The following is a 144179-nucleotide window of genomic DNA, read 5'->3' as shown; positions in this document are numbered from 1 at the left end:
AGACAGTTTCTATAGGTTTCTATAGGTTACTATATTACTATAGTAAGTTTATATAATGTAATAGATGTACGTATAATGTTAATGGGGCACTGGGTGTGCAGTTCTTACAAATTATTCTGCTTTTAATTAATAAAATTGTCTTTGTTTAAGTAAATAAATGGTTAAAATATTTCAAAATGTTTTATTAACTTTATAAAATACCTACATAATATTGTATTTCTAATTTATATATTATTATACAACATTGTATGTAGGTATACTTATGTTAAAAAATTATACCTATTAAACATTTTTTTTAAAAACCCGCTAGGTACCGTAATTGAATTGTTGTTAGGGAATTATGTCGGAAAATTTAATAGTTGGGAATCTTAACAATATTTTAATTTCAATCAAATTAAATTATAATTTATATTATAATATAATTTGCGTATGTACGTACATATGTGCTAAATAATAAGTATGCGTTAGGTATACCTAACCTATAGGTAATGAAGAAATTGAACCTAATATGGTACCTATCCTCTTCTATTTTAAATTTTCTTTGTGTATTATTATGGTTTTATTTTGCTCTGTATGTGTAATTTCTAATCTATTTGCCTAAACAGAAAAAAATTCTTACTAATACCTTTTTATTTTATACATAAATATCAAAGATGAGAGAATTTTGCTCTTGAGTAGGTCGCTGTGATGGATGTGTTAAATTTGAATTCAATATGATAAATCATTGTTTACGATGATTTTTCAGCCTAATATATTTTATTTTATTTATTTTACATTGATAGTAATTAATTTTCTATTGTTAATATAGTAAATTTTACAAGACTTAATAATTATGATTGAACCTCTCTCTCTCTCTATAGTTTCAATCCGTAGATTGGTTGCCAGCCATCTTCCATTCTTCTCTATTATCCGCTTTCCTTTTCATTTCTACGTATGAGTTGCATCCTTGGTCCTTAATTATTTGTTGAATATACTCTAATCTTGGTCTCCCCCTATGGTTTTTACCGTCTATGCATCCTTCTATGATCAATTTTAGTAGTCCTTCGTGTCGCATTATATGGCCTATCCATTCGTTTCTTCTTCTAACTATACTTTTCCATATTAATTTTTCTTCTGATATCCTCTCTAGCACCTCTTCATTTGTTATTCTGTCCATCCAACTTATTCTCAACATTCTTCTGTAGCACCACATTTCAAACGATTCTAGCCTTCTTCGATTTCCCATTGTTATTGTCCAGGTTTCACACCCATATAGGGCTATACTCCATACATATGTCTTCAATAGATTTTTCCTTATTTTTAGGCTAACGTTTCTTGATGCAAGAAGAGTTTTCTTGCTGTTAAATGCTATTTTCGCTTGACAGATGCGTTTTATTATTTCACTACTATTTCTTCCATCATTACTGATGATGCTTCCTAGGTATGCAAATTCATCTACTTGTTTTACTGTCTGGTTTCCTCGTAGCTTTATCTGTGTTCTGGTCACATTCTCCCTTCCACATACGAGTACTTTTGTTTTTTGTACATTTATTTTCATACGCAAATCCTTGATAAAAATTTCATCCATAGTTTTGATTAGTTGTTGTAAATCTTCTTCTGTCTCAGCAATTAACGCTATATCATCGGCGAAGCGCAGCATACTTATTTTATGACCATTCACTATTATCCCTAGGTTGGTATCCTCTTTTATCTTTTCTATTGCTTCTTGAATGTATGCATTGAATATAATTGGTGATAGAGTGCATCCTTGCCTCACGCCTTTGTTTATTTTCGCTTCTTCTACGTTATCTTGGATTTTTATAACCGCCAACTCATCTTTGTATAGTTTGTACAGCAGTTTCCTGTCTGCCTGTTTTATCCCCACTCTTGTCATCATATCAAACATTAACTTCCAGTTCACATTATCAAATGCTTTTTCGATGTCTACAAAAGCTATAAATGTTTGCTTATTCTTTCTAATCCTTTTCTGAATAATAATTCTCAGTGCCAGTATTGCTTCTCTTGTTCCTCTATTTTTTCTGAAACCAAATTGGTCATCCGTCAATGATTGTTCTATCTTGGATTCAATACGTTGGAATATAATCTTTGTTAGTATCTTTGATGCATGTGATAGGAGGCTAATGGTGCGGAATTCCTCACATTTCTTTGCTGCTGCTTTCTTTGGGATGGGGATAATTATGCTTTTTATGTAGTCCTCTGGCATTTCGCCAGTCACATATATATCTCTGGTAATTTGGAACAGCCTGTTTTTAACTTTCTCTCCTGCCTCCTTCCAAAGCTCCGCTTGTATTCCATCAATTCCCGCTGCCTTTTTGTTCTTCAGATTCTTCAATGCTTTATCAAATTCCTCTCTCATGACTGGGTCCTTTTCATATTCTTCCTCTTCTTTTGATTCGATTTCCTTAAATGTTTCTCCCTCATACAGTATTTCTAAGTATTCTTTCCATCTTTTGACAATATCTTCTTGTTCCCACAGCATTTTCCCGTTATTATCTTCTATTCCACCGGCTCTGGGCTTATACTGCCCAAAGAACTTTTTCACCATTTTATATGCTTCTTCTCTTCTTCCTGTTTTCATAAGTATTTCAATATCACTACAATTTTCTTCCAGGTTTTTTTTCTTTTGCTTCTTTCAATTTCCTAATAACTAGATTCCTCAATGCTCTATATCTTTCCTGTCCTTCGGTACTGTTCAAATTTTTATACTTTCTTCTTTCTTCTATCAAGTTCACAATTTCGGCTGTAATCCAGTCTTTTCTTGCTGCAATGTTTTTATGCCCTAGAGTTTTTACTGCTATTTTTGTGATTGTCTGTTTCAAGTTCTGCCATCTTTCTTCGATGTTTTGTGGTTCCAGGGGATCTTCTATAGTCACCTCATTTGTGCATTCACTGTATTGTTTCCTTGATTTTTCATCTTTTAGGTTTTTAACTTGCCATTGTACCAATTTCTTCTTACACGTTATTTTTTTGAATTTGAGATTACACTTCATCATAACAAGATTGTGGTCGTTATTTATGTCCGCACCTGGGTAACTTCTGCTTTCTTTTACTTGATTCCTAAATCTATTTTTTACCATGATGTAATCAATTTGGTACCTATTAATGTCTCCAGGCATTTTCCAGGTGTATCTCCTTCTCTTATGATGGTTAAAACAAGTGTTTGTGATTATTAATTTGTGTTTTGCACAGAATTCTAGTAATCGATCCCCTCTATCGTTCCGGTTTCCTAAACCATAGTCACCTGTTATATTTCTTACTTTTTCTTCCCCAACAATGGCATTCCAGTCACCCATTACTATCAGATTTTCCTCCCCCTTGACACTTTCTATTAATTTGTCTAAATTTTCATATACTTCTTCTAACTCTTCCTCGCTACTATTTGTTGTTGGCATATACACCTGAGCTACTATTGTATCCTTTGGTTTCGTCTGAAATCTGACTAGTATGATTCTCTCATTGTATTGTATGTAGCCTTTAACTTTTTCGCCTAGGGTTTTATTCACTATCAGCCCTACTCCTCCTATACCTGGTCTCTTCTCTGCTGTTCCCGTATGTATTATTCTGTAGTCTCCGCTCCAGAAGTCTCCTGGGTTCGGCCATCTTATTTCTGATATTCCAAGGATATCAATTTTCATCTTGTTCATTTCCATTTTCAGGTTTTCCAACTTTCCACACTGTAATAACGTTCTTACGTTCCAAGTTGCTATGAATTTGTATTCCTTATATTCTTTAACATTTCTTTCTCCTCTCGTAGTCCCCACCCGGAGATCCGAATGGGGGACTATTTTACCTCCGGAATATTTTACTTGAGAAGCTGTCATGTTGATTGCTGTTACTTGGGATATTAATATGGTGGTTTTCCGTTGCCTTCCATATGTCCATTTTGGTCGCCTCTTACGACGGGCATGGACTACCATGGGTGAATTCTAACCCCCACCCACAGTGGGAGTTATTGAACCTATACTACTCTAATTTTCTAAAATTACAATATAAGTATAATTTTTTCTAAATTTAAAAAAAAAAATGTTCATAGTTTAACGAAAAATGCCAAAGTATGCTTTTAAGCCTAGTTGCTGTTTATCCAAAAAATCAAAAAAACTCAGGGAAAAGCAGAAAAGTATTTGTACAATACCTTAATTTAGTAATATAACAAATACAACACAAGTATCACCAAGAACTGATATTTGTGATATTATTTCACCAAATGTTAATGTTGCTACTGTTTGTGACAATTCATTTTCTAATAAAGACAATTCTACTGGTATTCCATCTGGGAACTTACCTGCATGTGAGCAGAACGAATCTTCTGTAGAATTTAATATCAATACAATTCAAAGTACTAATACTCCTATAACATTTCAATCTCAGCTTGCATTATTCATAGTTACATCGGGACTTTCGAGAAATAAAACAACAGATTTATTAAAACTTCTTAAATCTGTGGATAACATAGAATGCCTTAAAGATCTACCATTTAATTCAAGAACATTATTATCAACTCCTGTGTCGGGTCAAGTTAAAATTAGTTCTATAGCTAATGGAGAGTATATTCATTTTAGTTTGGTTAAAGGGTTAATTCATTTATATAAAGTTAATAACGAATTACGACAGCTATCTATTTTTGAACTATGGTTTAACATTGATGGTTTACCTATTGACAAACGAGGAAGTTCATTCTGGCCAATTTTGTGTGGTGTTTTAACCAAGCGCACAGTCATACCGTTTATTATTGGGGCTTATTTTGGATCAAAAAAACCACATGATGTTCATGAATATCTTTCACAATTTATAACTGAATTAAAAGACTTAATCGAAAACGGTGTCATCATAGAAAACTGTTCCATAACAATTAGGGTGAAAGGAATTATTGCTGATGCACCAGCTCGAGCGTTTATTAAGCAAGTCAAAGGTCATACCGGCTATTTCGGATGTGAAAAATGTGTAGAAGAAGGCGATTATTTATCCTTTTCATACCGTAATAAGACTACAGGTAATATATGTTTTCCAAATGATACAGCTGAATTACGTACAGATGAATCATTTGTTCATCGTTTGAATGAAGAACACCATATAAGTATTTCACCATTACTCAGTATTCCTGGTTTGGGACTTGTATCTTGTATTCCTTTGGATTACATGCACTTATGTTGCCTAGGTATAATGAAAAAAAATATTAAGATTCTTTATCAGAGGGACCCGTGGTGGTTCTTGTGGTTCAACTCGTTTATCTTATGATCAAATTATATCTGTAAATAAAAGAATGAAAAATATTTCAAAATGGTTGAGTACAGATTTTGCACGCTATCCAACTGATATAAATAATTATAATACATTTAAAGCTACAGAACTACGACATATTTTAATGTATACTGGCCCTTTTATCTTTAAAAATATTGTAACCATTCCTGTTTACAATAATTTTATGACTTTACATATAGCCATGCGTATCTTAGAATGTCCTAAGACAGTATTTTCACAAAATGATTTTGCGAAAGCTTTAACAAAACATTTTTTAAAAACATTTTGTATTATTTATGGGCGAATAAATGCTTCCTATAATATTCATTCAATTATACATCTACCAGACGATGCTAAAAAATATGGTGTTTTGGATTCATTTTCATCATTTCCTTATGAAAACTATTTGCAGCATTTAAAAAGAATTGTTCGACCTGGGCGTGCACCTTTAGTACAATTGTACAATCGCATAAATGAAGAGCATAATAATTGTACTTCAAATCCTCAACACTATATTAACTACCCTTTTATGGATGGATATCATTGTGAAGGACCTTTACCCAATAGTCTATTTAATGAGTCTGTTGTGCAGTACTCTACTATCATAACTGAAAATTATACCTTAAGAATTTCAAATAAGAAACGTAGAAGCACAAAAAAGGATGATTGTATTATAATTTCTAGAAACATAGTATGCATTGTAAAAAATATTCTAAGCATAAATGGTGAAATATTCTTAGTTTGTGCAAAATTTGATGATTTAGTACCTTTATATGACCAACCATGTTCTTCAATATCAGTTGGTTCCATGGAATGCAAAAATATATCCTCAGATTTAAAACTGTATCATTTAAGTGATGTGAAGTATAAAGCGTGCTATTTCCCTACATCTTAAGACATTTCAGAGACATCTTTTTTTGTCTGTGCTATGCTTCATGTATCCAGTTAACTATGTAATATTTTAATAATTATATTTACACAGTTAATTAATATATTTTTTCCTTTTAGAATGAATAATTTAAATAAGTTGTATGCCATTGCGGCCTTGGGCAATGGTAATGTTATGGCTATACCATGTATTTGGTTAGTTCGAGAAAATTATTCACCCATAGTCAAAAATAAAGATTATGAATTATATTTTCCATTACACGAATCTGTTAAGCAAGCAGAAAAATATGCAGATGTTAAAAAAGATTGGGTAAAATCATGTTGCACGGTTCTCGATATTACAGGTAAAATTAAAACTTACCAATTTTTTTAAATATGTATATTAAATTACTTAGTTTACCTATAGTATAAGTGTGATTATTGTTCAAAAACTAAATCAAACTAAATATTATTTTAATTTTTAGATTCTTATTTAAGAGCCCATTATATGGCTACCACAGAAAACTTGGGAAAATATACATTTGTTATTGTTGAGTTTTTGGAAGACCAATCAGCGGAAGTTGTTTTATGTAATTGGGTTTTGACTGATGATGTTACACAACAATTTAAATGTCAGTGGCCAGGAAGTAAAAATGAATTGAAGTACTCTCAGTTAAAAAAAAATCCTACAAATGTATGGTCAACACATATCTGTATTCCACGAAAATTTTTTGGCAAGTTGATATTTCATAAATATAATTGTTTTAATTCAAAATAATATGAATATATAAATATTGATAAATGATCTTATTTATTATTATAAAATTATTATTTATATCATTTAGATGATTACAAAGAAGCAAAAATGAAACTGTCTATTTTTTGTATAACCAGTTCAACAGAGACAGAAGATGTTAAACACAAAAGAAAACATAAGAAGAAGAAGCAGTTTGATGAAAATAAAGAAAATATTACAGCTGTAGTTCATAAGAAAAAAAACAAACCTAAAAGTAATTTATAACTTTATAACAATTAAAAAAAAAAAAAAAATTAAAAAAAATTGCATTTCTAAAATATGTAGGTTTTTCTTCATTATTCGCTGATAAATTAAAATTGTAATCAATATTTAACTAACAGCTCAATTAATAGTATGACATTATTGAAATATATTTGTATTTAAATATTAATAATATTATGCATTTTTCAGATTATCTAATAAATTATTCTTATGAAAGTGACAATCAAAGTCAATCTATGTTTTTAATGCTTATAGATAATGTTCCGGCTCCATCAAGTTATTTATTTTTTAATATTAATATGATGTTTTGGTTTTATGTATAATTAATATATAATATGGATTCATTTATTTTTAGGTAACTTTAACTTTAACAGTTCAAGTCCATTACAACAGTCATGTGAATTGGAAAATGTAGTCGAAGACAATGGAAATCAAAATTCACAAGCTTGTACAATACCTGAACTAATGAATGTTGTACAAAATATTGGTCATGTTATGATGAATGGTAAGTTAAAGTCTTAATTAGTTCAATAAATCATAAAATATTTGTTTTGTTAATTTATTATATATATAATTATTAATATATATCATTTAACCATGTAAAATGTATTATTAATTATATTTTTTTTTTTGTATAGTTTTAAATCAAATATCTGCTATTCAAAAAGATATAGGGATTATGAAGGTTGATTTAATTAAAAACCAAGATCTGTTGACAAATATTAATGACGACTCACGTCCACAAAACATTTTAAATATACCAGAAAATGTTATTAATCGCTCTAATTTAAAGATTCCCGTGATGACAATTGATGAGTTAAATGCTCTTGAAGCAAATTCTGAGCAAAGACGAGTCTTAGTAAGTTTAATTATGAACAGGGTTATTTTTTAAACATTCTCCCTTCAATTTTTTCCTTTAATACTGATTTTATTAAAATTCTTCATATTTTTTATACTAGTTAAGATAGTGTTGTGACAGCATAAACATATATTTTTCAAATGAAAACACCTTTTTTTCAAAATGTTGATGCATCTAAGTCAAAAATGTAATAAATAATTTCTGAGTTATTAAAATATTTATACTAAGGACAATAATCCTTAAAAAATTTTTTACAACAATCTAAACTAAATGTAATATTGAATCTAGACTCATACTATTTTTTACAAACTATTACTATTGTTGAATTAATAATAATTACCTACTAACTTTATCAATTCATTATAGCCTCCTTATGGCTTATATCTTCCTAACCCATTACCGTAGTCATTTTAGCCTTAGTACACAAAGTTAATTAACTCCAAAACTTGTTGTTTAAATTTTCATTTAGATTTATCTACATTACATTTACCTAAATGATCTGCTGAATTATTAAAAAGGAAAGTGGGGTTCACATTTTATATGGGACCAGAAATGGTAAAATATTTGAAGTATTTGACAATTTGTACTTCAAGTATATTTAAAAAATCAAAAAATCAGAATTATAATTTAATTATGATAATGGTGTGAGAACTGAACTGTATAGCATTGCACCTATAGAATTTAGGTTACCTGGATAATAAGTTATTTTTTTAAAAAATTGTTTATTTATTATATTTTCAGGCACACACTTTACGCAGAAATTGTAAGTCTTTTGATGCTAAACGCACGACCTATCAGATCATGAAAACAGTTTTGGACAACCGTGTTGCAGAAATGATAAACATGGAAGGTAGAAGAGGAGAAAAACTGGCTTTTGGTCGCTTAGAGCTGTGCACACTTATTACAGGTATAATAAATAAAAATATTTTACCTATTACACTTATATTTAGTAATTTAAACATAATACCTATATAATTTTAAACAAAAAAAAAGTAAATTTAAAAAATATATTAATAGAAACATTTTATGCATGCAACTTATAGTTAATTTTTTTAAATGTAAATCGGTTAACTTTTTAAATAAATATTGTATAGCTAAAACTTCAATTATGCATAATTGTAATGTTTATTTCAGACCTTCTACCCCTGCAGGGGGGGGGGAGAAGCTATAGGAGTAAATAATGAAGGGAAGTAAAAATGTCGTTTTAGATATTGTTTTATAGATCAATGTATCACTCTCCTGAAATAAACACTGCATGAATGTACATTATTATACTTATTATACCATATTATGTAATAAATAATTTAGATGAAAATGTATAATTTGTTTAAAAAATATATTTTGTTCGCCTTCAAATACTTAAGGTACTTTTTTTTTATAATATATACTATATAGTTGTAATTATTATTTTTCAGATTGCGTAAAAGATCTATTCCCAAATGAGCAGATGATTGTATTTAAAAGTCATATTTCAGACTGGTTGAAGCAAGCTCCAAAAAGGAAATAGAAAAAAATATTCATTAATATTCATAGTTGTTTTATTTAAATTTTTTTTTTATTATTTCATTGGAGGTGCCATATTTTAATTATCTGTTTAAAATCCAAAGAAGGAACAGTACCTATTATTATAAATAATTAATTATATTATACATATACTCATTTTAATATCAGCTATACAATGTTTTATTATTGATCGGTCATCCTTTTATAAACAGATAATATTACAAATGCATAAATATTTATAATATTTTTTTCTCTTCTTGAAAATTTTACAGAAAGTAGGGAATTGAATATTATCATATTAAAGAGTCTCACAAATATGTAAGCTTTAAGATTTTTAAATTAAATAAAAATGGAGAGTTTAAATTTATGTAATAATGTAGAAAATGTGCTATTGTAGAACCTTTGTAATAACCCATGCTATTGTATAACTCAGAGTTCAGACATTTATATTCTACGACAAAAAATAAGAGTATTCTTACACAAAGTATATTAATAACTGACGTTCTCAAGAATTTCTATAAGGAGAAGGGATATACAAATTATTTTCTGTTAATCTGAAAAAAAAGGAGTATAATAATACGTCAATATCTACCTGTTATTTAGCAATAAAAAAAAAAAAGGCATAGGGTGAATCTATCCCCCCCCCCGTGAATATCAACATGATTTATAAACTTCATTTAAAAATAATTTTATTATTTAGCTCCCCCCACAAAAAAACTCTGGGAACCCTTTCATAGTTATACACGTAATATATTCGTACCCTACACTAGTTATACGCGAAATATATTCGTAGTCTACACTAGTTATACGCGAAAAATATTCGTATCCTATATTAATTATACACGAATAATATTCGGTTATTCTACCATGTATACACCTGATTTAAACGAAATTTGTTGAATATTTATACTAAATTAAACGTATTTTATACGCCGAATAAATGTAGTTTATTACGTATAAAACACAAATAATATTCGTTAAATAGCTACCTTTTGACCCAAAATTATACCTAAATTACACTTATATTCAACACAATATACTCGTGTATTATACGTAATATTGGTATACCATATACGTATAACATACGTTTAATACTAGTATATTTGTTTGCTGGGTTTCAGTATCGCTTTCAGTTAGGCTAACATTAATTTCTTTTTGACTCATTAAGTAATAGTCATAATAATTTACTTAAATAAATTTCGAATCCTTATTAAATAGATTAAATTATAGGACATCTATACTTAAATAGTGACTCCTACTAACTGTATTAATTAAATTAATTCAATTTTATAATTAATTCAACACTTAAGGACTTATTCCGGCCTTATATAAAATTAATCTCAAAATATAAACTCAATGTCTTCAAATAAATTCACAAATATCAGGACTTACAACTTGGCCTATAAAATTCAATAACACGACTTATATTGTCGTAATAATAACTCAAATTTCAATAAAACTCGACTTCAACTGTCGTAAAAATTCAAAATACAAGGAAGGACTTACTTACGGCCTTTTAAATAAATTCAATAAAACGGAAGGACTACACGGCCTTATAAAATTCAACAAAACACGACTTCAATAATTGTCATAAAATTCACATACACGGAAGGACTTACTACACGGCCTTATAATATATTCAATAAAATCGACTTCAATTGTCTTAATAACTCACAAAAACATAAGGACTTACTACACGGCCTATAAAATAATTTCAACGAAGACTACAATGTCTTAAATAAATTCAACAATATAAGGACTTACTTGTCGGCCTTTAAATAAAACTCTCAAATAAATTCACAAAATGTAAGGACTTACTATACGGCCTTAATAAATTCCCCAAATATGGACAACAAATGTCCCAACCTAACCCGGCCTTAATAAAATATTCTTTCAAAATAAATTCTTAATAAATTTTTCGTAATATATTGTGGAATATATTCAACAATAAGGACTTAACTGCCTTTCAATAATTAAAATATTAAATAATAATTCTCAAAATTATTATAAATACTAAACACGGTTTATTTCAATTAATTGCTACGTAAAATCTGGATTTTTGTTCAACCTAAATAATTTAATTTATTTAGTTTGCATGAGAATAAAAATGTCAGGGCCTTATGATCTGTATATAAGTTGATAGGATACCCAAGAATATATATTTTAAACTTCTGGCAAGCGAATAAGATACCAAGAAGTTCGAGTTCAGTCACGGTGTAGTTTCTTTCGGCACCACACAGTGACCTACTGGCGAATGAGAGGGTGTTTCTTTGACCATTTTTATCAATTTGGAATAATTCAGCACCAAGTCCGATGTAGGACGCGTCGGTCTGTATACAAAAGGGTATATTGAAGTTGGGATGAGTAAGTGAGATCTGAAGAGAAAAGGCAGTTTTAATTTTTTGGAAGTCAAACTTATTTTGTGCTGTGAAAGTCCAGGGGGTATCTTTTTGTATTAAATGAGAAAGAGGGTGTACAAGTGCAGAATGATTTTGAGAGAATTTACGATAAAAATTACAGAACCCGAAGAATGACTGAAGGTCTTTTTTGTTGCGGCCGTTGCGGGGTTCTGGAAAGTTTTGGAGAGCTTTGACCTTGTCAGGGTCCATTCCCATACCTTGAGGAGATATGAAATTACCTAAGAATTTAATTTGCTGTTTATTGAAATAACATTTTTTAAGTTTGAGAGTTAAACCTGCTAATGATATTTTGTGGAAAATCCACTCCAAGGTAATAATATGATTTTCGAAAGATGAAGATGATAATAAAATGTCATCAACAGAGGTATGAATATCATTTGGGAATGGACATTGTTGAGAATAATTGTTCAGTGCGGCTTCACAAAATTGATATGAACGCCCATCATATAAAAAGCTAGTATATTGTCGTACCTCGGGGTCTAACGGGATTCGCCAATAACCAGAGGAAAAATCTAGCGAGGAGAAAAAACATTTATCATTGAACTTTGCCAGTATATCGTCTATGGGAGGGGACGCATCTCGTGTGGGTAATATAATAGTATTCAGCTTACGTGCATCAAGACATAATCGTATAGAGCCGTCGGTTTTAATAACAGTAACTAACGGGTTGTTATACGGTGAATCTGATCGCTCGATCACCCCCCACTGAATCATTTCATATCTATTTCTTTCTGCACAGCAGGACGACGAGAAAACGGGACTGGATATGGTTTTATTTTGTATGGTTCGTGGGGTTTTACATTAAATTTATAAGAGAAAAAGTGATGAAGGTCGGGTCTATCTTGAAATATAGGTTGATATTTTTGTATTAAAGAAGTCATTAAATTTTGTTGATGAGTAGTGAGTGGAATATCATTGAGAGCTATATTATTTTCTGTCGCGAACGGGAGAGATTCATATACGCTATTTGAAAGGTGTTCGTGCATATTTTATTTTATTTTATTTGTATAATAAACGGGTAAAGACCCTTTTGTGTAAACAATACAGTACAGGTTTAACATTTAAGTATTTTACAATTAATAATAAACGACTCGATTTAAAACAATAATAATAATAATGAGCCGACAATATAAAATAATAATAAGTATCAAGAATACAACATAATTTAACATTTAAGTATTTTACAATTAATAATAAACGACTCGATTTAAAACAATAATAATAATAATGAGCCGACAATATAAAATAATAATAATTAGACAAGTTTAAATAATGAAACAATAATAATAATACAATAGGAGACAACTCTAAATCAATACCTAATAGTATAATGATAGAATATTACTTAATTTACAACATCGTTTAAGACTAAATATACATTTCTTTTGAAAACATTACGTGACATGAAGAAGAAATCAACATGATCAACAACAAGATTTGCTAGTTTCAATGCTCTTGGAAAGTAAGAAGTGGAGCTGTAATTATTATTATAAAATGGAACATGAAATAAGTTTGATTTTCTTAAACAGTGATTCGCTGTATTAAATGCTATCATTGAGAGCAAATCTGGGGAAGAAATGTGACCATTTAATAAATCATATATAAACATAATATGAGCAACCTTTCTTCTTACTTCACAAGATATAAAGCTCAACTCACTCATTCGCATATTGTATGAGTTCTTTGAAATAAGTGGAATATTTAATTTGTAACACAATAACTTCAAGAATTTAAGTTGTACATTTTCAATTGTATAAATAAAAGTGACGTAACTAGGTGACCAGACTATTGATCCAAACTCAACATGAGATCTAACTAGCGTAAAAAATAATATTTTCAAGGCATTTATATTTTTAAAATTAACTGTGTTTCAGATGATAAAGCCAAGCATCTTAAAAGATTTCTTGGTAATAGTATTAATGTGAGTGGTGAAAGACAAATTGCAATCAATAATAATCCCTAAATCTCTAATAGAAGTCGCTCTTGTAACGGAACAATTATCAATTTTGTAATCAAAGCTAATAGGATTATCGATGCGTGAAAAGGTAATAACATTACATTTGTTTATATTTAGAGATAAACTATTTTGGTGAGTCCATATTACAAATTTATCCAAGTTAGCTTGCAAATTTAAAGCATCTGAAGAAGAATAAATTGTAGAGAAGATTTTTGCATCATCAGCAAATAGCAGTGTATCGACCGTGTTATCAAAAATAGAGGGTAAATCATTAATGAACATTATGAATAAAAGAGGTCCTAAATGGGAACCTTGTGGTACCCCAGAACTAACTGGGAAGTAAGGAGAGATACTATGTGATACTTTAACCGCCTGAGTTCGACAGTTTAAGTAGGACCATAAACAATTTAAAAAATGTCCATGAATACCGAATGTAGATATTTTTTAAGAAGTAGGTGATGATTAACCTTATCGAAAGCTTTCTGAAAGTCAGTATAGATTGAATCTAACTGAGCTCGATTATTTAAGGCTTTAAGTATTTTGGATTGATAAAGTAGGATGTTAGTGGAGATTGACATATTAGGTCTGAAACCATGTTGGTTTTTACAAATAAGAGGAGAGACAATTATGGAAAGTTTTTTAGTTATTATAGCTTCAAATATTTTGGGAATAATGGATAATTTGGAAATAGGTCTGTAATTAGCTATATTATGTCTATCCCTTGCCTTATGAATTGGGGTCACAAACGATTTTTTCCAAGAATCCGGAAAATAGTCCAGACTCAGTGATTTGTTGAAAATAAAATGCAGTGGTTTAACAAGTACAGAACTACAATTTTTTAAAAATGCTGCTGGAATACCATCGGGTCCTGTCTCAGTATGCGGATCTAAAGAAGTTAAATATTCATAAATCTCACCCGTATCAATGAACCAAGAGCCTAAATTAATATGATTATCGTTAGAAGAAAGAGTAGATAACGTTACAATCTCATTAGAATTCAAAGAGCTGCTTACATAAACACTGGAAAAATAATCTGCAAATAACTTGACAGTTTCAGATATATTAGTTGATGTCACATTATTATAATTCATACAGTCCGGGACATCATTTTTCGTTTTCTTCAGAGAATTTACATAATTCCAAAAAGGTTTAATGTTTATTTGCAAACTATTTTCCAAATCTGAAATGTATTGATTGTGGGAAATTTGATTCAATTTCTTACATTTTTTTCGAAGCTCAGAAAATTCAATATAATTGGCAAAAGAAGAACTAAGTTTATATTTTTTATGGGCACACTTCTTTTTAATTATCAGATTTCTGAGCTCAGCATTTGCCCATGCAAGGGGAATAACTATTATAAATTTTAGTTTTTGGAACAAACAAACTAAATGTGTGATAAATGATTTCGTAAAAAGAATCGACTAAGGCGTCGAGAGACAGATTTTTGTTAAGATTTAGATTGAAATCAATACTGGAAAGAAAATGAGAGATCTCATTAAAATTGCATTTTTTAAAATTTAAAATATATGGCGACTCATAATGGTCACTCATAGAGGAATTTTTAAATTTAATAACCACGTCTAAAGGAGGATGATATTTATCAATTGTATGTACCAGAGAGTCAACCGAAGAACAATTAGAAATAAGTTCTGCATTTTTACTAAGCATTATACAATTGAGTGTTCGACTGTCACAATTTTTAATAATATTACATTGTTCAAGATTCAAGAAATTTATATAACTATTAAATATGATGACACCAGACCTATGATTTTGACTGTTTGGATCAACAGACCAGTCGAAACTACTTAAATTAAAATCACCAACTATTACAAAATAGTGTTCAGGAAATCTAAAAAAAATAGACTCAACTATATCACAATGATTTAAATAGATAGATATCAGAGGATGCACCTGGAGGTATATAAACGCAACCTATAATAATTTTTATATTGTTAACTGTAAGATTTAAAAATATTTGCTCGATTCCAACAACAGAAGGTACAGTTAATAATTCACAGATGATATTTTTATTTACGGCAATTAATACACCACCGCCTCTACTTTTTCCAAGACTTAAAATACGATCATTTCTGTATAAATTATAGTTATTAAAATCTAGTTCAGCATCAAAAACATTACTATTTAACCAAGTTTCATTTAAACAAATAATATCATAATTAACATTAAGTAAAACATTTCTTAAATATGGGATTTTGGTTAGTAGACCGCGTACATTTTGATAAAACATATTTATTAAAAAAAATTTTTTTCACGAGTATTAGGACGGTCATTTCTGGAAACTATTGTTGGAGTACCTCTTACGTATCTGATAATTAATTCGTTACCACCATTACTTGATCTACGGGACTCCAGCTCTTCACGAAGTTTTTTCATGTAGTTTCTTTGATACAACTTACGGTCTGAGCTGATACCAATATTGGAAGGTGGATTAAGTGATAATAATTTTTTCTTAGATTTGAGTATTTCAAAGACATCAATTGATGAACTAAATATCGCTTTAATTGGACGAGTTTTATCATGAAGACGAATACCCAAACGTAATAATTTTACCGGTTTAATATTTTTATCACCAATAATAATTGAATCAATAAGATTACTTACAACATTAGAGTCGTGAGCAATTCTGTCGGCGGTGTTATCCGAGTTGGACTCTGGAACATTGTATAATATTAGATTAGAGGCTCTCATGTTACGATCGCCGATCTCATTAATGATGAATTCTTCTGAATAATGTGAAACATTATTACCATTATTTTTTTGATTTTTAAGTTCGTTAACTTCACTAAGCAATCGGTTTATTAGCATTTTTAATTCTGGAATGTCGCGTAATCCATTATTACAGGATTCACAAAAGTATTTTAAATTACGAGTTTTTAAAGAAAGACATTTTAATTCGCTCGGTGATAGGCCGGTGCATTTAGTATGAAATACTGAAATGCATCCATCGCATTTAACAGGTGTATCAAGTTCGGCAAACAAAACTGAACACGATGAACAATTTTGAACATTATTAGATGTCATAGCCATGAATTAAAATTTAATATAAATTAGAGAAAACCGTAACGAAATTAACACTATCAAGAGAAACACAACCTCACTGTGTGACTGCACAATGATATACGGAGAATCCTCAGAGATATTGATAGTGTTCAACGCATTAACAAAACTGTTTTTACCTTTTAAACCTTTTTTAATAATAATAATCTTTTAATTAATTAGGCATTACTCATTCGAATAACTAACAATAATATAGCATTCTACCTACCAAGGCAAAGAAAAAACAAAAATCATAAGGAATGTACCGTTAATTTATAATAATTCTAATACTGACATGGGACCTCATGGCACAACATAATATAAAATGAATAACTGTCCGAAGACCTAGGAAACATGAGAAAAAGCTGAAGAGAGGGTGCCCTCAGGGCTCTCAGCTAGGTCCAACCCTCTGGAAAGTCGCTATGTCTGAGCTTTTATCGTTACCAGCTGAACACAATATCAAAGTCATTGCCTATGCGGACGACATCGCCCTCCTGGTAGGAGCGGCTAGGCATGAAACAGTGGTATCAAGAACTGAAAAGTACCTTGACAAGATTAAGAAATGGGCTGACACCTACAACTTATCCTTCTCCCCTCTAATGACACAGGTGATGTCAATTAAGGGAGGAGTGAAGCCAGGATACACGGTAGGCTTTGGCACGGATGAAATGGCTCCGAGGATAGTAGCCGGAGGAACCGTACGCTATCTTGGAGTAGTGCTGGACCCAAGAGAAGGTTACTGGTGTCACATTGAGACCTTGGCCGAAAAATCGAAGAGCCTCTACAGTAGGTTAAAGACCCTAACCTCGGCGAACTGGGGCGTAAACCAAATGACCTCAAGGACGATATACAAAGGGGTGTTCCTGCCGAGGATAACTTATGCGGCCGAGATATGGTCAGGCGGCGCAAAAATGATAAAGTCAATTAAAAAACTAGGCAGTATGCAGAGACCACCTCTACTCGCAATGACCGCGGCATATAGAACGGCCTCGACGAACTGCCTCTCAGTCGTGGCAGGGGTGTTACCCCTTGACTTGGAGATAGAGAAAAGTGCGCTCCAAAGACGCCTGGCTGGAGGTGAGATCACCCAGGAGCAGCTCACCGAACGCGTGGAGAATATCTTCACCGCATGGCAGGAAAGGTACGAAGCGACCGATAAAGGGGAATGGACCAAGCGTATGATACCCTGCGTGCGAGAACGGTATATTCTGCCGATGCCCTTGGACCACTACACGACCCAGTTGCTGACAGGGCATGGCGACTTCAGATCTAAACGGTTTGGTTTCAAGTTAGTAACCTCGCCCAACTGCGGGTGCGGGAACGGATCGGAGACAGTTCAGCACGTCATTTACCGCTGCCCGAGAACGGAGATACAAAGACAGGAGCTCAAGAAAGTGATGGCTGAGGAACATGAGGGCTGGCCACCCAGGAACGGTGCCTTCCTCAAAACAAGAAGGACGTACGAGGCGCTTAGGAAGTTCGCCAAGAAATCGTTAACAAATAGAACCGATAGATAGTGTCCAGACATGGGCTAAGGTCAGGACGCAGCCACACCAGGCGGTGTACGTGCAAAGTCTCGGGGTGCCCCGGATGAGCACGCACGGTGTAAGTGGCACAAGCGGCGGGGCACGCTCGAGCGCGTCCTGACCAGGGGCGTGCTCATGCGCCCAGGGCGAGGAGTTCGGCCCTGTTGCTGGGGCCGTCCAGAATTCAGCATCAGTATTCCCTGCTTGTCGTAAGAGGCGACTAAAAGGGAAAAATGGCCAGTCGGGGCCGGCGTCCGGGACGCGGACACATCGAAACCTTCGGGGACTAGGGTGTTGGGGGTTTTGACTGCGACCCCGAGAAGAGCGAGTCGTGATGCCTCTGGGAGGCGTGGCAGAGGCTACCGAGCCTTGAACTTGGGGGTCGCGGCCACCACGCCAGGGCGATCGCCGCTGGTAAGGGCCCACCGTGAGCCCGAGATACACGATCCTAATCTCGGTAGGACCACAGCTGAGACTCTCGGTCGACGAAGATCGGCCCGAACATCTCACCACTGATGTGCTTTCCTAACGGGAGCGAGAATGGTACTTCGGGATGTGGGGGGGGCCCCGCGGCGTCGAGTTGATTGACGACGTGCCCTTACACGGCGGTCGCGCCCGGCCTCGGTCGCGGCGCGGTCGACGGCGGTTTGGTTTCGGAGTGGCTGTTAGCGGGAGCTAACCCTATGGTTAAAAGACCGTATGCTTGGTCTAGGGGAAGGTTGCCGAGTGAGATACTCCTTAGCGCTCACCCAGCCTACCGGTGGGGCTATATGCACCGGAGGTTGCCCGTGACCAAAAACGGGAAGCAATGAAGATAGCTTGCGACCCGACCAGGGTGGCGAAGGGCACGTGCACGCCCCAGCCAACGGTACGGGCGCACTCTCTCCCGACTTCGGCGGGAACGGGTGTGCGCCCGGTGCTCGTGGTCCATAGACGACGCGCGGGCGGTGGTTGGTGGCAACGCCACCGTACGCCGACCGTGAACCTCCGCGGCTCTCGACTAGCGCACAGCGCTAATGTGAGGTCCGCGGTTGTAGCCGCAAGGCATCAAACCCGGGAGTCTTCGTGTCCGAAGACCTAAGTTACTACTTAACATAATAATATAATAATCCTCAGATTTACCTAAAAAGGCATAATAATAAATAAGTTACCCTAAACGGTGTAATGATAATACTATAATTTAACACTTAACACACTAACAATAAATGAGTCTTGTAGAGCATAAAAATTAAAATTACCTCTCAGGGCGTAATAATAATAAAAATTCAAATTACCACATACAGCATAAAATGAAGAATTTTAACATACCATACGAGGCATAATAATATAATTTATTGACCATGTGGTCCTAGAAAAAAAAAACACATTTTTATCGCAGCGCACCTATAACAATCTAACCTGTCAATGTTATGCAACGGATTGAACTTGGGGCCTATGGTAACCTACCAGGGAGGGCTTAAAGGGAAACATATGTATTATGCATACCATAGGGAGATGATGATAATTGCAGGGTTCAGCTGTCTCCACACCGTAGCTGCCAGAACAAACTGCCACCGCGGAACGAAGCCGACGCACCAACCAACAAATACCGACAGGAAAAATTTCTGTAAATGATTACTGGATATAAATGTGTTCATGGGTGGACATAAAAATATTAATAATACTATGACAATTACCTTGGTAGTATAATACAATTTTCTCCTCAAAGTAAAAAATTTGTTTTTGACAATGTATTTTTTTTTCTTTAAATACCAAGAAGATAATTTAATGTGGCTTTTGTTAAGTTAATATAATAATAAGTGATCTCTTGCAAGAGAATAATATCGAAGCTCACATTGTGAATAATAATAAAAATAAAAAAAAATAGAGATTTTGGGTATAATAATATTTAAGGAATTTTGGAGAATAATATAAAATGCTTTAATAAATAAATTTGTATCTTCCCGGAGCCTCCATGTGTGAGAGTACAAAGCTTTTTTAGAGCTAAGCAAACCACCCACAACTTGAGGGGAACACTCAAGTTGTGACCTACGAGCCGCGCCGCGCGACAAGCCTAAGATTGTTGTGGCGGAACTCGTAGGTTTTAACACCATATGGGGTAATGAAACGCCATTTAATAAATGAATGATAAAAAACTGAATTTAGGGTAATAAGAATAATCATAATTTGTATTAAACAATAAACATGACAATAATAATGATAAGATGTGGCTCCCGCACAGAATACTACTGTAACAATTATAAATATAAATATGTTACATGACACCTATGTATATAATACAAACTCTACCGTATGTGCGATTAACTGCTGACCGATACATTAATATTAAAACACACACATAATTGTAAGGCCTATGGTCAACACACACAATGTATTAGTAAGTTAGTAAGTTAGTAAGTTAAGATCCTATAGGATCCTACGATTCTCCCTGGATATCTTATATTTAACTGGTCGTTCCCCCGACCACGTTACACTACAATGGTTAAATAATTTTGAAATACATTTTGAAAATAATAATTGTTTTGACACATGGTAGTTATAGGAATATAATAATTATGAGGTAAATAATAATTTGGCGCACCCGACTAGTGCGTTATAATATATGCGTAATAATATCAGCGAAATGCAGGCCCGCCATCACCTATGGTGATTTTAATAATAATTTAAAAATTATAATAATATGGCCACCGTTGGGTTACCGCCTGAGATATCGCGTTTTTTTGGTGACATATGTACAACAGGGTGTTACTAAGATATATTATAGCCTTCATCGTATCACAACACAATGGGGAAACGTTATTTGTAGACTCCAGGGACCAGTGGGGAGAACATTAGCCATGATAACACAGGCCACACACTAGTGTCTTATATCCGACTATACTTAACATATAATCGAACAAGCAACGTGTCGTGTGTGGCGTTGTAATTACCACAACAAAATTCCCACCAGCCAGTATCGAACCTAACATGTATGCATACAAAGCCTAACGCGTTCCCCACTGCGCCACGACACTCGGGCATGTATAATAGTATAACAAACACTATTTAAATAAAATTAACAATTAATTGGTCTGCATTATTATGTTTGTGCTATTATAAAATATTCAATTCGTCTAACGAAATGCATATGGTGCACACTAAAACGAAGTCAGGGTTCGACAATTTATATGGTATAACAATATACATTGGGATTGCGGTGAGTGTTTACTTTACATATTCCTTAATAACAGTCTTAATATTATGTATATAATTGTAATTTATATTGTAGCCAAGTCCAGAGGTGGCCCGTCAAAAAGGGTCGGTTGCGGTGGCAGGGGTCATGATGGTGGTAGGCGGAAGGGAGGTAGTAGGGACCACGATGGTGGTAGGCGGCGGCCGTCGTCAAGCGTAAGGATATATGAGTATATTTAAAAAGACATTTAAGTTTTCAAAATCAAAAAATCTAATTAAACAAATTATTTTCAGGACGGTTTACTGAAGACAGCCTCGCCGCGGCCGAAGAAGGTAAGGATATATATTTAGTATATTTAAAAAAAGGCGTTCAAGTTTTCGAAATTGATAAATCTAATTAAACAAATTTTTCAGGACCGTAGGCAGACGGCAATCCGGAGGCCGTCGAACGTAAAGATATATTAGTATATTTAAAATAACTATCAAGTTTTTGAAATTTATAAATCTAATTAAACAAATTATTTTCAGGAGGCCAGCCGTAGTCAAGCCGCAGAGACGACGGCAGACGTGCTGCTGCTGCCAAACGTAAGAATATATTAGTATATTAAAAAAAACCTATTGAGTTTTTGAAATTTATAAATCTAATTAAACAAATTTTTCAGGACCTCAATCAGACCGCCGCGCCGGAACTCCGCAGCCGCCAAACGTAAGGATATATTAGTATATAATATATTTAAAAAAACTTCAAGTTTTGTCTAATCAAACACATTATTTTCAGGAGCTCTACGTCACTGCGAGTGAGACGCCACTGAGCCCACAGCCAAACGTCGTAAGGATATATTTATATATTTAAGTGTTTGATATTGATAATTCTAATTGAACACATAATTTTCAGGAAATGAGTGATGTCTCCTACGCCGCCGGGTCAAAAAGATGTAAGGATATAATATAAATACTTTAGTTTTTGAAATTAATAATTCTAATCAAACATATCATTTTCAGGTACCGATAGCAGATACCCAAAAAATAAGTGTTTTTAACAGGAACATTTTTTCTCAACAAAAATTTTAGTATGTTTATTCGTTATGTTTTTTTTCAGATGACCAATAAAATAATGACCATTTATGACAAAAACATGACTATTTCATTTAAAATTATATTTTATTTTCCTTTTCCTCTCCTACTGGATATTTTTAAATTACTATGTGTGTACTTTGGGTACAGTATGAAGGATTTTTTTAAATTTCTATTAGTTACCAAAAACATAATATAGTTCATACTATTACAACACAATAAATTATATGTGTGGTGTGTGGATCAAATAAGAGTTATAAATAGTTATAATGGTTGTCAGGATGTCAGTGAAGTTAATGACATTAGGTAGGTATTGCATGGGATGTCTAAAGATTTGCATGTAACAAAATTAAAGATTTTAGAATCAATATACTACAATGAGTAAAACAAATACAACCTAAATTGTATAAATATTTCCATTGTTAAAGTAATTTAATTTCATGTGTAATAATAATATAAAACTAATTACACAACTATTGAATATTTGTACAATTACACTACTCCAATAAAATAAATAAATTGTACCAAGTCACTATATGTACAATATTGAATGGTACTTAAAAAAGTAAAAATAATATATGTGTTTCCGTCTCATCCGAGAGTTACTTTTCACAGCAATTGATCTAGTGGCAAAATAAATTATATCAATTCATGGTGACCTAGTATGTAGTAGCACACTACATAATTTTATAGTTTTTAGTGAATAAAATAGTATCATCAATGGTGTTTTAATATGTAAAACACAAATAATAATATAAAAAAAAATAATCAACAGAAATTCGCAGTGTTGTAGCGTGTACAAAATGTTGCATTACACATTATCTTATATAATAAATTATAATGCATTATTATCTATAAAATATTGTTATTAATCCACTTGTGTGTACAGTATCAATGGTTTTTTAAATTGTTATTAGTTATATTAGTTAGGTTAGGTTAGGTTCTAATCTTGTACCAAATAGGACAAAACTGTTGTGCTTATAGCATTTTTTATCAAAATAAAGTATTTAATTTATGAATTTACTGTGTGTATTTTAAAAAAATTGTTATTGAACAAATGCACTATGAGTATGTTGTTAAAATCATTTATTATTATGATATTCACTTAACGAAGAACCAATACTCTACAATGATACAAATCAAATATTGTCCATGTTAATATAATTTAATTTAATAAGGCCCGGTTTTTCAATCACCCAACTATTCGTTAAATAACTATTCGTTGAATAAACCTATTCAGCAAATAAACTTCCAAATAAAACAAAAATTTATGACAACTGTTTTTCAATTTAAATTTATTATCCGAATAGTTATTCGGAGAATAAAACTAATCAGTAGATGATAATGATAATATGTATTAGGAGTTGTGCATTGTGGAACAAGTTAAAGAGTTCTGATCCATTGTAATTGGTTGAAATATCTCATCAGTGATAATATTATCATTTATCAAAGAAAAATCTGTATATTTTTATTATAAACAATAAACTGTTATATTGCTATTCTAAATTTCTGTATTATTCTGTTATTCATCAATCATCATTATGTCGTCAAATAAAAGGAATAGGGCAACTAACTTTACCTTTGAGGAAAAAGAACTGTTATTAAAATATGCAATTGAAAATAAATCTGTACTGGAAAATAAAGTGTCCAACTCTGTGTCCTGGAAGGACAAAAACCAGTGCTGGTTAAAAATTAGTGAAGCATACAATTCAACCACATCAGGCTGTGTAAGTTCTAAATAAAAATTTAATAATCTTCAATAAATATGAATTAGATATACATTTTTTTATAAATAACAGCCCAGAGATGCTACAAGCTTGAGATTAAAATATGAAGGATTGAAAAGATTATTGAGAGGAAGTAAAAGTAATTTATTTAAGACTGGAGGTGGCCCTCATGAAAATGATTATACTTGCTCAAGTGAATTAGAAAAACAATTATACAACATAATACAATTGTCGGTTGAAGGGTTGCCTTCAAAATTCGATAGTGATGCTGGTCAGTCACTTTTTATTGCCAAAATATTTTTATAATATAATTTAATAATTATTAAATTGACTTTTAAGTAGTTAACATAAGTAATATTGATGAAGAACATGAAGTTGAAAATGAAATAATAGATGAATCTGCCGTTGATATGTTTGCTCAATATGATTTTGTTTTTAATAACAATAATGAAGATCTTTCAACTATTATAGTTGGCCAATCAGATAAAGGTATTTTCATTTCTTATAAAGTTAACTATATTAAATGTTAATTATTAAAATCTCATCTGATTTGAGGTATGGAAAAAGAACCAACTGTTGAAAAGAATTGGGCACCAATTGATTTTACAAAATTATTAAAATCAACTGGAAAGCATCAAAAACTCAATACGAGTAAATACTAAAGCTTTAAAATGAAAAAAAAAATTAGTTTTTAATATACCATTATTAACCTATATTGTTGTAATGAATAATATAAACTTTCAGCTGGTAATTTAAAAAGAAAAAACCATTCACAAGCTTCAGTGAGTGAAAAGTTTACATTGTTGGCAGAAAAAAAAATGGAATTAATTGAAATGCAAAAATCAATGTTGACAACAGAATTAGAATTTCTAAAAAACAAACATGCTCTTGAATTAAAATTATTGGAATTGGACGTATCATTAAAAAAGCAAAAGTTGGATAATGACAGGAAATAATAGAAATAGTTTATTGTTGTTTATTTAAATTTAAATGTAAATATTGTTTAAAATCCTGATGAGATTACCAGGTAAAAGTGATAAATTTATTTTAAAACATTTATTTTAACAAATTATAACTAATAGGTACTTAGTATTAGTAGTAACTTTTTAGTTATAATTTGTAATAAATATATGTTCTTCATTAATTATTTTGTTTTATTATATATGTTTATTTTAATTTTGTTTTAAATTTAAAAATTATAACACATATATTAAAGATAAAAATATTGTTAAGAACTATTAATTATACATAAAGTATACATTGTTAATTTGGTTTCTACTGAATACAATTTTACACAGCGAAGTTACATTTTTAACAGTAACTACAAATATCCAAAGTAATCAACCACTAATTGTTGTCTTGCATTTCCTTCTTCGATCACTTCTTCTATTATATTTATATTTTCATTTTCTGGTAAAAATAAATCTAACAATTCTGGTGGATCTAGATCATTGTTGTCACAAGCAATGTTGTGTAAAACACAGCAAGCAACAATAACTGCCTGAGTTGTTTCTAACTTTAACCGTAATCCTAAAGATAATACTGGAAATCTGCGTTTTAGAACTCCATATGACCTTTCTACAGGATTTCTAGTTCTTATAATTGATTCGTTGTACAGCTGTTCAATGCGATTTTGAGGATTAATGAAAGGTGTGACAATGTGACGAGAATTAGCATAACCACTGTCTGCTACAATCAAACCATTTCCCCATTTGCCACTGATTAATTGGGTATATACCTTTGATTTTTTAAATATTGTTTGATCATGGCAAGACCCGGGCCAACGAGCTACAATATCCATAATTTTTAAGTTAGGAAAATAGTTTGGACATTTAATGAAAAATATCCTTTTCTATTTCTGAAGTATTCAGCATTATCTCCACCTATATAAACATTTCATTTTTATTTATTTATTATTTATATATTTTATATTTTATTTTTTATATTTATTTATTTATATACTTATTTTTAAATACCTATATACATTCAGTTCCACATTATTTGAAATTGCTTATTACTTATTAGGTAATAAGGGAAAAATATCAATTAATTTACAACACTCCCAAAACATATTATAAAAGATTGCCCTTATAATATACTAATATTTTATTACCTGGATTTTGTATTTTTACATGAGTGCAATCAATAGCACCAATAACTCTAGGAAATTTTGCGATATCATAAAAACGGTTCTGTAATGTATTTATTTCTAATTCTGTGTCTGTCATTTTTATAAACCGTGGCAGCAGTCTTGCTAATGCAACACTGACATCACGAACAATTAATGATGATGTAGTTTTGCTTACTCCCAAAAAATCTCCAGCAGTTATTAGAAAATTTCCAGTAGCATAAAATCGTAGAGTTAAAAGCAGTTTGTTTATGGATGTTACGGCATGATTTCTAAAATAATTTTAACATTTACAAATTACAGAATACTACATTTGATATACCAATTATTTTATTATTGTATAGATAATCACCTATATGATTGTGAAGATATTTGCTCATTTATATATCCTAAAACTTCAATAACTACTTCTTTGGAGATTCTAAATCTAACTTTAAAGTCTTGATCATCCCAAAACTCCATATGGTTAATTCGTACACGAATTGTGTACGTACGTCGTTGATAATTTAAAAACTCAACAATTTCAACATCGTCATCTTCGATAATGTCTAATACCGGCAATACCAATAATTCCATCATTGTAATTAGGTATCAAGAATTTTAACGAACACGGGACAAAAGAAAAGACACAACGAATTTATATAATATTATTGAATACTCAAATATAATATAAAAGAATATTTCTTGATATTAGATATCAATTTTTTGTAGTTATTAGTCAAATAAGTTCTTATTCGGTAGAAAAAGTACCAAATAAATTATTTGTGATTTATTCTCCAAATAAGACTTATTTAAATATTGAAAAACCGGAAAAATACATATTTTTGTTATTCGGCAAATAACTTGAGTTATTCGACGAATAAATCAGATTGAAAAACCGGGCCTAAATAAAATATAATCACAATTATTAGCACAATAGAAATCGACTGAAAGAATCACATGGAAAAAAATACTATTAAATGGTGTTTAACACAAAACAAATACTCTTTTACTGAGCAAAACAATTTGTTCGAACGCGGAACGGGCTTGCCGCCAAAAGCATGGACGCTAAAAGTCGCGTTCCATATCGAAGCTCCTACGCTTTCCCCCTCCGCAGTCCCACGCCGCCGTCAACGGCCGGCGAGCCGGCTATCGGCCGTCGCGCACTGGAGTCGTGAACTTTGTCTTTTTCCAACGGCTGAACGAAGCGCAACGTCCGCGCTGTCGTTCCCGTGTGTGTTGCGAAAACCTCGTGGGAACACGAGGTGCCGTGAACCCGAACTGTGATCAGCGGCCACGATCGGTACCTAGCAGTGGCGTAGCCAGGATTTTTCAAGGGGGGGGGGGGGGTTTAAGTAAAAATTAAACTTAGTTTCTTACAGTTTTCGTTATATTTTTTGCCCAATTGAACTATTCAAAAACAAAGTTCAGTTGTGAACTTGTGAAATGTGAATGTACAATATTTTATAATTATAATATATTATAAACACCATAATATGAAAATTAATACATTTTTATTTGTACAGGTTATACAATTATATATAACAAATCAAATCCTAATATTATTATGAACATACCTAACTAGGTATAAAAATTTACTATTTATCTACATCAAACGTATTCTTCTTGTTTTTATGGCTAATTTATTCAAAACGTCTTCCGGCTGTAATATTATTTCTCTATAAATATTCAAAAGTGCCAAACCATTTAATCTATTTTCGCAAGTCGTGTTCCGCAAATACGTCTTCAGTCGTTTCAATGTAAAAAAAGACCTTTCACTACTGGCAGTAGTAACTGGAAGGGTTGCTAAGATTTGAAGCAATTTAAAAGTTGATGGGAAAATTGTTTCATTACATTCTTGAAGAGCGTCAAGGGCATTTTTTGGAAAAACTTGTGTCTGTAAAAATTTTTGTTGCCATGTTTTTATTTCTCCGATTGCAGCTAATTTACCGCAATCCAAATCATCTTGGTACATTTCGATAAGTTGTTTTATATTATTTTCATCAAATTTGACATTTGAGGAAGGTAGAAGACATGTAAAATTTTTAAGCATAGTTTTACGAGATAAAAATCGCTCATTTAGTTCATTTATAAAACTATCAATAAATGGAATAAATAGAGAAATCCTAAAGTAATCTTCAGGAGAATTCTCTTGTACATTGCAACGATTTTTTTGAATATTTATCCTACGAGGCAACGAAATTTCAATATTTAATGCATCACATTTAGTTTTAACTTCAACAAATATACTTTTAAATTCACTTTCTGCGTTTTTTCTTATATTTTCAATAATACATCTAACACTATCCGCATTCTCAATAGCATCAATCAGATCTATATTTTTAGTTTGGAGATGTTTACTTAGTGGCAAGCTTATACCAAATACTTTTGCTAACACAAATGTTGCTAGTATAAATTCTGGCTGTTTTATAGAGCATAATAATTGATATGCTCCCGATGAAGAATCCTTATCAAACCAAGAACATATCTTTGTTAAGCCGTCGATAATAGCATCAAATAATTCTAGAAAAACAAGTATAGAGTCATGACGGTCCACCCATCTAGTAGGACAAAGTAACTTTAAACGTTTAACATTTGAAGAAGGACATATAGATGATATCGATTCTGTTAAGAAATTGTTTCTTTTAAGATATTTAAAGAAGACACAAACTTTCTGAATTGTTCCTGTGCAGTTCCTAATGGACTGGATATTACAAGCATCCGAAATCGCCAAATTTAAACTATGAGAACTACAGTGAATATAATGAGCAAGAGGGTAGTTTTTGGTTACATGAGCTTGAACTCCATTAAAGTGTCCACTCATAGCGGCGGCACCATCATATCCCTGACCACGTAGATACATCAACTCAAGTCCTAATTTTTTTAAGCTATCCATTAGAGTAGTTGCTAATCCTTTTCCGGTAACATCATGAACGGGAACAAATTTTAAAAAATCTTCTCTCATCTCTTTGTTGAATATGTCCAAATATCTAACACATAACGAGAACTGTTCAATTCCAGAAATATCTGTTGTTTCATCAGCCAATACCGTGAAACATTTTGCACTATTAATCTTAGAAACAAGTTGTTCAATGATCATACTAGAACATGCATTAATTACTTCATTTTGAATTTCTGGACTAAGGTATGTCGCATTACGTGGAGCTGTCTCTAAATGATTGGCCAAATTTCTATCGCCAGCTTCAACTTTAAATCTTAACAGTTCTCTAAAATTACCATCATTATAAATTTGAGAATTTTGTAAATTTATGGGTCCTGAATCATTATGGCCTCTCAAAGCCAGGCCTTGACGTCCACAAAAAACAATTGTTTCAATGATTGGAATTATTTTTTTACGGTTTTCTTGTATTTCAATTTTTAACTTATTATTTAACTGGACATCAATAGATTCCTTACTTTTATTGTAAACGGATAATAAATTATCAGCATCTAAAATTGAATTTTGATGATATTTTGTAGCATCATGTTTGTTGAACTCCTCAATTGCTTTTTTCCAATTAGAAAATTTTTCTAAAACAGTTAGCCTAACTTTTGATTACCACGACCACCGTCGTTTTTTTTTAAAAGAACACAAAACTTGCAAAATGCACCATCATGCAATTTTGAATATGTTAACCAAGACCATTTTCTTAACCAGCTAAGTTGAAATTTTAATTTTCGATTCCCACTTATAGGAAATTGAAAAGTATGATCTGGTTCCTAAATTTTTAAAAGAATTTCAGCTCGTCTATTTGAGTCAATCTACAATAAATTGAAATGTAATTGAAATATTAATTTGAACTCAATTAACTACTTAAAACAAAAGTTGTAAAAATAAAACAAATCAATTAAACTAAATATAACTAAAATCAAATCAAATTCAAAGCTTAAATGCAATTATTTAGCTATATTGTAAATGTTATTATTTATTTATACCAAAAGCAGTCTACAACTAATTGCAGGAATCTTTTTTAACACATTAATTTCATACATAATATAAGTTTAAAGTTATAAAATTATATTTACCCCAGTACATACTTACTATTGTCTATTGGTGTGACAATAATACAAAAGATAATAATTATAGTTATAGTTAAAACAATCATAATAACATAATGTAAAAACCAACAGGTTTCTTGTTCACACAGAATCTAAAATCTAAACATAAATACATACATTATAAATACATAAATTATAAACATAAAATAATTTAGAACCACATCAAAACATATTTAAATAATTTTTCATGCAAACCTTTTCTAACTGCTGAATCAGTAATCCAATATCCTGTAACGTGCCCCAGTCAATAGGATTGAAGGATGATGGAATAAATGTAAATCTCAAGTGTTTAGTATAATATGTTTGATTTATTTAACTTTTCAACTGTGATAGATTATGTAAAAATAAAAAGTCCAAATATACGAAAGAAGCTAGCGAGATGTGACAATAGTTCTGATGACTGCTCCTAAGCTCGTCGGTTGTTCGTCTGATGAACGCTTGTCCCTGAGCTCTCCTCGATGGGTCTGTCCCTGTCCCTACTTATTCTGGATAACCGTATATGGTCATCTGTGGCCTCGGCACGCGCTCGCACCCGGCAGGAAGTTGAGCATATATATATGCTATTATTGTACACGCGCGGTGCTTTATTCCATAATACTCACGATTTTATATGGGCATTTTATGCAAGTTATTTATATAAGTAGTCATATATAGATTGACGCACGCCGTTCATGGTCGCGCGCTCGTTATTCGTTTGTACTACTACACACGCAGCGCATCTGCTATTACTATTACTATTAATGTTACGCGGCGCGTACTATAATATACGATTATGTATACGCATTTACACCGCCTAAATTAGTGTTATATTTTAGGTAATACGGCAGCGCATCTGCTAGTTTTATTACTAACGTAATTATTACGCGGTTCTTACTATATACGATTACTTTGATCTACCGCCCTTTTAGGTTTTATTTTTAGATAAATAGTTAAAATGTCACAGCTCGCTACACCTCACCGCCCTTTCAAAGGTTTTTGTAGGGCTACAATTTGTAGAACTACAAAAAGCTTTAAAATTTAAATTTTACATAGATTATACAATTTACATAGATAATGTTTACAATTTGTTAACATTATACATAGTTACATAATTCAATAGTATATAGATAAAATGGTTAATAATTGTCTTATTATGACAATTTACATGATAATAATTATTAGTTACATAATTTTTTTTTTATTATTACTCGAATAGAGTATTACAATTGATTAGATTTATATTTTGTTAGTTAACATAATATATTATTTAAATACAATAAAAGTTGTTATTAGTAATTTGATTACAATAATATGACTAAAAATGATAAAATGATAAAATGATGATTAAAATAATAGTACAATGATTATACAATTACAATATAATAAATTATGTTAGTATACATATATATATTTGATTACAATAAAATAATAGTTAGTATTTAAAATCTCCATTGGTATATATGGGACCAGTATATATTTTAATTTGTTTATATTGGATTATATTATATTATTAATTATCTTTCATAAAATAGTAAATCTTTTGCACTAGGTACAATATTAATATATCTAGCCAAATCCAAACAAATTGGATTTGCCAAATCTCTTTTTACAACCATATCTGTATTGAAACGTTTTACACACTTAATTATTTCTAAAATTTTCCTATTTTCTGTCATATCATATACAAATTGTGCTATATTTTTAGTATATTCTTTTAATTTGGATCTCGAGAATGGTTCAGTTAAATTATGATTTGCTATGCTTATATGTTTTATTAATCATTTGGGTATTTCATCTGGGCGTAATATGCTATAATGGTGGGTTTTACTTCCGATAGCCCGTTCTAATTCCAACAGGAAATTCTTCTGCTTTTCCCTAAAATTTAAAATATTTTTCTTATCACCTACGTTATTTACTCAATAATTTACAATTATATCTATCTTAGTTATCTTATTTAATTCTCTAACTGGAACTTTCATGATATTTCTTCACATCATTTATATGTACCGTGACCTTCCTTCTCCCCCTTTGAATAACAATATTCTCAGTATCTAACACCTCTAATATTTCATATGGTCCCTTCCATAATGGTGTTAACTTATTATTTTGGGTATTATCTCGTAACAGTATTGAATCTTTTACATGCAACTCTTCGCTATGAGCGTTTTTATCATAATTCGCATTTGATTTAACCTTTTTCCTTACTAACCTTTCCCTTGCTATTTTATGCGACTCCTGCATTTTTTGTTTCAAATCATACAGATAATCATCGTAATTGTATCTAGGCTCGGGGTTACTTTTCAAATTTACTGGAATATTTAGTTCTTTCCCATACAACAATGTATATGGCTGATAATTTGTGGCTGAATGTTCAGTCAAATTATAAACGAATAAAGCATAAGGTAACAGTTGATCCCAAGTATTTAAGTCCTTGTCTACATAATGCCTAAGATACTCAGCTAATGTTCTATGTGATCTTTCCAACCCCCTATTAGTTTGCGGGTGATAAGGGCTGGTGTTTATCTTGTTAATCTTTAAAAGTTTGCATACCTCTGCGAATGTTTTACTTGGAAAATCTGTCCCTTGGTCTGTTAATATGGTCTCTGGTATTCCATGAATACAAACGAAATGTACTACAAAGGCTTCAGCTACAGTATTGGCTGTGTGGTTTGGTAATGGTACTCCCAACGAATATTTAGTTAAATCATCTTGCATTGTTAAAATATAAGTATTTCCAGATGCGGTAGTGACTAATGGTCCTACTATATCCAAAAATATCTTTTCAAATGGCTTTGAACTTGTGGTGGTTATTACCATGGGTTGCTTAATTTTTCTATTTGTAACCTTATTCTTTTGGCAGAACTCACAATTCATAATATAGTTTTTTACATCTAACTTTAATCCTGGCCAGTTAAACTGACGTTTAATCTTCCTAATGGTTTTGTTTATTACTGCATGTCCTCCAAGTACTGAGTCGTGAAATTGTTTAAATATAATCAGTTTCTCTTGCTCTGTATACTCCATTTTTGAACAAACTAAAATTTCTATTCCTGTGTTTCGAAATATATATCTAATCATAGCTCTAACTTTGTCCCATTCTAATCCATCCTTTCGACCTAATTGATTCATTATGAGTTTCGTTAAAGAATGTTTTTCACTAAAATGTTTTAAATTCAATAAAGCTGTATATAGATTTTCATACGTAGTGTTCTGCCTAGACTTACTCTTGGTTATTAAGAATATTATATACCTATCTTCATGTTTAACCTTTGTTACTTCTCCTACTTGTTTGTTGGATTTCAAGATAACGGTATCCCCAAATTTTTGTTTAATTTCGTAGTTGGTTCCTGACCTGAAGTTATAATACTTTTCTATTTCAGTAACTATATGATACTCAGTAGGTGACTCAAACAATTCTCCATGTACCTCCTTAACGTTACCATTGGTTATCAGTAGTATATATATGTACCAGTCCTGGCTCACTTCATATTATATCAATAAAAGATCAGAAAGAAAGCAATGTGCAAAAAGATCAGAAAATCTAAATGCAATAATAATTAAAATATTTTTCGCAAAACTTATGAAATTAATTAATTAAATTCCAAATGAAATATTTCTTAAAATATTTTTTAAGAAAATCTAAATGCAATAATAATTAAAATATTTTTTAATAGAATTGTTCTATTTAAAATAAAAATCGAAATAACATATTTAATTGCAAAAATGTATTAAAAAGAAATTGAAAAAATTAATTTAAAAATTAAAAATATAATAAATAATAAAATAATGGAAACAACTAGGTATCAAAGATTTTAATAAATTACAAGAAAAAGAAATGCAAAACGAAATAGAGAACTCAATATTAAATAATGAAATCTTTGTTAAGTTTTGTAAATACGAATACTATAATACTAATAATAATAAAAATATTAAAATTATGAAATATAATCTAAATAAAATTCCAATTAAAGGAAATATTTTAAATGTCGATCATGGACACAATATTTCTGGAAATGGAAAACCTTATGCTTCTAAAATACTAGAATCGCCAACATGGCTTGAAATTTGTAAAATAGCTAATGATTTAATAAATACAACCGATACTTATTTTTTCAAATATCTCCATGATATTTGTGTTGTTCAAGATTTAGGAAATATTAAAATATGTTGTCTTAGCATGGGAGGCACAGATTCCGATCACAAAATGCTTAGAATATAATAATATAATTAATTAAATTTTTAATAGAATTGTTCTATTAAAAAAATGTTCAATATTTAACACGTGCCCAAATGGGGCACGTGTTATTAAATTCCAATATAAGTGGATATTCATATAAGTGGATCAGGAGTATATTCACTTATATTAATCCTTCAAGAATATTTTTCGTAAAACTTATGAAATTAATTAATTAAAATCCAAAAATCTTTTAAAACAATTTTACACTATGATACTATGAGGGGGACTTATAACGAATTAAAAACAAAAATGTTTGATGTAAAAATAAACATTCTAACATAAATAGCAACGGAGTTATACTTAAATGAAAATATGAAGCGGGGGGTAAACTTTTAATATGTAGTGTAGATAAGCATATAAAACATATCTGTGTTGATCCGCCTTGATTTTATAAAATATTAAATGAAATATAGTTCTTATACGATCGTGTTATTTTTTAATATTTTTAATAGAAATATGGAAAAAAAATGTAAAAAATCTACAAATCATTCCCAGCTTTGCAGATACCCGTTAGGAAAAAGGAGGCCGGAACTCTTTTACAGATATCTGCAAAGCTATCGTGGGACAGTGAAATTACCCATGTGTTTTATTCGCAGGTCAACGACAGTTTTTCAGTAGATTGCATAGGTGTGTGCACCCACCTATACAATCTACCGTAAACGTCTTCAAAGCCTGATGAAATTAGTAGGTGAATATGGGCGCCACACATTCTCCCACTAGTTTCAATCCGACCAAGAACACATTTAAATCAAACGCGTTAACCCACTGAGCTACAACACTTGGGCATGTATAATGATTATTTAAACATTATTTAAATAATTCGATAAAAAAAACATCACAATATAAACTATACATATATATTATGATAAGATATTCAATACCGGATGTTAAAAAATAATCAGTCTAACGTTGATATATATATATTATTATTATTATTATTGTTATTATTATACAACACTGTATAGGTATTATAATATATAAATATATAATACCTACTTCGTAAGTATTATATGTTTAAAAAATAATTATTATTTATGTTTTTTAAATTTAATTCTTTCTAGTCGTTTAAAATTCTTAACATCATCATCATCACTATCATTATCATCACTATCATTGTCGCTGTCAGTGTTATTGTATTCATTAATCATATTAATGATATGTAATATTTTATGTTGTTGTTCAATCAACTTTAAAAGTAATTCCAATTTTTTATTTACCATTTCTATTATTTATTATAATATAAATATATTTTTTTTAACATCGAATTATTAAAACATACATATGAGTACATCAACGACTCGTTAACGTAAAAAAACGACTCGTTAACGTAAAAAAACGACTCGTTAACGTAAAAAACCGACTCGTTAACATAAAAAAAACGACTCGTTAACGTAAAAAACCGACTCGTTAACATAAAAAACGACTCGTTAACTCGTTATTTTTTAATAGAAATATTTCTATTAAAAAAAAATTATGATATTTAAATAAATTTTTTATAATTTTCAATAAATTCTAAACATAAATGACCACATATAGGTGGATCAGTATAGTATTGAAATTGGGAAACAGTACAAAAAAGATTATCTTTACCCAAATATTTTAAAAGTTCTTTTGGTGGCTCACCAACTATATGACCAAATGGGTCAAAATATATTTTAAATGTATTGTTTATTTTTTTCCATGCAACCCAATGAGAACCATTTTGAGTAGAATCATTTAAATTAAATACTCCACATTCATTTTCCCATGGTGTTGTAGGTAATTCATTTAACATAAAACACCCTCTATAATTTTTTATTTTATTTCCAAAGTAATTTATATCTATATTACTCAATGGGTCAATTTTTATATTATTTTCTTTAATCCAAAACCGTGTATAAATACCTTCAAATTTTTCAATATTATTTGTAAATGTTTTTATTTCAAATTTATTCATTTTTTTAATTTTTTTTTCAATATTTTTTTTTTTTTTTCAATCCAGTACCTTGTGATCTAATTTTTTCCATCTCTTTATTATGTCGAATTGTTTCTTCTTCCAATTTTTTTTTATGTTTAGCATCAGTTATTGCTGTATAAACTGCACTTGCACCTGCAGCCAAAGCACTTACGCCTTCAATCACAGCAATAGCTATTGGTAAAAATCCACCTTTTTTAATTTGAACATGTTTAAGTTCTAATCTTGATCTGGTATTATTTTTTTTAGCGTTTTTTAATTTTCTTATTTGTTCTGGCTCAAGAATAAATTTTTGTTTTCCACTATCAATTTGATTATTTTCAATTAGAATTGATACATCTTTATTATTTTTATGAGCTTCCAATATTTTATTAAATTGTTTTTTATTTAAATTTAGATTCATTTTATAATACACTTCTAGTGTTGTTGTTGGTTAATGGCAGTAATTGATTTTCCGGCATTTCATTTTCACTACTATCGCCTTGCATATTATTTAAAATTATTGTTTCATTTCTTAAGAAATTGTGTAATACACAAGCTGCTTTTACAACATTATCAACACTTTCAATTTTAGTTTCAAAAGGTCTTCTAAACACTCGGAATCGTGATGCCAAGATTCCAAAAGTGCATTCAACGGTTTGCCGTGCTCGAGAAAGTCTATAATTAAAAACTTTATTTTGAAAATTGTTTGTCACACTTCTATTTGGATAAGGTCGCATAATATTTTCACTTAGTGGAAACGCTTCATCTGCTACAAAAGCATAGGGTAATATTTGGTCATAATCGGTTAAAGCTGCTGGTGGTGGAAGTCTTAAAGTTTGTTTATTAAGTTTTTTTGCTAACGCACCACTCGAAAATATATTTGCATCACTGAATCTTCCCATAGAACCTATATCAATACTAATAAATTTGTAGTGAGCGTCAACTATTGCCATTAAAACCACGGAAAATGTTTGTTTATAATTATAAAATGAAGTTCCGCTTTTGGGTGGTTTTTTAATCACAATGTGTTTGCCATCTAGAGCGCCAATGCAGTGTGGAAACTGCCATATCTTTTCAAAATCATTTGCGATCAATTTCCACATTTCCATTGTGGGTTCTGGTAAATATATTGGTTGCATGTTGTTCCATATAGCAGTGGCCACTTCATTTATTATCTTTGAGACAGTTCGATCCCCCATTCTATAACTATATGCTATACTTTTGTAACTATCTCCTGAAGCTAAATACCTGTAACCAACAGAGAAAACAGTTTTTTTAATAAAATTATTTTTACATTTTACTACTAAATTTTACTACTTAATCAAAGAGATGTGAAATTTGCAGTTAAACAATTTCGGTTAACTAAAAAACGAATCTGAGTGAAAACGGTCGGTCAGTCGCTCCGCTCAGAATATTTTATTGTTTTTACAGGTGAAACAGTGAAAACCATGTGGACCAAACTGAGGAACTGCCACAGAGATGCTCTACGAAGGCAAAAAAAAATGTTTAAAAGTGGAGCTGGAGCTGAGACAGTTAGACAGTGGAAATTCCAGAAACAAATGGAGTTTTTGTTGCCATACATGGAGAACAGAAAGCGAAGTGCCAATATAGTTGACAGTGATGATGAACAATCCGACAATGCAGACACTGAAGTTAGTCAAATTTTAGAGAAACCGCAGACGCCAATCTTGGAGAATCATTATGAACTGGAAGAAGATAATGAAGTGAGCAGCAACAAGGAACGAGAAGATTCTGTTGAAAAATTAAAAGATACTCCTTCGTCAGCTGTAAGGAAATTTACTTTCAAAGAACCACAGAAAAAAATGAAAAAAAATGATATAAGCACCTTAATTCAACAGTCTATAGCGAATCGCGAACAACGAGCCAAATAAAGATCTATTGAACGCCAAAAATTGGTAGACCTCAAAACTCCAAATGATCCGCTTTACCATTTCTTTATGTCCATGTACCAAACTACTTATAAAATGCCACCAGCGTCTCAACTTACTATAAAAAATAAATTATTTGAAGTTGTTTCGCAAGTAGAGTCTGATCTTTTGAATTCTCAACAAAATAATGCTTTTCAAGAACTTAACTCACAACAGATACAACAAAATATCTACAGTCGACCTCAGTCTTTTTCTACGTGGTCATACGGAGAAAGTTCATGTGCAGGTACTTCTCGCGACAGTTCAGTTTCTGAAAATGTTGGGAACCAAGATGATATTGTTAATTATATAAATACTTATACAGAATAATTTTTTTTAACTTTATTACATCAAGTTATTATTTCTAATTATCTAATATTATAATATTAAGTATTGACTTATACAGCATAATTTTTTTAATTTACTTCAGAAGATTAATAAATATGATTTACCATATTAATATAAAATAAAATCATTAACTAAAGGATCGTGTTTTTATTTGGGGTTCTTTACTTTGTTGTTAAAATAAAATTTACAAAATTGCAATGCTTAGGCCTTATTGTATAGTAATAATGTAATTATTGTTTATTATAATTTGATTGTTAAAACTTCAAATACATTTTAAAAAACTTACCTTAAAAAGACTGCCAGTTTTTCTTCAGGTTCAATCGGCTTTTGAGCATTACACCCAAATGAATAAATAGTATCTCGTATTAAATAAAGAACTTCATTAAATTGATTTCGGTCCAGGCGAAAGTAGTTCAAAAATTGTTTGTCAGAAAATTCCGACGACAAATTGAATTCACCGTGACTTTGTCTTTTTTTCATAAAATTACTTTTCCACGTTTTTTTTTGTTTAGTTAACGAATATAACAAAATAAGTTCATCAAATTCGTCATCAGAATCTGATTCAGAACTTAAATTTATTAAATTTTCGGCCATCATACTATCGCTCACGCTCATGCTCGTGACTGATATTAGGCGGTGAAACGTCAGAACTGCATAGTAATATGCGCTCACTTAGGTAGCGCAGTTTTTCCTACCCTGCGTCGCCCTACACTGCGCTGCGTCGCCTGCGTCTCAATGTGCGCCCGGCCTTAATATGTCGCGGTACACGGACACCTAATAACGACGGTAACTCGGAGACAAATGCGGCCCAGTCTGCGTGAATATCGTCCGGCAGCGGGTCTTCCCATGCGACACCGTGTCGCCACGTCCGCTGCATGATCGATTTCGCGAGAAACACCACGGGACCGAAAAGACCTAACGGGTCAAAAATGCGAGCAACAAGCGATAAAATACCGCGCTTCGTAAAGACAGGCGACGGTTCGAGACTTAACGCGCAACAAAAATAATCTTGGTCGGGATGCCACGCCAGACCCAACACCTTAGTGCCGTATCCGTCGTCATCACCAAACGGCATTGGCGCGCACGCGCGATCGGCGGCCGGAACAGCTTGCAACACGGCCGGCGTGTTCGAGGCCCATTTCTTTAGCTCTAAACCTGACTTACTTAAAACAGAGACCAAATCCGACTGAAGTTTCAAGACGTCGGAAATCGTGTCAGCGCCGTCACAAATGTCATCGACATACGTTTGGTACTCGAGCGCGTTACGTACAGAATCTAAACCGTCACAATCGGTCGACGCGATGGCCTGTAGAACGCGTAAGGCGAGATACGGGGCACAATTCACACCGTACGTCACGGTGTGCAACTCATATTCACGTAATTCGTCATGCGGCGACGCGCGCCACAACACATGTTGGAATTTGCGATATTCCGGCAAAACTAAAATCTGACGGTACATCTTACAGATGTCCGTAGTAAACGTATATTTGTGAACGCGAAAACGAGTTAGAACATCCACAATATCCTGTTGTAATTTTGGGCCTGGCCACAAACACTCATTTAACGACGGTCCGCGAAAACACCGCGCGGACGCGTCGAATACTACACGAATTTTATGAGGATCGACTTCCGGACGGTAAACAGCATGGTGGGGGATTATATATCGCCCCGGGGAAGTCGCCACTGACATGTGTCCTAATGCGATATATTCAGACATAAAATTAACGTATAATGATTTTAATACGGGACTCGCGGATAGTTTACGCTCGATAGCGTCAAAACGCCGTGTAGCTACCTCGTGAGACCCAACGAACGTTTCTGCCGGCGCGCGAAATGGTAACGGAACCGCGAAGCGACCTGATGTCAAACGCGTAGCTTCGTCGCGGAATATCTGTTCGCAGCACCCCTCCTCGGTAAACGTAACGGGCGCGTCCTCGGGCTCCTCGACGTGCCAAAAGCGCTCCATTATCCCCTCTATCGACGCGGTCATTGACACCGGCAACGACTGATAATAACAATTTGCGCGATCGGGAACCGGGCCGATAAGGATCCAGCCGAACACTGAACTAAAAGCAGTAGGTAATGTACTGTCGATCGACACCTTACGCCCGTCCATGATAGAACCATACACGTCCCCTCCTCTAACAACAAGTCGATCGGCGACGTCAAATGAAAAAGGATGGATCCGCGAGCGCGAGATTAGAATATCGATTCTTAATATCTATTGATAATGACTTTTGAGGTAAATCGGTCGTAATGGAGGGTAACACCCATGCCTGCACCGACAGAATCGGATCAGACGCGAAACGCGGCTGCACTATGCACTCAACCTGACCTTGAACTTCAGCGATTGTTGTCCCCAGAGCCGTGCCGTTACGATTTGGCGCCCGGGACAAAATTAAAAATATTCGCCCCCTATTTTATTTATCATTATTCATAATGAGTTTCATTCCTATTTAATTTAATTTGATTTTTTTTTTACAACGTATTTTGAACATTAATTTGACAAAAAACTAAAGTTAATTGTAATAGTAATTATTAAACAAAATAGTTAGGTATAATTTATTAACTTATACCGTATTAAATAATTAAAAATGATAAAAATCACAAATTATATTATATATACATGTTATATTTACAAACGTATCATAAGAGCGTATCATATATAAGTATCATAAAGTTAAAACTTAATTTTTCTGGACTTTATTGAAGCAAAATCTTCAATGACGTCTTCAAAATCAATGCTTTTTGTTATTTCATGCTCAATTGATAATATTGCAGAATTGGTTAATCTGTTTTGCGACATGGTTGACCGTAAATACGTCTTAGTTAGTTTCAATTTACTAAAAAAGCGTTCCCCGGAAGCGACGGTAACAGGCATGGTAAAAAACAAAATCTATATGCAGTCATTAAGTTTGGACAAGTTGAATCAAGTTCATATTTTTTAATTGCGTTTAAAATATTTAAAGCAGTTGCGTTTAAGTCTGGTAAAATTGCTTTTACTTGATATTTAAAAAATTCGATTTCGTTAATTATTTCCTGGTCAATATCTTCGTTGTATTTGATAGCTAAATCAGCTGCATATTTTTTCAATTTTTCAACTGGTGTAACAGATAGTGAATGAGCAGAAAGGAATTGAAAATCATCAGCAATATTTGATAATTGTTCAAACCTCCATTTCATTTGAGCCATCATATTATCAAGAACTTTGTAGTATTCCAATGTTAAAAATTGATCTGCAGAAATATCTTCACCCGATGAATTTTCTCCACTCATAACTTTTCTTTTTATTGTCCTTTTGATTTTGAATTCATATTTTATTCCAACTTTATCACAAATACTAATAGCTTCAGTTTTAATTTGTTCATTTCCACTATCACGCATTTCTTGGAAATTTGTAATGGTCCAAAATAATTGTAAAACAATAATCTTTCTCATATATTTTATTTATGTCAAGTTTAAAATATTATAAAAATGTTTGGCGCCCCTTTAAACCATGCGCCCGGGGCATATGCCCCCTAGGCCCCCCCACGGCACGGCTCTGCTCCCGGGCATTTTTTAATTGGGCAACCGCTATTTGCCGTCCCGCCGAGATCGTGCCCCGAGCCCGCCCATAACCTTTCTGACCGATGGAAGTTAATGGATCAATGTCACCGTGCGTTTTGACGTCGTTGGTCAGCCGTGTACCTAACCACTCTGCAAAGCAGACCAAAGTGGACCGAGGGGGTTCCCAACCTTAGTCTCAACGATATGGTCGTCGTGATCGACAGCCAGAGTCCACCGTTGTTATGGCGCCTCGGCCGCGTGACCGAGTTGTTGCCAGGTTCCGACGGTCACGTCCGTGTACCTCGAGTTCTCACGCGCGCGGGTGTAATGACGCGCCCTGTGGTCAAGATGGTAAAGTTACCGACCAATGTTCTATCTTAGCACATTAAAAGCACTGTGCCCCCCCACCGGGATTCCCTGTCGCGCCTGGGCCTCTCAACGCACCGCACCACCTCGCTTTTATGTTGCCGTGTGCTTGTTGAAGGCGGACGGTGGTCGGGGGTGCACAATATGTCCCTTGAACTATTTATTGTATTACATTCATTATTTTTATGTGTTATTTATTAATTATTATATTATATCATAATAATTACGAACCTTATGTTCATTGAATTATTTTTTTGTATGTTAATTCTACCCCAACAGGGAGTTAGAATATTATTTATAGCTGGTATATTAAAAAAAAAAAAATTGTGAACCATTGACTCGGCCGTTGGGTCTAAACATCTGATCATGATCGGCACGGCCTCAGATGACATCACCAGCGTCCAGTTCCGGTTCTCGACTCAGGTCTTTTGTGAGATGGTTCTCACGGCGGGGAGGATGTTCGAACGCGGAACGGGCTTGCCGCCAAAAGCATGGACGCTAAGAGCGCTTTCAGACGAGACACTTTGTGGCCGGCTACTTGTGTCTGAAAAGAATCGCGCGACTAAGATAACATTGCTATAAATATACGCGTACATACGAGACACAGACACGGAGTGTGTGTCGCACCACTGAAGTTGCGTGTCCCGTCCCCTATAGCCGCCGGACACTGTGTCTGCGTCCGAGCCACTGATAACAAATTAAATTAAATTAGTGCGTTCAGACGAGACACGCGTATTTGAATAACCACAGAGTTGTGCAGTGTAGTTTCAGAAGTACTTAATTAATTAATTTATTTATATTATATTATAAGTATGAGTTTCGGCAGTTTTGATACCGATAAATTAATTGTCGAAATTGAACGTCGCCCTTCATTATGGGATACATCACACTCAGATTATGCAAATAAGATAATCAAACAAGAAAGCTGGAACGATGTTTGCCGAATTTTTAAGGAAGGGTTTGATTCTATGGATGCAAGGGAGAAGGACAACTATGGTAAGTAGTTATATATTTTAATATACCTGTCGGCTGTCATAATATAAATACATTAGAACTTCCTATTTCAGATATGTTTTACATTTTTATACTCAGTAAAAAATGATAATAATAATCGTGAATAATATATTAATATAGTACTACAATTGTCTATTTATAATTTTTATTTCCTTATTTTTAGTTTAAAACATTTTAAATTTAAATTAAATTAAATTAATAAATTTAAAAAAAAAATTCAAATTACAAATCTATATTTTATTCCTATTTATTATTTTTGTACTTGTTTATTAGGGATTTTATTTTTATACGGTATAAAACGTATATAATTATGTGTTTTATACTATACCATATTATACGTTTCAACCCTGGTAATAAATACTGACTCAAATATAATTATAAGCATATTTAGGTATCCAATTTATTTTAAGTTACCTACATCAGATATAATACATATATAATATATGTATATAATAATAAGTAAAAAATAAACCACAAACATGATATGGAATAATTACTATTTCACATTAAACACTTTTATTTATATATTAAACATTTTAATTAAATTAAAGGTGCTATGACTATTTGTATTATAATTTACAAATAAGATGGTATTTAATAACAAATTATTACACAAAATACTATTTTACTTATTTTAATTATTTCTTGATACTTTCGTATTGCCAAGGAACTTCTCCTGCGCCCATGAAGTAGTCAGTGAAATCATCTCGTAGATTCGTAGCTGCTTTTCCCGATGTATTATCTGGCGATATGTCTTCATCTAAAAGTCCTTCGTAAGATAATGTGTCTTCAAATTCCAACGTATTTCCATCCCGAATACGAACGAAATTGTGTAAAATTACACATGCTTTAATAATGTCGTCTGCGAATTCTTCAGATACGTTTAATGGTCTATGGAAGATTCTCCACTTATTTGAGAGAATCCCAAAAGTACATTCGATAAAACGTCGTGCCCTTGACAGCCTATAATTAAATACTTTTTTTTCGTAGATAAATGTCTTCCTCCGTAAGGTCTCATTACATTTTGAGATAAACCAAAGGCTTCGTCTCCTACAATAACAAACGGAAATTTTGATCCATTGCTTTGTGGTAGTGGAGTATTTTCTGGAATATTGAGTTCTTTTTTGAAAAGTTTCCGATAAAATGTAGAATTTTTGAAGATCGACGAGTCACTATTTTTACCGTAATCTCCTATATCCACTGCTATAAAGCAATAATTTGCATCACATACAGCTAACAAAACGGTTGAAAAAAAATGTTTGTAGTTATAGTACAAAGATCCGCTATGTGCTGGCTTTACAATGCGGATATGCTTCCCATCGATTGCCCCAATACAGTTAGGGAAATTTGTCACGTTCAAAAAAGTATCTGCAATTTTCAACCAATCTTCTTGTTTTGGTTCTGGCATATAAGTTATCCTTAAGTTTGTCCATATAGCTTTACACATTTCTTGAATAATAGAACTCAAAGTTGAAACACCAATTCTAAAACTGTAATGCAATTCTGTTAAAGTGCATCCCGTAGCAAGGTACCTAAAAAATGTATTATTATGTTAAATAATTTGAATAACGGGTTAATTAGTTATCTAAATAAAAATATATCAATACATCCTTATCTTGATATATTATTTGAATATTATATTTTATTACAGTGCAAAATCTACAACGAAAATGGAAAAGCCTTAGAAATTCATATGCCCGTGAACAGTCTAAAAGAAAGACAATGAAATCTGGATCAGGCAGTAAATCGTGGAAAACGTATGTTTATTACAATCAGTTATCTTTTCTTTCAACGTGTGTTGGAAATAAACAAACTATATCAAATTTTAATGACAATGATGCTGAACAGTATGCTGATGCTGAACCCATCACAGATAATGAAGATAATGATAACATAAATGATTCTGGTGAAGAACACGCATATGAAGATACAATCACACAATCAAGGCCATCCAAAAAGATAAAAACACAAAATAAGGATTCAGAAAGTCAATTGTTTCTGTCTATACAAAAAAGCTTAGAAAATCGAAATGAAATGACAAAATCAATGGATGATCCTGACCGACTTTTTCTGTTATCCCTTATCAATGATCTTAAACAAGTACCAGAGGAAAATAAAATGGAAGTGAAACTTAGCATAATGCAAACAATTTCTAATGCAAAAAAATCTCGACAACAGAATACCCATTTTTCAGATGGTTCACATTTTGATACTCAATGTCAACGAAATTCGACACTGCATCAATATCCTACTTTATACCAAAGACCACAGGCTTATCCAAACTTTCAAAGTTTGTATCCTAGCGTTCATCCATTACAAAACAATCAACATCAACGTTTTCGCACTCCAACACCATCATCATCTCAAAATATTTTATCTAATACGGAATTAGATGTATCTCAATCAAGCTCTTCAAGTTTGGCAAGCTATGTTAGCCAATTCAACGACACAATTTAAAAAAGTAAAACAATTCATGTTTATCAGTGTTTATTAATTACATAATGTTATATGGAGAGGATAAAAATTTATTTTTAATATTTAAATATTGTATTAAATATAGTTGTTGGGAACTACCTACCTACTTAACTAAAAATATTGTTTCTACTAACTTATTATATAGAAAGAAATGTTTTTTAATATTAATAATTTTGCTACTATTCGGTAATATACAACTTGATTACAGTATTTTTAAATGTGTAAATCTGTAGTGTGTTTTAATTAACCAAGTAAGTAAAACAAATTATATAATTATTAACGGTTATACAGACAACGTTTAGCAACAAAACGCTTTCGTATTATAAAAAAATTACAGAACATTTCTACATTATTAATTATAAAAATATATTAAAAATATTACTGATAAGTGATAAGACATACCTTAACGTAACTGCAAGTCGTTCTTCGGTTGAAATAGATCTTCTCATATTTGTGTCTTCTTTTTTCGTGTCATTTTTAGAGCTTCTTCTACTTCCATGGTTGAGTGAAAAATAAATAACAATTATAAAAAATAATTGTATTTAATCAGATACTCGTGTACGACAAGTGTCTCGTGTGAAAGACGCTTACACATGAAACACTTTTTGTGTCTTGTAGCGCGATTCTAGTGGCCGGCCACAAAGTGTCTCATCTGAAAGTCGCGTTCCATATCGAAGCTCCTACGCTTTCCCCCTCCGCAGTCCCACGCCGCCGTCAACGGCCGGCGAGCCGGCTATCGGCCGTCGCGCACTGGAGTCGTGAACTTTGTCTTTTTCCAACGGCTGAACGAAGCGCAACGTCCGCGCTGTCGTTCCCGTGTGTGTTGCGAAAACCTCGTGGGAACACGAGGTGCCGTGAACCCGAACTGTGATCAGCAGCCACGATCGGTACCTAGTACCTACTTCCGAAGTACGTTTTCTCGCGTTTTAATAGTCGTCGCGGTACGTACCTGTTGCTACATCGAGTGAAATAGTAAAAGTCGCGAGTGAACACGCGTGTTTTGTCACGGAAAGACGTCAATATATTATCTAATTCGCGTTCGCGCTATTCGCGTGGAACCACGAGCCATTATCGTCGAGCGACGAGCCGAAGATTTGTCCGCCGTCGCCGTTCCGGCGAGGGACCGATATTGGTCGTCACCAAGGATCGCAGCCGCCGAGCCACGCAGTCGCCCTAGCCAGGTCCATATGTTTAGTCCCACGTGTCAGTGGGCTGATTTAAAATTATAATTATTGTTCGCCAGCTATGGTAAATTAGTTTTAAGTTATTATTATTATTTTGGGCGCCCACTAAATTTGTCTTGACCGACTTATTGAGTAACCCGATCCCGCTCCAGCTTTCAGCACATTACGCAAGTCGTTTGCCGACAACCGCCCAACTTGTAGGATCGGTAACGGCGTGTACACAATTAATACAATGTCAATTATATAAATATTGAAATAATTACATTTATATAAAGCCACAGTAGTAAGTAAATAGTAATAAAATCTAATTATATAGAATCTAATCTAATAGTAATAAAATCTCAATCATGAGTAAAACAATTAATACAAATATGTCAATTATATAAATATTGTAAAAATCATTTTGACGTTCAAAGTTTTGACGGAAACTATTTTTTTGTTCAAGATTTCGACGGTCAAGGTTTTGATATTCAAGTTTTTGAATGTTCAAGAAAATTTATGTTCAAGATTTTGACGTTCAATTGTTTGACATTCAATGTTTTGAAGGCCTCCCGTGTACGCTAGTTTATTAATTTTACAATTTTTCTCATAATAATTATATGTGAAGTATAATTTTTTATTAATTACAATTAACTTATAATAACAAATTTATTAAAAGAACATAGTATTTTTATTTGAAGCTAGAATTGGAGCTCTTGATTAGATTATCAGCTATAATTTCTTATCACGGGGTCCAAATTCGTATCTGGGGACCCAACTGACCCCATCCCGTTGTGAGGACACAAAGTTTGCCGAAAACAAAAACAAGGTGACTAGCTTTTTCAATTTCCGTAATGTGACGGTCCGTCATATTACTGTCCACGTATTTACTTTCCGTCATATTACGGTCCGTGATATTAAGGTTTTCCGTCATATTACGGTCCGTAAATTTTTTAATTCCGGTATTTGACGGTCCGTAATCTGACGGTTAGCACTATTTTTATTTCCGTAACTTGACACAAGAATTCCGCAAATTGATGGTCCGTTTGATTATTTTCCGTGTATTTACGGCTTCCATTTGAATCAGTAGAATCACCTTATGATTGTGATGGCGATTTTCCTAGTACATCTGCAGTTATAAATAAAAGTTATACTCCAGTTTATACTGATGATCAATGTGTTGAAATTTTTGATGAATGTAGTCCAGTAGAATGTAAGTACTTTAAATAATTTTTGAAATTCAATTCGAAAATATTTTATTTTGTGTTGTTGTTTTTTTTTTAGATTCTTATTTGGGCCCTAATGATATGGAAGTAAATGCTTTAGAACCAATATCTCTTAAATTTGATGATGTGGTAGATGATCAACACGCAACATATGGTAAAAATTGTTATTAAAATTTATAAAACACATTTTATACAAGTGTTTAGTTTTGTTTAGAAAACATAACTAGTCACAAGCAGTCAACACAAAAAGCAATCGAAACTTCAATGCCACGAAAAAAATTGCCCAAGAGTTCAACAACGCGTGTACCTCCCAAGAAGGTATATGAAAATTTAAATGAACTTACTAACAAGCAATTAAGTTCATATAATTTAAAGGAATCATTTATAAATGACAACAACAATCTTAAAAGAAAACAGTCTGATATAAAGCTAGACATTTTAGAAATTGGAAAAATTGTGGCAATTGAAAAACTGAAGGAAGAAAGAGACAATTATATTTCCCAAGCCAAGCAAAACAAGCTAAAAGAAGAGATTTTAGAATACGAATTGAAGAAAAAATTAAAAGAATTATAAGAATTATTATTAATAATTTATAGTTACATTGATAAAACAAAAGGAATTATGATTTTATTTTAATTTTAATCAAAAGATATTTGACTTAATATATATATTTTTTTTTAATAAGGATTTATTGTTATATCATTTTTATGTAAAAAATAAAAAGGTTTATTCTCGAACAAAAAATGTTTTTAGGTAAAAAGATTATTAATATTAACTAGAACTAGTTATTCAACAGATATTAAAAAGTAGATAATAATGTTTTTTAGTGATCAAATAAACTTATTATAAGTAATTTAATCCAAAAACTTTGAGATCTCCTTTCAAGAATCATTTTTACTTCAATGTGCCGAAGAGTTTCAAACAAAACTAGGGGCTGTACTCAAATTAGTACATCCCCAGCACCCTCTTGTACAAAATGTGAATTACTTTTTAAGTGATGGAGCATTAACTAATAGATAAAAACCCTATCATCGAATAATGCCTGCACTCCAATTTATCAATTATGTCAAACCGCCACTTCCCATGATTTTTAATGGGCTGCGAAATGTTGGGACGACAAAAATAAAAAATAAATAAAACGCACCTAAGATATGTAACATGATATGTTTATTTTATTCATTAATTATTTTGTGGTTAAGAAAAATAAGTTTCTATTACATTGTTTCTTACAACATTTCCAATCTGTCTTACTGGCAAAGCTGGTAGTTCTTCTAATAAATTATTGTCTAATTGCTGTTCATTTAATGGCATTTCATCATTTTGTTTTAGTAAAATATTATACAAAACTGCAGTAGCAACAATTGTTGTCAAAGCTGTCCTTGGTTGAGTGCGAATGCCAACAGATAAGACAGGAAATCGTCGTTTTAAAACTCCAAAAACACGTTCAATGACATTCCTCGTACCTATTTGGGCTTTCTGTATTTAACATAAAAATTAACTAATATTTTATCACTTAATGACATCTAAAAATATGCTTACTTGATAATTTTTTTCGGAGTTAGTAGAGGGATTCAGTAAAGGAGTCATGAGATAACTCCTGCATGGATAACCACCATCACCCAGAAGAAAACATTCTTCAAACTCATTGTTTTCGAACTGGGCACGCAGTAAGCTGTTGTCAAATACAGTGCTATCATGCACAGACAAAATGATAAAAAATTCTATTGTTCATATATTTACTTCACTGTATAAGTTATCAAGTTTTTTTTGCCTCCTGAAAAATTGTATAATTTGACTTATACCCTTTCTCACAAAAACCGTCCAACTTTATTTAACAACTTACAATTAATTATTTGAATTATTTGGATTCATTTGAATTATTATTTTAACTGGACTTCAAAACTTTCAACTTGAATATCAAAACCTTGACCGTCGAAATTTTGAACAAAAAAATAGTTTCCGTCAAAACTTTGAACGTCAAAATCTTGAACAAAAAAATAGTTTTCGTCAAACCTTTGAACGTCAAAATCTTGAACAAAAAAATAGTTTCCGTCAAAGCTTTGAACATCAAAATCTTGAACAAAAAAATTGTTACCGTCAAAACCTTGAACACAAAAATTGTTTCGGTCAAAACCTTTGACATTAATACTTTTTATCGCAATTTGTTTTTTTCGTGCTGTTCTAGATATCACATTAGTTTTAATTGTAAAATATTATATTTGCAAAATATTGGAAATTAACTGATATTCCTAGTAAATATTCATTGGTTGTTCTATTTTTATAATCAAAGCCAATATTTTTCAAACGCTGTACTTTGTCTAACTATTTTTTTTCGCAGGTGGATATTCACCAGCTGTACCTATATTGTTTAAGTTTTACTTTGTTTATATTTTATTTTTCTTCAGCGCAGATATATGACTTTTTAAATACTTGGATGGCATTGATTTAAATTTGAAGTAAAACAATAAATTATGCCATTCCTATATAACTTATTAGTCCTAGGTAAATCTTCCGAAATAAATGAATAACAATTCCAAATTGAAAAGTTAAATTTAGGTCCTTGTTATTTTTGTCTTGCGGTACCATAATGAGCAATATTGATTACACACCTACCTTGAGTTGTTAATATAATTTAAAATATATTTTAATAAACTTAAAAAAGCATATCACTTGTTTTAAATTTGTTTTATCCATTATCCCTAATGAATTGTCCTACAGTATAAAAAAATGATTTAATGTAATGGATACCATGTTATTTGTAAGGTTATTTTACTCAGTTGCCTGTAATGATATGCTTATTACAATTTGAAAATATTTTAGTATAAGTGCAATTAAGTTATCAGAAAATCAAATTAAAGTTGAAAGTAATAAAGTAAAATAGTTAGTGGGGTACTAGAGACCCGAAAACAAACTAAATTCTTAGATAGATATAAAATAATTATGCATGAATTGATAACATTATTGAATTATTGTTTCATCAGACATATAGTTGCTATATTAGTAAAGCATATTATTTTAATTAGAAAATGGTTATTAAAGTAAGGAAGAAAATGTATCAAAACGTTAAACCACAGAAATTTCAAATAAATTAAATAAATGTATATTTTATTTTGTCTATAAACGTATCACTATATTCACTAGTATAGGCTGATAAAAAATATTTTGCACTGTACTAATTAATTATTTAGGTAAATTATTATTTATTTTAATTATATTTTTAAAATTGAATTACTCATAAGAGCCTAATTCAATTTTCTAAAAAGAAGAACTGACCCCTTGATGTCCTTAAAATTACCAATTTATCAATCAACTATTGTTGTCATTCATTTATTGTGTAATTTACTGTAATGCTTAAGACAGAATGTTTGCCCATTGTTGGACCATTTTCCCATCACTGTCGGTAACTAATATGTATAATGTACCTGTATCGGTATATCACATGACATATCTATAATACATCTATTTGACTGTTTATGTATTATAAGTTTATAACTGTGTCTACAATACATTTTGAATGACAAATGCAGGTCTGTAGTTCTGTACCTACATCGCTCACTGCCCTGTGCCCGGGGACAAAATATAATAAATTACAATATTCCAATGTATTTTCTTTTTTTCTCAATAATTACTAATAAATATTATAATATTGTAATACAATATAATCAACCCAATTAGTAATTTGTACTATATCAAACAAGAGCTTAATGTTAAAATATCTTAGAATATCCAATACAAATTTTAATATTTATTATTTATTTTATAATTAGTTTATGGAATAAAATGAATTGTTATTTCTAGTTAATTTGGCATAATTTATAAACTGTTTTTATTATGTATTGGACTAAAATAGTCACAACTCTCCGTATATCGCCTAAACAGTTAGTTTTAAAATGGTTTTGAATAGACACATTTAGAATTCCCAACACGTGTAATAACTTTTTATCCTAAAACTTGAATTTTAATTTTGGTTTTGAAAAATCTAACGAAAACCTAAATCCTATAATAGTACAATATAAGTCCCACTCCTATAAAACCTACAAGGATCAAAGCAGAATCGTACCTACATAATTTCCCAGATGGTAAAAGTTGTTTAACACATTACTAAGGCGGTAAATTACGTGTTTAAAATACTAAAAAAAAAAATTAGCGGGTAATTTTGTTTTGTCAATTTGTCAATCTTTAGATCGATACGCGGCTTTTTTGAGAGCAGAAATTTGATCTAGAGGTGTCACTGCGTTGAACCTTGAAGATTTCAAGACGATACGACCAATATTGAAGGAGCTAGTACTTCAAAATGTACATCCAGCCGTTCCAATTTTGTGTTGTCGGCTCAAATATATAATATATATATATATATATATTAGAGTGAATTGGCCTATTATTTTATAGGTTTTAATATTTTATTCTTATATACCTATCGATTTACATTAATAAATAATGAGATACACGCCTACTAAAATAAATGTAAAAAAAAGTTCAAAATAATTATTACTTAAAACGTTTAACAGACGTATACCATAATGAAACGTCTGGTTATACGAATAATCACGTAATGCGTTTTTAAACTTTTTGCTACTCCGATTACAGACGAAATAATGGTCGTACGTACTTCGAACATAAACCATTTTTGAATCCTTGTATACCAAAGACTAGAATCTCGAGTTTTGTAGTGATCGAATGAAAATCCAAAATACAAGTTACAACGTAATTTTTTAAGTACAAAAAACACACGAAAAATCATAACTCTCGAACCAAAAGTTGGATAATCTCGATCCTGGTATCCATCGATACGGCTCAAAGTCCTCTATAACATCCAAAAACAATAACGGCTCTGCGCGCCAAAAATCTAAGTGTCCGTGCTGAAAACCCTGAAAAACGCAAATTTTGAACTTTTGAAGTCCCAAAGACGTAGGAAAACAGCTCCTATGGTCTCGGCAAAAACGCCAAATTTGATCACCAACCTCTAAACAATACAAATCTCGAGTTTCAGAAACGTCGAAACAAAACCTTTTTCAAAATACACCTAAGAGGGGTGGGGTTGAGCTGTTGAGGACCCCCGACTCCGGGAGTACGTTTTAAAAGGGCCTAAACCGAAACGTTTGGGAACTTAAGAGTACAATATTATCTTATGTGAATGTCATCTACAACTACTAATAAATGATTTATTGAACCTAAAAAACTATTACATATTTACCAGTGGCGTATATACAAATTATTTTCACTACGAGCCAATTTTGTCAATTTATCAATATTCAAGCGTAGCACGACTAACATAGCCATAATACTATAAATATATTTTAGGGAGCTGGGTGGTTATAATTATGACATAAAATAAAAATAAAAATTGTGCATTTAATTTTATAATTATGTAAAATTAATTTTTTAATTCTTCTTCAAAAAATATTGACAATTTCATATATTATGTATATTTTAATGCTATTGATCGCGCCGGGAACGATACAATTATAGCTCGTGCGCCCGGTACAGCAATACTTGTACGCAACGTTCACACACCGATCGACTTGTGTTTGTGTGTATATATGTTATAGCGACTCAAAGGAAGTGGACGGGTTCGCCGTGCAAGACCAGAGAGTGCTAGTGTGTGGTGGGTGTGTGAGTGTGTAGATGTGATAGTGTGTAAGCTTATAAAATAATGACAGAAAGGTAACTCTATTTAATAATGGATAACACGGTTGCTGGTAAAAATGGTTGTTGTATTGTACACAAAATAAATAATTATTTGTGGACACAAGGAATATAAAAAAAATCACAGCAACATAAAGGTATAAAATATGACTAATAATATTGTGGCCCTTCTGGCCCAACAGGATATAATAATGAATAATAAATAATAAACTCACAATTTGGACGGTGCACGGCTGGTCAGCTGCTACCTATCCTGTATAATAATGAAAATAATAATAATAACACAACAATGAATATAATGCCCGCGGCGATTAGCGTACGCGGCAAAATTGATACAAGTGGCGATTCGCGACTTCACTTATACAAAATAAAAATAAGTATGGCAATTCGTGCCTTAAATTTTACAACACAATAATGGTCATGGCGATTTGCGCACACTAACATTAACGAAACAATATATTAATCTATACTACAAACAATATAAATTTTACACCTCGGCACGGCGATTTGCTCACGTAATTTCGGCGTTGGCGTAACGGGATAGACTGACGATTCCGGCGGCCGTGTTAAAGCTTCCACACAGCGAGCCGTCGGCGGCTGCATTACATAACTCATTATCTACATTTATCTATTACATAATAATTCACGGACGACACAATTGACATAAAAATAATAAATACAAAACTTGCGGTGTGTGTGTGTGTGTGATCGGTCGGTGTGGACGGACTATTACGACGCTACCGCCGGCGCGAACAGCTATCTAACTATGAATTTAACATCAAAGCCATCAAAGCAAGTCCTGACAATCATTTCCTTGTTGATTCCTCAAAAATGATTTTAATCAACCGGCTGTGTAAGTATACATGAAATGCTTTAATTGAAACTGCAATTTCACTATGGGCTCTGGCCTAGGGGGCCTCCCCCCTATATACGCCACTGATATTTACATACGTTTATTCGAATTTGGTAATTACGCTATCAGCATCGTACAACATTCTATGCCAGTAGTTTTCCTAGAAGTAGTTACCTATTCAATATTCATATAATCACATCGATAATAAATCTATTTAAGAGTGTTAAATATTATGAATACATGATCAATTGCTTATATAGGTAATTGATGAAGTTTAAATTTCAATCATAGTGTTTTAGTTCTAGTCAACAAGGAACAATAGTTGTAGGTGATGTAGGAATGTTCCTGAGCCTCAAGGAGATAATCTAATTGGAAAAATTCAGTGTGAACAATATTTAGTGTAAGTTGCTATTTTAGATAAATACTTTGCCATTGCGTATGCTGTTTGGTAAATATTGTAAGCATAACTTCAAAGAATATAATATTGTGCACCAAATATAATTTATTATGTATAAAGATTATAAGAATGATATTTGATATCAAGTTTTTTTCTTACTCGAGCCTAAATACATTTTTGATAATGCTTTTTATTTATTATATTCATTATTTAAGTTCCTTACATAATACTTCAGTGGATAAAGTTATATACTTATGTAACACTCATAATATATGTGTAAACAATACTAATATTAATTTGTTTTTTTTTGTTTGTTTGTTTTAGCCAATAAATAAGAGCTTAGTTTTGGATAAACTAGGTAAAGAATAATAAGAATATCTTACATTAACAAACATTGACTACTCAACTTTGATTCAGCTCATTTAGATCAAATAATCTTCTATGGACCATCACTAGTTTTTCTTTTCACTCTTATTCTTACTGTTAATTTTTGAATGTTTAAATGTTATCATGTTTTATATAATAAAGTGCTCTTTACCAAAAACTTATTATGGATATTATTTGTTGATAAAATGTTAACCATTATAATATACTATACAGGTATAAATATCCTAAATTTAAAGGCACAATTTATAAGATATAATTTAAAATCATATTGTTTTTTATTTTTTTGAACACTACTAATTACATGTTGAAATTTGTTATGGTGAAAATTATTAGTTAATTTAATATATTTTTGTTTAATCACAATGTAAAATATTATAATGATTTAAAAATAAACTAAACAAATAATTATTGTTAGTATATTTTAAAAACAATGATATGATAAAATTTAAAACGTTGTGTATGTTACTTTATTTCTTGGAATAAAGAATCACACCACCAAATTATAAACAATACTAGGTCTAATGAGGAATGTTTTATTACATTTTCAAGTTTTTGACTGACCGAAAAATTGTCGGTGACAATAGTTAAAAAACGCTAATAAAACTAGAAATTTTCGTATGTCTATAAATATTTCAAACGAATCACAATACTTCGAAAATCTTATGGTGTATAGTCATTGCTAATATGTACATTCAGTGAAAATGTCATCTATATTCAGTTATATTTTTTAGAGTTACATTAAAAAACAAAATCAATTTTTTTCAAAAGCTGGGTTTGGGTAAAAATCTCAATTTCTAGGTTTATTTTTCTTGATGCTTTTGAAAACTACTGGGAATTTTTTACTTTAGACTTCCAAAGTACCAACTAGATTCACTTTTTTCAAATTTTCGTTCACCTATTCACCACGAATTGGTTTTAATACTTTGAATTTTGTATAAACCATGGACAAAATATGTACATACAATGGACATACTTTTCAATATATACAATAATATTTTCCTATTATATTATTGATTATTGAATAAGTATTGATGAAAAAAAAAAACAGGAAATTAACTATTCTCTGCTCAGCGACAGACCGCCGCGCACCGACGAAAACTGGTTCCCCCGCGTAACACTCTGCCATTGGTGAACCGGGTTCGATAGCATGGTGCCGCGGAGAGATGCACAGAATTGGAATATAAGTGAAGATATCTATTTTTTACATTACTGGACGTAATTTATAAATTTAATATCGATAAAAATAAAACAGCCAGAATTAAACAGTGTATTATTATATTATATTATTATACACTGGACAATCTGCGTAAATTATAACCGTTGTCGTCCGAGTCGATCACGCTTGTTTACTTTTGGATAACATGAAATCCAAGCACGCATTATGATTATACATTTTGTACTCTGCGTCTACGCCAGTTAGAAGCACACCATAGCCGTCATTAAAAGAATAATTTTTTAATTGTTGATTCTGTTAGTGTTCTGTGTTTTAAGTGTTAAAATGGAATTTGAAGAATATTATTACGTGAAGAATGGCCAAGGAAGGCATAACGGTGTAACGTAAGTATACTGTATAGATACTTTTTTATTCATAAATTATTAATTAATTTAATATTTTATCAACTGCAGTGATGGATTTAGAATGTAACGAAACTGTGTAGAGTTTTAGAAATTTACCTGACCCCATTAATCAAAAACATATCATTATTACTTATTATTAGTTATTACAAAAAAGTAATAATATTTTTTTAATGACCTTATAGGTACTACAAATGTAAATTTGCAAAAAAGTTTTTTTGTAATGCAACTTTGAAGGAACTTCCTAATGGACAAAAGATTCCAAATCGAACTCATAACCACGACGTGGATTTAAATGTGATTCATATGGCACAATTTAAAAAGCGTTGGAAATGAGATCTGCTACGGATTTAATTCCACTGACTCAAATTTATGACGAGGAAGCACGCAAGTAAGAACTCTGATCTAATTTGTTTATTATAAAATCGTTAGATTATCTGAAAAACCATATGTAGGTATGTCCGTTCTATCACTTAGTAGCCTAGATTAAAAATTATTTTGAGGACGAATGTCGTGTCAATACGACAGTACGACCGTCGATATACGTGCCTATATCTTATGCACAATGCAGGTATTCGTTTCTATATCATTATTCTGCCTAACACTGAGGGTCAACCTTAGCTGTAGGTTAATTTCTTATTTATCATAAATTAAAATTTAATTTATATTTAATTTATTTATTATACATTTTTTAGATTCTGAGCTGAGCGATGAATGTATTGATTTTACAATGATGTGTGTTTTTATATTTATTTTTGTGTCTGTGTACACGATAAGTAGTCGAAACAATGCTTCGATTTTCCACTTCAGTATCTTGTTCGATTGGAAAGTGAATATCGTTGGTGCATTGGGGAGGTCAAAATAATATTTAAAATTCCCAATAGTTTTCACAAGCGCCGGGAAAAAACAACATAAAAATTAAAGAAAAACGGGAATTTCTACGCAAAATCGGTTTTTGACAAAATCGAATTTGGTTTTTGGTGTAACTTTAAAACAAATGACTGTAGGAACATGAAATTTTGACTGGTTGTTTATATTTGCCTTTTCTATACACGATAACATTTTCAAAATATTTTGATTTATTTTGAACTGTTTAGGGACATTTTCATTTTCCATTTTTTTTTAGTTTTTTTTCTAAAAATATCAATAAAATTTTATTTGTTGGGTAAAAAAGCTTGAAAATTTAATAGAAGGCTCCTAGTATATTGTTTCAAAGGCAGATGAAAAATATTAAAAATCCTTAGTCACAGTTTTTTTTATAAGCATTTAAAGTTCAAAAATTGACAAAATATGGAAAAATCACGAAATTTAGCAAATTATTTTGAGTTAAGAATTCGTAAAAATTTTTCTTTTTAAATCGAAGATTTGAAAATGTAATACAAGATTACTCATAAGTTTGTCTACCTTTATCAATGAAAAAATCTCTAACGGAAAGTCAAATTAAATTTTTATGAGCGTTTAAAGTTAATAATTTTACAATATTGGATATTCACTCGATTTCTCATGTAGCGATTTCCTTATTTTGTTGTAATTCAAAAACGAATAACCGTAGATACATGAAAATTTCACTGAATGTTTATATTAGTATTTCCTATACACCATACAATTTAATATTTAGACTCTTTTTGAGCTGTTTACGGGCATTTACAGTTTTCAATTTTTTTAGTTTTTTTTTTCTATAAATATCAATAAAGTTTTATCTGTTGGGCCAAAAAATGTAAAAATTTAAAACAAAACTCCTGATATATTTTTACAATAGCAGTTGAAAAATATTAAAAATACATGTGCACAGTTTTTTTTTATAAGCATTTAAAGATCAAATTTGGACAGAATTTATCAAAATCTCGAAAATTATCAATCATTGTAATTAATAAATTATAAAATGTTCAGTTTTTATAGCTAAGGATTGAAAATTTAAAACAAGATTCCATGTTAGTAGTTCATTCTGTTACCAAAAAATCTAAAAAATACACAAGCACAGATTGTTTTTATAGTCATTTTAAGTTCAAATTTGGATGAAATTACATATTAAAAACCTATAATAACTATTTTAGTTATTTTGTTGTGATTAGAAATAATATTATTCGTGGGTACTTGAAACTTCTAAAGTACACTATTATATATCTATGATGGTATCAGGGTTTGTTGTTGATGTATAACGGGTGATAAGTATGGATATTGTGGTATGATTAATTTGGAATTTATTATAGGACATATAGGTAGGTCCCTATTATGGGTATATTTTTTTAATACCATAGATAAGTATATAATGTCTTATACCTAGACTGACATACCGTCACCACTCAGAATCGTTTTTCTTATACAATGATATTATATCATTGAATTCAAATTTAATACCATCCATTATACAGTGACCCACTTGTAACCTACAGTACAGCAGAGCGACATCCACTTGCCCACCTTTTTTAAGTTGAACCCTATTCAAAAAGTATATACCTACAATCTACATATTGATTCACCAAGCAATATAGATTCTGAGGGGAGCGATAAATGCATTGATCTTACTTGTCGGCACAAATGTTCAATAGATTGTGCCCGAATTATATTTTTATTTTGGGATATTATCGGTCAAATTCAGGTCTTATCGTCTTATTATTTTTTTCATGTAAATACTAACACGTTTACATTTTTTTATTCTTTAAAATTCCTTATTCCAAAGCAAAATATTTATGCAGTATTTTGATCTATAAAAATTGAATTTTTTGAATTTTGGATGAGTAGCTTTTATGAGTTATAGTTTAGATGTGAGGAGTTGAGTGGTTAGGGGTACACCCCATAAAATGTGGTCCACCAATTAACTACTTGTCGAAAATTGTATTTGTAGAGATCAAAATATTCTGAGTTATATTATGCTTAGGAATGTGAAATTAGAAATATATGTTGTCAATGAAAAGAAAACTAAAAAAAAAACCATAAGAAATATGATTATATTCCAAAAATATTTTTTTAAGAACTTAAAATTATATAAAAGAAATATTTTCAAAATAGTTAATTGTTTTCAAATAAGGAGACGTGTTTTAAATGATTAATAGAAAACCACGTATAGTATTATCTATTTTGTTTATATTAAAATATATTTAAATATTATTAAAAAAAAAAATAATTTAGTTTTCCAGAATCAGCCTCAAATTACACTAAACATTCAGCTGAGAGTTTTATGAGAAGGGCGAGGACATTGTCACTTCCAATGATTCCCGAGACCATACGTGATCTGGCCAATCAGTTTACAGCCGGAAATTTAAACAGATATAGTGTTGATGGGGAAGTAGTTTATAAAGGTAAACTCATATTATACATATTTGTTACATATCTGAAGAATATAAATTATTTTAAATTTGTAGGTTGTGTACAGTGTTGAGTTGTATCTAGATACATTTATCTAGATAATTTATCTAGATGAAAATTAAGTACCTTTATCTTATCTAGATGAATAAATTATATAATATCTAATTGGTATCTAAGATTTAAGTTATGGAAATCTACATAAATATCTAGATAAATCTCGTTTTATAATGTACGTTTTTCATTTAGTCATTTTCCATCAAATATTATAATAATATGATACTACGCAAGTATGTTTAATGACGATTCATTATTATCGAATTAACAATAGCACCCGTACGCCGACCGCCGACGCTGTCGAGGTCGTATATCAATACAAGCTGTTATACCCCACGATAATATCCCGTCGATCAGTAAATAATGTGGAAAAAACTAAAAATAGTTCTCGACCGGCAAGAATACACACGCACATCTATTTTGTATTGACAATACCAATTCCCAATTGGATGTTATAAATAATAATATTTGTACTATAATTTAATTTCTTTACCAGATACTAGTCACTACTCACTAGACTATACTTTGGTCAGCCGTGGTCACACTCATTTAATCAATTAGATAATTGACTGACTAGTGGCTACTACTATTGCGACTCCCTATACAGCACAGACTGATGAGTGTTGATTAATTTCATTGTTATTTACAACTTCGTTTCGTAAACTTTCTTATTCTTTTCAAGTTTTTTTTGTTTACTACCAATATGGATCGTTTTTTAAGTATAACGTCTTCAACGCCCAATAAAAGAATTTGTCTAGAAAATGTCGATGACCCACCTCCACCTGCTGTTGATGTTCCTGCACCATTGCCAGAACTTAAATTTCAGTATTTATTCGATACAGTATATAAACTGGTGTCGATAAATGGTGACAAAATCAAAGCTTCTTGTCTAAACTGTCACAAAATCATTACTGCATACACAACTTCAAGTGGCAACTTATTAAGTCATATTAAGGTAAGTTTTCATAATATTTGTTCTAATAAATTAATTTTTATAAATTTTTTTGTAAAATTACTACATAAAAAAATTCAAAAAGAATATAGGTACCTACCTAGCTACCTAATCAAATTGGATTTATGAAATAATAGTTTTGAAAAGTATTTTTTGTTTATTATATAAGTGTTTTTGACTTACCTACCAACCTATTTAATTTATTATTAATTTTTATATTTGTTTAGAGTCAGCATATCTTTTTAATGTCAAAAGTTGAAGATGCAAGAAAGAAAAAAGATTGGATCAACCTCGTCTACCTTAATTCAAACTAAAATATATGATTCTACTAAAAAAGTGTCTAAGGAAAAGGTAATTTAACGTTTTAACCTAGTTATTAATTATATTAATATTATTTTTTTATCGAACTTAAAGTAACAAATATGAGTAATTAAGCTATAAAGACAATGATAATTTTTTTATGTAGTTTTGTCAAATTATGCAGGCTACTGATAATCTTTTCTATTACAAATTGAACACGGTATAATCTAGTTTAAAAAGATTCAGATTAAAGTGAATAACTAATTTTTAATGAGTTAGACTAACCCACCTAAAATTTGAACTAATAAATATTTTTCAATATTTGAGTTGCCTTACTCACATTATAACTTAACCAGAGTTAAGTGGATTGGTGTTTTATAGATTGTTTAAAAGCTAAGGATTTATATATAATAATATTATTATATTCCCTAGTGGATTTTATAAAAATAATAGTTTTCAGGTTAATCTGTTCTGGCACATTACAAAACTTTCAATATTAAGTTTAAACTGTCTAATAGATAAGTAAAAAAAACTATTTTGTTTCAGATGAATGAGTTGGTATTTAATTACATAATTAATGAAATGAGACCTCTGATTACATGCGAAAAACGTAGCTTTCGAGAATTAATCATGGGACTTACTGGCATTAAAGATACTTCTATTTTACCAAACAGAATTCAAATCAAAGCTCAATTGAAATCCAGATAATATGCATTTTATGTGCAAATGATAACAGATTTAATACAAAATCATAATTATATTTGTACAACTGCGAACATTTGGAGCTAAAATAATAAAAGCTTTATGGGTAAATATATTATAATTATATTTTTTTTAATTATACTGTACCTACATTTACATAGTAAAACTTCAATAAAATTACCAAATTGATCTAGACATTTTTACCAATTTGTGAATAAGTAATACCAATGATTATAGTACATAGTATAATACACTATGTGTACTATATTATATTATGTATAATCGATGGTAATATTTAATAACATTTTTTAACTATTTGTGGTATGGTATTGTTGTAGGTATTGTATTATTATACATATACATTTAATAAGCAACTTAAAACTGTATTATTATAAATTCATTTTTTTATATAGGTATGACGTGCCATATGATAAATGAGTCTACATATGAACGAAATTCACATATTTTAGGATGTAGAAGAATGAAAGGAAGCCATAACTACATTAATATTGCTGAGATGATGACTGATATAACTGAAACATACAAATTGGACCATTCAAAAATTACTCATACTGTCACAGACAACGCCAGTAATTTTAGTAAATCATTAAAGACATTTTCTAAACCTTTACCTGATGTACATAAGGGAAATTCTTATACTTTTGGCAATTTCAATGAAGATAGTGATACTGGTAGCTGTAGTACTGATACAGCTGACGATGAAGATACAAACTTAAATTTGATAGATGTCAATGAGGTACTCTCAACTCCAGTGATATCGAACGCAGTGAACGATAATTTTTCTCTGCCATCACATATTACTTGCTGTGCCCATAGTTTAAATTTGATAGCAACACGTGATATTTCTTCAATTGATGATAGTAAATACAATAAAATGTCTGAATCGTCATTTAAAAAATTGCAAAGCTTTTGGAATTTATTAAGTAATAGCACGGTTGCATCTGACAAAGTGTTTGAGATATGTGGTTGCAAATTTCCAGTACCTATTATGACAAGGTGGAACTCGTTATTCGATGCAGCTAAAAAGGTACTGGCTCATAAAACTGAAATTATTAAAGCATTTGAAGAATTACGTTTAACAAAATTAATGGGATTTCTTGACGGAGTACTGTAACGTAATGGAACCTTTAACAATTTCTTTGGACAAGATGCAATGTGAAAAAAAAGGTTTCTTGGGCTATGTTGCACCTATTATTTTAGTTTTACGCCGCACTTTAATAGCGTTAACAAATTTAAAATACTGTAGACAATTATGTATTAAAGTAGTTCAAAGTTTAGAACAAAGGTTTGCCTATTTATTTGATTTGTCCTTGCCCAAAAGTAAATGTTTTGTCATTGCATCAATTAGTCATCCTAAGTTCAAATTAAGTTGGATTCCTGTTCGATACATTGAGTTGTGCAAACAACTTTTTTTGACTGAGTGCAATGAAATGTATACTAATATGAGTGATATCAAAAAAAAAAAGGCTGTAGCTAGTGATAATGAAGACAGTGATGATAGTGACCAGGAATTTTACTCATGTTTGTATGAACACACTAATAATGGATCCTCTTCTGATGAATCAAGAATTACAAACTTTTCTTGTGTACAGGCTTTGACGTTCTTAAATTCTCCCAAAAAAGAATTTAGTGTTTTAGAAGATTATCCCATAGTTAAAAAAGTGTTCTTAAAATACAACACAACTATTCCATCTTCAGCTCCAGTGGAACGACTGTTTAGTGGAGCAATCCAAGTATTAACATACAGGAGAAATCGTCTAGGAGACAAAACGTTTGAGATGTTACTATATTGCAAGTCAAAGAACTAAACAAGCGACATATCATTATAATTTATTTGTTTAACAATTAAAATATTATTAGTATTTATATTTGTACGAGTCGTATGTTGTTTTGATAAATCATTTACGTTTTATTATATAATTAATATTTTCAAAAGGAACAAAAGATTTTTTACTTGTTATTATTTTTTTTTTTGTACTTATTTTAATTTAGCATTTATATTTTAATTTGCAGTTTGAATGTAATATAAAAAATATAAACTAGTTTTTTAAACCAGAAAATATATGTTAATTAGTAATTAACCATGATTTTGGTTATTTGATATTTTGTTACACGTTGAAATTGGTACCTACTGTATGCTAAATATAATATATAGGTATTTAAATATTTTATATGTATATTTATTCATTAGATAATATATTTTTGACACTAGACACCTTGAAACGAGCCTTCCTGGTTTGCATCCCTTAAAAAATTACTCAACCAAGAATCCAATAACATGTCAAGCATTAATACAAATTAACTATTGTAAGATATAAATCTAGATGAAAAAATTTTATCTACATATTTAAAAATTGAATATTCTATCTTGATATTAATCTATATATTGATTTAGCTAGTAATCTAATATTTATCTAGATGTTATTTTTGCTATCTGAACTCAACACTGGTTGTGTACAGGATACAAATGGCAAACATTCTATAGTATTTGCATCACAGTCTCTGATAACTAATGCTCTTACTATGTGTAAGCGAGAGTTACATGCTGATGCCACTTTTAGAATAGTTCCTTCGAAGCCTAAATGTTACCAACTTTTGACATTACACGGTATAATAGAAAATCATGTAAGTTATTACCTACTTAATTTATTGTATAAGTATAAACTATCAATATGTAATTAAATACCTACTTACACTATATTGTTAAATTTATTATTAACATTATTTGTTTTTTATAGAGTATACCACTAGTTTATGCTTTGATGGAGTCCAAGAAAAAATGTAGTTACCAAGCTGTGTTAAGTTACATTAAAACTCAACTTCTACCAAACTTTAGCCCCCGTAAAATACTAACTGATTTTGAAACTGGCTTGAGTAAAACATTGCAAGACAACTTTCCTTCTGCGAGACGGATTGGTTGCTGGTTTCATCACAACCAAGTAAATAAAATTATCTTACATTATATTTACTATTTACAATTATTGAGGACATTACACCAGCATTTGTTGTCTCCTACTTACAAATGCATGACATGGCAAATTGTACATTCTGAATAATTCATTTAACTCTGTTAGTTTTCATATTGGAGAAAATTAACCTATTATTAAATTTAGAAGTAAGAATATTATCTAGTGAATCTTTTAGGTTTTTGTATATTTTAATTTTGAAGCAATTTATTAGTAAGTATTGCAAGACGTACAAATAGTTTTAAATTTAAGGTACTCATAACTCACTTTTAAATTAAAATATAAAATGAAACCTACGATATTCACAAGATAATATTCTTACTTTTAAATTTGATAATAGGTTGTAACGTCACGGAATTTTCAGCCTCATAAATTATGATAACCATCCCTGAACATACCTATTGCTAACGTTGTTGACAAGTCAACGCACCGTTATTCTTATAACCATTAGTAATAAAAGTAGATATCGCGCGCTAATGCACAAACGACCGCAGTGTTATGCAATAAATGCTCCCCGATCCCCCCGTCATCATGCAGTGACCGTCGCCGACGTGTCGCGGTTGCCCGTCACCCGTCGCCTCCGGCGCTTTCGTCGCGTCCGCCGGTACGGCCCGCAGACAATACTGTACTCCCACGATAATATGTACAATCCCGCAAAACGACGACACTGATCCACCCTACTACCACGACAAAAGCTACGACACCAGCAACGGCCGGACGATCAGCTCACCATCTCATCGCTGGCTATTAAATTCCTTTCTGTCGGTCGACTGGTCACCACTTAAGGCACTTATCGTCTGCCGACACAGTTTATCGTCTGCCGACACAGTTTTTCGTCTGCCGACACAGTTTTTCGTCTGCCGACACAGTTTTCGTCCGCCGATACAGTTTTCGTCCGCCGATACAGTTTTCGTCTGCCGACACAGTCCGTCTGCCGATTCCACCTGGCATCGACCCGGATCCGTCTTAAAAGAGTCAACCACGCTGTCCACAACAAAATGATGGGCTAAGACTAACCACGAGGGCCCGGGCGACGGCCGGAGCGGACACGTCAACCACGTCAACCACACAGTCAACCAGTCGTAATATGTCATATCTTTCCCCTTATTCCCCCCCTTTACCAACACGTGGGCCACACGTTATGCGAAATTCACGTTCGTATAACGTGTGTACCGGAGGAGGCGTCGCAAGACAATTCCCTACAAAATGTATTCCCCCTGTTTCCCGACTAATGTAAACCCCGCACGCTTTCCCGGTAACCCTGTGAGGGCATACCATGATTAATATGGCGTGTCGCCTCCCGTGGGCCGGGGAAGTATGCGCCAAACTTATATACTTATTGTATTTGCCATGTGCCATTATATACTTATTGTATTTGCCAAACTTATATACTTATTGTATTTGCCATGTGCCCTTATATTATTATTTTATAACCGACATGTAAAATATACCCACATAATTACCCTAATACTATTATTATTTATTTTAATTAACTCATATTCTTTTTTCTCTCCCAACATAAATCCTCTACATTCATTTGTAGTTGCGTGTATCAAAGCCTGTGAGTTCCACCGACTTGACCCTCGGGTCTCACGCGGTGCGGCTCACAGGTCATGACGAAAGTGTTCCCCTTTCGTCATGGGTGGTTTTCGGAGCTCTAAAAAGCGACGAACTCTCACAAGGTTAATTCACATAACAGAGTTAAATAGATTATTCAGAATTCAATTTCATATTATGTTATGCGTTGTAAGACAGAGACAATGCATGCGTGTGTAGTGTTCTCTTTATAGTTCTTTAGTACCTACTTAAATATATTTACTACTTATATATTTCTTCTTTCTAGGCAGTGTGGAAGAAGATGAAAAGTCTTGGGTATTTAAATTTGGTGAACGAAAATCGACATGCTCTTAATACATTAAGACGCATTATGGTGCTACCCTTGTTACCTAGGGATAAAATCAATCAAGGCCTAAGATCTATATAGAGATATGCACGAAGAAATGATATAAATATGAACCTACTATTTGATTATTATGAAAGGTTAGATTAGGAAAAATTATTTGTTTAAATTATTATGCTGATACATACATTTTAATAGGTTTTGGATTGCCAAAGTTGGATGTGATGTATTATCTGTTAATAATCAACCCAGGAGAACAAATAACCATCTAGAATCATTTTACAGTAAATTAAGATATTCCTTTGGAGTGGCTCACCCAAATCTGTGGACATTTCTTAGTCAGTATCTTTTTAATTTTACTTTTTTTTTTAATCAAATAAATATTTACAATTATACAGTTGAATAAAATAACTACTTTTTGATTAATTTTGATCCCAATAAGCATTGCTTGTTGTGAGGCAAAAGAGGTTACAATAGAAAATTTAAATAAAAAATAAAAAATAAAAATATTCATACAAATAAATGTACATATGAAAATAGAAAGTAAAAATGACATGATAATTTATGTGTGAATAAAAAATAATAAACTTACATTAGTTCATTTAACTTTCTTTTAAGTAGGTATATAATATGTTTTTTACGTTTGTAATATATGTCACACACATTTATAAGTTATAACTATAATACACTTTTATTAATTTTCACAGACTAAACTTATACATACAATGATATTATAATAGACACCCTCAATCCTCATAGGTACTGTACTCGGTGAAGCCTATTATCTTCTTGAAGAATAAAAGAAATTAATATAAAAAAAAATATATATATATTGTTTTAGTTATACATAAACATAATAATATATAAGCAGGATATTTGCTTTTAATTGTTACTAACATGACCTTGTTTGATTTATTTTGTTATAGATAAGTTGTGTAATTTAATGCAAGGTAGGTACACTGATCGTAGTAAACCAACTATCGAATGGGCTGAATCCCACAAGGAATACTAGAGGAAAATGTATTGCCAATAGTGTAAAAATAAAATATGCTACTCAACAACTACATCTTGGTCTCATTAACATTGAAGAATTTTTGAAACGTTGTTCGTATTCCGTGGCATCATATGAAGAACGATTAAGAAATTTTTCACTTAACGTAACATATGACAATGAAAATGAAGAATACTATGAAATTCAATAACAAGAAGGTAATCCACCTTATACAAAAGATAATGTGCACTGTGTAATAGGAAGACCTGACAAATAAAATAACTTTTGTTCCAATTGATAATTTTTACAGACTCATTACAGCCTATACAATAATATATAGTATAACATATTTTTTTTCATTTAAAAAAAAAATAAAATATTTTAAATCTTGTATACATATTTTTGAAAAATTATAAATAGCCAATTTATAAATCAGGTAATATTTTTTAAAAGTTTGTACTTTTTGAATTTAAAAGTTCTTGATGACTAGATAAACTTTACAATAAACGTAATAAGATATAACATTATTTTTTAAAAATAAACAATATGACAAACTTGACACAAAAATTTTCTATTTTAAATTGTTCAAAAAAAAATTATCAGATTTAAAAATTGTACACTATTCATGTAGAGCAGGCGTCAGTAAATTATATAAAAAATATTGATTAGAACAAAAGTTATTTCATTTGTCAGGTATTCCCGTTAAAACTGTGTATACAAATTCAAAATCACCAATACATTATAGATAATAATCAAGAACCAGAAGATGGATTAATTGAGAGCGATAATGAAAGCTACAATAGACCTGTAAGTGACGATAAAACCGATGAATTAGAGACAATAGATGATGGTGACCACGAATTTGACAATATCCTGAACGTTAATGAACCAAATGATCTTACAATTGAAGACAATATTCAGGCAGAAAATATAGATGATGGCCCTCTGTTGGAAAATATAGGTATTTACATAATATATTGTTTTATATTAAGCTATTGAAGTATTATAACAATTTTAATAAAGAAGATCCATCATTTTGATACATTGTTTACTTACCTAAAAAAAAAAATCGCTTGCTTGTTGGAAATAACCTTGAATCAATTCTAGATGATCAAATGGTGAACATTCAACAAAATGAAAGTGGTAACCAACAGGACAATGATTGTAAGTTAATTTGTTAATAGTAATTCAACAAAAACCTAACTGTGAAAAAAGGGCATAGTCCACTTCAAAAACATTCTGCCTATCCAAATCCAAGTATTGATATCTACATTGTGGCCAAGTTTAATCTTTCTTTAATCAATATCCTTAATACATAAATACATTTATATGCAACAGATCTCTCTTAACTTGATTGCTTATCACTTGGCCAGTTTATTTTGTCTCTTTGGTGTTGTCAACAACTGAAATATTTCAATCAACTACAGGTTATTTTTCTTTGAAACATATGATTATCCAGTCAGTCAGTAACAAAAATGCACACTTTGAAGTGCTCCCCAAAAGGCTTAGTATTATGGTCTCAAATATGTACAATGTCTTAAGTTCTTAAGCTTAATCTAAGTTTCAAATTTCAAAAGTCCGTCCTAAGAGAAAGCTGATATCTGAGAGTTAGAATAACCGGCTGAATCCATTTGTGAAAAGATACACTGGAGACTGGTATTGATAGGACTTGCCCGGCGCACTACCATGTGTTCAGATAAATAATAACTAATATTTTATATTTATATAAAATTCTTACACATTACAAAACCCAAATAATTATTTTACATTACAGGGAATGAAGAAGATTTTATTATTGAAGAGGAATTAGATCCTGATATGATACGGATGATTGAAACTGACCATAGAATAAGAATGTTGGAAATAGAAAACTTACCATTTGTTCAGGTTCCGCCTGTTCTTCCTCAAATTACCAACTCTGATCAAATGTGTGTAGTTTGCTCTGTTTCAGAGAAAACTCATGCGTTCATACCATGTGGACACATAGCTGTGTGTGGTGATTGCCTAATATTATTAGACCCACAACGCTGTCCATTATGTAACCAGGAATTTACAGGATTTTTAAGAATTTGGTCATAATAATTATATATTATATAGATAATAATAATAATTTATTAATTATTTAAATAAAAAGAGTATGCCTTATTAAAACAATAAAATTGTTATTTAATTGGTATTAAGTAGTACTACCAATCCCACATTTATAATGCCAATAGCCAATTCTATATACATTATACCTACCCAGATAGCAAAAAAAGATTTTATTGACATCAAAATATTATTTATTTGTTAATGATATGATTATATAATTATTAGGATTTCATCACATTCTGATTAAAATGATGATATTTTAATAATTATATATTGTTGTTTGGCCACTAGTCTGAGGATAGATGAATGATACAATTATATTGTTAATTTATGATTTTTTTTTAAATGTCATATGAACATTTTTTTGATACATTTTGAAAATGTTACCCTTCAACCATAAATTAACATCATTTATTTTAAATTAATTTGTTATTATAAAATAATCATTTTTATATTGTTATTTTTCTAACTATTATTTGATGATCCTTATCTTAAATTAATTTGATATTATTTTAGACATTTCTTAAGATTATTATTTTTTAATATAATTCTGATGGTAATTTTAAATTATAATTTATTTTAATATTAATAAATAGTTGATATTATTTTTGATCTTTATTATGGTTCAATATAGATATCAGTAAAAAATATATCAAATAATTGAATTGCTAGCCAGACCTACGAGTACTATAATATATTATATAACTAATAATATTTAATATTAATAATCATAATAGCTGAGGACTAGAGGAGCTGTAAGAAGTAATAAAAATATGAACATAATGACAAATATTATATATATTTATTGTATCCATGAAATTACAATATTAAATGTTAAAAAATATAATTAATAAAATTCAAATCATACAATTTGCTTTTAATAATAATAATTAATGAATTTAAAAAAAAAAAAATTGAAAAATCTTTAATGATTACTAATAGGTAGTTATGTCGACAAATATTATATATATTTATTGTATCCATGAAATTACAATATTAAATGTTAAAAAATATAATTAATAAAATTCAAATCATACAATTTGCTTTTAATAATAATAATTAATGAATTTAAAAAAAAAAAATTGAAAAATCTTACTGATTACTAATAGGTAGTTATGTCGACAAATATTATATATATTTATTGTATCCATGAAATTACAATATTAAATGTTAAAAAATATAATTAACAAAATTCAAATCATACAATTTGCTTTTAATAATAATAATTAACGAATTTTAAAAAAAAAAAATTGAAAAATCTTTAATGATTATTAATAGGTAGTTATGTCAACACTATACATATTATTGCTATTTATAATGATTAATGATACTGACTGATAATTCCTTTAGGTATGTTATCTTAACTTTCATTTTATACATTAAAAAATATTAAAATATATATAATATAAAAATATATATTTAATTTATGTATTAGCCGAAGCCGATGCATTATCTAATGGATCAGCTTCTTGATTTTGATTATTTTTGCGAGTAGAGTCTCTGAATTTGGCACCAGCTATAAATATTTTTAGAGGATTTTCAACATCTATAGCAGTGTTTCCCAACCTTTTTTTACTCAACGCCCCTTTTAGATTTTTAAAATCACACACCGCCCCCCCCCCCTTCCCCAATCAATTTTTTAAAATGATAAACGTTTTATTTTTTAATAAGCTATTTAATTTAAGACAAAATATCATTAACATTTTAACGCTACAATTTAGTTAATTTTAAATTTAAATACCTACTAATAATTAATAATTATATAATTTGATTTCGAATTCGCTAATATAAAATTATAATACAAAAAATACTTATGTGACTAATGACTGCCATGAGGTTGATGTTTTCCTGCTAACGAAATGATATCTGGTTCAATAGATGTCAGCATTAGTCTTAAATCTCCACATAACATTGTCGGAATCGGCTAATCATTAGCCGCTAATCGGAATCTATACGATAACTCCGATAATAACGTCAAGTACCTGTCAAGATAATTTTTTTGATATTATTTAAGTGTCTATAAATATTATACCTACATAATTGTGTTGATTACATTAGGTATTTTATTCTACGTAGTTATACATTTCATTACAATCAGTTATAAACAAAAAAAATTTAAATGATAGATGAGCGCCCCCCTCATAAAAACGCCCCCTTCAAAATAAAAAATGCCCACAAGGGGGCGGTAGCGCCCACGTTGGGAATCACTGATCTATAGCATCAAACTTGGTGAATTTTTTCATTTTTTTGATTGCCTCTGTTATCAAATAAAAATTTAATAAAATTATTTACAATAATATATTATAGCGAGTTCTTTATCTAATTAATAATCAACAGATAATATAATGTACGTAAAGAGATGTATATAGTAGTATTATATGAGTCTGTGATAAATTTATTATACCTATGATGATAAAAAACAAAATCATAATATAATATTATAACTAATCAAACTTACCAAATATAATAGAACATGTTGCTAGTGTGTAAAACACTTTTTTATTTCCTATTCCTTTATAGCTATATTCTTCTAGAAGTCTATCTTTGAAAATAATGCGCATAATTGCACGCACAGTGCTCGGTAATGTATTTCGGGAATACCGTTTAATTTCTTCAACCTCCAAAAAAATTTAAATTAAACATTTTAATATGTTTATGTAGTTAAAAATTAAAATAAATTACCATTTTAGCTCTAAACTCTTTATTTAAAAGCTTAATTTCAAACGTCTGCAAGTTTTCCTCGGTTTCAAGAGGCAAAAGATTATTGAATTCTGTTTGAAACGTATCGTCAAAATTTCTTTTACTTTGATCTTCTCTCTTGAAATCGTTGAACAGCATGCCCTCAATATTATTAACTTTATCAGCCACCAAATTCAGATCGTACTTAATATTGCAAACGGTTCGGTACATTTTTTGTAGATAATCTGAAATTTTATTAATATACTGATAATAATTTGACCTATTTGAATAGAAAATTCAAAATTAATATAAATAGTTACCTAGTACAGAATTATTAACTGAAGTATTTGTATCAGCTGATGACTCCTCTATAGATTGGTTCCATGTTACTTTGAATGGCGATGATGTTGTATGAACTATTTCTGAAGACTTATTGTGTCCAACCAATTTATTTGAAGATATGACTCTTGTATCTGGACCTAATGAAGAAAAATATACTTACAAGTTATGACTGTATGTATATATAATATATATGTGTGTGTGGATATAACTGTTGTGTGGGTGATCTAAAATTATTTTTATTTATCACAGATAATTATGTTTTTTTAAATGATATTATAGATATTTTCATGACAAATTACTCATCGTATTATAATGATCTTTGTAAACGCTATTATCTATTCAATACTTTAACTAGAACACAGTCTAAACTCTTCAGTCTTCTCTTTATTTAGAACTTATTTATTTTTAATTTTATTTCAGTAGATTTTCAATAATACCATAACTTACCAATATTTTTTAATTTCTTGACACCACTAAACACACTTGGACTCAGAGAACAATGGCGGTCAGGAATATCAAACGCCAAACGTTTTTTTACATTTAAAGATGTGACAGGACAAGAATTTGAAATATTAATCTCTTCTGCAGCAATGATTTTGGTTGAAGTTTCTACAAAATATTTAAACATTTAAAACCATTATATAATACAATGATATACGAATTATTATTAGTATAATATTAGTTCTACTTACCATGACTAATATTTTCTATGTGACGTGGACTATAATTCGGATCTGCATCACTATCATCAATTACATCATCTAATAATAAATTATAAAACAAAAACAGATATTAAGTCATGCTTAAAGTGTTAGCAATAATTATAAGATTTACTTGAAAGATCACAAGATGCAGGACTCCATAACAAAGGATTTTCAGTTTTTTTACCTTTTAATATAATTTTTCTTTTTGTTTTATTGTTGGTACATGTATTTTCAAACTCATTTATTTGAGATGAAGACTCATTGGTGGACAAATCTGATGTGTATAAGGCCTTCATAGCTTTTTGTGAAGCAATACTATAACTTTCTATAAATAAATACTAATTTTAATAAAAATACATCTTGTAGTAATGCAGAATAGCATATTATTTCAATATAATACACATACCAATGTCTTTCCCTATTTTGCGTGCAGCATGAAAATTAAAATCTAACACATTAGGGTAAACTCTGTTTTGAATCATTTTTTTTACGTTCTTTTTTGGCCAAGCACATTTCTGGTTCTTAAACCAATAATTTGGTACAGCTTCCACTGTTTTTTCATCCACAAATTCTATTATTGACCACATATTTTAAAATATTTTACTGGAATAACAATAATAAAATAGTTAAAAATTGACAATAAGAAGAATATTAATTATATATATTATGTACCTATTTAATTTTATTTAACAACTGACAAAAAGTGACAATCACTATTGAAGCAAACTGATTTTTAAACAATTATCTTATTTTATTTTCAAAATTAATATAACACTGATGAAAAATAAATAATTGTTGGACTACATATATTATTATAATAAACATTGTTTATATCAAATTATAGTTTAAAAATAATACATATTATACTCCCTACAAGTTACAACTTAAAAAATATTATTTAATTATTTTAACTCTTTTATAATCCTAAGTATATAAAATTATTTTGTACATAAAATTTATAATTATATATTACTTACAAGAAGTATGTAGTAATGGTAAAGCTACAAATTGATCACCAGAAAGAAAAACTATCATTTTATTTTTAATCTCATTAATTGAGTAACAATAAAATTTGTTGCTTAATGTATTCACAGTATATATATCTAACTCAGAAGATACAATTGGTTTATCAAATAAAATATTGTTGTTTTGAAATTTTTTACAAATTAAATACACTGTGTCATTTTTTTCTTTAACAATATTGAAAACTTTAACCAAAATTTTATTGTGTGTTAGTAGGAAACAGTCGGCTTCTATATTTGTTTTAATTGTAAACTGTTTCATTTTTAATGTGGTGAACTGGGATCCTTGTATATTTTCTGTAAGTGGTCCATTTTTATGAGATCCAGAAAAATAGAAAGCTGCAGGTGTTTCATTTTGAAAATGGGGTTTTAACAAATTTATTTCATTACATCTCTTAACCACTTGGATAAGCGGCTTGTCTGGTTTTCTTATCAAATTTTTTAAAGTACTCATGTAGTTTTCAAAAGGAAACGTAGAGCAATTATCCAGTGGACCAAATTTAATATAATCATCGCAAATATGGCTTAATCCATGAACATTATGTGATATGAGATGACTTCCATACAGTATTTCAAATTGTTTAATAAAGTTATCCAATAATTTCCTTGCAATATTAATATAATGTCCATAGTCAGGGCTTAATAATATGATCATACCTAAACTTAAGTCAAAAAAGTTTTTCCAATGTTCCTTTGATATGATCGATTTGGTTGCAGAGGAACCCAAATACAATAAAAATGTCCTAAACTCAGTAGCTTTCCAATTTTTTATTAAAGCTAAGCTTCGAGGTTTTCTATTTATTTCACAAGGTATGTTTTTTCTTAAGCCTACTAGTGTTTTTGATATTTCTTCTATTTTCCAAGATGGATAACGAACAGTCAATGGACCTTTCATCCATAAATAAATAATTTTTCGAACAACTCCTAAGCAAACTAAATGTTGATAATCCATAGAAAAATCAGAAACAACATCAAAATATGGTACAGTAACTAAAATGGAAGTATTTCCAATATGATATTCTTCGTCAGATCGGGAAATATAATTTTGATGTGTTCTCTTAGAGGGTTGATTACCTGATGTGTGTGGAAAAGTTATCCGATTCAATAAATATTTACCTTCATGTTCACACCTTGAGCAAGAAGAGAAACCGGTGTGGCCTTTGGTTTGCAGTAAAAAAGACTTAGCCGGGGCATCACAACATAGAACATCTATTACAACTTTAAATTGTTTTCCATTTATCTTAATACCACTGTTATGTAATTCATTTATGTCGTCTACAAAATATTTTAAAAATGCATTGCTGTCATAAGGTTTTCTATTCCCACAATATATTCCTATTGGAAAGACATTATTACTATTTGGTCGAATATAGGCAAGTATTGGCCAAAATTCTTCTGCCGTTGATTTAAATAATGGTAGACCATCTACACCTGCTACTATTTTAATAACTGAAGTATCATTTTGAAAACTAGATGGAAAATGTTGTTGAATAGCATTAGCTAAACCAAAATGATAATAATTACCAGGTTCTACGATATGAAAATTTGAGGTGTCTAATGCTTGAGTTTGTAAGATTGTTCTAGAATCTTTAGGTAAGTATTCAAAACAGGTGTGTTGTCTCAAAACAACAAGTAAACTATTAAGAGCACTCTGTGTTATTTTACAATTGACAGCCCATTCAGCTAATAACGATACAAAAATGGATGTTTTACCATATTTATAATTATTTGATGTACAGTCATTATTGTGTTCATCTGATGAAGACTCGCTTTCACTATTACTATTAATACTAATTTCTGATAAATTATCTAAAGCTTCATTATTTAAATAATCTTGAAGAATTGATTCATTTGAACTTCTTTGTGGAGGTGTAAAATTAACATTTTCATCAGAAATATTAGAAGTAGATACAAATACATTCGAATTTGAGTTTACTCCTGGGACAAAATTGATTTTTGATGAATTGGATTGTGGCATAACATGATCAATCATGGGGTCTGAAATAAATGAAACTATATTTCTGAGTTCATCTTCAACTCTTCTTCTCTTAGTTCGGCTACTTAGATTCGACTGTTTTTTGTACGACATAATATACTATATAATAGGATTGGTATAAAATTTAATTTTATTAATTAGCTAGGTACCATTGTAATCAATATCATATAATTTAATAAAATAATTTAAATACTTAAGCTACTTATTATTATTACAATAAAAATCAAAAGTATGTTTTGATGTTTTTGTGTTTAAACTATACTATTATATATTTTCACTAATTTAAGGTAGACTAAATAGATGATAGTAAATATGAATAGTAAATCAACTTGATTAAGAATTCAAAATACACAATAATTTAAATTATATTCTTAAAAATGTTTGATGATACTTTAATTCCATCCCTTACATTTAATACATTTTATATTAGCGTTGATTTACTATGTAAATGTTGTAATTATATGATAAGCTGTTTAGTATATTTTCGATGCTACTTATGTGTGAGCATGTCACCAGACATAAATTGTACTATAACTAATAAATAAAGTGGGTAATTAACTTGATTAATTAGTTTATCAAAAAAACAAATCATTTTACAATTATTAGGTACATATACCTATATAGTTTTATATAGCGGGAGGATAATTTAAAATTTTATACCAATTATAGCAATCATAAATAAACAATTTTATTGTAATATAAAAACATACATACGATAGGTATAATATATAAGTCACTTAAATTATATATATTATAGTTCTGACTAAATAATATTAAATATATCATATATAGGTATGTAATATATATCCAAAGAACTAATATACTTAAAATTAACTCAGACCCAAGACATTTGGAATTTTAGTCAAAAGTGAAGAGTAGGATAAATAGTAGAAAGTATGTATATTTATTAGTAAAAATGAGTACACGGACCACACGACGTTTTGTTTTTACTTAATAATAATAATATGTATATTAATTATATTTTAATTTGTATGTTCTATCAGTACTTTAACTATATACTTATAATGATAATATTATAATATAATAATATCTGTGGAATGATGGTAGAAGCTGATATTATGTACATTTCGTTAATTTTTTAATTATCATTTAAATAGTTTAGAAATCGTATATTTCAAGTGGTGGAAAAATATGATATGTCTCTATTATGTGTGTAGCAACTGATATGACGTCATTATTTGAAAATATATTTTGGAAAGAAGTTTGTAAAATGTACATATCAGCTTCTGCCATCTTTCCACAGATATATTATACTTATAATTACTAGCTTAATTATGAATATTATGATAATTATATTTACTTACCGAATAGAGTGTAAAATGTGTCGTCAATACGTAAGCACGAGCGGAAAGGTAACAATAAGTAGTAACTTACTGTACGGAATACGGAGTGGCGAGTGCCGACAGCGGTTAAAATTACTTAAAAATCGATGTTCGCCACGGAATTATGAAGAGTAAGTCGTATATTGTATGGTGAACTGGTGGAGGGAGTACTGCCACTACTGCACTCCTCTCCCAAACGGCAAGTAATTTCGTGTATCAACATCGTTATCGTGTTGCGTCGATGTGCCAGTCGGAAAAACCCAGATAATTCAAAAATATCGTACGGAACGACGCGGCATAAATAATTATTTGATATAATAGATATAATAGATTACCGATGGGCGACGAGCGTGATTACTAATATATAGTATGATATATAGTATAATATTATATAATAATATGACCATATTATTATGTCTGACCGCCGCCCGACGAAAACTGGTCGCCGCGCAGACGCGCAGTAATGATTTAATTTTGAACAGAGGTTGTCCAGTGGGAGAGGGTTCCTCAATATAATATGATTACTTGGCCGTAAATTCACAAATAGCAAAACAAAATAGAAAGAAGGCAAAATCAAAAACATATTTTGTTTGAAGTAGGTATTATAATATCTATAACATCGATGACAAAATAAATTGTCATGATTATGATATAACACCCGTAATATTACTATACTATAATATATTATATTATGTGGCAATGTGGCATATAATATATGCTCTGTGTTTTACTAAAGGTATTATTGGTATTAAGCAATATAGAAATACGTATATTATATATATACAGTACTACAGTAGGTACTTACTGTACTGTTGTAGATATATTATAAACATCGTGGATCCTAGCCCTGTGTCGAACTGGTGACCGTGATAACGGTTAAATAACAATATTATATTGTAATATATTTAGGTATATTATTATCATTGGAGTAATAGCAGGTGCAGTGGTACACATATATATTATATACTGTGCTACCTTATAAATAAATAATATACATAATAACATAATATTAATATATAATAACACATAGTAGGTACATTGCAATTGCAATCGCATATAGGTATACATGTTAATATGTTATAATATATAATATTATTAATTATATTAATTATATAATAAGTACATATTATACTCCAATAACTAACATTAACCTACTCTCCACTAATATGTATATAATTTAGGTAATGGCTAAAGGGATAGGATCATAGATAATAAATAATATATCTATTATGTATGGTTTGGTTGTTAATGATCTTAAAAACTCAAAAAATGCAAATATACTACAAGGAACAAGGTACCTATGCTATTTAAAGTTTAGAGGACGCTTCACGTGCATTTGTTGTCTCCGCGTCTTACAAATGCATAACGCACTACACGCAATACTCGGCTATCGTTTGTCATGTGTCTGTCCAGAAAGGTTTCGAAACAGATGGACAGATTATGATGGAGTTTTCACAAGTATTGAAATATAATTGTATTATAATAAAATTATATTATATATAATAGAAAAACGAAAAACTATAAGATAATTATAATATTAGATATAGCTGGATCAATATTCTGGATATTATGCGTTGGTATAATAGTATTTATCCTGGGTAGAGAAGGGCTATTAGGAGTTAGGGCGTAATACCCATAAATACGCATCTAAATAAAATATCATCTTATTATTGCTATCTGCAGGGATATAATTCAGGTACAATTAAAAATCATATTTTATATTATAATTATTTTTGTTTTAAAATATTAACATAAAAATTATTTGTTCAGAATAATATTTTATTATTTCAATTATTATATCATAATATTAATAAATTCAGAATATGATTTAGACATTTTATTTTTTATAGCAAAATAATCATTTTTTAAGAATTGTAGTTTATTATTTCAATTATGATATCATAATATTAATAATTTCAAAATATAATTTAGGTATTTCGGTTTTGATAATATATTAAACACATTTTCAGACTAAAATATTATTATTTCTGTTATAATATCATAATATTATAATATCCAAAATATATTTTAGATAATTCGTTTTTAATAACATAATGACAATTAATTCAGATTATCAATTTATCATTTCGTTTATGATGTCATATTATTCAATTTTTTATAATATTATGTTACAAAATAATTATTTGAAATTGTATTGATATTTATTTGATAATATTATTTTTATAATGAAGATATGATAATAATTAGATATTATCATTACGGAAATGCTATCTGGGTAGGTACATAGATACTTCAAATAACATTAATATCGACCCTTAAAAACTTGGGGGGGGGATGTCCAGACTGAACCCAGTGGGTTTTATTTTCAATATATATATAAATCATTTTTTTATTTGTTATATTTGAACTTTTTTATCAAATATAAAATATACCAGGTATTTAACTATTTAAGGATCTACTAAGTGTTTTATCAATTTAAATTTGTTTTTAGATATCACTAATATTGGATTCTTTAAGAATATGCCGTCACACATTACTCCAATACAGTCGGCCATTATTGTACAGTCTGTGCACACATATAAATAAAATATAATGATATTATAATATTTGATATAAAATACAATTTATATCAAATTATTTCATAATTTATACAACAATATTAAATTATTAGATGGACCCTCAAAAAAAAAACAGATTGAGGCTTTTAAATAAAAAAATAATTGAGTGTAGGTACTTGTACTTACATAAGAAAGTAATACAATTAATGAGATTGAAATTTTTTATTTTATTACGGCTATGTAATTATTGTGTAGAATTGAAAAAAAACATTACCTACCTATAGTCTGTTCAGAATGAGATCGGTACACGGCGGCGACCAGTTTTCGTCGGGCGGCGGTCAGACGTTGTCCCCACTACGGCGACGCGTCGGGCACTGCCACGTAACAAAAACACGCCCATGCGCACTATTTGGCCGCCCGTACCGATCTTATTCTGAACAGACTATGAGTATGATTAAAATCTTTTAAATTATAAAATGTTAAAATATTACTTGTTAAGAATTTGAAATGGTTAATAAAGTTAATTTATATATCCATTTCCAAAACAAATTCTGTATATAATATTCTGTAGGTAATTTATTTATACATGAATGCATCAAAGTTAGTTCAGACAAATTGAATGGTTTTAATTTATTATGGTGGATTTCAATATTAAAATATTACAAATTATACTACATTAATAAGAAATGTATAGATAAGGAAGATCAAATGGCTGATGTTTGATAACTACCCATTTCAATTCGTCATTTAGGTACAAGTAAATACGAAGTAATGCAATAATATAACGTACATAGGCGTGTTCAGACTTTGGTGGCCGAGGGGGCACAACAAATTTTTAAAATGTGACACCTATTTTTTTTTTTAGACATTTAGAAACATTTATTTTTTATGTTACAAAATTCACAATGGTAGGAATATTTTTTAATTATGTTCAAAAAGTATAACCTTTGTCAAAACAATAAAAATACATTTAAAGCTAAATTAAAAACAGATACATAATGAAGTAAATTGTTGATAAAAATAAAGTGCTTATATTATATGATTATTACTTATTAGGTATAATATTATAGGGTGTTACCACTGGGTATCCTCCCTAATCATACGATTCATGATAACCTTTTATTATTAACTTATCAAACCTACTTATTGTACTAAAATTAATGTATAGATTGTAGATTAATAATTTCAATAAAAAAAAAAATAGTATATGATAATATAATCACTAATTAATAAAATATGCGTAACTAAAAAAATTACAATTATTTAAAATCTATAGGTACTGCAGGGTATACACCATGCGACTTTTTTTTTTGTCCTAGCTATTTTGTTGGTGGCACAGTCTGCCGGGGGGGGGGGGGGGCAGGGGCGTCATTTCAACTTTTTGAAAGGTATGCTAACATCGGGGCAGGCCAAAAAAATTTTCAGCAGGCCAATATAATATACATTATACACTATAATTATTAGAAAAAAATTTTTTTCTCGCTCCGCTCGAAAGTATTATTTTTCATCAATCAAATCATTTCATAATATTAAAATACAAATATTGTACACCTAATAATAATACACAGTTAAAACTTACATTATTTTATTTTGGATATCATTATTTCATATTTATAGACACTAAGGAAAACAAAACAAATTCTGAAATCTTTAATCACACATAAGTTATTTTATAATCACCAAACATTTATTTATTTCAATTTATTTATTTAAATAATAACATAATAATACATATTAACAAAACATATTTATTTTTTTTTTTGTTAACTATTAGTATAGCGGATACCTTCTGTCTTTCATTTTTGCAAAATCATCAACTGCATCATTCAAATTTATTTGTTTTGCCTCTTCAGTTTCAACTCCAAGAACCATTAAATCGTTCAACCTTTCATCACCAATTGATGTTCTTAAGAAATTTTTTATCCTTTTCAATGAAGAAAAAAAGCGCTCATTTTATGCAGTTGTCACTGGTAATGTTGACATTATAGACAATATTTTTATTGTTTCAGGAAATGCAAATGGTAGATTTAAAACAATATTGAATATTAATTCTAATTTAAATTGGGACATGTTTTCTAGTTCTAATGTTGCCTTAATTGAAGAAAACTCAGATGGTAGGCTTAAAGAATTAATTTGAAAACCTTTGTAGTGGTCTAAGAACTTATTAACAGCAACAAATTCTGCATTAAGGAAGTCAGCATTTGTATAGTCAAATACATTAAATATATCAAAAACTTGTTCATTTTTGGAAAAACGTTCATCTAACTGTGTTACAATCCTAAAAAATGACACATACTTTTATGAATTAAATAATTTGATGAAAGTAATAATTAAGTATGTAATAAATACCTATCGATTACTTGATACAACAGTTCAACTTTTAAACTTGAAACATCTTTTTCTTTACATCTAGCTTTTCCCAAAGTTGATTGTACAAAATAATCATTCAAATGTTTGTTGAAAGTCTGTTTTCTTTTCTCATGTTTACTATGAGTTTGGGTTTTTATGCCATTACAAATTGCTATTTCAGTTGCTTTATGATGAAATTTCAACCACGATTCTTCACAGCGTAATTTTAAGATATTATTCCTTGAAGATTTCACTAATAACATGGCCTTTGATAGAATAATACTAGAATTTTGAAGTTCACATGATAAACAGTGTATACATTCTAGGACACTAACCATTACCTCCAAAATCATAATAAATTTAAAAGTAGATAATATTTTGAGTAGTCCTACTGCTCTAACTGTTTGATCGCCATGCTCAGTCAGAAAAGTTAATACTTCGATAATTACAGTATATCGGCTTCTTACTTTTTGCAATGAAGTATACCAATAATACCAACGAGTATCAACCAGCCTTTCTAAATGAATTACTTTAACATTTTTATTTTTTTGAGCTTCTATGAAAAGTTCATAACGAGTTTGACTATTCATCAAGTATTTATAGAAATTTTGAATAGAATCAAAAAAATCAACTATTAAGGGCACATTTTGTATACAGTCAACCAAACAAAGATTTAATCGGTGGGCATAACAATGAATGTACACTGCATGAGGAACAATTTCGCTGATTTTTTGTTGCACACCCGAATAAACACCACTCATCACTGAAGCACCATCATAACATTGAGCAATGCATTTATTGATGTCCAAATTATTCTCCTGAATAAGTTTAACTATTTCTTGAGCTAGAGAAGTAGCATCAGATTTTTTCATGTGACCGCAACCTAGTGCTTTCTCAAATATATTGAAGTTTATATCTACAAATCGTATAAGAAAACTTAACTGCTCTTTTTTAGAAGAATCTTTAGTTTCGTCAACTAAAATTGAATATATACTAAATGGAGAGGTGGGTTACCCTGGCACCCCAATGTTTGAATTTTTTATTTTTTTTTTTACCATTAATTGTACTACAATTTGTACCAATTTGTACCGTACATTTCAGAATTTGTACCAAAGAATTTCCCCCGGAAAATTCGATTTTCCGCTGGGGTGCCAGGGTAACGTTACACCAGCACCCCCGTTGCTAAAAAATGGACTTTTAACAATTTTTTTTATACCATTAATTGTACTATAATTTGTACCGATTTGTACTATAAGTTTCAGAATTTGTACCAAAGTATTTTCCCCGGAAAAATTGATTTTCCGCCTGAGCGCCAGACGTTACACCAGCCCCCCCGTTGCTAAAAAATGGACTTTTAACAATTTTTTTTTACTTATACAGGTGAATTTGTGCTTTTCATCTGTCGGGCTGAGTATTTAAATGCTGGGTACTGTATCATGAACAATATTTGTATTTTGTACCTAATTTTTCGTAGTACCATCCAGAAGTGAGAATAAGTTTGTGCAGTCAAAAAAAAATATTTAAAAAAATGTCTAATTCAATGTATTATTATACAAATTTTATATGGTATAAAATTAAAAATATTTTTTTACGTACACAAATTACTATTATAGTATTATCATATAGAAGATAAAAATTAGAACGAACCTAACCTAACCTACCGATTTAACACAACAAATTGTAACATTTTTTTTAAATATTAATTGTACTATAATTTGTAACGATATGTACCACTAACTTAGGAATTTGTATAAAGTTCCGCTCTGATCGCTCTGATATATATATAACTATAACAAAACCACAAAATGTATTATAATATAATTATTAATTATCATTTTGAAGATAAATACTATGACGAACAAAACTTACCGATTTAGCACAACATTTTTTTTAAATTTATTAATTGTTTTCGTTTTTATACAAATTATACTCCATTTTATAATACTCTAACAGAATAACATTATTCTATACAGCGTACATATTATTATGTAATACCATGCGTCACACAAAATTATATTAATACGTATTGGCGTATTTATAAATTCAAACACTAATAATAAGAACCGACGTTTATCTAAAATTAACTTTTGATATTATCCAATATTATTGACTTTTGATATGTCTATTATTAAATTAAATGTATATTATATTAAGCAAAGAAATGTTGTATTTTTATATTAATACGTTTATTTCATAATTTCATTTGCCTCTTGTCCTTCATGGAGTATGGGTGCTAAACGTGGTAGAATTCCGGCTGTTCCTAGCCATCTTATAGACGAGTAGCTGTTGAATAATAAAAATCAAATACGTGATGTTTTGAATTTTAATGAAGCAGAAGGCAAATGTAAGTAAAATATTATGTTTTAAGTCATGGACCTTTACCTATACATTAAGGTTAAGGTGTTCAACATACCAACATATTTTGTGTTATTCGTCCATCTGAAATAGTCTTTTTTATAAAATATATAATAACCAATAGCACCTAGGTGCTAAACTGAACTAGGGAGTCGTAATCATGGATATAAAATACATATATTATATATATATATATACAGCTAGAAAACTTTTTCTATATTATGCGTGAGATTAACAGAAAACAATGAATGTTGGTGTGGCCGCCTCTTAATTTGAGCATGGTGTTTATATTATACATTTTTAATTAGGTATATTACTATTCATACATAGTTGTTACTAAATTACTAGATAAATCATTAATATTTTGATCTATCATAGTAGGTACTTATTTAAAATATTAATAGTACATTAATGCCATTATTATTATATTTGTTTATTATGAATATGTATTGATGATAATATGCCTATAAAATATTATAGACGTAATATCAACAATATAGACTCTACAGTAACTCGCTATACCTACCTACGGATATACGGAATACACTATAATCTATAGACTCTCTATTGTAAGTATTCTGTATTTTCATTTCAGAAGATATACTCGTAGATGCGCGTGTCGTAGTTTTGGGTGATGCGCATGATTATTCCGTGGATGTTCATGTTATACGTTTGCGTCTGTGTTACATGTTGACCATTGCATATTTTATATCACCCATGTATTCTTAGGTATGCATTTATCTTAATATGCATCTATCTTATGTATCTATGCACTCAACGCGCTCGCAACTCGTTAGTTAATTAGTTATTAAGGTGTTGACTGTTGGGAACGTACTAAACTACATAGTAGATACTATAGACTCTACGCGAATGTTCGCGGGTCACGTCGTATCAATGCACACGAACATTTTAGAACCGATATTGGTATATAACCAATATAGGTAATAAATAATAATATATATGGGATGACAACCCATACGCGGTTATTAGTTGTATAAACTGACCGAGTTTTGATGTGTAATTAATGAAAGTTTAACGTAGCTATTGTGTTTGTTTTTTTTTGCACTCCTATGTGTAGGGCCCATTAAAAAATTAAAAATTAATAATCAGGTATTCGGGGGTGGATCCATACCAATACAACGGGGGCGAGGGGGGTGTGTGTGGTTTTTTTGAATAACAAATTAATTTTGAAGTTTTTGATCACAACTTCCAAATGAAGTTAAAGTACCCTTTTTTGAAAGTATCATCAAATTAATTATGGAAAACACATCTTTTAAAGAATTTAAAGTGGGAAAATAGATGTTGCTCTGCTGTACCTACAGCACGTTACAAGTGGGTTACTATAATGGATGGTATTAAATTGTATACGAAAAATGATTTTGAGCGGAGACGGTTTGTCAGTCTGATACTAAAATAAAAGCGGGTAAGTGAATGTTGCTCTGCTGTACATTAGGGGGTGGGGTGGACCTCTGGCTAGGGTAGGTTGATTTTTGAATGCAATTATATAGGTATCATTGTATACGAAAAACGATTCTGAACGGAGATGATTTGTCATATATTATATTTAAATATTGTCATTCTATTTTGAAACAAATATTTTATTTTTTAATTAGGACGCATTTTGCATAAGGCATGGTTAATCAATTTTTCCAAAAACATTGCAAGTAGTTATCATAGTTTATAATACCTTATATTATCATAGAAATACCATATACATATACCTGTTTAGAGGATAAATCGTTATTGTTACGCGACTTCATAAAAATTTAAAACTGAAACGCTCAAGACATTTTTCCTATAATGACACTTCAAATTTTCTACATAGCTATTTGAAGCAAAACTTAGTGTTGAATTTTTTAACCTTAGATATAAATACAAACAATTTTATGAATTTTGAACTACAACATAATTTGCAAATATTCATGGTTTTGATGATTTTTTGTCAATATTTGAACTTCTAATGCTAATAAAAAAAAAATTGTGCTTATGTATTCTTATAATTTTTTAATCACTATAAGAATAACTTATGAGGAACTTTGTTGTACACAGACACAAAAAAAAACACATCATTGTAAAATCAATACATCCATCACTCCGTTCAGAATCTAAAACTGTGTTAGTATAATAATATATATTTTTAGTTACAGATTAAATTACTTATGTGCGACCTTGTCTTAAATTTTCAATCCTTAGCTATAAAAGTTGAACATTTTATAAATTGTTAATACATTTTTATCGATATTAATTGTATTTAATAAAAATAATCGAAAATTGATTGTGCATACAAATTCCCGTTTATTCATTAATTTTTAGTTTGTTTATCCCGATTATTAAGAAGACTTTTGAACCCCAAAAGTACCAACTACATTCATTCTCTGCAGATCGGATAAGGTACTGAAGTCGAAAATCGAAGCATTTTTACTGCCCCAAAACGTGATGACAAACACAAAAAAAAACACTTCATTATAAAATCAATACATTCATCCGCTCAGAATCTTAAAATTCCAAAAAAATGCTTGAGAGCTAAACTGAATTTACGACAACATTGAATATAATTCAACAATAACAATAAATAAGTATGATGATGTATGATGATTTAAAATCTAAACATCCAGGCTTCATTGATATAAAGTAAAATAAGGATTGGTAAATATACATATTGTATCTATTACTTGTAAAAAGTATAATACTCGCAAATACTTACAATAAACTGAAGTTCAATTATGAATACCATTATTTAAACAACAGTTGCATTCCCTATAGTTTTCTAATTTTTAATTTAATGATATTAAAGTTATAATTATTTTATTCATTTAAAATATATTAATTTATAAACTTGATTTAATATATTAATAGACGTATTTAGTAAAAAATTAAGAATTTGGCAAGAAATCGCAAATGTCATCAATAACAAATATAATTCGAACATATCATCAGAATCTCTCTGTGTTCGTGTTTTGCATTAAACAGAGACAAAATAACAGAAAAACTTGGCTTGATAAAAGAAACAAGTCATAACGAGATCTCAAAAAATTATTGTGGTATGCTTTTACACTGTGGTTAATATTATACACAATCACTATAGTCTATATATACCTACTCATATTATTTATTATTATTATTTATAGATTGTAATGAAAATAATGGTAATGTATCATCATCAAGCACAGAAGAAAGTTGCGACGAACATAATTCAAATTTGGTGTTTGAAATAACTTTATCCGTGGATGAGTGGAAAACCATTCAGCCTCGTGATAAAACTTATATTGAAAAACCTAAGCCAAAGAAATATAAAATATTGTCTCCTTACGAATGGACCAATATTATACATGAACAATTTTTTTTACACACCCGATTACCGTGTTGTTTAGTTTTCAAAAAAGCCAAGTTGAGTTTTCACGGGATAGTATTTTTATCAATACGTGGTCGATGCTCAACTTGTGGTTCTATTTTTGATGGAACTATTGATGAAATACCAGCTGTAGATACGAGGTTCGTTTCATTAATACTTAACAAACCTGTTTTAAATTTACTGAACTTAATATTATTCATTTTTTTATTGAACTAAAGTATTACCTATTGGTCCTTTTCAATTCATAATTTATGTGAGTGACCTTTTAAATTTAAAAATAAATGATGAGCTTATTTTGTATAGTTATTTGTTATGCTGATAACATCATAGTTCTAATCGAGAAAAAAAATTTAATTAAAATCCTCAACCACATAGTTTTAATAATATTTAAGTTTGGTATATGTGATAAAAGTTTATGTTAGTTTACTTAATAATAATTATGCCACAAAATTATTTTATTTTAAATATTGAAAAAATAATGGAAAATTTGAAAAAATTAAACTAACATAATATTACAAATAGTGTATTAATGAATAATGTTGTTCTATATATTTCATTTGTACCTATTACTTTTACAATTTCATAAATCATATTTCAGAAACTTATGTTAAATTTATTAACCTCTTTATTTGAATTTATTTACTCCAAACACAAGCTATGGAATACTAAATACATTTGTTTTTGTGCATAGATTTTTTTTTTTTTTTTAATATTAATAAACATTATTATTATTATCAATCCAATACTTTTATTTTTAGAGTTATAATGAAATGCTCATACAAAGGGAAGTTTGATATTCCTCACTCAAAAAAGAGAAAGTTGATGGGATCAAAAAAAGATGAAGCATTAAATCAAATTATTAATAATAAAATAAGCCCTTCAGTCTATGTAAGAAATGAAGCAAATAAAATAATGAAAGAAGGTATGCGTGTAATATGTATTATTATAAGTAACATAACAATTTGATAGAAGGAAAAATATGCCTGAAATTTTTATATTATAGACTATAGTGTCATCTAAACAATTTATTTTAAAACTCTGTAATCATATTTGTGTAAATTATTATAAATTATTTTATAGTTCGAAATGCATTCAATTTTTAATGTCCGTACATAAGGCTAGACAATTTTAATACTAGATTCATCAGAAAAGTAGTTCTTACTTTAAAGTTTATTTTTATAAGACTCACTGGGATAATGGCTATAAGTATTTCATATCTTAATTGATTTGCATGGTTTAGTAAAAAGTTAAAACCATTATTCATTATTTTTATTTTATTATTTTCAAAAATTGAAGATAGTAATTTCATAAAGTCATGATCTTTAATAATTCTTTTATTAAATAAGTATAACCACATAAAACCGGTATTCGTTCGGTTAGCGAATTCAACAATAGGTACGCGTAACATGTGTATGTACAGTAGGTAAATAGCTTAACTAAAAGTTATCAGAAATCATGTGAATAACGGAAATAAAATATTGATATGTCGATATTTTAAAAAAAGAAAATAATATTTATAAAATGGTTATTTTAAATGTTCAAAAATGATAAAATAAAATATAATTTTTATAACACTTTTTCCAAAATATTAAATTCATAATATGAAATATTATATATGTAACTCTTATATCTATGCGGCTTATAAAATAAAAAACAGAATTACATTATCTTCATTATGTAAGGGGAGATATCATAATGCGTAAATCTTTGGGGGAACACCTATATAAATATGTTGTTTGAATATATTAATGTATATATTTTAGGTGATAGTTTGTCTGCTCAGATTCCAAGCATTTCAAGTCTTAAAACAGCTAAAAGTAGAGCACTTGCATTAACAAGGCTTCATTCTGATCCAATAAGCGCTTGAAACATTATGAAGTGCAGTACAATATATAGTTCCACAATTCGGAGTATTGGTCATAATGGTTTTTATGTACATTTTTGGAGTAATCTGCAGTTACAAATTTACAAAGAATGTTACTCTAAAGTCTCAATTCCGTGCATATCATTTGATGCTACAGGCGGATGCTGCAAACGAATTAAAAGACCAGAAGGTAATCAAAGCAGCCACTTGTTTCTATACGAAGGTGTTATGAACATAGATAGTAAAACATTCACAGTATTATCTATGATCTCGGAACAACATGATACCCTAAGTATATATATTTGGTTAACACATTGGCTAAGATGTGGTATAAAAGCTCCAAAAATGGCTATATCTGATCAATTTTTAGCCATAATGTCAGCACTTGTTCAGTCTTTTACCCAATACAAGTCACTTCAAGAGTACTTGGAGGTTTGTTTTAAATTTTCTGTCAATAAAAATGAAAATAAAAATAAAATACCTTCATGTTATATCAGAAATGATATTAATCATTTTGTTAGTTTAATAGCTAAGTGGGATACATTTAAACAATGTAAATTTACAAGAACGAGGCAATTATTTATTAGATCAATGACACTTCTTATATATTGCACATCTATGAAAGAAGCTAAACAAATTTTGGAAGCTATTTTTAAAATTGCTCTAAGTAAATATGATGGTCCACTTTTAGTACCAACTGAATACGAAAAAGACACTCCTTGTGCTATAAGTAAAAGATATTTACAAGATCTAATTGCAAATAAAGCATCATATTTACAAGTTTTCGATCATTTAATTGATGAAAATGAATCCACAAACGTAATTAATCAACAAAATGAAGAAAATGAAGATCTTAGTGAAGAAATTACTGGTTCTTTTAAGAATTGGGCATCAATAATAGCAAATGATTGTCTATCAAAAGTTGAAAAAATCGAAGGCGAGTTTGACAATGCTCAATATACACCGGAACTAGTTCCGTTGGTGATCAATGCAATGAAGTTGTATCCTTGTTGGTCCGGAATTATGACAACAATATTTGGATATGGAGAAGCTACTGTTTCAAGTAGCCGTGTTGAAAGTAACTTTAACCAGATTAAGAATAGATTATTTAAAACAGAACATTTACCCATTAGGGTGGATGATTTTGTACAAAAATTAGTATATTATTATAAAGGTGATAATTTGCTGCTACAAAATGCTGGATTATTAAATAAAAAATCTTTAAATAATAATAATAACAAAACTAATGAAGAAAATACAGATATACAGGATTATGACATACACAAAGAAACGGTTATAGAGGGTTGTGAAGACATACACATAGAAACTGATTTGGAGGGTTTTGAAGGCATACATACAGAAGCAAATATAGAGGATAACGAAGACATACAAATAGAAACAGTTATAGAGGATAATGAAGACATACGCACAGAAACGGATTTGGAGGGTTGTGAAGGCATACATACTGAAACAGATATTGAGGATAACGAAGACTTATATACAGAAACAGCTGATAGAGATGGAAATATTGAAAACATGCAAAAGGAAACAGTTATAGGTGATAATGAAGATAATATGCATGCTGAACCGGAAGTAGTAGTAAATGAAGAAAATAATATTTCATTTTGTTTACCGTGTAAAAATGGAGATTTTCCGACAGGAATACATAGATGTGTAAAGTGTAAAAAATCAGAACATTTATTTGGGTGTTCGGTCAGATATATACACAGTGAAGAAGGCTATGGACAATCAAGGGTATGTTTATCGTGTGCTGAGAAAGATAATGAAAATGTAGCTGAAGAACATTGGCAAAAAAGAGGAAAATCAACTTCATTATCTCTCTGTCGATCTGCGAAGTCATATCTTGTTTCCCAACCAGGATTTGATAAATTAAATTTAAACCAAAAAGGTTGTGAAAAATCCATATACTTTTTAAAAAATGGAAATGTTCTGCAAAGTAAGCCATATAATTTACCTCAAATAGGCAAAGTTTTGCTAAGTAATACTTGTTCTCCTGATTCTTTACTAACAATTTTTGCATGTGCTGCAGCTGATAGTCAAATATTTTTTAAGTACATAGCATCGTTGATTAAAATAGATAAAACTGCTAAATTCATAATAAATATGATTGATAGAAAACGAAACGGAAATATATACAAAGAACGAATGTCATTATTAGCTCCTTATTATTTACCAAATAATAAACAGCTTGTTGGAGGTATAACACTATTAGACGCAATGGATACAATAACTTCTACAGCAACGAAATTATTACATCAGATGCCATCTTATAAAAAGTTGAATCGATGTACTGGTTATCTTTGTTCTGAATTTGCTATAGATAACACCAGTCAAGTTATTCAGTTGAATGCTTTTAATGGACGTATCGATATTCAAAAAGAAATTGATTCATTTACAAAAGAAGAAATTACAACATGCACATACTGTAACTCTCGAAGAAAAGTTACATTTAGTACGAAGACCCATATATTAATCGAACTCGTCTCTCTGCCTGAAGGTAAATCAATCTTTTTACGTTAATATAAAGCAAATTAATAAAATTGAATTGGATTTAAAAATAAAAATGTAATATATTGATTTTTTTTCAGAACTTGAAACATCTACAAGTGTTTGCAGTATTAACAAAATAGATCAAGTACATCAAAACTATGCCGGTGAAGTATTGTTGACCACAGACGAAATACCTAAGGTATTACATGTAAAAGGGATAACCTATTTCATTAGGGGTGCAGTCGTATATACAAGTGGAAATAGAACTGGACTAAGAGTAAAAAGTGGACATTATAAAGCATATTGCTTTAGACCCAACGATCGCTGGGAAATCTATGATGACCTACAAGAAAAAATATTACCATCTAAAAACGAAAAAAATAATGTTGAATTGCTATTATATACAAAATAACAGAAAAATAAACTCTTTTTAATAAAATGTTTGATTTTAATTTAAATAATAAATTTGAAAAGTTATAACAATTTTTTTGTGGTTTTGTTATTGTTATGCATATTTAAGATCGATTAGAGCGGGAAAATATGTGTATAATTGAACTTTCTTGTGGAATTACTTTTTACAAAGTAAAAGTAATAGTAAAAATAGTAAGTAAGTTTTTACACTTTTTATAGACATGATACCAATTCCTAAGTTGGTGATACAAATGGTAAAATATATAGTACAATTAATGGTAAAAAAAAAATTGTTAAAAGTCCATTTTTTAGCAACGGGGGGGCTGGTGTAACGTCTGGCGCTCCGGCGGAAAATCAATTTTTCCGGGGAAAATACTTTGGTACAAATTCTGAAACTTATAGTACAAATCGGTACAAATTATAGTACAATTAATGGTAAAAAAAAAATTGTTAAAAGTCCATTTTTTAGCAACGGGGGGGCTGGTGTAACGTCTGGCGCTCAGGCGGAAAATCAATTTTTCCGGGGAAAATACTTTGGTACAAATTCTGAAACTTATAGTACAAATCGGTACAAATTATAGTACAATTAATGGTATAAAAAAAATTGTTAAAAGTCCATTTTTTAGCAACGGGGGTGCTGGTGTAACGTTACCCTGGCACCCCAGCGGAAAATCGAATTTTCCGGGGGAAATTCTTTGGTCAAATTCTGAAATGTACGGTACAAATTGGTACAAATTGTAGTACAATTAATGGTAAAAAAAAAAATAAAAAATTCGAACATAGGGGTGCCAGGGTAACCCACCTTAAATGGAGACATTTTGTTCAGAATATTTTTTCTGGTGCAGCATCCAAGAATATGAATTAGATCATTTTGGTATTCTGGTGAGGTATAATGTCCATATCTTGATTTTAGCCTTATTTTCATAGAATCATCTGCAAATGTTTCTAATAACTCAATAAAATTACCTTTATTTTTGGACAAACTAGACTCATCGTTTCCTCGAAATGCCAGCCCTTGTTTAGCCAAGTATAAAGTTGCCTTTAATAAAAAGTATATATGTTTCCTGTTATTTTCTATTTCAACAGATCTTGATGATATTAAAAGATTAGCAATCGAATTTTGTTTGGCTTGTATGGCTAAATATTGATTCCATCTTTCTACTGATGTCAAATGATTTTCACTTCGACTATGTTTAGTCAACGACTGTAATGGATTTCTCCAACACTTAACTCCTCTATCAATATAGGCAGCATTGCCAATTGTTTGTCCCCGAAAATTACCACTTATGCCGGGTCCACACAGAGACGACACAGAAACAAAACAAAAACCAAACTCAAACCCTTCTTTTTGAAGTTTGAAAAAAATAAAACACAAACAAAACATGTGTCCATACTGAGTTGAGGAAAAATTAAACAAAACATGAACAAAATTCAAACATTTGTTCGTGTTTTGTTTTTGTTTTCAACTATCCATACAGAAATATAAACTCGTCATATTATTTCGTTCATCCGTGGTCATTCAGTATTTTAGTCTGTCTTCAGAGTTCTAGTCTTCGTACTTACAAGTTTTTTTAATTTTTTTTACTGTGAGTGAAAATGTGGAAATTGAAAAGAGATATTGAAGACGATGAAGATTTACTTATGTTGGGTGCTGGGTATATTTACCTACAGTTACAAAGCAAAAAAAAAATAATAAGATTAAAAGACGTTTTTGGGTAAGACCAACTTTACAAAAAAGAAATTTGTTTGGTGTCGATGAACTTCTAAAGAATTTACAAGATGATGATATTGGTTTGAATGGAGAATTGCGATCTAGCTTTAAAAACTTTTTGAGGATGTCAACTGAAGATTTCGAAAACTTAATATGTCTCATTGGTCCAGCAATCCACAAACAAAATACTAATTGGAGAGCTGCTATTAGTGTGACTGAACGTTTAGCTCTGACTTTAAGGTTCTTGGCAACGGGAGACTCTTACCATAGCATGATGTATCAATTTAAAATATCTACTCAGTCAATATCACTTATAGTTCCTGAAGTTTGTGAAGCAATAGTTAATGCTCTGTCGGAGTATATTAAGGTAGGCACATACATAAATAAATTATTAAAATAAATCTATTTTAAGTGTTTTTTTTTTTTTTACAAATAAATATCTATATTTGTTGTAATTGAAGTAGGTACTGAAAAATATTTAATATGAGAATAACAAATAATAATAATAACTTTTAAATAACGTAGCATAACGTAACGTTTTTATACTTAAATATAAAAAAAAACCGAAACTTTTTTTTCATGTACTTGCACTTAATTTTAAAACAATTAAATATTAATAAAATTAAAACATTAAAAAAATGAAAACTAACTTATTTTCTAATTATTCTGAGGGATTTTTCCATTGTAAATAATCAGACATATCTATATTTGAAGTTGATTCTAAAACTTCTTGGACGCTGGGAGGGTTGGAATAGGAAACGTTCGATGCGGAAGCTGATGAAGTATTACCGTGATAATTGTCATAAAGAGGATAACAATTGTTTCTCTGTGGTGGTTCATCGTATTTTCCCATCTCACCTTCATATAAGAGATTGCTCATTAAATTCTGCACCGTGCATTGTGCATAACGCGTACGAAGAACACGCAATTTGCGTGACACTAAATCACCAAACACATCAAATTCATCCAAATTTTTCTCTTCACGTTCCATGCGGCTTTTTTGAATAGATTTCATCATTTCAAATACGTCTTGAGACTTGTCTTCAATTTCTTTAGAACTTTTGGATGGTTTTAGGTACTTATGTGATACTTTTGACGACTTATTCGGAGGAGTGCCTGATACATTTTTAGCATTACTTAGCATTTGTACTGGCTCTTCATTGATTTCATCCACTTCGAATTGATTAGCAGCTCCTTCATGTTCATTAGATTTTGAAATAGTTGTGCATACCTCAATATTTTGTTCATCCTCATCATCGCTGGTTGCGTAGTCATTTTGCTAAACCAACAATATTAAAGTAATTTCAATGCCTTCATATTATTCTTTATTTAATCATTTTCATATGATATGATATTAGTGATAGGTCGAACCATGATTATTTAAATCGAACCGAACTTGAACCTAACTTAAAATTATTTTTTCGAACCCGAACCGAACCTTCATATTTTCTACCGAACCAACCTAGAACCATTTTAAGCCTAAAAAAGACTAACATAAAAATATGTGTACTGAAAATTTGATATCATAATTTAAGATGCCTTCAAGCTCAGAAGAATGGAAAAAAATAGCTATTGATTACAATAAAATTTGGAATTTTCCTCAATGCGTCGGATCTATGGACGGAAAACATGTTGTTATTGAAGCACCAATACTAAGTGGAAGTGATTTTTATAATTATAAAGGCACATTCAGCATTGTACTATTTGCTATTGTAGATGCTAACTATAATTTTATTTACGTTAATGTTGGTTGTCAAGGCCGTATATCAGACGGAGGAGTATTTAAAAGTACTGGATTCCAAAAGCTCATGGAAAATTCTACTTTGAACCTTCCAGATAAAAGAGCGCTGCCAGGTCGGGACAAATTGAGCCCATATGTTTTTGTAGCTGATGATGCTTTTCCTCTTTCACCCAATATAATGAAACCCTATAGCGGACATCAGCCTAAAGCTTCGAAAAACCGTATATTCAATTACCGTCTCAGTCGTGCTAGGAGAGTTGTAGAAAACGTATTTGGTATAATGGCGTCAATATTTAGAGTATTTCGAAAACCTATGCTACTGCAACCGGAAAAAGTTGATAAAATAGTATTGGCTTGTGTTCATCTTCATAATTATTTAAGAAAACATTCTTCGAAAACCACATACAACCCACCAGGTACATTTGATTCAGAACAATTAGATAATGGAACAGTAGAAACAGGATCATGGAGAAGAGAACATCAGAGTTTACAATCATTTTTACCTATTCATCAAGTTCCCCGAAAGTCATCGATCGAAGCTGCAGAAGTAAGAGACGAATTTAGTGAATACTTCATCTCACATGAAGGTGAAGTTCCATGGCAATTAAACTATTGCTAATTTTGAAAACACTATTATTAATATATTTTTTTTAAATATATTTTACTACGAAAAATATTACTACGAATAAACTATTGTTGTTCAAAGGTTTCAACTAAATTAAACACTAAATATTTCGAATTATTATTATCATTATTATTTTTAATTGTTATTGTAAAGTAGGTATACTTAATAGCGAAGTAACGTAAAAATTATTTTTTTTTAAACATATTGGAAAGAATTTAAATTTCATTCACGATAGTACCTAACTTGAATGAAATGAAATGGCAGTGACGAAGTGTAATTATGTATACTATCTATGAAGTATTTTACATTTTTATGTTATAATATTTTTGTGTTATGAATATTTTTTATGATTAAATGTTGTAAAATATTTTTATTTATTTATTTATTATATTTAGTGACTACCTAGATGAGTTGTGTACTGCACCACTGTACTACATGGCAACTATTAAAATATGTATATACTTATTTATTTAAATATTTTTAAATGAAGTAATATAATTATTAATATTTATACATACCTGACATTCATCTAATCCAAATTCTCTAGTTTTCCTAGGTTTATTTTTATCTTGTAGAAAACTCATAAGTTCATATCCGAACCATTTAGCATGAAATTCTTTTCCAGCTCCTGATTTTTTCATAGCTTTATAATTACGCCTTTCTCTTGTGTATTGCGAGTATACATTTTTAAGCTTCCTGTCTATTTCACTAGAATCGGTATTGAATGTGAACGCTATTTCTTTCAATGCATCAGCTGTTTTGAATTTATTTTTATGATTTAAGTTTTTGGCATCCCACAATATTGGGGATTCACGGTACAATTCAATCAGCTTGCACGTTTCTTCAGTAGTCCATTTTTTTTTATTCATTTTAGTTATACCGAATTGCACCGAATAATTTTAATTAAACAAAATAAAACTTAAATAAAACTAAATTCTTTATTTTTGAAAATTTAAATCAAACACACGTGTCGTGTACGTCAACAGTACGACAGACGTAACCTAACCTAACTAAATGGTAGACAACGAATTTATAAATTATATATTATTTATAATAAATATATATTTATAAATAACCAAATTGGTACTGCCCGCGAAATCCCGATAAAAAATATTGCCTGTTGGTTGTTTTCAAAACATGTCCACACACGTTCGACAGTGTTTGCAAAAACAACAACAAAACCAAAACCTTTTGATGTTTACCGACACCGCTCGGGACACGACTATGTTTTTCAAAACACGAACAATTTGTTGGAAAAAACAAAATTGTTTTAAAAATGTTTTGATTTTGTCGAAAAACACAGAGTTTTTGTTTTGTTTTACTTTTGTCGTCTCTGTGTGGACCCGGCATAACATCCTGAAACACGATGTAGGCGTTAATTAATAGTAAACTTTTAAATGTTCCTATCACCTATGTACTTACTGCGTTTGGGGGGTGCCTTTCGCGGCGTTGGATGGCGAGCGGCGACGGCGGTCTCGGCCGGCGGTGCAGGAGCGGTGCTGAGGTATAGGGTTTGCACCGCCGCATTAAAATTTATCTTTGTAATATTCATTCTAAAAAGAAAAAAGATGCAACATTTACAGTATGTCAGCGCAATATATTTGTTTTTTCTCCCCGACCTGTGCAACGTAGACACAGTATAGATATTTAACAACTTTGCCGGAAAGTGTGGACAGGTGCTCACAAAAAACTAAGCCCTCTAAGTTTAAACATTAAATATTTTAATTTTCTGACGGAAAGCATGTGTTACATTATACTGATTGATAAATACCTGCGATCTGCGGTGAACGTTTTAAAAAAAAAACAAATTAAATTAATAATACAAAATATACTCACGTGTTGTCCGTCGAACGGCAGTCGGATGTTTAAGAACGGTTTGTGGGACGTCGGCGCAGTTAATTGTCAACGCAGGTAACAAATTGATTAATTGACATTATATCGACATTGATTGATACACACGCAAACATGATTTTCAAAAATTCCCACCTTCGACAAAATACTGCCAAACCACCGACTATTACTTATAACGACAACAATTACTTATTACTACGGCGAACGTCATTCGAAGTGACTGACCTGCTAGACACCCAAAAAAATACGGCGACTAAATGATTTGCACGGACGCCCGAAATATTTTGAATTTTTTTCATGTAAATTATTACTTAATTTTGCGTTTTCGGTGACAGTAATGAACGCTGTCCGCGATTCGACGCAGTCGGATTGCATACCTGACGACGTGACCCGGCCGTCGCACATTGTCTACTCGGACTACTGAGGTGACTGACCTGCTAGACACTCAAAAAAAGATGTTGGCTATATGATTTGCTTGGACGCCCGAAATGTTTTACATTTTTTTTTCACAGTAAAGAAAGCTGTCCGATATCCGACGCAGTCGGATTGCATACCTGACGACGTGACCCGGCCGTCGCATATTGTCTGCTATCCGACGAAGTCGGATTGCCTACTCGGACCACTGAGGTGACTGACCTGCTAGACACCCTTAAAAGACGGTGGCTATATGATTTGCATAGAAGCCCGAAATGTTTTGAATTTTTTGAGATATTGCCATAAATTTATGTTCAAGATTTTACCGTTCAATATATTAACGTTCAAGATTTTGACGTTCAACTATTTGACATACAACCGTATAAATGGCGCGCGCGTACACCACCTATTACATTGTTTTTATATGATTTAGAAAATTCAAAAGTAATGTTATTTTTATTAATATTAAACCCTAGAGGTCTACAGATTGGCAAATTTAATTTAAAGCATATCATTTTAAGAAATTTATATTGAACGTTTTCTACATTAGTAATTTGAGTGGTAAAACTTAGTGACCAGACCACTGACCGAAACTCAAGATTTTACCAAGAAATTTTTTTTATATATTTAACCCTTTCAGCCCACATTTTGATCGGAAATATATCGAATTTTAGTAAAAAGCTTTTTTCCTTAGAAATCTATCAAGATTAACTGTATGCCATATAGTTTTTGGTTTTTAATTTTTATTGGAAAGAAAATTGTGTTTTTTTAATTGTTTTAAAAATATTTTAATATTTTGGTTTAATATTTAACTTATAAATGATTTATTGAACTTTAAAAACTATTAGGTATCTACATATTTAAATACGTTTGTTCAAATTTGATAATCAGCGTCAAAGAACATTCTATGCCGGTAGTTTTCCTAGAAGTAGTTACCTATTCATATAATCACATCAATAATAAATCTATTGAAGAGTGTTTCCTAAACATGAACAATTGTTTAAATAATTGATGAACTATATAATTTCAATTTTCAAAATTAATGATACCTTCATAGGTCTCGAAAATGCTTATAATTAATGCTTTTAATTATAATTAAATGTATTTTGTTATAATACTATAATATGACATGTCTTGAAATCTACTAGAAATGCTGGACAATAGGTAGGTATAGTAAATTAGTAAATTACATATGTATATTATAATATAAGGTTGTGGTCGTCTGTTTGTGGATGAGATTAATCCCACATAAGAGAACGAGAAATTGTGAAATCTAAAGTTCATCGATAGAGAATTTTTTGGAAATTTCATTTAAATGATCGGCGTAACGAATAACGATTTATCGGCATATTATCGGCGTAAACAAATAGCTTCAAAAAACCATAAAAAAACAAAAATATCAAACAAAAATCACTTTATCAATAATAGATTATAAATCAAATTATGATAACGGATCATTAATCGCTATAACCACGGTTCGGGTTTTATATGGTTACCACTTCAAATGCAAACAATATTGAGGTTATATTCGATTCTTGCGTAAATAATATTATACGTTAATATTTTGATGATTTAAAGTTTTTTGTTGAATTTATTAAATATTTTACTTTTTTACTCTTTAAGTAGGTTTTATATAATTAATTAATATGTTCACTAACCAGTGTCACTAGGTACCTGCCATTGTGTAGTATGTATACAAATTACAAATTTAAACAGTTCACCTTTGATTTGATTTTCGTAAGTCATACATAGTTTTTTTCTACTAACCTGCTTGTGTATTATGTAGATTTTATTTTAAACTACAGTGTAATTTTTTCTAGGTAAAATATATTTACAGTATTGAAACCATTTCAAAAACCAAGTGAAACCTAATATGCTATTATATGCCATACATATGCCATTCAAACCTTCCTAACTCAAATGTCTCAAATCATGTAAGTTCTGTTTAATATTAAAATGGTTATAATGTATTACTTATCTCAAAAAACTTAACAGATACATCACAACAACAAATATTTATCTTACAAAGTTGCAGTCAAGTATGAATTGACCACCCGGGGTTTTGTAATTGTTTACTGTTACACATAGGCGTGCGCAGCCCGTTCTGGCAAAATGGGCCAATGATACTTGAAACAAATTATTTTAGGTGTTATAAAATTACTTTCATTTACTTACCAGTCATCACCCACTGTTTACATTTTAAGGTATAATTAATATATTTTAATATATTCATAAGTAAGGTTAGGAATATAAGCATTTGCATGTTTTTTTCTTTAATTCCAAATAGATTGGTTGTGATTGCGATTGTGAAACCATTTTTTGTTTGCATATTTTATAGATTTAAGAGAATCTTGTTAATTTTGTTGGTATAAATATAGATACCTATGTCTCTTTCACAACAATTCACTTCATCTATTTTTGACACCTGGTATACAAAAACTTACTATTTTATAAAACTAGATTACCAATTATAAAATCCAATAAATAGATATTAAAAATAAAACATTTGAAAAAAGCAAACAAACAAATTTTGAATTTTTTGAAGTTCATATTTTTACTATAATTGAACTCAACTTTAGGTGATTGAAATTTTTTTTATTAATAGATACAATAAAATAAAAAACGGTTAAAATTAATTTATATTTTCAATATGCCAAAATAATTTTTGGAAAACAAAATTTCTCTGGCTTTTTGAATGTATGTTTAAATATTCACTCGACTGAAAGATTAAAATATCATATCACCTCAGTACACCACTGTCCAGTCAGCTGTCTATATTACTCTATTGATAAATATCTCACCTTTGATTACCAAACATGGTTTGTTTGTTTAAAATAAATAAAAAATGTAATTAAATAGATACCTACCTGGTGTAATTTAATACATTTATTAAATTTAAACAATTATATTAACTGTAACTCCCTAATTCTATCCGGTGTGAAACTATTCTACAAGTAAAGCGTACCTATGACTATTGACTGTACAAATATATTTTATATAATTGAAGTTGGGAAAAAACATGTGAAATAAATTTTAAAAAATATTTAGAAATTAAATAAAGTGGTTTTTAATGAAACAGTAACAACACTTTATTGTTATAGTGAAATACTAAACCGTTACCTAATTCTTAGATAAATTAGGAAATCTAAAAAAAAAATTAAATAACGGACAAACTATTATTATATTATTTTCTGGAGATAACCTTCTTAAACTTAAACTTCAGTTTAGATTATAAATTATAATTTGTTTATTTAATTTTTAAAAAGGATTAAAATAAAATATTTAAGAAAAAAACACCCGTTGAAAAATTACATTTTCTGCTCTACACATTGGGTATACAGAGTTTTGTTGTTCCAACTGCCTTACACACACATCACACACCCATGCGTGACCACATGGTAATACTATATATTGCTGTTCACTTTCAGCTAGAGACACTACCAAGCATGTCATACACAAGTTTCTGTTGTCAGGCAGCTGAGGTACATTTGGCGAATCTGGAGGGTTCATAATTTGCGGTGAACCTGGTGCATCATTAAACGTTTGATTCAGATCCAATTGCAAGTTATTATTTTCAACTGGCTGTGGATTAATAACATTGGGAATGTGATTTGGTACTGGAACTGCATCTGCTGGAACATTGTGGTCTGATTCACCTTCAACATCAGCATCGTTCATTCTCAAAGCCCAGGTTCGCAGCCTTAATTCATATGCTGCGCTGGTATACGAACAACGCAGAAGAAATTGCCATATTGATATTTGTCCTAATTGGTATTGCTCTGTAGCATATTTTATCCTGTGAGAGTTAGCCAAAAACTTGGTCCTCACATGCCAAGGGGGACGCAAGTAGTTCAAAATTTGTTGATTAACCAAATGGTAACTGGTACTCAAAGTAGTTAAAGTGCCTATTTAAAAATAACAAAATAAAATGGGCATTACCTTTTTGGTATTAATTATTAACTAATTAGGTAGGTTAACCTTTATGATTATAATTTGAGACTCATTATATTAGGTTTTACAGTGAGTTTACTTAAGTTACTATGAAAACATTTTTTTTTTTTCATTTAAGAAGATTAAATTTGAGTTTATAATTATAAATAAATACAACCTCTCATAAAAATATATTCATGTTGATGTAGTAATTTTAATTTTAATTTTAATGTAGTAATTTTAATTTTAATTTTAATGTAGTAATTTTAATTTTAATTTTAATGTATTAATTTGATCCATAGTTCCAAAACCTTGAGTCTACTATCTATTTATACTTTTAAGTTCTAACACAACTTGATGTAATTTTGCTATATTGTACTTACGCATACATTTCTTACCTAGAAATACCCATAAGCTTGGATGCGCAACAGAGAACTTTAATCTTAACGTGTTATGGAAGCTCTCAATGTTATTATTTGTCCGACGAGGCAGTCCATGAACCGACACAACTTGTGGACCAATATTTCTTAACCAATATCTTAAAAGAAAAATATCAATTATGTTATTGGGGTACATGTTTAATATTTAAATTTCTAATACCTGATAGCTAAAATACAACATAATTTTTATTTTAATACTATCAATAACCAACAGTATTTTTTAACAGTTATTTAAAATGTTCTAGGTCTTATGTTAATTAGTAAAATACCTTTCATAATAACTTAGTAATCTCTCCAAGTGGACATCATGATTTCGTGCAAATGCTCTAATTAAGAAAAATCCATCCTCCATATCTCTAGCTGGCAATAATGGAAGGGACTTAAGGAGTTTCAATACCTTACGGGCATTATCGTTACTATTTAGATGATGTAAGTATCCTAAACTGTTCATTTTTCTCCATACAGCCTACAAAATTATACAAAACCATTAATAAGAATGCTGTATAATATCATTAATTGTATTTGTTTGATTATTTATTTTTACTTGGTTATCATGAAACCAGCAACCATCATAACGAGCTTCTGGAAATGATGAAATCAAAACATCCCTCAGAGCCACCTCATAGTCAGTTATAATGACTTCAACCGTTAAGTTTGGTAAAAGATTATCTTTTACAAAACGCATAACATAGTTGTATGAATTCCGCGACTTACTTTCCATAAGAATATAGACAATAGGTATGGACTGCAAATATTTAAATGAGAATTTAAAAATAAATAAATCTTATTGTATGTTACAACTATTTAAACTGGTGCCTATTTCCACAAGTATTTTAAATTTGAATTTGAATATTAAATAAAATAATATAAAATATTATTAATATCATACATGGTTTTTGATCATACAATGTATGGTTAGTAATTGGTATCCCATGTTTCTAGGTACAACCTTGAATGTGGCATCCGCATGTAACTCTGTCACACCATTTTGCAGAACATTAACAATTAAATTCATACATCCAAAAATGATGCTACTTCTTCCATCCACATCTGTAACACATCCTCTAAAAAAAGGAGAGTCGCAACAAGAAAACCGATTTAGCTGGCCATTGTTAAATAGAGTTGCCAAATCTAACAGTGAGTTAGGCAATCTAGGCAATGATCTTCTTCTGGCGTGTCGCATAAGAGATTCGGCTGTTGACCATGGGTACAACCCTGCTGCTACCACATGTCTAATAAAATATTGAATTCAGTTATCAATTTTTGATAGGGCTCTAAAAGATATTCTTTAGGTTATAAAACTCCTTACCTTCTAGATTCCTCATCATATAAATTCCTTAACGAGATATTCTCAGTAGAGGCCCTTGATTTCAAAATGTCACAAAAACTATAAATAAGTTGCTGAGAGTTATTTTCCTCACAAACATGGCCCTCATGTGATTTTATTATCACTACAGTTCCGTTTCTCAACTTCTTGATTGATCCCGGACAAAAATAAGTACTAGCTTTACTGCATTTATAATATCTGAAAAAAATAAGCTAACTTTACTGTACTTATATCTATTTGTAATCTTAGTAAACTTTTTTAAAAAATTGTGTTAAATATTTTCAAATAATAAATATATATTATATGTAATTGTGTTAAGTTCATTATGTGTGCTTATAGTTATTAAAAGAAATTGTTTCTGAATTATTTGCTAATTTTCGTTATTTGTCAAAATTCTAACTTCCTACACTTATTTCTTAGATTCTGAGCGGAGTGAAATAATGTATTGATTTTACAATGATGTGAGTTTTTTTTCTGTCTTTCAGCAAAATTGTTGATAGTATGCATGCTTCGATTTTTGAGATCAGCATCTTTTCTGATAAAAAGGTGAACCTAGTTGGTACTTTGGGAGGTCAAAGTGGAAAATTCCAAGTAATTTTTCATCAAGAAATATTTGATTTTTTGTTGTTATTCAAAAACCAATAATCCTAGATACTTGAAATTTTTACCAAATGTTAAAATGACTATTTTCCATGCATAATAATATTTTTAAAAAATTTGAATCTTTTTCAGCCATTAATAGCCATGAGAAATTTTTTAAATGTTTAAATTATTATTTAGTTAAAAATTCATAAAAGTTTTTCTTTTCATACCTAAGATTAAACATTTTAATAGAAGATTTTACATAAGTTTTCCTACCTGTATCAAACAAAAAAAAAATGTATTTAAACTGGACATTACTTTTTGACAGAGGTTTTGTACTTATAATTTTTCAGAATTTGATATTCAGCGGTAAATTATTGATCGATTTTTGATATTTTGTAGTATTTCCAAAACAAATCACCGTAGAAAGATTTATATCAGTATTTTCTAGTGATGTAAAATTTACGTAAATTTTTTTTTTGGTAATTTACCTAGAAAAATTTACGTAAATTTGGTAAATTTTGATAATTTTGGTATGTTATTATAGGAACGCTCCCAGAAACTCCTGGCTGACGCATTTTCATGAACTTATAATAAATTATGGTAACATTTATTTTTTTTATTTACTGGATAGTAGGGGGTTTTAAATTGACCAGGGTCGTTATTTTTAAATTTTTTAAATTTTGTGACTGGGGTTAGGTTTTTAAAGTTTTAATATGTGTAAAAAATACTAAAAATTATGTATAGTCGTATAGAACATTTAAAAATAATCAGAGAAGTTTAACCGGTGCCCCAAAGCCTTCAAAAGTTTAACATTACCTACTAATATTTTAAAGATAAAACAAATTTTAATTTAATAGACAATTTATAATTGTTTCTACATTTTTAATCAATTTCAGTAAATATTTATTTTACATGGGTGTAATATAATTATACCGTCAGTGCTTTTGTTGGAATTTAAATATTTTGGTTAGGTACCTATAGCATCAACAACAAAAAACAAAATAAAGTCAACTCTAGTCTTTTAGTTTTATTTATTACAGTTCACAATCTTTGTGTTAGTTATTTCTCTATATATATTTGTTAAAATTATAATTATTAATTTAATAACAAAAAATAAAAAGTAATTTTTATATTTTATAGGAACAAATTAAAAAAAAAGTTGACTAGGTAAGCGAACGCGAGAAAATTTATATAAATTTCGATAATAATTGATCGTATCAGATATTCTTATGGTGTATTCGTATGTTTAATGTTATGTAGTAGGTATACCTACTACACTATGGCCGGCCGCACACCAAAAGAGCAAAACTGCGTAGTATTAGTATTTTTTGTTTTAGTCAACTAAAAACAATTTGTTATGTATATGCGCATATCAGTTAGTCAAGTCAAGGCAAGACAAGACTAGACAAACATAAAAAAATACTCAAACAGTTACCAAAATGTCATCTGACGAAGAGGTTGCAGTTTGTCTGTGGTACACTCTACAAGAGTTAGAGAAAAATCAGACAAAAAAATTATGGGTTCATCCATTAAATCAGAAACGTATAACTCATAATGTGATATTTTCTTTATTATGTGAATTACGTGCTGATGAAAGTAAATTTAAAAATTACACACGTGTAATTGATACGTTTGACTTTATTTTACAACAAATACAAGAAGAAATTAGAAAACAGGATACTCATTTTAGGAAAAGTATTTCTCCTGAAGAAAGACTGTTGCTTACATTAAGGTAAAAAATAACATTTTTTGTATTTATAATTGAAATATTTATAAAAAATGCGTACATGATATACATATAATATTATTGGAATGTATTGATACATATGGTTATTAGAATTATTACTGTTCCCTGGTGAAGGTGAAGATACGTTTGAAGCAAAATCTTGATAAAATGCATTGACATTCTGTTCACAAATTTGTCTTGCAGTATATGGATATGGATTAATGTTATTTTGCAACGATACTCTCTGGGTATATTGCTCTTGTTCATCGAGATAATTGTTTAAGGTTGTTAACATATCATTTTTAAACCGACGTTGATTTTTTTCGTTGAGCTTATTATAATCAGGAATTAAGCTCTTAAAAAATAATAATTCTGGGGGATCTTCAACATGTGTTGGCTTATTTGTCCTAGACTTTAAAAATTCGATCGTAGGTTCAGCTACTTTTTCACTCGCAGTCTTGTACTCTTTTTTCTTTGGTTTTTTAAACACTGGTTGTCTGAAGTCTGGTTCACTTTCTGTAATTATACTTTTTTCTACTGTTGTGTTTTCTTCTACTTGTGTTACATTCTGTTCTTCATCTGATTCTGTTTTCTTCTGTTTCTTCTACGTATATGTCACTTATATTACTAGCCATTTTTGTGTGTTGTAACATGAAGTCCGTCAAAAAACTCATGCTTTCAAATAAATACCACTTTCATTTTTTTGAACTAGCAGATCCTGATTTTTTATTTTTAAGCTCCCGAAGTTCTCTTGCAAATGAATTTCGTAGACTTGTCCACTTACTTTTACATATTGATACTAAAACAAATACAATTTTCTTTTTAGTTTTTTGTCCTCTGGAGAACGTTTTCAACGCTTGCATTATAATCTGCGAGTAGGAGCTACTACAGCAGGTAAAATTGTTAATGAAACGTGTAAAGTAATATGGAAACTCCTATCACCACAATTTATGCCTTCGCCAACTACTGAAGATTGGTTAAAGATTGCAAATGGATTTGAAAAATGTTGGGATTTTCCAAATTGTGTCGGCGCCATCGATGGTAAGCATATAGCCATACAATGTCCACCCAATTCAGGATCCGGATTTTTTAACTACAAAGGACACCATTCTATAGTTTTACAAGCAGTAGTTGATGCTAATACTAAATTTATATTTATTGATGTTGGGGATTTTGGTCGTAATAGTGATGGAGGTGTTCTTAAGGAATCAAATTTTGGAAAATTACTAGAAGCTAATAAATTGCTTTTACCTCAGCCAAGAAAAATAAATAAAGATTTAGAGTATGAATTTCCATTTGTTTTTGTCGCGGACGAAGCGTATCCTTTAAAAACCAATTTAATGAAACCATTTGCACGTAGACAACTTACAAATTTAAAGCGAATTTATAACGGCCGGCAATCACGAGCGAGGAGAATTGTGGAGTGTGCTTTCGGCATATTAACAAAACGGTTTAATGTATTTGAGAATAAAATGTTGGTGCAGCCTGATAGAGCTACAATTATTACACAGGCTGCATGTGTACTTCATAATTTAATTATTGACAAAGAAAGTGATATTCAAATCGATATTCAAAATGAAATAGAAACAACATGTTCACTACCATATCAAGAAGTCAATAGACCTACAAACCACAGACCAACAAGAGAAGCAATTAATATACGTGAACAATTTATGCAATATTTTAATTCAGAAATTGGATCAGTTTCTTGGCAAAATGTATATATTGTATAATCATAATATATTCACTTATAATTATTAGAATTATATTATATTTGCCTATTAATATTATAAACTAAATTAAATTATATTATTTAATTGTTTATTTATATTTAATAAGTATTATTTTTTTTATAATATAATAAAATCATGTACCTAGGTCCTATATATAATAATAATAATAATAGGTAAATAAAATATCATATTATCATATTATCACTACACTATGCAATAAATAAACCATATGGAATAATAATATTAAAATAATATATAATACAATATAATATATAACATCATTTATTTGATATAATTACCGTCACAGTTCATTTCCAAACTAATTTCTTCCCATAATTTATCCTGAACCACTCTGTTGCTATGATGTTTGTCATTGTAGTCAAATATTGATGGTCTTTTTTCCACTAGACTTACCAATAGTTCACTATTACAAGCCATTGTATTTTAAAATTACAATACAATTTATGTATAATTATTTAAATTTAAATATTTTATAAAATTGTATTTTATATTAACAATTTTTCGTCCTTGTCTTAGCGTGACTGATGAAAAATGGAGACACTTCAGATGGTAATAGTCATGACTAATTGTGTTTAAAGCAAAAACGTTTTGTTTTGACTATGTCTTATCAGTGTGTGTATGCAACGCAATTTCCACTGTTCTATTTTTAACAAAACTGTGTTAGGCTGACTAACGCTGCTTAACGCAGTTTTGCTCTTTTGGTGTGCCTATCAGTGGTTGTGGACGTTTTACATTTTATAATATAAACTATTCTTTTATATTAATATGTTATGCCTGATGAATATTGGCACCATGAAGACGTTTAATTTAAGGTGTCACATGTTACTTTTTTCGGTAAAAAAATATTTACCTGTAAAAAATAATTGGTAAATTTACGAGGTAAAAATTTACCGAGCTTACATCTCTAGTATTTTCCATACATGGTAAAATTTTCAAACTATATTGACGCTGTTAGAGCTATTTAAAGTCATGATAATTTTTTCAAATTTTGTAAACTATTTTTCAGTTAGAAATTCATAAATAGTTTTTCTTCTTATAGCTAAGATAAGACATTTTGATAAAAGGTTCCCAACAAAATATTCTACTTATAACAAAACAATTAAGTTTAGTGTTAAGTAACAATATTTCTTTATTGCCTTTTGAATTTATAATTTTTACGAATTATGATATTGTATATTTATTTATTCTTGTCGAGCAAGACCTTAAAGCACTAAGCATAAAAAAAATGTGTGGCTGTATTTTCAATATTATTTATTTGGCATATGAAATACTTATGAGGAATCTTTATTAAATTTTAACGAATAAAATATTACTGACGTTTATAGAAAAAAAAACTAAAATAATTATAAATTGAAAATGGACGTAAACAACTCAAAACTAGTAAAAATATTTTAAAAATGTTATGGTGTATATAAAATGCTAATTATTTAAACATTCAGTAAAAATGTCATGTATCTACGGTTATTTGTTCCAGAGTTACACCAAAAACTAAGACCGATTTTGCGAAGAAATTCCCATTTTTCCTTTATTTTTTTTTTTTGTTTTTCCCGGCGCTATTGAAAACTACTGGGAAATGTTTACTTTTGACCCCTTAAAATACCAGCTAGATTCACTTATCAGAAAAGATGCTTGTGAAGAAAATATAATCATTTTTACTGTCCTAAAAGTTGATGACAGACATCAAAAAAAACAAAATACACTGATGTGTAAAATCAATATATTCATCGCTCCGCTCAGAATCTAAAAAAACTCATATAAAAAAAGGATATTTTTTTATATTAGTATTTTTTTAGTGTTTACAGCAGCATATTAAGTTGTTAAATCCGGCACGAGTACCTATATAGTTAGGTATTTATTAATATTATTAAATTAAATAACAGATTCCTTACGTGATTCCGTTCTTGACGCTATTATTCCTGTATGTGAATCCTTGGAAATACATTTTTTTTTTTAATGAATTAAAACACAAGTCAAATTTGTTTAGAAAATATCCAAAGTAACCACAGTACAATAAAATATTAACAACGTTCAGGATCGAAAAATTGAAGGTGCATCCGTCGTAGAACGAGGAAGTTTCAAAAGTCAATAACGATTAGCGGGATATAATTTGTTGAGAATGGCAAGAGCCCCCACATTTTGACGAAAATATCTCTATTGGTTTTAAATAATAACAGACGTCTAGACTAGGTCTAGACTTAGGTCTATACTCTATATATATTATATAATATACTATAATGTTAATTTGATATAATTATTAGTAATTACCTGGATACCCGTAAATTGTATATTTAGGCTTCACGGAACTCTACGTCGTGAAGTAACGCCGTGTCCTACGTAAATACGGGAAATCCGATAATCGCAATACGATGCGACCGATCCGATACGATTTCGTCATCCGATATTGCGGCGATCAGACACGTGGCAAACGTGAGATCGCATTAACGGACAATAGTCGTGCGACGGTTTTGTAGGTAGAAGGAACATTGTACATGCTAATATTCGTTTAAAAACATTAATCATGCCTTTGACCACACTACAAAACAAAATGCTTCTGACTGAAAATTCGGTGCTTAAGTATTTATTATATAAAAGGTAAGTTATAAATTTAATTAAATAATGGTAAATTATTAATAATTATAAGTGAATTTATAAATATGTAGGTACAAAAAAATTAAAAAATCGTAGAATCGCTTACCAGAGCTATCATTTTAAAAGACCGAATGATTTTTGGTGAGTTTTACCATTTATATAACCAAGTACGTTGTGATGACGCCTTATTTCGATCGTATACAAGGATGTCAGTTGCAACATTTGACTATATAGTTGAAATTATACGACCAGAATATTTGATCTAAAGTCAACAAATTTTCAAGATCCCATACCAGTTGAAGAAAGATTGGTTGTAACAATTAAGTAAGCATTTTTAATCAATGAAATTAATTTATTATATTGGTAGTAATTTATACAAACACACATAAACACAAATATATATTTATGTACCTAATAAACAAACATCTTTCAACAAAATAAAAAACCTTTCTTTTAAATAACTAATTTAAAACAATATTTTAAATGTAAGTACATTTTTAAATCTTTAAAATGTATTATGTTTCTACTTGTATTACAATATTGTTAAATACATTTTTTTTTAAAGCAGACACCCTTAACTTACTGCAAAATAAGTAGTAAAAAAAATGAATAAATATTTTTCAACAACAAAATAAAAAACCTTTTTTTAAATAACTAATTTAAAACAATATTTTAAATGTAAGTACATTTTTAAATCTTTAAAGTGTATTTTGCACCTACTTGTATACAGTAAGTTGTTTAATAAACTTAGGGCAAGTAAGATAATGCAACATTTAATGATGATTCTTGATTTTGGGACAACTCATTTATTAAAATATTTTGGAATTGATTTCTCACTCGAAGCTTTTGAATGGAATCCATTTTTTTGAAATATGGTAAGAGATTGGAAAAAAAGCATATCTTCATCAATTTCTGGAGCAGTTACATTGGTAGACTGTTGCAACAATGCGACTTTTTGACTTTCAATTTTTAATAAATTTTCAAAATACTTATCATCGTCTACTTTTGGTTTCTTTCTTTTTCGAGATAGTAAACGCTCTGAATCACTAGACTGGTTTGTTACTGGTGTTGATGGTGTACTTGTTTCATGTGTGTGTATAAATTGAGTACTTTGACTAATCTCTGTTTCAATTTCTGGTGTTGATACATAATTATTTACAATATCTATCGTATAAGGATTTGATACTCCCGTATCTGTAATATAAGAGTCATCATTATTTATCTGACCAATAATATGATTATCTTCATAATTTTCTGCGTTTTCTGTATCTTCCTCATCCGTAATATTTCCATCAGAAACCCTTGGAGTTGTGGTATCTTTTAAAAAAATCAACAAATTATAATAAGACCATTTCCCAGTATATATTTCAGCTCCTTCTTGTGGATCTCCTGAGCGGCATTTCTTAACTTTTTTTTTCTCTCTTAAGAAAGTGTCTCGTAAATTTCTCCACTTTTTTTTTGCCTCTTCCTCTATAAAAATAAATTAACTAAAATATAACAATAGCTCTAACTTCAAATGTTATATATGTATAACAAAAAATTGCTCAAAGAACAATTAATTGGGAACCTAATTTACTACATGTTCGTGTATTTTTAACGAAATAAAATATTTTCGATTTTGTGTGAAGAAAATCAAAAACAAATTTCAAATATCAAATTGTCTATTTTTTTTATTAAAATTGTTTATTATTTGTAGGTACTTGGCGACTGGACTAGCATTTAGACAACTAGCAATGGCATTTAGAATATCTAAGACTGCAGTGTCTAATATAGTGATCGAGGTGTGTATAGCTTTATGGAATTCATTAAAAAACAAGCATATGTCTACAGTAGATGATTTTAAAAATATTGCAAACGAATTTTATAAGAAATGGAATTTTCCAAATTGTGTTGGAAGTTTAGACGGAAAACATATCCGTATGAAATGTCCGAAAAACTCCGGGAGCATGTTTTTCAACTATAAACAATACTACTCTATTGTTTTAATGGCAGTAGCTGATGCCAACTATAGATTTGTTATGATAGATGTTGGTTCGTATGGTAAAGATAGCGACGGCAGCGTCCTGTGTAATACACAGTTTTATCAACGTCTGGAAAATGGTACATTAAAACTGCCAAAACTGAGTAACTTGCCTAATTCAAATCTTAAAGCACCGTATGTATTTGTTGGTGACGAAGCTTTCCCGTTACGCAATTATATAATGAGACCCTTCCCTAGAAAACAATTAGCATCAGCTAATGATAAAAAACATTATAACTATCGTCTTTCTAGGACAAGAATGACTAATGAGTGCGCTTTTGGGCATTGCATCTTCTAAATTTAGAATACTTCAAAAATCAATTGAAACTGAAGTTGAGAATGCAGATCATATTGTGAAAGCTATATGTATATTACACAATGTAATAATTGATAGAGAGAACGAATCTTCGCGTCAATGTACCATCATATCGGAAAATTGTAACATTGCAAATGTACAAGAAAGTAATAAAATAATGAGACTCCGTGCCAACATATCTAATAATCGTGCTTCCCGTACTGCTATTGATATTAGAAATATATTTGTAGAGTTTTTTAAAACTAATAATATTACTGAAACAAATATGTAAGTAAAATATATGTACCTAATTAATATTGTAGTAATTTTAAGTAAGTTTTTACTATATACCTACGTATATTATAATAATGTATACTCAGTGGCGTATACATAACTTTTGTATGGGGGGGAATCAGTTGCAAACAAATTATTATGGAACAAAAATACCTAAACCTAGGTATGTGCACATTTAAATACCTAATAAATGATAAAACATAATATATATATTCAATACATTTTATTTTAAATTCTACAAGTAGTTATATGTAGTTATGACTTGTTCGTACAACTGACATAATATTTGTGGTTGATTTTTGTTTTTAGATAATAATATTTATTATTTAAGCTATTTTTAGCTATTTTTATATTTCTTTTTCTAATGTATAGGAAAATGTATTATTATACGCACGGACATGCGGGCGTCGTCTCCGCCGCGTTGATATCGGTGACGGTGGCGACTGGCGACGGCCCGTGGCTGGTCTGCCACATATTATTATCTTATAATAATTTATTATACTTGTATATATAATATACATATTATCAAATATCACATAATACGATTATATGAATATGAAATAAATATATGATTACTGATTAATATTAAGTAAATTATTTTTAATTAATTGTTGAATGTGTTAAAATAAAAATTTACAAAAAATCCTTGCCATTTTTTTTCCTTGTAATTTCCTTACATTAAGTCATTAAGAACACTATTTTATAAAATTTAAAAAAAGGCCTATTGGGGGGGGATCTGACCCCCACATCCCCCCCCTTGTATACGCCCCTGTGTATACTTAAATAGGTAGGTAACTAAAATCAGTTTCGTTATACGACGCGACCGATGCGATTCTTAAAATAAACAAAATAACCCAAACAAACGGAAGTGGCCTACGTGACACGACAAATACGACCGATGCGTCCGATTTTTCGTATGCGTTTAGTCGTACGAATTGAAAAACAAAATAGTTTATTTTTGGTCGTTGCGTCGTGCGATTCATTCGTATCCATGGAGTTATTAATTTCAGAAGTACAAAAAAGAAAAGTTCTATGGAATAAATGGGACAAAAAATATAAAGACAGGATAGTTTCTGACAAGGCATGGGATGAAGTAGCTAAAATAACAAAAATGACAAGTACGTATTGTAAATTTAATATACCTATTTGATTGACCACATTATATTAAATACTTAGATACATAGAGGCTAGAATATATAAAATAAAAAGTACTATTACCTTATACTAATATTATATTTGTTTAGGAAAAATAATCTTAAATATAAAATACTTATCAATCAAAACTTTAAGATAAGATATGACGAAATTGATAGAAATTCTATGCAAAATTCTACTTACATAATAATAAAATTAACTAATATAAATAATAAGTTACATACCTTGCAATTATTATAAACACTTATTTTTACGCTAATTTATTCATTTTAAAAAAATCTACAAACGTGTTTCTTACATCAATTGCAGAACGCGAAGCACGGTTATTGGATCTACCCCCATGAAGTCCCAACATAGCATTATTTTTTTCACGTACATTTTTATTCAAATAGTCTGACATGGCGATATTTCTTTCTCTTTATCAATTATCACATTGTGTAATATGCAAATGGCTATAACGATGTGATCTGCATTTTCGACTTTAGTTTCTATTGCTTTAAGAAGAATTCTAAATTTTGAAGATGCAATACCAAAAGCACATTCGACCGTCATCCTTGCTCTTGAAAGTCGAAAATTATAATATGATTTGTGGTCGTCCAACTGCTTTCTTGGAAACGGTCTCATAATATTATTTCTCAACGGAAAAGCTTCGTCTCCAATAAATACATATGGAACTTTCTGATTTGAATTCGGTAAATTACATGGACTCGGTAGCTTAAGAGTACCATTTTCAAGACGTTTATAAAACGATGTATTACATAAAACACTGCCATCACTATCTTTGCCGAATGAACCAACGTCGATCTTTAAAAATTTAGAATTGGCGTCGGCGACAGCCATTAAAACAATTGAAAAATACTGTTTGTAATTATAAAACATACTACCAGAATTGTGAGGGCATTTTATTCTTATATGTTTCCCGTCAACACTTCCAACGCAATTTGGAAAATTCCATTGTGTGAAAAATTCATTAGCGACACTTTTAAAATCATCAACTGTAGGAGTAGGCATATGTTTTTTTTTTAATGCATTCCAAATAGCGATACATACTTCGATGACTATATTTGACACAGCAGTCTTTGAAATTCGAAATGTTAGCGCTAACTGTCGAAATGCTAATCCTGTGGCCAAGTATCTACATAAAAATAATAAAATAAGTATTATTTTTTAGAATACCTTTATTTTTAATAATATTTTAATGATCCGATACATTTCAAAACCAGGACATTATTAATGTACAGTTTCAAGGTTTCAAATAAAAATTAAAATTCTATTTTAATTAGAATTAATTAGCTATTAATAAAACTTTAATAAATTAATTAATTGAAAAAAATTCATATAAAGTAAAAAACTACACATATAGAAAATAAAGTTTGAAATAATCAATATAATATGTATATATATTTTATATTTTATTATTGCATTTGCAAACATCTTATTTATATTTATTAAAAATAAATTTATTCAATTTTAGATTCTGAGCGAAACGATGAATGTATTGATTTTACAATGATGTGTGTTTTTTTATAGGAAAGTGAATCTAGTTGGTACTTTGGTGGGTCAAAAATAAACATTTCCCAGTAGTTTTCAAAAGCGACGTGAAAAACAAAAGAAAAATTAAGGAAAACGGGAATTTTTACGCAAAATCGATTTTTAACAAAATTGATTTTTGTTTTTGTTGTAATTAAAAAATGAATGACTGTAGATACTTGAAAATTTCACTGAATGTTTGTATTAGTATTTTCTATTTACACGATAAAATTTTAAAAATGATTTGACTCTTTTTGAGCTGTTTACGGACATTATCAGTTTTCAATTATTTATAGTTTTTTTTATCTATAAATATCAATAAAATTTTATTTGTTGGGTAAAAATGCGTGAAAATTTAAAACAAGGTTCCACGTAAATAGGTTATATATAAATTAATTTATTCACAATAATATCATCAAATATACTTGGTAATATCATAAGCTGACTGACCGTTTTCGCTCAGAATCGTTTTTCTTATACAATGATATTATATCATTGAATTCAAATTTAACACCATCCATTAAATTGACCCACTTGTAACCTACTGTACAGCTGAGCGACATCCACTTACCCACCTTTTTTTTCATTGCTTTTACTTCGCGTTAGTTAATTAATTTTATAAATAATTTAAATTTTAGAGGAAGACGTGAAAAAAAATGGAGAGATTTACGGGACACATTTTTGAGGGAAAAGAAAAAAGTTAAAAAAAGTTGTTCCGGAGATTCACAAGAAGGCGCTGAGGTGTATTTAGGAAAATGGTCCCATTATAAATTGATGATGTTTTTAAAAGACACAACTAATCCGAGAATTTCAGATGGTAATATTTCAGGCGAAGAAGATTCACTTCAAGAATGTCCTGACACTGATGGTGGCCATGATAATGATATAGACCATATTGATAACGATGACTCAAATACTATGAATATATTTAATGTGTCGGAAACTGAAACAGAAACTAGGCAAAGAATTGAATGTATTCCAACATTTGAATCATGCAGTACACCATCAATATCAATGTCAACAACAAACTTATCTAGCAATTCTGATCACACACTACCTCGCAAGAAAAAAAAAAATGAAGATAAATATTTAGAAGATTTACTGAACATTGAGAGTCAAAAAGTGGCATTTTTAAAGCAGTCTTATAACAATAATGTAACCACTTCAGAAATCAATGAAGATATGTCATTTTTTCAGTCTCTAATTCCATATTTTAAAAAATTAGATCCAATCCAAAAGCTTCGAGTTAGAAATAAGTTTCAAAATATTTTAATAGAAGAACTATCTCCGATTCGAGAACAGGTATTAAATGTTTCAAATATACCACCATACATTGCAGAATCTACTCCAGATCCTCAACTATCAGTTTCATCATACAACGCTCAGCAATATACTTCACAAGAACCAGGTTATCATTACATTCACTCATCTAATGTTCAATAAAAATTCAATTTACATTTGTTACATTTTATTTTATTTTAAAAAGTAGAAAAGTCATCTGCAAATACCTACAAACCTACCTATTCGTTTTTTTTATTTGTAATTGAAGGGAAAAGTATTTTTTTAAGAATTTGTTTTATTATTATTATAATTCTCAGTGAAGGTACACTGAATTATTATTATTTGTTTAACTTTACATATTTGACAATCATATTGTTTATTAACTATTTCTATTATATACCTATATTAAGTTTTTGTTTTTTTAATATATAGGTTAATAAACTTGTAATTAAATTAAAAATGGCATTATTTACTTACCTGATCGTTACAACTAATCTTTCTTCGATTGGTATAGGATCTTGAAAATTTGTATATTTAAGGTCAAATTCTGGTCTTATCATTTCTACTAAGTAGTCAAATGTTTCAACGGTCATCCTGGTATACGATCGAAACAAAACGTCATTATTCCGGAGTTGATTATATAAATGGTAAAACTCTCCAAAAACTAAACGATCTTTTAAAATGGCTGAATTGGTATGAAACGATCTTTTCATTTTTTTATACCTGAACATATAAATGTTAATAATTTCACATTTACCTACTATACATTTTTATTACAATTTATTACATACCTTCTATATAATAAATACTTAAGTGCTGTATTTTCAGTTAGAACCATTTTATTTAATAAACTTAATGGCAGAGACATATTTAACCAACACTGTAGTCTGTATATGTTATAGGTATAATGTATATATATTAATAATACAACTTTAGGATTTTAGAACTTTAGTATATTAGGACACGACCGTTTGGCGTTACTGCACTGCTGCATATGCCACTAGAAGTGCGATCCCCTGCAATATTATCGTATTCGTCGTATTTACATTGGACACCACCGCGACAATCGCATTGACGAACGGCAACGCGATTCGCATCGGTCGCGTCGTTTAAAGATTATCGCATTTGTCGGATTCACCTAGGACACGGCGTAAGGCCGGGGCTATACCGGCCTAAGATGGTTACTAGGACATTTAAACGATTGCGACTTTAAGTGTTAACGGTTTTAAAATTAACATAATTATGAAAATTATATGATAGATATTGCTGTGTATTTTATTTAAATCCATTCACACCATCTAAACAAATATGTATCATAATAAATATATCTCGTAATCAAACATCGGTTATTGTTGGCCATTACTCGTATACCCATTTACGTTTAAGTGTAAATACGCTTTCCTTTATAAGTATAATCAATGAAATCACCATATTGCAGCTTCTCAATTTGTATAAATTATTTAAATTCTGAAGCTAGTGATGGTTTATAACTTAAAAGTTATAAATCAATGAATGATCAACATCGTATGAAAATAATAATAATTTTTGTTACCTATTAAAATAATTAATAATAATGAAATAAAATTATATTTCGTAAATATCAAACGTATTAACGTAAAGCCAATAAAAGCATACATTTACAAATTTATACATTTATTAATTATTTTTCTTGTGGATTGTAATTATTCTATGTTTTATAAAATCGTATAGGTGCCTACCACAAATTAGGTACCCGTATAAGGTCCGCTACCCCAGCACGCCATGTTTAAAAATGTATTTAAAATTTATTCAGTATGGCCTTAATGTACTTTATTTTGTACAACCAAAACACAATTTTGTACACCTCGTCAAACACGAGAAAACGCGATTTCCTCATATCCGGGCTGTGGTAACGTTACTCCGGCACAGCCTTTGCCAAATGTTGAACCAATACATTTTTCAATGATTCAGTATTATGTAGGTACCTACCTACTTTATTCTGTACAATTTTGCACACCTCCCCGAACACAAGTTTGTATAATTTTAATATAAGTATATTGTTGAATTTAAGGTAAGGAGCTCTATTATAATGGGCAATATGAAAATTAATTTATTGCTCGATGAAACGCAATTCACTGTTTAATACTTGTAAATTACTAATTGTTTACATTATGCCATTTTGGTAAGTTTAAGTCCAAATTTGTTAAAATTCATTCGTATGATCTAAAGAAGAGAAAACAATGAATCCTCACTGGCAACAGTTTTAAAAATATTTATCTTATAAATGCAGTACTTAGGGATGGATAAAATACTTTTAAAATTGTATTTAAATACAAATTACAAAATATGTTTAAACAAAATTATATATTTTAATATTTATATGCTCATAGTAGCAATAATATTACAGTAAGTTGTTAATATTATAAAACGTATTTTTATGTGTTTTTTTTTTAAATGATATCGTATCAGTGTTTCTAAAATGAATGAGGTCATTATTCATTAGTATATAAACATTCTAAGCGTACTCTTCACCGGGGTAAAATTATGATTTTGTTAAAAAAATTTTCGATCTTCAAAATTTGTATTTTATCTAATTAGCATAGACGCAACTAGAGTTGAAATTCTGAGGGGGCTGAAAAAACTATTTATTAAAAATAACATATAGGAGGCTTATATCTAGATCAATAAGGGATATATTTTTTTTTTCACCTAGTTGCGATAATGCTAATTAGCTTAAGAATATTATCTTAAATGTAATAATGAACAATTGAATGATATTTGCGGCTAAATTCTCATACGAATCGAGGTTTTACGTTTTCTTGTTGCTTGTTTTTCTCGCCAAATGGTGATATTTATGTCTTGTAATTTAACCTAGGTATTTTATTTTACCTTAATATGTCATTTAATCTGATTAACACCGCAGTTTTTATATTGTCAACTAAATAATTATGATGACATTTAAGTTGTGTTAAATAAAATTATGGTAACTTTTATATTTATTAAGTCATAACTCATAAGACATAATAGAAACTAACCATTTGTACCTATGTTTATACTAAAATAGTAATATTCCAGTTTTTGGTACAATAACATAACGTTATATTCCTAGGTACCTAATTATTTTGACTATCAATATACATTTTTTTTTAACATTTATTGGATCTGTAATGGTATTTACAATAAAGCCTCGTTCACACGGTGACACTAAGTGTCATTAACACCGTGACACTAAGTTGCGTGACACTGTTCAAAGTTTGACGCCACAGGGTGAAGTGTCGTGTTCTGTTCACACCAGTGCCGCAGCATTGCAGCACTCACGCACAATACAGTAACTACACTACTAATACCTAGTTCAATCTAACTCGTTTTTATTTAACTCTCGTTTGGTCACAGTCATTAAATTATAATATTAATATAAATATAATAAAAATGGCAAATAATTATGTATTAAACGCAGCAGCAGATGTTTTCGAACAAATACTTATTCTGGAATTGAAAAAAAAAAACAAAAAAAACGTGAATATTGGGTTAAAAAATTGATAAGTAGAAGGAATAATTTAGGTGCATCAGGAACGTTACTAAAAGAGTTGCATTTTGAAGATCCGAGGTCGTTTTGTAACTTCCTTCGAGTTGATTATGCCATGTTCTATGAACTCTTGCAAAAGGTAAGACAATAATTTATTATCATAATACAAAAAAGTACTTATTTTTAATGTTGTTTTAGGTTGGTCCTATTATACAAAGGCCTATTATACAAAGATGCTATATCTTCTCAGTTAAAAGAATTCATACAAGTAATTAGCACTGAACTATAATCACTCCCTAATGAAATTGGTTAAACTAATTAAAAGACAACTAAAATATGGGTGGTAAACCATTAATTAATGTAGGTATTGTATACTAAACTCCATGTACTTCTAACTATTTCAATGCAATTCCATTTAATTCCACTTTCCTACATGGGTGTTAAAATTGTTGTACACTAGGAGTAGTAAATAGTCTATTAGGTTAAATGGTATATTCACCTAAAAATTGACTTCACAGTTTTAAATTTGTTATCTTTTATTTATTCATTTTTAAACTTTTAATAAATATTAAGCATCCTTGCTTTGGTAAATTAATACATAAAAATTAAAATTAACAAGTAGATATTAAACAAATATCAAACATAATAACTATAAATATTTGAACAAAAAATTAATATTTAGCATCCTCGCTTTGGTAAATTAATACATAAAAATTATTATACTTGATCGTTCCAACTTGAAAAATATGTGGTCAGTACTTCCTCTGTGTTGTGTGATTCTTGAACATTAGCATCATAATCATCAATTTTGTTTTTATCATATAAATTATGTACATAATTTGTATCAACACTTTTACTTCTATGTCCATAAAAATGTACTTCAAGAGGGTTCGAATCAAAATTGTCACACATTGTTGATCTATCTATGCTGGGAATTGGTGTACTACAGTTCAAACTTGATGATTTATAATTCAAGTTATCTAGTCTAGCTTCATATAGTAGGTTTTGGATTTTCTGTTGCATTTCAAGTGCTTTCCGTAGTGGCATGTTATTAAGTTGAATACCAATTTGTTGGCCAAATACGGTGAATTCATTGTCCTGGACATGCTGTCTAATATCTTTCAAAGTATCTAACGCCTCCCTCAATGTTTCTTTTGGTTTTGATTTATTTGATTTAATGTCTTTAACTATGGTTTTATGAGTTGATATAATTTTCTGTTGGTTAGTTAGAGGAGAAATCTCAGAAGTCATGGAGGTTTCATTATCTGTATCTTTCATGATGTGTATTTCTTCTGAAAGTTCTTCATTGTTCAGGTTCTTAAAAACAAAATAGTTTCAGCAGGAGGTGTAAGCAAATAAATTGAATTTATAATATTCAGAAAACAATTTTAGTATTTTAATATAATATACATTTTATAATTGTTTTATTTGTGTTATAGGTACCAAAAAAAAAAGCTGAGTGGGAAATAATAACTAATGGATTCAACACCAAATGGAATTTTCCACAATGTATAGGGGCAATTGATGGCAAGCACATAGTTATAAAGGCCCCTAAACATTCTGGTTCATTATATTTCAATTATAAGAACCAATTCAGTATAGTTCTTCTTGCCTTGGTTGATCATGATTATAATTTTACATGTATCGATATAGGGAGCTATGGTAGTGCTTCGGATGGAGGAATTTTTGGAAAATCAGCCTTAAACACTGCAATAATACAGAATCAGTTAGATTTGCCAGAAAATAGTGTAATTCTGGGAGATGAAGCTTTCCCACTAAAAGAGCAGGGGAACAGGGGGCTAAATGATACACTTTTGGTCATTATTGATTTTACTCGGAACCAGTTCAAAAAAATGTCACTTTTTTTTCTGTTTCAGATATATATAGGTATAATGATTAAAGTCACTGGACATTGAAAACTTAGAAAATATTTTTTATATATGAAAAAAATTCTTCAAAAAAAAAAAAAAATGTAACACATTACCCCATGGTGGGGCGATGTGTTACAGCACCCGGGGTAAATTGATACAAAAAATTTATAATGACTACTAAATAGAATAATGACAAACTATTGTAAATTAAAACATTTTTTTTTAATCAAATACATTTTCCGTGCATACAAATATTGTTAACATTGTAAATATACATGTATATAATATACCTTTATTTCAAAATACATTTTTCAAACTACCTTTCTTAGGCAAATAAATTATTAAACATGTGTCAACATTTTATTAGAAAATTGAAAGTTAAACATAAACAACCTAAACAGAAATAAATATAATAACAACAACTAGATACTAGAATTTATATCAAATTATCTCTTAGGTAAACTTAATTATTAAATTAGGTAAATAATTAATTAAAAACATAATCAGTCCATTAGAAACACTTTCTTTGGTAAATAAAACATACTTTTTAAATATTCATAATTATTAAAAATAAAATCATTCCATTAGACACACCTTCTTTGGTTATTAAAAATAAAAAATGTAGACACCATTAAATTATTGTAAAAAAAAATTAGTCCATTGAACACATGGCACAAGTAAAAGTGTCAAGATTTTTTTTAGTCGTGCAAGTTACATGAGCCCAGAGCTTGCATTGTAAACATTGTACCCAATCTTTTTCAGACTTTCTCGACTGTGAATATGGCCCACTACACATCAGACAAAACGTTTCCATTTCTTCATCTTCTGCATCTACTGTAGTGTGTGACTTAGCAAGTTTCAGTTTTTTACATGCTTTTACTTTTTTTGGATATTTTATTGCCATTTTGTTTTTCTTTTCTTGTCTTATATTATGCTCATTTTGAATTTTTTCCTTTTCAGGAGTATCTGTTAAAATAGTAGATTTTCTTTTTCTCACTTGACGTTTACCATCCATTTTACGAGCACCAGCTTTTGGAAATGGTCGAATTAGTTCAGGTGACACATGATTGTCAGATGTTTTATTCTGAACCAATTCTGAAGTGGTAGGAGGTTCAATTGGCTGATCAATATTATTGTTATTATCTTCATTAGTTTTATTATTATTAGTTACATCATAAGAAACATCTTGTGAACCGTCATTCATTTCCTGTGGTCGATCAGTTACATAGCTCGGCATGAAATCTTCCTCAGTAAATATATCCGGATTGTAAGGATATATTCCTGATACTTTAAAACCAGATTGAATGTTGGACATTGTAGCAGCCATTGGTAATGCCTGTTTGACAATAAATGGTATATCGTAAATAGTCATTGGTCTCCCATGGTTAGAGCCCATCCAAGAATCACTGAACTTATGAGTAAACGTTTTAAATGACCTAAAGACAGATCGATCCAATGGTTGCAGCTTATGGGAGCAATGAGGAGGGAAGGATAATAATATTATACCATTGGATTTACAATAATTTAGTACTTCAATGTTTAAATGAGAATCGTGATTATCTAAGAGTAAAAGAACTGGTTTCTCAATAGATGGTTTTACATTTTTGGCAAAATGTTTTATGAAGATTAAAAAATCATTTCCAGTCATCCACCCTGATTGGTTTGCACTACCTACAGATCCAACTGGGGCATTTGTTAAGAACCACGGTTTCATTTTCTTTCTAGGGAAAATTAACATTGGGGGCACTGTGTTTCCTATGGCACTTACAGCTAAAGCTACCGTTACTAGTGTGCCTCTTTCCCCTGATGTTATTGAACCCACTTGTTTTGTCCCTTTGACAGCTATAACTTTAGCTGGCCTATGCACAGTTGTAACTCCTGTCTCGTCAACATTATATATATTATGGGGTTCAAACTTAAAACGATCATATAATGAACATAAGTTATCAAAAAACTGTTTAACATTATGTTTGTTAAAGTTTGTGGCTCTGCTTAGACTTGTAGCTTGAGGTGTCCTCACTGATAAATCATTATTTCTTTTCAAAAATGAATACAACCAATCTTCACCAGCACAAAGATTATCATACCAATTACTAGGCATTTTGCAATTATTTACTTGTCCATATTGAAAAGCCAAATTTCTTAGATCAAAACCAGTAAGCCCAAAATATATTCGAGACGACTGTTTCACATACGCCGATAATTCTACTTCTTGTTCTGTCGAAAATACTGTTTTTTTTGTCCAGCCAATTGTAGCAGGTAGTTTTAAATCTAAAAAAAAATATACCAAATAACTACCTATAATTAAATGACATTTAAAAAAAATGAATATAATATAATATAATAAACATACTAGGATCAGTTATTTTTTTTTTATAACGTTGTAATGTCATGACATTTACATTATGTTTTTTAGCAGCATCACGGAGGCTCATTTTACCATCAATTACTTCTTGGACCGCTTTATCATAGATAACTTGTGGTGTTGTACCAAAACTGGTCTTTCTTTTGTAATTTCTTACCATATTAATCACTTCTAAATATAAAACAAAATATCAAATAGGCACCAAGATAGGTAGGTAAACGGTTTTATGATTATAAACTGTGGTCGGGGTTAACTGTTACATCAAATTGTATAACAGTTTACCCCGTAACAATTGGCCCCGTTCGGCCATTTTAAGTTGTTTTAGTTATAACACATTGAATATTTTACATACAAAATAAATTCCAACATAATTTCATTGAGTAGATATTGTGTAAGAAAATTAGTTAAAAAAACTTACCTTACGTGACAATTTGACGGGAATTAGTTAACAAGTCTTGGACGTAAAATTATTTTTTTTTTAATCAAAATTCATGTTTTGTGTAATAACTGTTTCTATTTATTTGTGTTCGAGTTGGCTTATCAATATCTAATTGACCATCATGGAAGCCGATAATTTGGTCAAAAAATTACAGTGTTACCAACACTTAACAGTGTTAACCATTTTAGTTGGTATTGTATGATTTAAATTTTCTTTTGGTATTGATGGTATTGTATGATTTAAATTTTCTTTTGGTATTGTTGGTGTTTTATTTGAATTCATTTTTTTCCAAATAGGACTAATCATTTTAATATATTTGTCACCTTTACTTGATTTCGGTTTTCCTGTCGATTTGTCATTATTTTGGTATATTGCATCTGTTTCAATTAATATTTTTGCATAATTTTGGTAATCTTCGTTTGTATAAAATTCTGGTTTTGTAACATCTGAATGAGTTAACAATCTCCACAAACCTGGAGTTAATATATGTTTTTTTCCTTTTAAAATTATGCCATCAACGTCAAACAATATTGGGTATTTTCCAATCATATGTCCAATATTTTCTTTAAAATATATTCCAAATGTATTATTTGGATCTAAAGCTGGTAAATATTTTTGAGCATTTTCCCCTATTATTATATTTGGAGGCATATGAGAATTAATTGTTGTTTTTCTCGGAGAACTTTTAGGTGTTTCATAATACTTCGTATTTAATAATCGTAATACTTCGGGATTATCAATGCAGCTAATGAAAATAGCACGTAATTATCTTTAGTTTCGATGTACCACCCAGCCCTGACAATTGAATTGCCTATTTTATCATTTAAGTATTTAAACTATAATGAGCAAATGTATGATTTTATCAACTGTGATTATAACTGTATTAGATCTAATCTTGCTTTGTTAGACTGGAATGGCATATTTAATGGTCTAGATATCAATCATCATTAGTAAATACGTTCTATGAAAACGTTTATAAAATAATAAATACCTATTGCCAAATTAAAACTTTATACTTACCAAAACACCCTCATTGGTTCAGCCATTCATTAAAGAAGTTAATTTTTGATAAAAAAATTGCTCATAAAATATATAAACAATCACCTACTTCACATAATTATAACAATATTTCTAATCTACGTGCGCGCTGTAAAGCTAAAAATAAAATAGATTACAATATGTATATCCGGAAAACACAAAACTCCATTACTAGTAATTCTAAACTTTTTTGGCAATATGTAAAAAGCAAACGATCTACTCAATCTCTTCCGAATTCTATGGATTACAATAGTAACACTATTTCCGGTGGGGATTATATTACAAACAGTTTCGCACATTATTTTTCCCATGTTTTGAATATACCATCTCACTCGCAACCTATTTCGGATTCTTACAATAATAGTTTTAAATCTGTTGATTTTAATTCATGTACGCTGTCTCTCAGCGATGACTACAATGCACTCAATGAAATAACTTATAAAACTTGTCCTGGTCCTGACAAAATTTCCAATATATTTTTTATGCAATGTAAATTTGTTTTGTCAACTCCCTTACTAATATTATTCAATCATTCTCTTTCCATTGGAGTTTTTCCAGATAAATGGAAAATATCGTACGTCATTCCTGTTTTTAAAAGCGGTGATATAAACCACATAATTAATTATCGACCTGTCTCTATAATATCTATAATTCCAAAAATATTCGAGAGTATTGTTTATAGGAAAATTAGTCCCCTCTTTAAAAATTTTATAATTGACGAGCAACATAGCTTTATGTCTAGTAGATCTACTACATCTAATCTTTTGGTTTTACAACAATTTATTTTAAATGCATTTAAATTAAACTGTCAAGTGGACGTAATATTCACTGATTTCGCTAAAGCCTTTGACAAAGTTGATCATAGTATACTCGCCAATAAATTGTTCTAATCAGGTCTTCGTGATCCTTTCTTTTCTTGGCTAGTATCCTTTCTATCAGGTCGGAAGCAGTACGTGAAATTTAAAAATTATAACTCATTTATGTATAATATTACCTCTGGGGTTCCTCAAGGTTCTAATTTGGCACCTCTTCTTTTCAATATTTATATTAATGATATCAAGAACAACAATTCAAATATATTATTCTTTGCTGATGATGTTAAGCCATTCCGTATTATTAAGACTGGTCTTGATACTAAATTGCTTCAGAATGATCTTGATTACGTGAGTGATTGGTGTGATAAAAATAAATTGCACATGAATGTCTCTAAATGTAAAGTTATTACTTTCACTAGAAAGCGTAGGTCTTTAGTATACAAGTATTTTTTAAAGGGCGTTGAATTAGATCGAGCAAACCTCGTGAAAGATTTGGGTGTATATCTAGACTCTTCTCTTTCATTCAATGACCATTATATCCATATTCAAAATAGAGCGTCCTCTAGGGTTTATAATGCGGAGCTGTAATAATTTTGATAATCCTAAAGCTCTTAAATCACTATATTTCGCCTTTGTTAGATCAATTTTGGACTATAATTCAACAATTTGGTCTCCTTACTCATCTGGTCCAATTCATTCGCTAGAGGCCATTCAAAATCGCTTTTGGGAAATTATAAGTAATAAATGTAATATTCAACGTTTGCCTCACACTTCGTATGAACCATTATTATCATATTTAAACATGAATACTCTTCAGGCTAGAAGGGTAAAACATGACATTTGTTTCATATACAAACTTTTAAATGGTTATGTTAACTGTCCAGATCTGCTGTCAAATGTTTCTTTTTTGGTTCCGGGTAATACGACTAAACAAACCTGTACATTGTATGTGCCATTCCAGCGTACTTATGGTAAAAACGCTCCTTTAATTAGATCTATGCAGTATGTGAATGATTTCAACATTGATATGTTTTTTTGTAATTCTATTGTTCTATTTAATTTATATCTGAGTCATTTAATTAATTAACTTATTGCATACAACAACCCTCATCTAGTTTATATATGTAAAATATTTTTCATTTTTGTTCACATGTATATTGTAACTGGGCTTAATTCTAATAAATAAATAAAAATAAATAAATTACGAGGTTTATAAGGAGTTTTAGGTATTAACATTTTTTGAATATCGTGATCTGTTTTAATTGCAACCTCTTTAACATCATTAACAGAAGATTCAACTTTAGATGAGCCTTCTAATATTGGTTCAAAATTTTTTACTTTTTCTTCTGCTGAATGTTTATCGTGTATAACTCTTTTTCTATAGTTACTTTTTAAATTGTTTTTAATATTAATTATTTTTTCTAACTTTGCTGGTAAATATTCTTTTTCTTGTAATGTTTTTATATTATTTTCATCTTCATCTGCATATTCATCTTTTTTTAAATTATTTAACTTTTTTTCAGAATGTAATAAATCTGACTTTTTATATGTATTTTTTAAATTTTGTTCAAGATGAATTAATTCTTTAATATTTTCAGGTTCGTTTTCTAAATTAGTTCCTTCCTTAAAATTGTTTTGTGTTTCTGGTGGCTCTGAAAATATGACTTTTTTTAAAATTTTTTTTTATTATTTTTCTTAAATTCTTTTGATTTTGTTTAAGATTCATTTATTATATTACATATTATATTACATATTATTTTTTTATTGGTTTTTCAAGTTTATAGTAGAAACGATTATTAATCAGATCGATTGTTATAAATCCATAGTCATTTTCCCAACAATCTGAACGTAAAGTTTTAAAATCATTTAAAGAAATAGTATTACTTAAAAAATCATCCCAAACATTTTTTATATATTGAGTTGATTTAAAAGCAATTAAAAGAGTTAAATTATTTCTTATATATTGTTTATTTGCTAAACTATAACATTTAAATAAATAACTGAAATATCTTTTGGTCTTGATCTATTCATATATTCATAAATAGGTTTTTGTCATCAAAAACAACTAAAATACCACATTCACATTCGTCTACAGATATTACATCTGTATTAAAAATATAAAAATAAATCTCAGGTATACCTTCAAATATTTCTATTAGTTCATTATAAATTGGTTGATCAATACTAGCTATGAGTCACACTATTCAAGGCTAAAAAATTTAAATAGGAAATATTTGTCCCCAAATTTAAATTTGAAAATAATTTATAATCTTTATAAAAGTGAAGTCTCAGAGCCAGTTTCTTTTTATGTTTTCCAAGATGTGTTTAACAAACAGTTTAACTTACATTTTCATGTGCCAGTATCAGATAGTTGCAAAAAGTGTGATTCTTTTAATATGAAACTTAAATTTTTAACTAATGATGATGAAAAATCTATTATTGAAAATGAAAAACAGTTACATCACAGGAAGGCTGAAAAAGCCAGAGAAGGTATGAAATTAGATGCTTCAGAAGCTAAACTAAACAATAATATTACATGCATTGCATTTGATTTAATGAAGACATTAGCGACTCCCATTGTTTCCACTGGAATTTGTTATTACAAAAGACAGTTATGGACTTATTGTCTTGGTATCCATGATCTTGCAACTGATAATGCAACCATGTATGTTTGGGATGAATCTATAGGTTCCAGAGGTCCTCAAGAAATTGGTTCTTGCATTTTACATTATGTAAAAAATTTTGTAACTTCGACTAAACTTGTAATGTATTCAGATCAATGTGGCGGTCAAAACCGCAACATAAAAATGGCTACTTTATGTAATTATATTGTTGCTAGTACATCATTTAATGTAGAGCAAATTGACCACAAGTTCTTACTTAGTGGTCATTCATATTTGCCCTGTGATCAAGATTTCGGATTAATTGAAAAAGAAAAGAAATTCCACCCAGATGTACATTTACCGAATGACTGGATAACAGTCATACTATCTGCAAGAAAAAAAAAACCATTTAAAGTTGTCAACATGACTTCAAATGATTTATATTCAACAAAGTCATTAGAGAGACAGATAACCAATAGAAAAACTGATCTAAATAAGGAGAAAGTGCAATGGCTAAAAATTCAATGGTTAAATTACAAAAAAGAACAACCGTTTAACTTTAATTACAAGTATTCTAATGATACAGATTACCCTTTTTATCGCAATCATATTGGAAAAAGAAACTCTAACGTTCAACATAATCATTTAAATTTAGGATCATTATTCATATCAAAAAAATGTGCAAATGCAAAAAAAACCCAAAATTACTATGAAAGCTAAACCGTTTTGGTGGCCGGCCGTTTTGGTAAAGCGGATTGTAAGACTGACTAGTTTTTCGACGACCCGCACGAGACGGACTACGCACGTCCCCGCCCAGTCGTCTTTTTTCTTTTTTGTAACGGTTATCGATCAGGGCTAATAACCTTTGCTGTAATCGCTTTTTTTTTATTGAATGAATAAAGCCAACCAACACATTCAAATTTTTGTTTCTATTTTGTATAAAATTGGTTACCTCAATCCACCTCACCCACGCGGTCCGCATCAAATGGTCAACACAAGCGATCAAAATTCAGATGATAAAGAAATTGATGTATGTACACCGGTATTATTATTATTATATCATAAACTTTTTTCTTGATTTCCTTACATTACACATCAATATGATAAAAACATGAGTATATAAATTTAGGAACTTTATAATCATCGGAAAAATGGGCAAATGCAGGATTCTAAAAAACATGAAACCGTTATAAAACCTAAACCAAAAAAACAGAAAATAAAATATTGTATATTTTAATAATATATTTATCAATTAATATTGATATTGATTAACTGGCACATGTTAAAAGCAAACAAAAGATTAAACGAACGTTATGATTTCAAAAAATTAAATAAGATCCAAGCTATATACTCGATTATCCTAAGTAAATAAAATTATGTTGACATATGTGTGTAACATTGTAAACAACTGTGTGACGGGGAGTATAAGACCATTCCCCCGGGAGTTTTTACACCTTTATCCATCTATCGCGAGGGCGGCTACTTCACGCCCTTATGACGCGGTCACGTCCCTCCACATATGTGTGGAACAGTTTATTATATAATTAACTAACATTTTAACACTTCTAATATTATAATTTCAGGTAATCAAAATTTTATCTTATTATGTTAATTAAAAAAAAAAAAACAAACGCAACAGGATGTAATTAAATAAGTATTGTAAATTACATTATAATTGTAAAACGTCATAAAATATGTATAACAAATTGTAACCTATTATAACAAGATTGTAAATGTAAAAACATATATATCAATATTATTGTAACTTGTTATAAACAAGATTGTAATGAAATGTAAATATTTATAACAAATTGTAATCAATGTAAATGTATATCAAAATTGTAAAATCGACTACTGTTGACTATTGAACTTAAATATCATTATTAAAGATTCTTAGCCTTACGAGTTAATAATCTTTTTTTTTGGCAGGGAGGTGTAAAGGAATAGCTTTACGTACCAATATATAATATATCGTCGGTGATAAAACAATACCACGTAACTCCAAAAAAAAACGAAAGTGACTTTTATACATCAATTTTTTTAGGAAAAAATAACCTTTATTTTGGTGTAAGTATTCGAATTTCCAAGGAGGTTATAAACTGTGAGGTAATATCACGTAAATCCATTATCAAATTGTTTAATGAAATACCTCGTATCTCCGTGGTAACAAATGTTCAACTAATATCACGTTAATCCATTAACAATTATTATTTTGATAAAAATATCTCGTATCTCCGTTATTTCAAACATGGACAAGTAAGAAGACAATATTGTGATTCATAATAACGAAAGACATCGTCTAACCTAACCTAACGAACGACTAGTTAATTTGTTTTATTATTTTCATTTAATTACCTGACTGTAATTATTTAGTTTTGTTCGTGTCAAATTGTATTAAACTGATTTAAGCTAAGTGCCACGAATGAACAAGAAATTGACGAACTATTAAAACAGTTTGAACACGACGGTAATTATACAAATTAAAAAATTTAATTGCGATATGGAATAATTCATTCTAAATAAATTATATTTTATTTCAAATTATTAGAACAACAATATTAAGGTGATCAAGATGCGTCAACTGATGATACACAGATTACTGAAGATAACAATTCTAATGATAGTAATTATTAATTTTTATTTAGGTACGCTAATAATGTAGTTTAAACTCACAATATTTTTCTTCTTTTGTATGGTTTTGAAGGTGTTATTAGTACTGATCAAATCAGTTTTGTAACAATTAATGAAGATGTCGAGAATGAAAACTCACAGATTTTTAATCAATTTATTATTGTGGATAACCAAGATGCGATTACTGAAGATGATGATTCTAATTATGGTAATTTTTATTATTTTTTTTTTGGGGGGGTTTTTCCGGCCTTTAAGACCATCCCGCAAAACAAATTTCCCCTCCAATATATTCTATTTTCTGCTATTTCTCTCCAGTTTGCTCCTGGATCAACCTCTTTAACATCTTTAACATCTTTCCTCACACAATCTTCCCATCTTAGGCGTGGTATACCTAGTGGTCTCTTTCCTTTCGGTTCTTCCCTGATTACTGTGTTAATCATAGCGTCTTTTTTCCTCCAGACGTAGCCTGCCCACTACAGTCTTCTTTTTTTGATTTCGTTTGAAATACATGGTCTCTGAAACAAGTTCTGTAGTTCTTCATTGGTTCGAATTCTCCACTCTTGGGTTCTTGAGTCAAAACAGGGTCCGTATATACGTCTTAAAATTATTCTTTCAAATGTGTCTAGTTTTATTTCCTCTATTTTTCTTGGTGCCCATGTTTCTGACCCATATAGGACGACAGGACGTATTAATGTCATGTATATTTTTATTTTTAAGTTCAAAGATATTGATCTCGATTTTAGCAGGGTTCCCACACCAAAATAGCAGTTATTGGCCAGTTGCATTCTTTTAGAAATCTCTACTTTTAACTCATTGTCCTGAGTTAAGAGGACACCTAAGTATTTAAATTGTGGAACTCTTTGGAATATAATTTTTATTATTATTATTATTTAGGTACCTCAATAATTTAGTTTAAACTAATAATATTTTTCTTTATTTTGTATGGTTTTGAAGGTGTTTTTAGTACTGATCAAAACAGTTTTGTAGCAAATGAAGATATCGAGAATGAAAATTCTCAGATTACTAATCAAGTTCTTTTTGTGGAAAATCAAGATTCGTTCACTGATGAAACACAGATTTCTGATGAAAATGTAACTATCAGAAAACGTAACAAAAAAAGTTCACCTCAAAATTGGAAAAGAAATAAAAATTAAGTTTTGCGTATGGCAGGTAAAGATTACGTGGGTTACAGACGAACTAATGATAAAGTAGTTTTTCATGATGTAAAAATAAAATAGCTAGGAAGATTGGTCCTACTTGTTGCAGTAAAGCCTGTGAAAAATCATCTATACGAATGTGTGATATATTTTCAGAAGATGACCGACTTAAAATATTTAATAACTTTTGGTCTAACTTAAATTGGGACGAAAAAAAACTTTATGTGACATTTCTTGTGAAAAAAAATCCTATTGAACGACGAAGAGTTCAAGCATCAGCTATATATCGAAGAACTCATACTTTCTATTACTATTTGAAGCTAAACAACGTTCATGTAAGTGTTTGTAAGACTATGTTTCTTAACACTCTTGGATTAGGTGAGTATCAAGTGCATAGTAGGTGTTTAGGGAGAGAACTAGTTGAAAATGGTCATTTTAATAAAAAATCTAATCAGTCTAGAGAAAAATCATCCCATAAAGCCTTTGCTAGAACATTTTTCGACAAACTACCAAAAATGGAATCACATTATTGGCGTCAGTCATCTTCCAAACTATATCTGGAACCCCTTATACAATCCAAGTCTAGTCTTTATAATTTGTATGTTGAACAATGTCACACAAAAGGGAAAACGTCATTTGTTTCAAGAAAACCTTTCAATGATATATTTGAAGACAAAAATCTTTCTTTGTTTCAACCTAAAAAGGACCAATGTGATGTTTGTTGTGGACACAAAACTAAAAATATTAGTGACGAAGATTATCATAAACACATTCAAGATAAAGATCGGAGTAGGTAGGAAAAGAATATGGACAAACTGAAAGCAATCTTGGGAGAAGTACAAGTTTTTACAATGGACTTGCAAGCTGTTAAAATTTATCATCATTAAAGGCTAGCGCATTATATTATAAATGCAAATTATGTGTGCATAATTTCAATATGTACAACTTAGCTACTCAGAAATGTATGTGTTATTGGTGGGATGAGACCCAATCTGATTTATCAGCATCCTCGTTTACTAGCGGTATTATTGATCAACTAAAAATGTGTTATAATGAGAATCCAAATAACAATAGTTATATACTCTGGAGTGATGGATGTTGTTACCAAAATAAAAATGCTGTTTTGTCGAGTGCACTATTGAAGTTTGCTGAAGATTATAAAATATCCAATGAGCAAAAATATCGCACTAAGGGACACACTAAAATGGAGTGTGATTCAGTACACTCTTCAATAGAAAAAAAATTAAAAAATCAAGACATTTACTTACCTTCAGACTAGCAAAAAATTACAATAACCGCTAGAATAAAGCCATTTCCATACAATGTCAAAGAATGTGATAACTCTTTTTTTTTAAACTATCAGACTAAAAATAATAAATTTTTTTCGATAAGACCAGGCAAACAGCAGGAGATCCTACAGTGACACAAATTAAAGCAATTTGTTATGACAGCAGTGAAACTATTGATTTCAAAGTGAATTTTGATGATGAATATTCAGATCTTGCACTTACTCAGAAAAAAAGAAAAAAGGGAAACAATTTTGATCCTGCTGTTAGTTATAATCAACTTCATAAGGAACCTTTGAAAATACCCAAAACAAAGTGGGATCATTTGTAGCAACAAAAAGCAGTTCTCCCTCATGACTGTCATGCATTTTACGACCAAATTAAGTATTAAGTAAGCAATTAATGTAACATACGACTATAAATCTAAATCAAATATTTCATTTTTAGTATTGATGGAAGTATTATTCTATTGTTTTATTATTATTCTAATTGTTAAGTTATAACAAGAAAAAACTATTATTTTAATTTTTTATTATTAAAAATGTGAATGTTACTATATAAATAATATTCAAGACTGAATTTATAAAAGAAAACATTACTTTTTACTGTTATTTTATTATTATTTTATGTAAATAGTATTTATAAATTGTTAAAATGATTTAGGAAAATCTCAATTGTTACACTAAAGTTATCATTTATTTTACCACTAAAGACTTAAAAAAATGAAATTAATTGTGATACTAATAATTATGTTGTATAAAAGTTGTTTTTAAAAGTAATAAAATAATATTATTTTTAATTATTACAGTTTTTCATTTATGAACTAATACCACGTAAGTCACCAAAATTATCAAAATTTACATGACAATACCTCGTAAGTCCTATAATTTATCATAATTATTAAAAATTAATAATTTTTTTAAAGTTTATTATTTAAGTAAATACACGAAATATATTTTAATATAGTTTAATTTTATAAATACATTTTTGTGTTTCCTGAACATTTGACTTATTTGAGTTACGTGGTATTGTTTTATCACCGACGATATGTAGGTAATCGATTCACGCATTAGTGTATAAGTATTACTCTACTTGCAGAGGCGTAACCTCATAGTTAGAAACCACATTCTATTTTGGCAAGCTAATCAGGAGAAGCGGGCAACAACAAATTATCATTACGAGGCGGCGGTTTCACTAAATTGCGAGAATAACAACTTTGTGAACCAGCTACATCCACCTCAAGGACACCCTGTCCACGCGCAGGATCCATCAAAGGTACCGACATCATGTATATGAGGGCTGGGAGCACAGCATAAACAGCGACTTCACGCCACTCAGCCATATACAGGACGACTACTGTTGTAACGTGTCCGCTTCAGCACTCGAAATAGAATTAGAAGTATAATAAAGATACACCAATGTTCGTATTATTCAAAGTATTTTTTATTAAAACATAACAAACGTCTGTACTGGATTTAGAAGTACATACTCTCGTCGTCTCTGGTATTCGACTCCCCGAGTTTGTCTATCACCTTCCTAATTATGCTACGCGGAGTCACCTTGTTATGATGACGTCCGTACGATCTCAAGGTGTGCTCTATTTCTAGTCATCACCTTTGATCTGCGCACACGCTTTCCTATAATATGGACTTTTAGCAAAGTCAACGAATGTCCGTACATACATAATTATACATATTATTTATATACTAATAATGAGGATTATTACATTCCTCCATCCCTAGAATGAAATTATATTTTGATACAATAAGAACTTAAATACTATGCCTAAATTCTAAAACAATTATAATTTCATACAATATTTTTTTTTTTTTTTATTTATTTCACACATCAGTTACTTTGATTGCGTCAAAATGTACAGGATTATAATCGCGTAATGGTACCGGAGATGATGTTGAAACAATACAATATTTTTTTATCATGCTACAAACAATTAAGATTACAAATAAAATTACAATGCTATAAAACATATAGTTATAATTTTTGTGTACCTCGTGTACAGATTGTTTTTGTAATTTGATAATCAATATCTTTATTTATGTCATCTAAAGAACTAGATATAGAATTCAAATCGTGTAGTTTTTTCAATTTTACTCATATTTTTTAAATGATGGTATACTAAACGTAGCATCCTGCTTTAATTTTAGATCAACCGTAATTATTTTTGTTTCCGGTATTATATCTACTAATTGTGAATTTTGCACCGATGTAACTGGTTGCAATATATTTTGGCTTGCAACCCTTTACATTGTTCTTCGATTGTTAATACCCTGTTCCTACTAGCTCTATATTTTCTGATCTCTCGTCTACCCCACATGTTAGTACTACATGTTCGTGTTCTACGGTATAGATCCACGTGTTCTTAAATTCTAATTTATGAAATATACTTCCATATAACTCAAAATATAAATATTTACACATTTGCGTTTTTTCCTTTTGTTTCGTAAATAACGCCATTTCACAGTTAGTATTTGCATTTTTAGAATGTATAGGTTGTACGGCATAAACAGATAAAGTAATTAACTATTCTCTTACAAGCAGACCCGGATTAACACTATCGTAGGCCCTAGGCACAGTTCTTTATTACCCATCATGTGCTAATATACGGTTCTGTAGTGTTCAGTATTTAAATGATTAAGAAACCTAATTTTTGGGAGAGGTAGTGTTTTTCGCAGTGTTTTAAGTCTTTAAAATCAAAAATATTTACAACCTGAAAATCAATTATTAACTTTATAATCATAACTTTATCTAATGACAATTTTAACACATCTAAAAATACATTTTACATTACTCAAAATATATTATTTAAAATTAAACTGCAGGAACCATACAAAACAACTTATTTTATACCATTTTTCATTTTGTTCTTTGTATTTAAATATAAAACAAGATAATTTATTGTAACAATTTAAAAATAACAGTATTATGTAGAATATGTCTTAATATAAATTTATTGTTACAAATGTTTTTTACGATATTTTTTGTTTGCAAATGATTCTATAACTTTTTCGGTATCGATGTCTTGGAGTAATTCGTGTTCAATTGCAAGTACCGATAATGATGATAATTTATCTTGTCCAATAGTTGACCGCTGCCAGTTCTTAACCCTCTTTAAAATTGAAAATGATCTTTCACCTTCGCACGAAGTCCCAAAAATTGATAAATATATCCTAAAAGCAATGTTTACATTTGGAAAACTTGTTACCATTTTGGTATTTATTTGTTTAATTAGCATTTCATTAACAGACATCCCAGTTTCTCGAAAGCTCTTAAAAATCAAAAACTCATTAACAAATGAAGATTCTAAATCGGTTTTATAGGCTTCAACTAAATTATTTGCCTTTATTTTTATTTCTTCATCTTTTAAACTCTCGTTAGTTAAAAAATTAAATCTTTCGTCTAATTTTAAATAAGCTTTTTTTCGTTTTTCCCATTTCAACAATCAATTTATCAATTATTACATAAAATGTTTGAGTTTTGAATTTATCTCTAGCACTCATTGATCAACAGCATCAATTGCATTGCCATCATTTATCGAGACTTTATGTTTACGTTTTCTAGATTCCATTTCAGAATAATCAGACAAACCAGAAACTCTTTTTTTTGCTTTTTCTTCAAATAAATCAAATTCTTCGGCGCTTCTCATTTTTTTAAAACATAATATAAGACTGTTATAGAGGTTAACGACAGTACATATCTCAATACCGGGTGTTTGTAACGATTTGTTTACAATATTAATTTGTTGTAAAATGTCATTCCAAATATTAGACATTAGAACAGTTTCAAGACGATTGAGTTTTTTAACAAGTGACTTAGCTTCATTAACAGCATTAGGAGGTTGTCTTTCTGATAATGAAATATCAATCAAAGCCTGACGGATTTCTTCATAATTAAGTGATAATGCCTTCGTTGCATCACTACGCGCGGACCATCTTGTTTCAGACAGACTTTTAACTACAAAAACAGACTCCTTCATATTTTTTAACATTATAGACCATCTTTGAGGTGATGCTGCCAAAAACGTATAAATTGACTGAACCACACTAAAAAATTTAATGGCTTCAGTACAACATTCAACAGTAACAGATCCTACCAAGTTTAAACTATGTGCAGCACAGGGAACCCACTCGGCCAATTTATTTACTTCACGAAACAGAGCTTGAACTCCTGAGTATATTCCACTCATATTACTCGCATTGTCGTAAGACTGAGAACGGCAATTTGATATGTCAATATTGTTATCGTTAAGCAATTTAGTCAATACATTAAAAAGATATTTACCATCATGCTGTTCAATAGGAACAAAGCCAAGAAATCTCTCTACGACTTTTCCTTGACCAATGGTGGTGTAACGAATAATGATCGTTAACTGATCGATGTGCGCTATGTCGGGCGTCGAATCAATACTAATACCGAAATATATTGATTCTTTTATTTCAGAAACAATTTTTAAATTTAGAGTAGTAGCAAGAATGTCTATAAATTCGTTGCAAATCGTAGATGACATATATGATATATTTCCTTTGCCAGGATTTCCGAACTTTTTTATATGCTCTTCAAGAAAAGGATCAAAATTAGAAAGAAGTTCAAGGCAACCTAAATAGTTACCATTTTTTGGACAGCCAAATACTTCCGAATCTCCTCTAAAAGCTAATCCTCTAGACGATAAGAACTTAATTACTGCTATAACTCGTCTTAAAACTTGAATCCAATACATTTTTTCTTTATTATACTGATTTATTAATTCCACATCTATTTTTTTACATTTTTGAAGGTCTACCATTTTTTTTATCGAGTTAAAATGGTCATTAGATTGTTCGTGAGTTTCCATTCTAACATTAATATTTTTCCAATCATCAAAACCACTTTCGAATTGATGCACAAGTGTTAATTTATCACTACTTTGCAAATGACGAAAAATTTTACACACATAGCAATACACTGATCCAGTGGATGGCGAATATATCAGCCAGTCTCGATTTACACACTCACCATTTCCTAATGCTCGTGAAAAATATTCCTTTCTGAAATATCTCATTTTTTTACCAAATTGTCTAGCAGATACAGTTAAATCTGCATCCACATTTTGAATAGGAATATTTTCAGAAAAATAAGAAATCAGATCAGCGTTAATTTCCCAATGTGCAGGATCGTTACTAAATTTTAAATTACTAAGGTCGGTCAGATTGGATTTAACTTTATCTGGTATAGATTCAGTTATAACACTTGTAGTTTCGTTTAAGGGAGTTGTCAAATTTGGTTCAGTTTTCTTAGGAGATGAACCTAATAAATTACCTTCAATTTTAGATTCATCTGTCATAATATTTATTAGTTGATTTTTATTTGAAATCTCAATTTGGTTTGTACTTGTACCTGCATTAGAACGATTTTGTGTTATTATGAATTTGCTCATGGACCCCATTTGTTGACTGATGTATAAATCTCGTTTTTCTTTCTTTTTTCTTTTAGTAGAACCACTTTCGTGCATCCTTTTGTACCCATCACCAGACATTTCAATATTACTTCTACTAGTTCTACTCTAATAATGTATACATAAACATTTATAAGAGTATATCAGTATATGATATAATTTTAAATACGATGTTATTTTAATATATTATCTAACGTAAGATATAGATTAAAATTTTAAAGTACCTGTTCAGAGATTGTTCCGTTTAAAGTTCACTATACTGGATTTACAATTGACAATAAACGATATTAATGAATAATGATATTATAATTTATAGTACGGAACTGCGGACTGCTACGAACAAATAACAATATTGACAAGGATTACTTAAGAATAATTAAATGTTGTCTTATCGTTTCGATACGGCGAATGGCGATACCGACCGAACAAGTCCCGCATATAATGTCCACGCGTGTGTGTGTGTGTGTGTGGGTGAGTCCGCGGTCGATAAATATTATTTATATTACGTAAATGATATTATTTTTGTATTATTTCCAAAAATATTCTAAACAGAAATCGTCGTTTCATTCATCATACACAGTCGTTTTCCCGTATACCGTATGCATTTTATCGGTTTATGGTTTATCCAATCTGATTTCATTAAGTGATTATTACGAATTACGATAACGAACATTAAATATAAATATACGAGAAATATTATAAAAAATATTTTATTTGTTGTGCTAACATCTACAAATAGTTAATTAACTTTAAAAAAAAATATTACAGAAAAATCGTAACCAAAAATTTCATTTTCGTAGGCCCTAAAATGTTCGTAGGCCCTAGGCACAGTGCCTATAGTGCCTATTGGGTAATACGGCCCTGCTTACAAGAGTTTAATTGTTGTGGTGTAACGGTCGTAAAATATTCATTAGAAGGACTTATCGCAATATAATCATACGTATTTTGTACGTACGCGAACTGTTTGTTTTTAATTTTAATCGGCATCGGAATTATATTATACAAAATAAAATTCTGTTGATCTACCAATGGTATTTTAATATTAAACATCAGTTATTGATTTTCATACACAACACTGACCTCTGATAATTGATACAAATTATATGGGTCAATATTGTCAATATCAATCGGTAATGATGTACCTTTAGGTAATGATAATTTAATTTCTTTCATGCTTTCATGTAATGCCTCGATAGATAAAACTCCCGCATGTATTTGACCTGCCCTTGCTAAATTAATCATTTCCGATATGTAATTGGTCTCAAATGCTTACTGACTTAATAATAAATTTAATAACAAATATGAATCTTGTATTCGTGTTTTATGATCGGACAAACTCGAGTTGGGTCCCAGATTTCAA

The 144179-nt window shown here is 29.9% G+C and overlaps 18 protein-coding genes and 3 pseudogenes across 18 annotated transcripts in view; 9 read left to right on the top strand and 12 right to left on the bottom strand.

Moving 5' to 3' along the window:
* LOC132932703 (uncharacterized) overlaps nucleotides 1-7645 on the top strand; it is an 8158-nt gene extending 513 nt beyond the window's left edge. The window contains exons 2-5 of the mRNA XM_060999070.1: nucleotides 6247-6470; nucleotides 6591-6839; nucleotides 7313-7399; nucleotides 7479-7645. Of these exons, the coding sequence (XP_060855053.1) occupies nucleotides 6248-6470; nucleotides 6591-6839; nucleotides 7313-7399; nucleotides 7479-7645 (726 nt within the window). The 5' untranslated portion in view covers nucleotide 6247. The remainder of the gene's footprint in view (nucleotides 1-6246; nucleotides 6471-6590; nucleotides 6840-7312; nucleotides 7400-7478) is intronic.
* Nucleotides 2595-3917, bottom strand: LOC132932704 (craniofacial development protein 2-like). The gene has a single exon (XM_060999071.1). The coding sequence runs from the start codon at nucleotides 3915-3917 to the stop codon at nucleotides 2595-2597; it is 1323 nt and encodes a 440-aa protein (XP_060855054.1).
* Nucleotides 7646-7856: 211 nt separating the features above from the next.
* Nucleotides 7857-9542, top strand: LOC132934187 (uncharacterized). The gene is made up of 3 exons (XM_061000467.1): nucleotides 7857-7982; nucleotides 8724-8889; nucleotides 9398-9542. Exons 1-3 carry the CDS (start codon nucleotides 7926-7928, stop codon nucleotides 9487-9489), a joined length of 315 nt encoding a protein of 104 aa, XP_060856450.1. The 5' UTR covers nucleotides 7857-7925; the 3' UTR covers nucleotides 9490-9542.
* A 14692-nt stretch (nucleotides 9543-24234) lies between these two features.
* On the top strand, nucleotides 24235-25376 carry LOC132932701 (uncharacterized). The gene is made up of 5 exons (XM_060999069.1): nucleotides 24235-24420; nucleotides 24493-24691; nucleotides 24760-24909; nucleotides 24976-25071; nucleotides 25231-25376. The coding sequence occupies exons 1-5, from the start codon at nucleotides 24235-24237 to the stop codon at nucleotides 25374-25376; spliced, it is 777 nt and encodes a 258-aa protein (XP_060855052.1).
* A 365-nt stretch (nucleotides 25377-25741) lies between these two features.
* On the bottom strand, nucleotides 25742-27179 carry LOC132932700 (putative nuclease HARBI1; annotated as a pseudogene).
* Nucleotides 27180-37160: 9981 nt separating this feature from the next.
* On the bottom strand, nucleotides 37161-37937 carry LOC132932699 (uncharacterized). Its single transcript, XM_060999068.1, has one exon. It carries the CDS (start codon nucleotides 37935-37937, stop codon nucleotides 37161-37163), a length of 777 nt encoding a protein of 258 aa, XP_060855051.1.
* A 1783-nt stretch (nucleotides 37938-39720) lies between these two features.
* Nucleotides 39721-41130, bottom strand: LOC132932698 (uncharacterized). The gene has a single exon (XM_060999067.1). It carries the CDS (start codon nucleotides 41128-41130, stop codon nucleotides 39721-39723), a length of 1410 nt encoding a protein of 469 aa, XP_060855050.1.
* A 3448-nt stretch (nucleotides 41131-44578) lies between these two features.
* Nucleotides 44579-45387, bottom strand: LOC132932697 (uncharacterized). The gene is made up of 2 exons (XM_060999064.1): nucleotides 44918-45387; nucleotides 44579-44831 (listed from the first exon to the last, which is right to left on the bottom strand). Exons 1-2 carry the CDS (start codon nucleotides 45385-45387, stop codon nucleotides 44579-44581), a joined length of 723 nt encoding a protein of 240 aa, XP_060855047.1.
* A 3259-nt stretch (nucleotides 45388-48646) lies between these two features.
* LOC132932696 (uncharacterized) lies at nucleotides 48647-49377 on the top strand (the record flags this gene model as incomplete). The annotated part of the gene is made up of 3 exons (XM_060999063.1): nucleotides 48647-48791; nucleotides 48863-48958; nucleotides 49019-49377. Coding segments are annotated over 3 exons (600 nt in total), but the record flags the coding sequence as incomplete, so codon positions are not given.
* Nucleotides 49378-49993: 616 nt separating this feature from the next.
* On the bottom strand, nucleotides 49994-53429 carry LOC132932695 (putative nuclease HARBI1). The gene is made up of 3 exons (XM_060999062.1): nucleotides 53414-53429; nucleotides 50344-50525; nucleotides 49994-50280 (listed from the first exon to the last, which is right to left on the bottom strand). The coding sequence occupies exons 1-3, from the start codon at nucleotides 53427-53429 to the stop codon at nucleotides 49999-50001; spliced, it is 480 nt and encodes a 159-aa protein (XP_060855045.1). The 3' UTR covers nucleotides 49994-49998.
* Nucleotides 53430-57715: 4286 nt separating this feature from the next.
* Nucleotides 57716-70933, top strand: LOC132936287 (uncharacterized; annotated as a pseudogene).
* A 2153-nt stretch (nucleotides 70934-73086) lies between these two features.
* Nucleotides 73087-79138, bottom strand: LOC132937008 (uncharacterized). Its single transcript, XM_061003836.1, has 9 exons — nucleotides 79014-79138; nucleotides 75077-75273; nucleotides 74801-74995; nucleotides 74659-74727; nucleotides 74414-74575; nucleotides 73945-74103; nucleotides 73628-73869; nucleotides 73404-73563; nucleotides 73087-73202 (listed from the first exon to the last, which is right to left on the bottom strand). Exons 2-9 carry the CDS (start codon nucleotides 75255-75257, stop codon nucleotides 73150-73152), a joined length of 1221 nt encoding a protein of 406 aa, XP_060859819.1. The 5' UTR covers nucleotides 75258-75273; nucleotides 79014-79138; the 3' UTR covers nucleotides 73087-73149.
* A 4182-nt stretch (nucleotides 79139-83320) lies between these two features.
* LOC132932693 (zinc finger MYM-type protein 1-like) lies at nucleotides 83321-84771 on the bottom strand. Its single transcript, XM_060999061.1, has 3 exons — nucleotides 83900-84771; nucleotides 83532-83828; nucleotides 83321-83474 (listed from the first exon to the last, which is right to left on the bottom strand). The coding sequence occupies exons 1-3, from the start codon at nucleotides 84769-84771 to the stop codon at nucleotides 83321-83323; spliced, it is 1323 nt and encodes a 440-aa protein (XP_060855044.1).
* An 11217-nt stretch (nucleotides 84772-95988) lies between these two features.
* On the top strand, nucleotides 95989-98577 carry LOC132932692 (uncharacterized). Its single transcript, XM_060999060.1, has 3 exons — nucleotides 95989-96047; nucleotides 96113-96470; nucleotides 97639-98577. The coding sequence occupies exons 1-3, from the start codon at nucleotides 95989-95991 to the stop codon at nucleotides 98461-98463; spliced, it is 1242 nt and encodes a 413-aa protein (XP_060855043.1). The 3' UTR covers nucleotides 98464-98577.
* A 283-nt stretch (nucleotides 98578-98860) lies between these two features.
* LOC132932691 (uncharacterized) lies at nucleotides 98861-99338 on the bottom strand. Its single transcript, XM_060999059.1, has 2 exons — nucleotides 98988-99338; nucleotides 98861-98911 (listed from the first exon to the last, which is right to left on the bottom strand). The coding sequence occupies exons 1-2, from the start codon at nucleotides 99336-99338 to the stop codon at nucleotides 98861-98863; spliced, it is 402 nt and encodes a 133-aa protein (XP_060855042.1).
* Nucleotides 99339-99787: 449 nt separating this feature from the next.
* Nucleotides 99788-109605, bottom strand: LOC132932690 (uncharacterized). The gene is made up of 11 exons (XM_060999058.1): nucleotides 109456-109605; nucleotides 108841-109346; nucleotides 106414-106629; nucleotides 105994-106336; nucleotides 105649-105849; nucleotides 105374-105570; nucleotides 105063-105202; nucleotides 104047-104639; nucleotides 101603-101670; nucleotides 99892-100022; nucleotides 99788-99825 (listed from the first exon to the last, which is right to left on the bottom strand). The coding sequence occupies exons 1-11, from the start codon at nucleotides 109603-109605 to the stop codon at nucleotides 99788-99790; spliced, it is 2583 nt and encodes an 860-aa protein (XP_060855041.1).
* Nucleotides 109606-109692: 87 nt separating this feature from the next.
* On the top strand, nucleotides 109693-110475 carry LOC132932689 (putative nuclease HARBI1). Its single transcript, XM_060999057.1, has one exon. The coding sequence runs from the start codon at nucleotides 109693-109695 to the stop codon at nucleotides 110473-110475; it is 783 nt and encodes a 260-aa protein (XP_060855040.1).
* A 3357-nt stretch (nucleotides 110476-113832) lies between these two features.
* Nucleotides 113833-114804, bottom strand: LOC132932688 (uncharacterized; annotated as a pseudogene).
* A 14-nt stretch (nucleotides 114805-114818) lies between these two features.
* On the top strand, nucleotides 114819-115403 carry LOC132932687 (uncharacterized). Its single transcript, XM_060999056.1, has one exon. The coding sequence runs from the start codon at nucleotides 114819-114821 to the stop codon at nucleotides 115401-115403; it is 585 nt and encodes a 194-aa protein (XP_060855039.1).
* A 1189-nt stretch (nucleotides 115404-116592) lies between these two features.
* Nucleotides 116593-119822, top strand: LOC132933816 (uncharacterized). Its single transcript, XM_061000092.1, has 2 exons — nucleotides 116593-116812; nucleotides 119020-119822. The coding sequence occupies exons 1-2, from the start codon at nucleotides 116593-116595 to the stop codon at nucleotides 119820-119822; spliced, it is 1023 nt and encodes a 340-aa protein (XP_060856075.1).
* Nucleotides 119823-140884: 21062 nt separating this feature from the next.
* Nucleotides 140885-143286, bottom strand: LOC132932686 (zinc finger MYM-type protein 1-like). Its single transcript, XM_060999055.1, has 2 exons — nucleotides 143044-143286; nucleotides 140885-142927 (listed from the first exon to the last, which is right to left on the bottom strand). The coding sequence occupies exon 2, from the start codon at nucleotides 142898-142900 to the stop codon at nucleotides 140885-140887; it is 2016 nt and encodes a 671-aa protein (XP_060855038.1). The 5' UTR covers nucleotides 142901-142927; nucleotides 143044-143286.
* Nucleotides 143287-144179: the final 893 nt, after the last annotated feature.

Source organism: Metopolophium dirhodum, chromosome 1, assembly GCF_019925205.1.
Source record: "Metopolophium dirhodum isolate CAU chromosome 1, ASM1992520v1, whole genome shotgun sequence".
In the NCBI taxonomy this organism is placed as follows: Eukaryota; Metazoa; Arthropoda; class Insecta; order Hemiptera; family Aphididae; genus Metopolophium; species Metopolophium dirhodum.
The sequence above is the reverse complement of the archived record's forward strand: the minus strand, read 5'-3'. Positions and strand labels throughout refer to the sequence as shown.

What these genes read in the sequence shown, in the direction of transcription:
- LOC132932704 (XM_060999071.1), bottom strand. Translation starts at nt 3,917, where the DNA reads ATGGTAGTCCATGCCCGTCGTAAGAGGCGACCAAAATGGACATATGGA.
- LOC132934187 (XM_061000467.1), top strand. Translation starts at nt 7,926, where the DNA reads ATGACAATTGATGAGTTAAATGCTCTTGAAGCAAATTCTGAGCAAAGA. An exon ending in CTGAGCAAAGACGAGTCTTA is followed by an intron (nt 7,983 to 8,723) that starts GTAAGTTTAATT and finishes TTATATTTTCAG; the next exon opens with GCACACACTTTACGCAGAAA. An exon ending in GCTGTGCACACTTATTACAG is followed by an intron (nt 8,890 to 9,397) that starts GTATAATAAATA and finishes ATTATTTTTCAG; the next exon opens with ATTGCGTAAAAGATCTATTC.
- LOC132932701 (XM_060999069.1), top strand. Translation starts at nt 24,235, where the DNA reads ATGTCGTCAAATAAAAGGAATAGGGCAACTAACTTTACCTTTGAGGAA. An exon ending in ATTCAACCACATCAGGCTGT is followed by an intron (nt 24,421 to 24,492) that starts GTAAGTTCTAAA and finishes TATAAATAACAG; the next exon opens with CCCAGAGATGCTACAAGCTT. An exon ending in GCATCAAAAACTCAATACGA is followed by an intron (nt 25,072 to 25,230) that starts GTAAATACTAAA and finishes CATTGTTGGCAG; the next exon opens with AAAAAAAAATGGAATTAATT.
- LOC132932699 (XM_060999068.1), bottom strand. Translation starts at nt 37,937, where the DNA reads ATGGGGGATCGAACTGTCTCAAAGATAATAAATGAAGTGGCCACTGCT.
- LOC132932698 (XM_060999067.1), bottom strand. Translation starts at nt 41,130, where the DNA reads ATGGACGGGCGTAAGGTGTCGATCGACAGTACATTACCTACTGCTTTT.
- LOC132932697 (XM_060999064.1), bottom strand. Translation starts at nt 45,387, where the DNA reads ATGTGTAAAGCTATATGGACAAACTTAAGGATAACTTATATGCCAGAA. An exon ending in CATTTATCTACGAAAAAAAA is followed by an intron (nt 44,832 to 44,917) that starts GTATTTAATTAT and finishes AATCTTCCATAG; the next exon opens with ACCATTAAACGTATCTGAAG.
- LOC132932695 (XM_060999062.1), bottom strand. An exon ending in ACTCCGAAAAAAATTATCAA is followed by an intron (nt 50,281 to 50,343) that starts GTAAGCATATTT and finishes TGTTAAATACAG; the next exon opens with AAAGCCCAAATAGGTACGAG.
- LOC132937008 (XM_061003836.1), bottom strand. Translation starts at nt 75,257, where the DNA reads ATGTGGTCAATAATAGAATTTGTGGATGAAAAAACAGTGGAAGCTGTA. An exon ending in CAAAATAGGGAAAGACATTG is followed by an intron (nt 74,996 to 75,076) that starts GTATGTGTATTA and finishes ATTTATTTATAG; the next exon opens with AAAGTTATAGTATTGCTTCA. An exon ending in AGTTAATAATTCTGTACTAG is followed by an intron (nt 73,870 to 73,944) that starts GTAACTATTTAT and finishes ATAAAATTTCAG; the next exon opens with ATTATCTACAAAAAATGTAC.
- LOC132932693 (XM_060999061.1), bottom strand. Translation starts at nt 84,771, where the DNA reads ATGAAAAAATCTGATGCTACTTCTCTAGCTCAAGAAATAGTTAAACTT. An exon ending in TTGTATCAAGTAATCGATAG is followed by an intron (nt 83,829 to 83,899) that starts GTATTTATTACA and finishes GTCATTTTTTAG; the next exon opens with GATTGTAACACAGTTAGATG. An exon ending in ATAAAAATATTGTCTATAAT is followed by an intron (nt 83,475 to 83,531) that starts GTCAACATTACC and finishes TTCATTGAAAAG; the next exon opens with GATAAAAAATTTCTTAAGAA.
- LOC132932692 (XM_060999060.1), top strand. Translation starts at nt 95,989, where the DNA reads ATGTGGAAATTGAAAAGAGATATTGAAGACGATGAAGATTTACTTATG. An exon ending in TTACTTATGTTGGGTGCTGG is followed by an intron (nt 96,048 to 96,112) that starts GTATATTTACCT and finishes TTTTTGGGTAAG; the next exon opens with ACCAACTTTACAAAAAAGAA. An exon ending in CTCTGTCGGAGTATATTAAG is followed by an intron (nt 96,471 to 97,638) that starts GTAGGCACATAC and finishes TCATAATTTAAG; the next exon opens with ATGCCTTCAAGCTCAGAAGA.
- LOC132932691 (XM_060999059.1), bottom strand. Translation starts at nt 99,338, where the DNA reads ATGAATAAAAAAAAATGGACTACTGAAGAAACGTGCAAGCTGATTGAA. An exon ending in TTGGATTAGATGAATGTCAG is followed by an intron (nt 98,912 to 98,987) that starts GTATGTATAAAT and finishes ATATTTTAATAG; the next exon opens with TTGCCATGTAGTACAGTGGT.
- LOC132932690 (XM_060999058.1), bottom strand. Translation starts at nt 109,605, where the DNA reads ATGCAAGCGTTGAAAACGTTCTCCAGAGGACAAAAAACTAAAAAGAAA. An exon ending in ATTGTATGATCAAAAACCAT is followed by an intron (nt 105,850 to 105,993) that starts GTATGATATTAA and finishes AAATATTTGCAG; the next exon opens with TCCATACCTATTGTCTATAT. An exon ending in AAGCTTATGGGTATTTCTAG is followed by an intron (nt 104,640 to 105,062) that starts GTAAGAAATGTA and finishes ATTTTTAAATAG; the next exon opens with GCACTTTAACTACTTTGAGT.
- LOC132932689 (XM_060999057.1), top strand. Translation starts at nt 109,693, where the DNA reads ATGCCTTCGCCAACTACTGAAGATTGGTTAAAGATTGCAAATGGATTT.
- LOC132932687 (XM_060999056.1), top strand. Translation starts at nt 114,819, where the DNA reads ATGGCATTTAGAATATCTAAGACTGCAGTGTCTAATATAGTGATCGAG.
- LOC132933816 (XM_061000092.1), top strand. Translation starts at nt 116,593, where the DNA reads ATGCGTCCGATTTTTCGTATGCGTTTAGTCGTACGAATTGAAAAACAA. An exon ending in TAAAATAACAAAAATGACAA is followed by an intron (nt 116,813 to 119,019) that starts GTACGTATTGTA and finishes TAAATTTTAGAG; the next exon opens with GAAGACGTGAAAAAAAATGG.
- LOC132932686 (XM_060999055.1), bottom strand. Translation starts at nt 142,900, where the DNA reads ATGTCTGGTGATGGGTACAAAAGGATGCACGAAAGTGGTTCTACTAAA.